The sequence below is a fragment of the Bufo bufo genome, chromosome 3 (assembly GCF_905171765.1).
Source record: "Bufo bufo chromosome 3, aBufBuf1.1, whole genome shotgun sequence".
NCBI classification, from domain to species: domain Eukaryota; kingdom Metazoa; phylum Chordata; class Amphibia; order Anura; family Bufonidae; genus Bufo; species Bufo bufo.
Window position 1 is genome coordinate 36,310,514 of NC_053391.1, and position 131,418 is coordinate 36,441,931.

General features: G+C 44.7%; 1 protein-coding gene and 1 pseudogene across 1 annotated transcript; one reads left to right on the top strand and one right to left on the bottom strand.

Moving 5' to 3' along the window:
- Positions 1–14,668: 14,668 nt before the first annotated feature.
- Positions 14,669–111,157, bottom strand: LOC120994477 (SH3 domain-binding glutamic acid-rich-like protein). Its single transcript, XM_040423083.1, has 7 exons — positions 110,958–111,157; positions 105,495–105,680; positions 62,037–62,117; positions 21,713–21,796; positions 20,287–20,343; positions 17,807–17,900; positions 14,669–14,947 (listed from the first exon to the last, which is right to left on the bottom strand). The coding sequence occupies exons 1-6, from the start codon at positions 111,000–111,002 to the stop codon at positions 17,838–17,840; spliced, it is 516 nt and encodes a 171-aa protein (XP_040279017.1). The 5' UTR covers positions 111,003–111,157; the 3' UTR covers positions 14,669–14,947; positions 17,807–17,837.
- Positions 62,474–62,572, top strand: LOC120996705 (annotated as a pseudogene).
- Positions 111,158–131,418: the final 20,261 nt, after the last annotated feature.

Below are 131,418 nucleotides of genomic sequence, written 5' to 3' on the forward strand. Positions count from 1 at the left end.
AGTGCATGATCCCTAGTGTTAAATTCTTTATGTAGTGCTAATTTGCGGGCAAACAGGTTAATGTCTTTTACCCACAGGAAGCAATTGAATTGAGGTGCCGGAGTGAATGATAACCCTTTCTGTATCAGGCTTATATGCTCTGGTTTTAGATCTATCTCAGTTTTATTTATGATCTGCATAGTCTGCTCGCTATTTTTATTTGTTATTGTATTGCTTGCGAGATGGTTCACTATTGGCTGTGTTGTGCCCACATTCACATCTTTTGATTGTAACCCCATCTCTCCCTGTCTCTCAGCTGTATCCCCATGCCTAAAAAACTCTCTGATGCTGTATTTTGAGGTAGATGGGTTGTATTTGTTACAGTAGGCGCAGATGATAATTGTGGAAATTGCACATGATGTGCTGGCAAGGTTGGTACGTATTCTTGATTTGGAGCACATATCTGATTGGTAAGAAGGCTCTGGTTACTGTTAGACGGATTTAATGGGGGATTTTTTGAGGAGTATTTCCTCTGGGAATAGGGCAGTCTATTCTTAGCTCTCCTCTTTGTATTCCCTTTGGCTTGTGTGGGATTACTTTCGACCTCAGAGACCTCTGACTCTGATATGTCTGTGTACTCTCTCCAATTTTCCCTTGTCTTGTATGGGAACCGTCCGCCTTGTCTCCTTAGATATATATTTCCAGTATCGAAATCCTTTTTATCTCTATTGTACTTCCTATGCTTACGTTCTTTAGTTTCTCCCTGAATACTCTCAACGTTTTTTTGCAGTCTCAGTTCGTACTCTATAAATTCTGTTTGGGTTTTAAATGTTTGAATCTCCTGAATTTCTTTCTGCAATTGCGAAGTTATTTTTACCAGTGACTTTTGTTCGTAATCAAGCAGGTACGCTTGCATTCGTAGAGAGTTTTCAGTTAGCAACGTTTCCCACCCCTTTATAAATTCACTGTCTTCCTGATGAGAATTAGGAGTTATATTAATTCGCATCCCTCTATATACGATTTTTTGCTGCATATACGTCTCCAAGCTCGCTGTTTCCCAGACTGCCCTAATATATTGTTTGTACGTTTTGTTGATTTCTTTAAATGCCTGAGCTATATCAAGACAATTCACCGGTAAACTTTCAGTAGAAAAAACTCTCCCAGCCTCAGCCAGAAACATTTGTGTGGTAGTTTGATTGGAGAGGAAGCCTGCCATCCTAGATGGCTCTCACTGTTCAAGGTGGGTTCATATACTACTACTCCTCCTGTAGTTATTTCCCCCAGGTAATAGGGAAGATTATGGCGGGAGGTTTATCCCTTTTGTTTTTACTGCAAAATCGCTATATTTCCCTTATGGTGTTAGGATGTGGTGTTTTATTCAATAACTCAAACAAATGTCCAATAGGACTAACTTACTCCTATTATCCTACACCTCCTAGATCCTAAAACATAACTTTTAATAGTTGATCTTTAATATCATCTATAATAATTTATTAAAATAATCAGCGGTCACTCAGTCTTATATTATACTAGTACTAGCCTCCTGCCTATAATATCTATCTGGAGTGAGACTGGTTGGCTTAACTGGCTGCGCCAGTAACATAGCCAGATGACTACTAGAAGTGTCATAAGGGATGGACAAGTCTGGTTGAGAGAGGAAATTGCGATCACAGCGTATATAGAGTGGCCTAAATATGGAAGAACTTAAAGCCAATATGTACACTATTGATTAGTGGTAAGGCTACCTAAGCGCGATCCCTCTAACAGCCAGACAATCATCTTGGGATATTTAGATCAGAACCCACTGTAAGTGACAAGGAGCAGAGGTGGAAGTATTACATTACTAGTATCTATCTCAATGATTGGTAAATATACCAGATAAACCCTGACACAATAACATCTGTAATTGGATGCAGAGATCACAGCACGCTGGCATGTAATACCCAACTAGCATATGATATTAGATTAAAATACTATCAAAATCAGGGATGATCCTACCCCATCTCTGCATATTATAGGCATGGGAGTACACATAATGAAAAAGAAGAAAATTGGATCATCATGGAGGTCCTAGTGATAACAACTCATAACATAACATCACACTAGATGGGGAAGTGGTTAATACTTACGAAGTCCGGAGACAAGTGCCGCATCACGGCTAAGTATTCACGCAGGCGCACTTTGGTATCCGACGTGGAGAGCGCCGAAAGCTGAGTGCTCTGACATGCGCAATAGGACGCATTGAGCCCTGGGACGTAAGTCCGATAACTAAGTACTGGCGCATGCGTAGATGGAGTATACCAAGTAGATGCCGCGGTGACTAAGTCAGAGGACATGCGCAGTGAAATGGGTCAAAGATAAGCCAGCGCGCAGTATCCCAAAGTCTATGTTCACCAGACATGCGCCGCGCAATTTGATGACACAGCACGGCGCATATCAAGTAAGGGTTAAAGTTGGAGGGGGCGTAGACATCAGCTGACAAGTGACCTATAGCCACTGGGAGACGGACGTATGCACCCTCCTAAGCCAGCCCACAGTCTATGACATCACAAACGGAAGTGATATAATCCAGCCGAGCCAGTACACGTTCACACTCTGCCCAAACCCCTGAAGACGCCGGAGCACGGCGAAACATGTCGGGGGGCAGTGTGGACATTTAGTTTTAAGCAGTGAGGTCACCTAGCCTATTTATATAGGAAGATATATCACATTGTGCTTATACCAATACTGGCAGCGCGCAGCCAGTTAAGCCAACCAGTCTCACTCCAGATAGATATTATAGGCAGGAGGCTAGTACTAGTATAATATAAGACTGAGTGACCGCTGATTATTTTAATAAATTATTATAGATGATATTAAAGATCAACTATTAAAAGTTATGTTTTAGGATCTAGGAGGTGTAGGATAATAGGTGTAAGTTAGTCCTATTGGACATTTGTTTGAGTTATTGAATAAAACACCACATCCTAACACCATAAGGGAAATATAGCGATTTTGCGACTGCAGTTTGTCTCGACTGAAGTAAACACGGCTGACCTCAGACGACTTGCAATACCATACACCACCTGGGTACAAGTGTGGCACTGTTTCTGGAAGAAAGCCTTCTAACTATTTTAGACATATGATCATGTTTATCTTAACCCTGTCCATATGTCCTATGACATATGGACTTCATCAATGGGTGTCCCCTCCTTGGGACTTCACTCTGTGGGGAGCTGCTCCTGCTCTGGTGGGTTCATCCAGAATGGTGTGTCCATCTGTTTCCCCTGCAGTAGTTACATTTTGTTATATAATATGCCCCTCTATGGGTTGGAATGGCCTCTGGACCGCATCCATTTTTTTCATTTTTCAGCTTTTCCCTTTAACTGGGGCATCTATAGGAGACTAGGGTGATCTGTAATGGACAGTGGAGGTGGAACCACTGTGCCAACTAACCAGTTTGACTTTGGGCTAACTCAGGGCGTTGTTCTGGTAGTCCCCTGGTATTCACCCTTTCACTCATCTACAAGGATCTGGATTTTGCTGCAGGAAACCAACCAGGCCACTACCTCCTGGAGTAGTCTCAGTGTAGTTAGAGGTGACCCCCGGGGGTCAGAAACACCAGTGTCATGTACCGAAGGAACAGACAATACTCGAAGTCAGGAGGCAGGCCAAGATCAGGGCAGGCAGAGTTTGTGCATTTCTCTAAAACAAATATGAGGTCAGAGCAGGCAGGAGAGGATCGGTAAATGGGCAGACAGAGAGAAAAAGCTCACCTTCACTAGGACTAGCAAACACTAGAATACCTAAAGCTCAGGCAAAGGGATGGAACCAACAGCCCCATATAAAAAGGAGATGATGAGCACCTTCTTCAACAGCTGGACAAAGAACAAGAGGAAAAGATTAACCTGAGCAGTACCACAGAGAAGATCACTGAGCACTGGCTCCAATACACACAGAGTGCGTGGAGCGACACCTGTGCGCACCTGGGATAGTGGAGCAGAGGCAGGCACTGGCCTCCAGGGTAACATGGTCCAGTGGTTAGGGCACTTTGCAAGAGCAGCCGGCACCTAAAAGACGTCACTTTAGTTATGTATATTTTTTATAATTCCACCCAAAGGCTAGACTTCCCATTACATCTGGGAATGGGGAGGACCTTGTATCTCTGCTCCTCTCCTGCCATCTCTGTGGTACAAAAGAGCTCCACCTTGTGGTAAACATACCAGTATCTCAGCAGCCTGGACCAGATAGGAGGGGGCCAATAGCAGGTCGCAGCACTACAAGAAGCGCTCAGTCCCATCATGTGCCTACCCTCTCTAGGACCTTGAGAAACTTACAGTGCCTTCCAAGAATGTTCATCCTCAGTGTTTTTCCTGTTTTGCTGCAATACAGTCTGAAATTAATATTGACTTTTGTTGGGTTTGCACCATTTTATTTATACTTGCTGACACATTAAAGGTACAGGATATTTTTCAGGTTTGCACATCTACACACTGGGATTTTGCGCTTTCTTTTACGCAGAACTACTGTAGTGTCCCACTAGATAGGCGTGGGCACTACACAAGGGTCAATTGGTGTGAGTGGTACTTCTACTCACAAGGGACAGAAATGTTATATTTAAGTGTGCATTCAATGTATTTTATAATGTGTTTTTATATGCAATGTTCCCCTGTATGATGCAATAGCAGGCCTAGCTGGGTGTAGTTAGACATCCCAGACACTAGAGGGAGATAGGGAGCCCCTAGTATAAATGTCCAGGCCCAGACAGGGAGAGGGAGTTCAGAGTTCAGAGTCAGGAGTCTGCAGAGACAGAAGTTAGAAGGCACCAGCCAGGGACAAGCTGAGGGCCTCCTCCTGACATGCAGCTAGACAGCCCAGGCTACTAGTTGTTACCAGGAGGCTAGTAGAGGGATCCTAGCCTACCTGCGGATCAAGAGAGCCTCAGTTAGCTCTGAAGACACCCCGGTTGCAGGACGTCACCTCCTGGGAGAAACCACAGCCCTGCAGCAATAAAGCCAACATACTACAGGCAAAGATAAGTAACCCTGATAGGCAGATGCTTTAGGAAGAAAAGCAAGGATTTAATACGAGAGGAAGATATATATATACCAAGGATTTAAGCCACCATTTAGGCATCCGGGCCTTGGGATTGAAACCAGACAGGAGTTCTAGAAAGGAACAGTGTACGCTATTTCTGAGGAAAGGTACAACCTGATTCTGAGTACATTGTGGATTTACCCTCTGAGTATCTTGCATAACTTATACCTGCCATCTTGTGGAATAAGCCTGCTTGCAAGCTGTAATACAAAGGACTGTATAACTACCTTACTGTATAAAGTTGGACTGTTCAGTAAAGAAATGTTCGGTTCACTATACCATCTGTGTACCTCAATTATTCCCACTACAAATCGGTGTGCCACCGTCACAGGCACTGGCGTCACGAATCCAAAAGGGACCTTGCCCCAGGCACTCAAAATACCTGTAACATCCAGGGCACCTCATCCACCATCAGGCCTGGTCCCTACATACAGAGTGTGCCCCAGAGGAACTGTGTCTACCTCTCCTTCACTGCCGCATGCCTGCCCAGGGTTCTCCTATACAGTGAGCAACCCTCGATTGCCCATAACCGTGACCTCGCTTTGCTATACCCTGCAGGTCTGGCGTGCTGCATAAATTGGCATCACGAACAGGATAACGAACATTCCTGCGCCATTGCGGATATACAACTGTGTGCTAAAGATTGCCTTAAAGTGACCAAGCCCTATTGTTTTATTCAAAATTGCTGGGCCAAAGAACTGTCATAATTAGCGGTGTGAAGATAGTGTTTTCTGGACTGTTTGCTGCTTATTTAAGCCACCGCTAGCTGTCAGTGAATAGACAGCGTTTTGCTAAAGATGGCCGCTTAGCTTGCTTGATTTACTGCTGCGTCATCTTCATCCTGAATTGGCGGTAAAAGTTGGCGCCTTTTTGCTGAAAAGAGCGGGAAAGGCTCAATGTCGGCGCCACCGCCCTGTCTGGACATTTGCATGTCTGCAGAAATGGACTCCGCCTCCCCCATATTGGAGTACCTGGGGGGCGGCCTCCCAGTGCAATGGGAGGATCTGTCTGAACTTATTGGCGCCCCCCTGTCGCTCTCCAGAGAAGGATCGAGCATGTTGAAGAGTGAAGACTGCTCTGCTGGGATGTCCGCGCCTGAGTTGTTAAAGATGAATTGTGTTGGTGTAGAGCCAGAGGACGCTCCACCGGCCTACTCTCTGGGACCGGAGAAACCCGCCTGCCCGCCACCGAGGACGCAACCGGAGACCTATTATGGCTCCTGGAGAGACTTCTTCCAGCCCTCGTTCAAGTGGTCAGCGTTGATGGCAGAGATCCGGGAGGCCGCCATAAAGAAAAATACAAAGACAAAGATATACTACGAGGAATTGGCAAAGACCGTTCACGAGCGCCACACTGACACCCAACCCCGCCTGGAAAGGAGAAAGGGATTGGTTGTGGCCTTCGATAAGAACCGTGGCTACGGTTTCATACAGGACTATACCACCGGCAGAGACTTATATGTGAATCAGAGATCCGTCAAGCGGAGTTACCTCTCCGAATATATGCATAACCTCCGCGAGGGAGAGGAAGTGGAATTCACCCCTGCCGAGGGCCTGCGAGGCCCATATGCCACTGCCGTGACCCGTCCGAAGAAAGAACCAGAGGACTGGGAAGCAGATGAGGACTACTCTGGCTGCGAGCGCGGACCAGCGCGCTCTCCAGAACCGGCCCATCATGCATTTCAAGAGCGGGGCTCTTTCATTGGCCCGAATGTTTTCTGGCAGCCCACAGTATTGGAGAAATGGGTGAGTCCCTATCCATCCCCCGAGCTGCCTCGCCGGGAGAAAACGATGCAAGAGATGGAGAATCTGAAAAGACTCCACGTTACCCTGGACAATATCCGGAAGGGTAAAAGACCTGATGCGCCACCTGAGCCTGCAGCGGCTGCGCAGGATGCACCCTCTATGGTACAAGTGCCGGCGGCGACAGCGGAGGACAGCGATCCTGAGACCGAGAGCCTGGAGGACCAGATCGTCCGTCTGGAGGAAAAGTTGCGGGAGTTACGCAGAATTGCCACCGCCAGGATCCAGACGCCACCGAGGAAGGAAGAGGTAAGGGTACCTGTCCCTACCAGTCGGCCACCTTCTGCCACCACGGCTGCGTTGAGGCCCCCAAGAAGGCCCTCTCACCCCGTGACTTGCTGCGCAGAGCCAGTTGTTCCAGAGCCCACCGGACCGCTTGCGGCGGCGGTACCTAGGCCAGCACAACCTACAATTGTTATCCCTGCACCGGTGCGGTCAGCAACTGTCATTACCCCTAGGCCTATGGGGCCAATACCTATTAGGGGTCCCTTCATGCTGCAGCTGCCCCCTAATACCGTGTTGTGGGCACATCCGCCTGTGGAGGCTTATTACAGGCCTCATCTACAAGCAGAGCCAGGGAGCACCACTGAGATGCAAAGTGATTATGATATGCCCCTGTGAATTGGCCTGCTAGGCCCTTGATTTGTTTTCTTTGCCAAGGGATTTACTTCAAGAGGATTTAACCCTTTCAGGACAGGAGTCCTTTGTTCTGGTCCTTTGTTGCTGCTGCCAGTTACCCACGGCTCAGTGGTGGTGGTCACCCACTGAAATACCAATGTCAGCAAAGCCATCTTGTTTACAGGACCTCCTGCCTGCTTCTACTCTACCACACCAAGTTGTGCCTATTTTTGTTGCACCTTTAACCCTTTAACCCCCTTTTCAGGTTGATTAAGGGTATTACAGCACTTGTTTTTATATATATGTGCCAATGGAATAATGTGGGCTATTTTTTATGTGCTGTCATTTTATTGTGCAACCTAATTCTAAGGAAACGTGCCCACTGATAGACTCAAAAGTACCTGAGCCTCTGAGATTTTTGCTCTTTTAAAGAAATGTGCCCAGGGATGGACTCCACTGTAAGTGAGCCTCTGTGATCATCTACCTTGCTGGTATCCTGACTTGTCTGGTGAAAGACACTTGTTCTAAATAAGAAAGAAACCTGGGTACGGACTCATATTTGTTCCTTGAGCCTCCAAGAACTTTTAATTGTTTTTATATTTTGTCTACTGTTCTATTATGGACAATTTGCACTTATGGACTATCCTGGTATCATTGATGCGCTGCACCAGGTCAGCGCCCCTGTTCCCTCACACTATCCTGAGAGAAGAGAACGACGCCCCTTTTCACCGTCACTTGTTCCTAAGCCAGTGGAACTGCCTGATTTATGCATATAATGTATTCTTGCAAATGTAGATGAAATTTTCCTGCTTTGCGTTATTCTCTCTTTTTCAGATGCAGTATCCAGCTGGGCAGGGCCCCTCCATGTTGCGCCGAGGACGGGCAACGTTATAGCGTGGTGGTATGTAGTGTCCCACTAGATAGGCGTGGGCACTACACAAGGGTCAATTGGTGTGCGCGTTACTCCTACTCACAAGGGACAGAAATGTTATATTTAAGTGTGCATTTAATGTATTATCTAATGTGTTTTTTTATGCAATGTTCCCCTGTATGATGCAATAGCAGGCCTAGCTGGGTGTGGTTAGACATCCCAGACACTAGAGGGAGATAGGGAGCCCCTAGTATAAATGTCCAGGCCCAGACAGGGAGAGGGAGTTCAGAGTCAGGAGTTTGCAGAGACAGAAGTTAGAAGGCACCAGCCAGGGACAAGCTGAGGGCCTCCTCCTGACATGCAGCTAGACAGCCCAGGCTACTAGTTGTTACCAGGAGGCTAGTAGAGGGATCCTAGCCTACCTGCGGATCAAGAGAGCCTCAGTTAGCTCTGAAGACACCCCGGTTGCAGGACGTCACCTCCTGGGAGAAACCACAGCCCTGCAGCAATAAAGCCAACATACTACCGGCAAAGATAAGTAACCCTGATAGGCAGATGCTTTAGGAAGAAAAGCAAGGATTTAATACGAGAGGAAGATATATATATACCAAGGATTTAAGCCACCATTTAGGCATCCGGGCCTTGGGATTGAAACCAGACAGGAGTTCTAGAAAGGAACAGTGTACGCTATTTCTGAGGAAAGGTACAACCTGATTCTGAGTACATTGTGGATTTACCCTCTGAGTATCTTGCATAACTTATACCTGCCATCTTGTGGAATAAGCCTGCTTGCAAGCTGTAATACAAAGGACTGTATAACTACCTTACTGTATAAAGTTGGACTGTTCAGTAAAGAAACGTTTGGTTTACTATACCATCTGTGTACCTCAATTATTCCCACTACAAATCGGTGTGCCACCGTCACAGGCACTGGCGTCACGAATCCAAAAGGGACCTTGCCCCAGGCACTCAAAATACCTGTAACATTCAGGGCACCTCATCCACCATCAGGCCTGGTCCCTACATACAGAGTGTGCCCCAGAGGAACTGTGTCTACCTCTCCTTCACTGCCGCATGCCTGCCCAGGGTTCTCCAATACAGTGAGCAACCCTCGATTGCCCATAAGCGTGACCTCGCTTCGCTATACCCTGCAGGTCTGGCGTGCTGCACTACTACTTACTACCAGTTAGATGGTTGAGTTGGTGTCCAGGAGGCCACAGAATCTCCATTCTGGGCTGTTTAGTTCACTGTCTGCTGGAAGGTGAACCTCTGTTCCAGTCTCAAATCTCTGGCAGACTGAAACCGATTCTAATCTAATCTACTCTCGCGCTGTATTTACTGCACCTGACATCCTTAAGTCCTCACCAGTTTTCCAGCTGCTGCCAATGAAATATATCCCTAAAGAATGATTTTGCTGTCACCATATAAACGGGCCTCACAAAAAATGCAGCGAAAAGCTGTTCCATGTAAAATGTGCTCAAAAGACAAGGGGGCGCTGCCTCCGACTGGAGAAGAAAAAGTTCAGTCTCCAGAAGCGTCAAAGCTTCTTTACTGTAAGAACTGAGAATCTGTGGAATAGACTTCCTCAGGACGTGGTCACAGCAGGAACAGTGGACAGTTTCAAAAAGGGTTTAGACGAATTCTTAAAATTAAAAAATATTAATGCTTATGAAAACGTGTAGAAATCTGAGTCTCACTTCCTTCTGGGATTCGCGTCTTCACCTATCCCTTGGTTGAACTTGATGGACGTTTGTCTTTTTTCAACCGTATTAACTATGTAACTATGTAATATTGGAATAGTGTTCTTGGGGTCATGGAAATGCTGTGTTTCAACCACATAGCATTTCCCATGATGGCCTCAAATGACCAGAGACCCTTTTACCATGTGTTTGGGGAGTCTGCAATATGAAGTTTGCTAAACTCCAAACTTATTTTCCTATGGTTTTCTTTAAAAAGAGTTTCTTTCTTCTGCCTCCTTCTCCATAAAGCCCCATTTAGATGGGGGTACGGCTTATCGTGTCCTATGGACAGAACTTTCCATCTCCTCTGTAGAGTGTACGGCTTATAGTGTCCTATGGACAGGTCCTTCCATCTCCTCTGTGGAGTGTACGGCTTATAGTGTCCTATGGACAGGTCCTTCCATCTCCTCTGTGGAGGGTATGGCTTATAGTGTCCTATGAACAGGTCCTTCCATCTTCTCTGTGGAGTGTACGGCTTATAGTGTCCTATGGACAGATCCTTCCATCTCCTCTGTGGAGTGTACAGCTTATAGTGTCCTATGGACAGATCCTTCCATCTCATCTATGGAGTGTACGGCTTATAGTGTCCTATGGACAGGTCCTTCCATCTCCTCTGTGGAGTGTACGGCTTATAGTGTCCTATAGACTGGTCCTTCCATCTCCTCTGTGGAGTGTACGGCTTATAGTGTCCTATGGACAGGTCCTTCCATCTCCTATGTGGAGGGTACGGCTTATAGTGTCCTATGGACAGAACTTTCCATCTCCTCTGTAGAGTGTACGGCTTATAGTGTCCTATGGACAGGTCCTTCCATCTCCTCTGTGCAGTGTACGGCTTATAGTGTCCTATGGACAGATCCTTCCATCTCCTCTGTGCAGTGTACTGCTTATAGTGTCCTATGGACAGGTCCTTCCATCTCCTCTGTGCAGTGTACGGCTTATAGTGTCCTATGGACAGGTCCTTCCATCTCCTCTGTGGAGTGTACGGCTTATAGTGTCCTATGGACAGATCCTTCCATCTCATCTATGGAGTGTACGGCTTATAGTGTCCTATGGACAGATCCTTCCATCTCCTCTGTGGAGTGTACGGCTTATAGTGTCCTATGGACAGGTCCTTCCATCTCCTCTGTGGAGTGTACGGCTTATAGTGTCCTATGGACAGGTCCTTCCATCTCCTCTGTGCAGTGTACGGCTTATAGTGTCCTATGGACAGATCCTTCCATCTCCTATGTGGAGTGTACTGCTTATAGTGTCCTATGGACAGGTCCTTCCATCTCCTCTGTGGAGTGTACGGCTTATAGTGTCCTATGGACAGATCCTTCCATCTCCTCTGTGGAGTGTACGGCTTACAGTGTCCTATGGACAGGTCCTTCCATCTCCTCTGTGCAGTGTACGGCTTACAGTGTCCTATGGACAGGTCCTTTCATCTCCTCTGCGCAGTGTACGGCTTATAGTGTCCTATGGACAGATCCTTCCATCTCCTATGTGGAGTGTACTGCTTATAGTGTCCTATGGACAGGTCCTTCCATCTCCTCTGTGGAGTGTACGGCTTATAGTGTCCTATGGACAGATCCTTCCATCTCCTCTGTGGAGTGTACGGCTTACAGTGTCCTATGGACAGGTCCTTCCATCTCCTCTGTGGAGTGTACGGCTTATAGTGTCCTATGGACAGGTCCTTCCATCTCCTCTGTGGAGTGTATGGCTTATAGTGGTCCTATGGACAGGTCCTTCCATCTTCTCTGTGGAGTGTACGGCTTATAGTGTCCTATGGACAGATCCTTCCATCTCCTCTGTGGAGTGTACGGCTTATAGTGTCCTATGGACAGATCCTGGCAAGCGCCCAACTTTTTTATGGAGGGTGCTTAGGGACTGGTGGTCCCCCCTCCCCTTCCCAACCTCAGGTTTACGCGGGTCACCTGGCCCCTGTTATGGTTTCTGGTAGCTAAGGGGTTAATGGGATTGTGAGAATGCGTCATAGGGGGGGCGTAGAGGATATGTTTCTCCTCCCTCTATCTAGGTTATATAACTCCCCCCTTTGCTGCTGCACTTCCTCTTGATCGCGGAAGCCGAGTTTGGTAGGTCTGGCTGTCCGCTCTGAGATGACCGCAAGGGACCCTTATGGCGCGATACTCTGGGAGAGGGCTGGCTGCATTCCTTCTTGAGCAGCCTTGGCTCCCCTCTGCACTCTTCTTCTGCTGCTGTTGTTGGTGATGTGACGGCGCTGCCGCAGGCTGCAGGCAGCCCCGTCGCTTCCCAAGGAGGCCGGCGGTCCGCACGGCGCACCCGCCCTCCCACCCGTTTAGGCCATAGTCCCCCCGCTACCACCGCGGCCCCCCTTCGGTCCTCTGGCACTTACCTCAGCTCCCGGCCCGGCGCATGCGCTGCTACGTCCGGCCGGCATCTTGGTGCGGCGCTTCAGTGCGCCTTAGCCCCGCCCCTTCCGGCTTCTTCTTCCTCCTGCGCGCCGGAATTAATCAGCGCGTGGCAGGCGAGCATTAGGAGTGTCATGGGAGCGCAGGGCAGCATAGAATCGGGTGATTCCCCCCCCGACCCCCCCCTCCTTCTCAGTCTACAGCGCTGGCTGCGATTATGAGCGCTGGCCAAGGGGGTGCAGGGGTTGCCCCCATGTTAATTGCTGATGGCCAGGTCAGCTTAGTAGGGTCTGGTAATTCACTAGGGGAGCCTCCTATGGTGGCTGCCACCCCCTCTCTGCCGCCCCACCCCTCCCTGCCGCCCCAACCCTCTCTACCGCCCCAACCCTCACTGCCGCCCCAACCCACTGGTAACAGCGCTAGGTCGCGCAGGCACAAGGAGATGTCTAAAACCTCAACATCATCACCGGATAGCAGGAGGCGTTATCGTCGTCACTCACGCAGGCGCCGGTCCCGTCACCGTTCCAGGGTTTCCGGGAGCAGCAGGCGTTCCAGGTCCTCTAGATGGCGCTCTCCGTCGTCAATCATCACCCAGCTAAAGGTTACCTGTTGTCCGAGTGTTCATTAACTGGTTTAGGTTGCAATTAAGGGGAGCCACATGTTCGGCAGAGGTGCCGGTCTCCGGTTCTTACCCCCTCCCCCTTCCTGATTACCAACAGTCTTCCATCTCCTCTGTGGAGTGTACGGCTTATAGTGTCCTATGGACAGGTCCTTCCATCTCCTCTGTGGAGGGTATGGCTTATAGTGTCCTATGAACAGGTCCTTCCATCTTCTCTGTGGAGTGTACGGCTTATAGTGTCCTATGGACAGATCCTTCCATCTCCTCTGTGCAGTGTACGGCTTATAGTGTCCTATGGACAGATCCTTCCATCTCCTCTGTGCAGTGTACGGCTTATAGTGTCCTATGGACAGATCCTTCCATCTCCTCTGTGGAGTGTACGGCTTATAGTGTCCTATGGACAGGTCCTTCCATCTCATCTATGGAGTGTACGGCTTATAGTGTCCTATGGACAGATCCTTCCATCTCCTATGTGGAGTGTACGGCTTATAGTGTCCTATGGACAGATCCTTCCATCTCCTATGTGGAGTGTACAGCTTATAGTGTCCTATGGACAGATCCTTCCATCTCCTCTGTGCAGTGTACGGCTTATAGTGTCCTATGGACAGATCCTTCCATCTCCTATGTGGAGGGTACGGCTTATAGTGTCCTATGGACAGATCCTTCCATCTCCTATGTGGAGGGTACGGCTTACAGTGTCCTATGGACAGATACTTCCATCTCCTATGTGGAGGGTACGGCTTATAGTGTCCTATGGACAGGTCCTTCCATCTCCTCTGTGGAGTGTACGGCTTATAGTGTCCTATGGACAGGTCCTTCCATCTTCTCTGTGGAGTGTACGGCTTATAGTGTCCTATGGACAGGTCCTTCCATCTCCTCTGTGGAGTGTACAGCTTATAGTGTCCTATGGACAGATCCTTCCATCTCATCTATGGAGTTTACGGCTTATAGTGTCCTATGGACAGGTCCTTCCATCTCCTCTGTGCAGTGCACGGCTTATAGTGTCCTATGGACAGATCCTTCCATCTCATCTATGGAGTTTACGGCTTATAGTGTCCTATGGACAGATCCTTCCATCTCCTCTGTGGAGTGTACGGCTTATAGTGTCCTATGGACAGATCCTTCCATCTCATCTATGGAGTTTACGGCTTATAGTGTCCTATGGACAGATACTTCCATCTCATCTATGGAGTGTACGGCTTATAATGGTCCAGGCACGGGATGCTAATAATGTGGTGATATGTGTGAGATGGGGAGGACAGGTGGGAGGTTAGGGATAAAATACTCAAAGAAGGGTCCTAGTTTACAAAGTATTTCAGGAAATCTCAGGACAGTGACTTTTCCTATACTTAAATTAGTAAGGACAGGTCTGTATGCACAGGCAGAGGGAGAAACAGGGTCACCCAGTAGCACAGAGCATTTAAGGAGAGGACTGTACTGGTCTTGCTTTAAGCAGCAACATGTCGACTTACGTTGTTGAGTTAGTCATGGCTGGACTATACTTGACAACCATATCATGAGGACACTGGGAATGTGGGTTTGTAAAAATTTCCATCGAGTAGACACAAAACTATAAAAAACACAAATTTTCCAAGTCTCCTTGAAAAAGAAAATCTTTTTTATTTCTAACTTTATTATAAATCATGTCCACAATACCCAGCATATAAGAAATCCTGAGGATATCCAGTGCAAAGTTCACCACCACCAATGATTTCATCCCATGTGAAAATCCCTGGTGAAGTAAGAGTGAAAGTGCCAGAAAGGGGCTTAGCAGGGCTGCTCTCAGTCCCTATGATAGGCCTTGTGTCAAATTTTGGAAAAATTAGATTAGTGGCCGAGTGCAGTTCATTTGTGTGACAATTGTATCCAGTGGCCTGAAAGAAAAAAAAGAAGGGTATTTGTTAAAAACAAGACGTCAGTGGTGAAGGAGTGCTGGGGCAAGACCACAACATGCCATGTGTTTGTTACGTGGTGAGGTCCAAAAATCAAACTGTACCTTCTACATGGTTATAGGTAATATTAGAGAAAAGGGGCCCTTCGACATGAGCAATGTAGGCCATAAAACTCAAATACTGCCATACAGAGCTAAATAAATAATAGCTTTTTGATTCAATGCCCACACAATACAGCCACATAATCATACAATGCTAAATAATACTTCTATACAATGTCCACACGATACTGCCACAACAATGCTAAATAATACTTCTATAAAATGCCCACACAATACTGCCACATAATCATACAGTGCTAAATAATACTTCTATACAATGTCCACACCATACTGCTACATAATCACACAGTGCTAAATAATACTTCTATACAATGTCCATACCATACTGCCACACAATCATACAGTGCTAAATAATACTTCTATACACTGCCCACACAATACTGCCACATATGCTAAAAAATATTTATATGCAATGCCCACACCATACTGACACATAATCATGCAATGCTAAATAATACTTCTATACAATGCCCACACAGTACTGCCGCATAATTATACAATGCTAAATAATACTTCTATACAATGTCCACACTATACTGCCACAACAATGCTAAATATTACTTCTATACAATGTCCACACCATACTGCCACATAATCATACAGTGCTAAATAATACTTCTATACACTGCCCACACAATACTGCCACATATGCTAAATATTTCTATGCAATGCCCACACCATACTGCCACATAATCATGCAATGCTAAATAATACTTCTATACAATGCCCACACAGTACTGCCGCATAATTATACAATGCTAAATAATACTTCTATACAATGTCCACACTATACTGCCACAACAATGCTAAATATTACTTCTATACAATGTCCACACCATACTGCCACATAATCATACAGTGCTAAATAATACTTCTATACACTGCCCACACAATACTGCCACATATGCTAAATATTTCTATGCAATGCCCACACCATACTGCCACATAATCATGCAATGCTAAATATTACTTCTATACAATGTCCACACCATACTGCCACACAATCATACAGTGCTAAATAATACTTCTATACACTGCCCACACAATACTGCCACATATGCTAAAAAATATTTATATGCAATGCCCACACCATACTGCCACATAATCATGCAATGCTAAATAATACTTCTATACAATGCCCATACAGTACTGCCGCATAATTATACAATGCTAAATAATACTTCTATACAATGTCCACACTATACTGCCACAACAATGCTAAATCTTACTTCTATACAATGTCCACACCATACTGCCACATAATCATACAGTGCTAAATAATACTTCTATACAATGTCCACACTATACTGCCACAACAATGCTAAATCTTACTTCTATACAATGTCCACACCATACTGCCACATAATCATACAGTGCTAAATAATACTTATATACACTGCCCACACAATACTGCCACATATGCTAAATATTTCTATGCAATGCCCACACCATACTGCCACATAATCATGCAATGCTAAATAATACTTCTATACAATGTCCTCACTATACTGCCACAACAATGCTAAATAATACTTCTATATAATGCCCACACCATACTGTCACATAATCATACAATGCTAAATAATACTTCTATACACTGCCTACACAATACTGCCACACTGTTAATGTTTGTCAGGGAAGTGAAGGTTTTTATGCTCCTCTCTGAGGTTGTTCTTGAAGGTCCAGTCCTTGGGAGCCTCTTAGAAATTGAGGGCCCTGAGCAATTGCCCAGCTTGCTACCACCTAAAACTTGAACTACTCTTCTTTACACCAGAATATTGATCTCTGTACATGATGTGAAGGGGAGTCAACTGATCATACGTGCAACCATTTTTTTTTTAGCTATTTTTGCTTTGTTTTATTTGAAAATGTTATCATCATAGATTTTGTTTTACTGCTGAATTTTTAGGAAAACAACTTTTGGGATCTGATTGTTCACCCTGCACATGCAAAGGTTCATTTTTCTACCAGTGTTATGCCTCATTCACATGCCAGTGTTCAGTCAATTTAGAGCCCAAATCAGATGCGGTTCTAAACACAGAAGAGGAGCAGAACTTTCCCTTATACCTCATGTCTGTGGAGGCTCCGATCCTGGTTTTGGCTCATAATCACTGATGGAAACCACCGACCAGAACACCGATGTGCTGCTATATTACAGCACAACTATGATCATTGACTACGGCTGCATTGTCTGCTAGAAGTCTGTTCACTATCTTATCAAAGGCTTAGTCTGCTGCTACTCCCACCATGCTTTACACTGCAACTTTTTGCTTGTTTATGCAAACAGAAGGCCAAGGATGAGCTCACTTACAGATGCATCTCAATAAATTAGAATATAATCGAAAAGTTCATTTATTTCTGTAATTCAGTTCAATAAGTGAAACTTAGATCTTCTATAGATTCTTTACTCGCAGAGGGATCGATTCCAAGCATTTATTTATTTATTTTAAGGAGATCCTGACTTTTGGGTTTTCATTAGCTGTAAGCTGTAATCATCAGCATTATAAGAAATAAACGCTTGGAATAGATCCCTCTGTGTGTGATGAATCTACAGAATGTAGGAGTTTCATGTATTGAATGGATTTACTGAAATAAACACATTTTTCGATGATATTCTAATTTATTCCATTCGTATATCATTATAATGGTTACAGGCAGGTAATAACCTAAGAACAATGTATCCAGTAGATCAGTGAGGATGATGGTCTCCAAACAATACCTGAATAATAAACCAGAGACAGTGCTGATCTCTAGGATTCTTCTTCCTCCTCCTCTTCCTCACCTTCTTCTTCGTCATCTGCTTCTGCTTCCTCCTGAAAGAATAGAGAGAACAATAGTAAGGGGCACGAAAGTTGAATCTAAGTCCAGGGTCACAGTGAGGAGTGCCATGAAGGGCGCCAATGAGCCATGCCCAAGGCATTTAGAAACAGGGCTAGGGCAGCAATGGGCATAACTGGTGACTGTGATGCAGGTACTGGAGGACATTGCTTAGATGTTGGGGCTATGTGGGGGTAACAGGGCACTAAATGGGCACAGTAAGGCACTATATCAGCCTCGTATGGCACCACGGTTTGGTGTTATGAGTGGACTGTATGACACAATTGTGGTAAAAAAAAATTCTGCTCTAGGCAATGTGAGATGCAGTTTGTCGGAAGGGACAGGTCTTCATGGGAAAGGGTTGTGGACAAAATTGTGCCACAATTCTGGAGGAAGCCAATCAATAGTTGGTACAGAGCAAAGTATCTATTCTTGCACCACATTTATCATCCTGAGCCACTGTGATAAATCTGGTGCAGGTCTGGGCAAGTATCTGGGCACTGTACAGCACCATTTATCTGGGCACTGTTCAGTACTATTTATCTGGGCACTGTTCAGTACTATTTATCTGGGCATTGTACAGCACTATTTATCTGGGCATTGTACAGCACTATTTATATGGGCATTGTACAGCACTATTTATCTGGGCATTGTACAGCACTATTTATCTGGGCATTGTACAGCACTATTTATCTGGGCACTGTTCAGCACTATTTATCTGGGCATTGTACAGCACTATTTATCTGGGCACTGTACAGCACTATTTATCTGGGCACTGTTCAGCACTATTTATCTGGGCAATGTACAGCACTATTTATCTGGACACTGTTCAGCACTATTTATCTGGGCACTGTTCAGCACTATTTATCTGGGCACTGTTCAGCACTATTTATCTGGGCAATGTACAGCACTATTTATCTGGACACTGTTCAGCACTATTTATCTGGGCACTGTTCAGCACTATTTATCTGGGCAATGTACAGCACTATTTATCTGGACACTGTTCAGCACTATTTATCTGGGCACTGTACAGCACTATTTATCTGGGCAATGTACAGCACTATTTATCTGGACACTGTTCAGCACTATTTATCTGGACACTGTTCAGCACTATTTATCTGGGCACTGTTCAGCACTATTTATCTGGGCACTGTTCAGCACTATTTATCTGGGCACTGTTCAGCACTATTTATCTGGGCACTGTTCAGCACTATTTATCTGGGCACTGTTCAGCACTATTTATCTGGGCAATGTACAGCACTATTTATCTGGACACTGTTCAGCACTATTTATCTGGGCACTGTTCAGCACTATTTATCTGGGCAATGTACAGCACTATTTATCTGGACACTGTTCAGCACTATTTATCTGGGCACTGTTCAGCACTATTTATCTGGGCACTGTACAGCACTATTTATCTGGGCACTGTTCAGCACTATTTATCTGGACACTGTTCAGCACTATTTATCTGGGCACTGTTCAGCACTATTTATCTGGGCACTGTTCAGCACTATTTATCTGGGCACTGTTCAGCACTATTTATCTGGTCACTGTTCAGCACTATTTATCTGGGCACTGTTCAGCACTATTTATCTGGGCACTGTTCAGCACTATTTATCTGGGCACTGTGTAGCACTATTTATCTGGGCACTGTACAGCACTATTTATCTGGGCACTGTTCAGCACTATTTATCTGGGCACTGTTCAGCACTATTTATCTGGGCACTGTTCAGCACTATTTATCTGGACACTGTTCAGCACTATTTATCTGGGCACTGTGTAGCACTATTTATCTGGGCATTGTACAGCACCATTTATCTGGGCACTGTTCAGCACTATTTATCTGGGCACTGTACAGCACTATTTTTCTGGGCACTGTACAGCACTATTTATCTGGGCACTGTACAGCACTATTTATCTGGGCAATGTACAGCACTATTTATCTGGGCACTGTTCAGCACTATTTATCTGGGCACTGTTCAGCACTATTTATCTGGACACTGTTCAGCACTATTTATCTGGACACTGTTCAGCACTATTTATCTGGACACTGTTCAGCACTATTTATCTGGACACTGTTCAGCACTATTTATCTGGACACTGTTCAGCACTATTTATCTGGGCATTGTACAGCACTATTCATTTAAGCAATGTACAGCACCATTTATCTGGGCACTGTGTAGCACTATCTATCTAGGCACTGTACAGCACCATCTATCTGGGCTCTGTACAGCACTATTTACCTGGACACTGTACACCACTGTTTATCTAGCCACTATATAGCACTTTTCATGCACAACAGTATGACAGGATATTTCTATATAAATATGTTGTTTATGGTCCTTGATGAGGCAGCTCTTATTGTTACTGGTCCCATTTTACCTCCACAGCTGCTTCTGCTTCTTCTTCTGCCTCTTCTTTTGCTGTTTCTGGCTCTTCCTGCAAAAGTTATAAGCGATAGTAAAAACATTTTAAGGAGGAGTAAACCCAGAAATACATGAGAGTAAACTGAAAATGAACATCCCCACTGTGTTTGCAGGATTTTTCTTTTTCTTTATTAGTGCCATACCTGATGAACAACCATTTAAAAGAGGCCCTGTCACCTCTGCTGACATTTCTGTTTTAGCAACTACTTTCATTCTCCATGAAATGAAAATTCTGGAGTATATACCCAGCTGTACCTTTATTACAGACTGCTGCCAATGTATTGATTACCTTCTAGTAGGAATAATAGAGGAACTGCACAACATAGAGTTATATTAATCGAAAAAGGAAGGCTATATTTACATCACATCTGATGGCCTGACATGTGCCAGAAGAGTGTGGTATTGACATTCACCGGGCCAGTGTAGCTTTATTTTACTATACAGTATAACATAGTACACTATGCTGTTCAGTGCAGAGGCATCCAGTAAAAAATAAATAAATAAATACTGCACAATATACTTTTAACAATAGCTCCCTATGGTCAATGCATGCCACTGTATGTCTACACGGTGCATACATCAGAGCCTTCCATTGGAGGTGCATATTGGGGGAGACATGGATGTCTCTGCACTCAGGGGCATATCTTTAGGGGGTGAAGAGGTAGCAATCACCAAAGCCACATTGTCACGGATGGTGTACAGGAAACAAGACAATACCATATAAACAATGTCTCTCTGGATCCACAACTAAGGAACAAAGGGAGACCCCTGCAATAGAGCTGCCGCTCTCCCTCACTGCTCAGCCTATGCGAACACCCCAAAGGTTGATGGCCGCATATCCACGTTCCTCGGCTATCTATTACGTGAAGACCCTACAATAGTGAAGGGACACGACCACCGGCTCCCTACACTGACACGGAGGGAGTCAGGGTCACCTGGATCCAGAAAAGACAAAAACATAAATACATAAACAGCACTTATCTGCAGACGACTGAGGACCGAGGACTGGGAACTGGGAACTGGGAACAGCATGCACACACACTCCAGGAAGTTGTATCAGCCGCACACTACTGCATTATGGGGAGGAACTTAAAGGGTAGCGATCAGTCTGACTGCATGACAGCTGAGATAGACTAACGAGATGAGAAACTAAACCAAAACAAAGAAATTCAAGGAGGAGGATCTGAGAAGCTCCTGTGAGCGCTTCTCAGCTGTCTGGCTGGGACACACATAAGAAGACCCCAGTATTATAAACGGCATATGGTAGGCGGGGGCCCTGTTACAGATTTTGCATTGGGATCCTGGCGCTTCCAGTCACGCATCTGCACATGTTTAGAGATTTGCCTCTAATGGCTGCTCAGTATAATGAATGTATATCATACCGGCTTCTCTTCAGGAGGATTAGCATCGGACTCTTCTAGCTTTTCCTCTGTCTTTTCGTCAATTACAGAAGGTGTGTCACTAACCTAAAAAGCAGATGATACAGATCAGTCAGCAAAAAGTAGCAAATATTCAGAACGCGAGACTCTTGGGAGAGCAGGATAAAATTCATTATGGCTGAGTGAGGTCACCTTGTTGTGGCGGGTGGGCTCATGCAATTTAATCAAAATGCGCACTGAGAACCTAATATTTATAAGTGTAGGAAATAGCACAATAATGTTTTTTAAAAAGAATAAAATTGAGACAGTTCAGGCATTTTAGGATGCGGTGATGATCTTTATTTATGTATTGCTTATTTTTATCATAGGGAATTTGTAAAAAAAATATATATATATTTTTTTAAAACTTTTTTTTTTTTTTACCTTTTTAACCCCCCCCTCCCCCAGGGGATCTTGAAAATGTGATCTTTAGATTGCATTTCTCATATTTTACTAAAATTCTTACACCGCAGATTATGATGAATTGAGGCTTTTCCTATGGAGCCCTGCAGGCCTCCATAGGAACTACAGCTATAATACCATGGATTTCTTCACAGAGACCCAGGGTATTAGAAACAACCAATGGCTCCCCCCCATCACCATACGCAAAATCAGTTTTGGCCCCTGGAGTGCAGCGCTCCTGGGGATAGCTGTTTAAGATGCTGTGGATACAACTGACCGCAGCATCAGAGGGGTTAAATGTCTGCAGTTGACGTTATCGCCCATCGCAGATATTAGTCCTGGGTGTCTGCTGTGTGAAACAGCAGGCACCTGGTGGCTATGACGCCTGCACCGGAGTGTGCGCCATCTTTAAAGATCTGACATCCGCCGTACATGTATGGCGCATGTCAGGAGGGGTTTAAAGGGAACATGTCAAGAGAGGCCCTCTGGTTACAAAACAGTGGGGGTGTATCATAAGGGGAATCTTTAAAGTCTGCGTTGCTGTAATTTGTGCCAAATGTATCAAATGGCGCACAATGTTCGATACCTTTGGTGCATCTTTAATTCCTCCTATAGATTAACCATGAGATGGAAATGGAGAGAGTCACGTGGGCAGCAGCCAGTGGTGTATTTACCATGGAGGCCAAGGCCATGACTGTTCTGGAGAGGGGGCGGAAACTGAACTTCTCCTGCTTTTTGACTTAAATCTATGGTATTTTCTCCCAATAGGGGGAGCTGAGTGCAAACAGATTTTTACAGATGCCATTGAGTTTAACGGTAGCTATAAATTCCAGTGCCACTTAGTGTGGGCTACAGGCATGAGGGAACTCAGGAAACTGTATGGGGGAGATTTATCATGCCAGTTGTCTGATGTGAACACACTGAAAAAATGTATTACAAGGGTCATTTTTTAAGACTGCGTTTCCAATAATTTCTGCCAAATTTATCAAAAGTGGAACGTTGCTGGATAAAAAAAAACATAACACTTTTGTGTAGAGATGTTACTCCAGTTTTTTTTTAATGCCATCTCCCTACTGTAGTAAGGCTTCTTGCACACGAACGTTGTGTGCCTGTGGCCATATTGTGTGCCCAGGTCCGCAATACACGGGCACCGGCCCATGTGCACTCCGCATCACGGATGCGGACCCATTCACTTGAATAGGTCGGCAATCACAGGGATGTGGAACAGAAGCACGGATCAGAACCTCACGGAAGCACTACAGACTGCTTCAGTGGTGTTTCTGTCCGTGCCTCCGCACCGCAAAAAAATAGAGCTTGTTCTTTTCTTTGCGGTGCGGAAGGATCACAAACCCATTGAAGTTGTATGGGTCTCGATCCATCGCGGCCGCCGCATGGATATTGCCTGTTCATTGAGGACCGCAAATTGCGGTCCCCAATGCACGGAATGGATGCACAATGTGCAAGAGGCCTAAGATCAGGGGCGTAGCTAATGGCTCATGGACCCTGGTGCAAGAGTTCAGCTTGGGGCCCCCCTTCCCTCAGTGCTTTGTGGCCAGGGGCAGGAAGCGCATAGCCTTCGTGCTGCCCGAGGCTAAAATTGAAACGGCATCCCTGCCCCCATGCCAAATTCTTGATTTAACCCCCTTCCCTTGAGCCAGAGGTGTAACTTGACCAGCATGGACTTTCTATAATACTGTTGTCTTCTTATGCACCACAAGGGTCTTTGGGCCCCCTCAGGCTCCTGGGCCCGTTAGCGACTGCTACCTCTACACCCCCTATAGCTACGCCCCTGCCTAAGATTGTGACTTTTTTTTTTTTTTTGCAGCTTTTTTAAACATCCCAATTGTGCATTCTTGGACTTTAAAGAGCTGGCCATCAGCATTCTAGGCCAAAACCCGGCTGCAGGGCCAGCAGCCTTGCCTGAATCTCAGGTTTGTCAATCAAAGACTGTCAATGTAGGGCCGGCTGGAGTCAGTCAAGCCACTCAGGCTCCAGTAACAGATGTAGTGGCAGCACTAATGGAGCAGGTGAACCATCTCACTCTGAGCTTAGAGAAAGTATGCAAGAAAATAGAGGAGTGGGAAAGACCAATACTGCTGGACGATGAAGGCCCTTTTCCTCCAAGGCTCCCACCTGCATATAGGGATGTCTACCCAAAAGAACCTGATGGACGGCCAAATTATCGGTCTAGAAATCGAAAACAGCCTGTTTGCCACTACTGCAAAAAATATGGACATACTGAATCAGTGTGCTGGCAGTTAAACGGGCAACACCTGAGGCAGAGGACCGCCCCTTTGGGAAGTAGAACAGTAGGTCCAAAGGATCCAAGCTGGATGCCTAAATACGTGGGATCACGTCCAAAAATTAAAATATGTATCAACAGGGTACCCTTTGAAGCCCTTCTGGATACGGGGTCACAGGTCACCACCATCCAAAGACCTGCCTTTGACACGTTCTGGGATCCAAGTCTCCTCACCCAGCCACCAGAGTCCTGGCTAGATATCATTGCCAGCAACGGGAAGCCAGTGAAAGTCCACGGATACTGGGAACCTACTCTTCAGGTGGGAGAGGCCATCTTACCACAGCAAGGTGTAATTGTGGTACAAGCAGGAGATAAAGGAGGACACCCTGTGATCCTAGGGACCAGTCCTTAAAAACTGTTACTCTGAAGTGCTTGAGGCATTGACCCAAACGATATCCTCAGCCTCGCCTGCTTCCAGAAGGGTCATTCAAAAGACTATCAGTGTGCTGTGCGCTCAACAAAGGTTTGCCAACAAAAAAGGGGAAATTTGTACTGTTCGGATCCGGGACAACCAGCCAGTAATCCTGCCTCCAAATTCTCAGATCATCCTTTGCTGCCGTGCGGTGTTAGGGATCCAGGGTCAGGACTACCAAGCCCTAGTGGAACCTATCCAGATTGAGAATCACCCCTTCGTACGGACAGCCAAGAGTCTGGTGACCGAGTCCCAAGGTAAAGTGCCTGTCTGTTTAATTAACTTTGGTGATCACCCCGTTACTCTTTTTAAGCACTGCCCCGTTGCTCAGCTTTTCCAGGTGTCTTTCCAGGATGTGATCCGTCTGCATGCCATGGAGGCGTTCCAGACCACACAGAGCAGCAGCATCATCGCCAACACCTCAACAACATCCTAGTGGGAAGAGCTTCATGTGGGGAACAAATCCACCCCGAAAGAGCAAATAGAGGGAGTTCTGAATCTAGTGAGAGAACATCACAAGGCTTTCAGCAAGCACTACACGGACTATGGAGAGGTCAGTGTAAACAAACACACCATACCCACTGGCTCTCATCCTCCTATCAAGGAGAGACACAGACCCATACCACCTACTACCTATCAGTCTGTGAAAGAGATGATACAAGAGATGAAAGACTCTAATATAATCCGGGACAGTCACAGTCCCTGGGCTGCGCCTTAGTCCTTGTCCGAAAGAAAGATGGCAGTATAAGGTTCTGCGTGGATTACAGAAAGATCAATCAAATCACCCACAAAGATGCTTATCCACTACCACGCATTGAGGAGTCCTTGACTGCCCTGGGGTCATCAGCCTATTTCTCCACCTTGGACTTAACTAGTGGGTACTGGCAAGTGCCTATGGCCCCGGAAGATCCAGAAAAGACTGCTTTCACTACACCTATGGGCCTGTTTGAATTTAACTACATGCCGTTTGGACTGTGTAACGCTCCAGGGACATTTCAACGGCTGATGGAACGTTGTTTAGGCCATAAGAACTTTGAAACCGTATTGTTATATCTAGATGACGTCATTATATACTCCAAGACGTATGAGGACCACCTAGCACACCTGGCGGAAGTGTTCCAAGTCCTTACCAAATATGGTCTCAAAATCAGGCCATCTAAGTGTCACCTGCTGAAACCAGCGGTAAAATACCTAGGGCACGTTGTCAGTGCCGAAGGAGTACAGCCTGATCCTGCTAAACTTGCTGCTGTCCGCAATTGGCCTACTCCTACCACCGTAAAAGAGGTGAGAAGCTTTCTCAGCTTTGCAGGGTATTACAGGCGTTTCATACCCCATTTCACACAAATTGCGGATCCAATCCAGGAACTCCTGAGAGGGCACCCTAAGAAGAGTCCAAAGACTCCTATTCCTGTTGAGTGGAGCGAAGAACGGGAGATTGCCTTCCAGCTCCTCAAAAAGAAGCTGACCGAACCCCCTGTTCTGGGTTACCCAGATTATCAAAAGCCGTTCCACCTCTACACAGATGCCAGTAAAAGAGGCCTGGGGGCTGTGTTGGCTCAAGTGCAAGATAACAAGGATATCTACGCCAGCAGATCCCTGAAGGGAGCTGAGAAGAACGACTAGAACTACAGTTCCTTCAAGCTGGAGTTTCTTGCCTTAGTGTGGGCTGTGACCGAGAAGTTCAAAGACTATCTCGCTGCCACGCCATTTGTGGCCTTCACGGACAATAACCCCCTGGCGCATCTGAATACCGCCAAGTTAGGGGCTCTGGAGCAAAGATGGGCCTCCCGCCTCGCCAACTATGACTTTACTGTGAAATACCGGGCAGGCCGCTCCAATGACAATGCTGATGCCCTGTCTCGGCTCCCCACTACAGAAGCCCCAGATGAACCAAAAGATGCCTGGGAAGAAGTGGAAATGCCAGCGTTCTACAATAAATTTGCTCAGCAGGATAATATTCGCACTGAAAACCATCCTGCTGCTGATCCTTCCTCACCGGATATTCCTGAGTCCAGAGGCGACCAAGAAAGGTGGATTAAGCTCCAGTCCGAAAGTAGAGTCCTCGGTGAACTGCTCGACTTCCTTACCAGTGGGAGGACTCCTGAGAGAGTCCGCAGGAGGAGTGCAGACCTAGAACTGATGAGACTTTGGAGACATCGCCACCTACTTTTCCTTCAAAGAGGCCTGTTGCTCAGAAGGAGCCTGGACCCAGTGTCCTGTGATAGGATATATCAAATCCTCCTACCACATCGAGATGCCAGTCTGGTGCTAGAAATGTATCACAACCAGTCCGGACACTTCGGCGTACAGAAGACTGAGGCCACCATTCGCAGAAGATTCTATTGGATTGGGATGAGAGACGATATTGAGAAATGGTGCCGATAATGCACTGCCTGCGCTGTGGGGCGAACTGAACGTCATGACCAGAGGGCCCCTCTCCATCCTATCGTAAGTGAAACTCCTTTAGAACTTGTTGCTATTGATCATGTGAAGTTGGAGCCGAGTCGCTCAGGGTATACTTATGCCATGACCATTATTGATCACTTCACTAAGTTTGTCGTAGCAGTGCCTGTGAAAGACCTGACAGCTAAGACTACAGCAGAGGCGTTCTGGAAACATTTCCTTCTGCCCTACGGCTGCCCAGAGAGAATCCTCACCGACCAGGGGTCTGCGTTTGAGTCACAGCTGTTCCAAGAGATGTGCCTGCTGCATAACTGCCAGAACGTCCGGACCACCGCCTATCATCCACAAGGTAACGGACTCTGTGAAAAGATGAATCAAACTCTCATCGAAATGCTGAGAGCAGTACCCCCAGAGACAAGGGGTAATTGGCCTACTCTGCTGCCACAACTCATGTATACCTATAACAACACAATTCACTGCTCCACCGGTTACACACCTTTCTATCTGATGTTCGGCCGTCAAGGGAGGTTGCCTGCTGATCACTCCCTAGATATACAAGTGCCCGATGTCATTAACCCACTACCAAAAACTGATTGGGTAGTGGAGCATCAAAGACGTCTCCTCAATGCCAAAGAGATCGTTCAGGAACGCATAGAAAATGTCCGGGAACGACAACAAAGAGACTATGACCTGGCTGCTCATGCGGAACCCTTAGCTCTGGGAGACCTGGTGTGGTTGAAGAACAACCATAGAACCAGTAAATTGGACAGTAAGTGGGAAAGGATTCCCTATGTTATTTCTGCCATTCCTAACGCTGAGGCTCACATCTACCAAATCTCCAGAGAAGGTAAAGGCTCTCAAGTTGTACATAGAAATCGGTTGAAACCCTGTATAGAAGGAGAACCTGCAGCAGAGGACATTGAACCAGAATCTCCTGAACCTGAGTTGCCAGCCCAACCTGCTGATCCTATGCAGGCTGTTGAGAACCTGATACATGATAAAGATCCACTTCATTGGTTTCTCACTCCCTGGTTAAACCTGGTAGTACCTGCTCCTGTTCCAGTTGTTTCTCCATCCCAGGATGAACCCACTTCAGCTCCTGTTATTTCTTCGCCTCAGAGTGTACCTGAAGGCGCTCCAGAGCCTGTGGACTCCTCCAATCCTCCTGAACCAAGTCAGGAGGAATTTCCGCCAGTAAGAAGGTTCACGCGGTCTACCAAGGGGCACCCACCTGTTAGATTTGGAGACTACATTATGGGCCCAGGTAGCCCCTCACGGGAAACCCCTGTTTAACCCTCTACAAGCCTTGGGTACGGACTCATTGTGTTCCTTGAGCCTCTAAGAATTGTTATTTTGTTCTACATTTTCTATGGACTATCCTGGTATTATTGATACGCTGCACCAGGTCAGCGCCCCTGTTCCCTTACATTATCCTGAGAGAAGAGAACGACGCCCCTTGTCACCACACTTTCAGTGAAACAGTTTATTATATTTCAATTGCTTAAGTGGTGATTACTGTGTATGCCTGTTCTCTATTTTGTCTTTCAGGCTGCAGTATCCAGCTGGGCAGGGCCCCTCCATGTTGCGCCGAGGACGGGCAACATTGTAGCATGGGGGTATGTAGTGTCCCACTAGGTAAAGGTGGGCGCTACACAAGGGTTAACATGTCTTTTGCATTAATGTGATGTTTAATATGCATTTCCCTGTGTTATCTGGGTGTCAGGCCTGTTAGGGTGTAGTTTAGCCTCCTAGACGTTAGAGGGAGCTAGAGAGCCCTAAGTATATATAGGTAGGCCCAGACAGGGGAGAGGTAGTTCATTCCAGGTGGCTAGAAGAGTAATGTAGTCAGCCTGAAGCTCCTGAGGCTAAGTTAGCTCAGTAGAGTCACCCCAGAAAAAGGACCTACCTCCTGGGAGAAACCTGCAGTTACCCACAAACCAAGCAGCGTCCTTGCATCCAACTAAGATAAGTAACCTGATGAGCAGAGGCACTATAAGTTACAGTCAAGAGTCAATACTGGAGGAAGATTCATATACCAAGGATTAAAGCCAGCATTTAGGCATCCGGGCCTTGGGATCCAGCCAGCTAGAATAGCTGAAGGGGATAGTGCAGCATAGGTCTGCTAAGCATTAACTTTATACCCTCCAAGTATCTTGCCAGCATATACCTGCCATACTAAGAAGTAAGCCTGCTTGTGGAATATTGCTGTAAGGGACTGCATCATTATCAACTGTAAACTGTCTGTACAAAGTTGGACTGTTTTCCAAAGTAAAGCAACGTTTGGTTCACTATACCACCTGTGTACCTCAATTACTGCTACTAGAAAACCGGTGTGCCACCGTTACAGGCACTGGCGTCACGATCCTTAAAGGGACCTTGCCTCAGGCACTCAAAACACCTGCAACATCCAGGGCACCTCACACACCATCAGGCCAGGTCTCTCCATACAGAGTGTGCCCCAGAGGAACTTGTATCTACCTCTCCTTCACTGCCGCATGCCTGCCCAGGGTCCTCCAAAAAGTGAGTAACCCTCGAATTGCCCATAACCGTGACCTCACTATCGCACTACCCTGCAGGTCTGGCCTGTTGCATGATCGCCTCTGGCCCCTATTTGATATGGACTGGTCACAGTTGGTAAAGGTCTAAAAGCACAATGGCAAACCAAGCAACAAAAAACATCTAATGATATAATTGATAGTATAATGTAGAGTGTCACTAGCTGAACACAATAACAAATGTGCAAAATCAAATAGAGTAAACAATGATATTATAAATGTATCAAGTCACGATGATAGAAAAGGAATATAACCTAGTGATACCACTGCAGCATAGAATCAAAAATACAGATCAACTGCACATATTACCTATGTCCGGAAGCGGTCTGGTCCACCTGGTCAATGCTGATACCTCGACGCACGTTTCGCCAACCCACTGGCTTCAAAGCCTTCACAAGGCTCCGGGCTGCTATAGTAACTAATTGGATTTCCCAGCTCTGACTGAAAAACAGACGTGTATCTAACTGCTCAGATGCTGCGGTCACTATTAAATGTGACATCTGAAGACCGGGATCAAAGTAGTCTCCAATCCCAGTCATTGAGGCCAGGTGTCAGTTGGCATCTACCACGTATGGTGTGGGCTCAACTTAGGAGCCCATTCCATACACCCTTACAGTTGCGTAATTTTGCATCAAGGGGGCATTCACACTACGAAAGGTATGGAGCCGTGCCTGGTACACAACGAGGGGAGTGTGGCATTTTCTGGGCCGTCCTGGCCCCTTTAATCTGGGAAGGGGGGGGGCGGGTGCCTATAGATTGGCATTGGTAAGCTATTAAAAGGGAAAGACTATCAATGCTCTAGTTTCAGAGAACCCCTTTAATAAATTGGCCAGTGGTTCCTCTTCTAGGGTACTCCACAAATATCCCCCCCCCCCCCACCCCCAGTTATTACCCCAGGCCTAAAGGTAGTGAGAGTGAAGTGGTCCCTGAAATTAAGGGGGCTTTACAAGAATTTAAATAAAGCACCTAACCATAAGATAGACCATGAATGTAAATTTGTAGAAAGGTCTGTCCCAGGTGTCACTGGAAGAGCAGCCAGGACAGCGAGCAAACAGGGAAATCTGCTGCATGTCAATTTATGCCGTGGCTTTCACCATTTGCAATGAACAGTGAAGCAAATCTGCTACAAATGTGCATCGATTTTGCAAAATTGGTTGCAAAGATGGACATACCCTTTAAATCTTAGGCTACATGCACAGGACAGTGAAAAACGGTCGGGTGACAGCTGTTATGACGAGATGGAAGTTTTCAGAACCATTGCAGTCTATGGGGCTATTGATATGGCTGTTTTTTTTAACAGCCTGTGACTACTGGCCGTCAAAAAATAGGATATGTCCTATTTATGTCTGTTTTCACAGCCAGACAGACCCCATTGAAATAAATAGACCAGTTTTTAATGGGTCTAATGGGTTAAAATGCCTTTCAGGAATAAAAAAAAAAATATATATATATATATATATATATATATATACACGTCCAAAGAACGAGGCAGCACTCCAAATTCTCATGAGGGGGTGATGACCCAAATTTATTACCCAGGCAACGTTACTGCCTACTCAATGAGGCCTTTGTCGTTCTTTGGACGTATTTACAGTGGAGGAGAAGCCTGTATTCCCTGAAGAGTTGCACCCTATTCACACCGTCTGACTGCGCTGCTGCTCTATCTGTGTTGATATATATATATATATATATATATATATATATAAGGAAGAAGTAGGACTGCACTCCAAATATGTGGTAAAAACAGCAGTGGTTTATTCACCCATAATATGGCAAGTCTTGCGACGTTTCGGCTCACAAGAGCCTTCCTCAAGCATGGTAACAGTGAAAGTGAAACAAAATACACAGAAATACGACCTTCGGTGGCGATGGGGCCCACATATACCATCACGTTCGTTGCGCGTCTCCAGCTCTTCATTGCGCATGTACACACTGACCTCATCATGTGAGTCATAGTGCAAAGATCACGCGCATGCGTTCTATGCGATCGACGTGAAGGCACCATTTTACTTAAGGGAAACCAACCCTATAATTCCATTCATATAGTATATATGACTGTTGTATGAATAAGATAATTTTATATAAAAGCGCGACCGCTGTAGGGATCTCCTACATACACCAGCATCTGGACCGGGATCCCGACCTTGCGGGCAAGACACCAGACCAGAAAGCCACGAGTGTCATAGGAGAACATTTCCATGATCTCCGCCAACAGTCAAGGCCCAAATGCTGGTAATTTTAGCAGTCATAGAGGGATGATTACTCTATCATATCAACAGTCATATCATGTAGATATAAAAGTGCAAACGTATATCTAGAATAACGCATAGGCATAAAGACGCTGATATCCACATTGGGCCGCATTGTCTCCAAAAGGTCAAGATTCAGGGATCCACATCCAATATAGTGAAAGTGTACAAAACCTAAAGGCAAAAGAAAAAATATTTTAGTTTCCGAGTAAATTGTTACAATTATATAATGATCTTTCACAGTTATCTTGCACCAATATACTGATATGACACGAACGCATATATGCAACTGGACTAAAAATGACCCGCATATCCATAAAACTCTCACCTGAACTCGATATTGAGACCCTTAGGGTACAAGCTGTCCAAATCATAAATCCAGCGTAACTCTCTTTTTTTCAAGAGAGTTAGGCGATCACCGCCTCTTCTGGGGAGCCTGACCTGATCTACAATCCAGCATCTTAAATCCCGCTCGGAATGTCCTAGGGATCCAAAATGTCTGGATACTGGTAGATCAGTGCGTTTCTTCCTTATTGAATTCCTGTGGTTATTCAACCTAACGTTTAGTTCTGTGGAAGTTTCCCCGACATATAATAGATTACAGGGACAGGCCAACACATAAATCAGATATGACGAGGAACAATTCAGATGGAATTTTATGGGATACTCTTTATTTGTCAACGGATGTACAAAAAATCTGGCTTTACAGATATGACGACAATTGACGCAGCCGAGACACGGGTAACACCCGAGGCCCGGCTGCGTCAATGACCGCTGCACACTGATTTTTTTCGGACCTGTATCTGCCCTGACCAAATGGTCTTTAAGATTTTTGTTTTTACGGTACGATAGAAGGGGAGGAAATTTAAATTCTGGTACGTCTGTAATAGACCTGCTTAAGATACTCCAATTATCCCTAAGGATACGACCTATCTCCAGACTACATTCAGAGTAGGTGGACATAAATGGTATCCTCTGGTTTTTTTGGGGAATAAATGATGTTATTTCGGTGTTCATATCTAAAATTTTATTTTTATGTGTATCTAGCAGTTTACGGGGATAACCCCGGTCCCTAAATTTGCCTGCCATCGTTTCCAATGTATTTAACAATTCGGTGTGGTCAGAGACAATGCGTTTTGTACGTAGAAATTGTGAATGAGGAAGGTGTTTCTCTAGGCTACGCGGGTGATTGCTTTCATACCGCAAGATAGTATTCCTATCGGTCGACTTCACATACAATCCTGTACTAATTATGCCATCAACCAATTTCACATTGGTATCCAAGAATGACAATTGTGTGTTGGAGTATGATATGGTATATTGAAGATCAGGGTCTATGCTAATAAGGTATGTATGGAACTCCCTTAATTGTGATTCAGTACCAGACCACAGGAGGAAGACGTCATCTATGTATCGCCACCACCTGATCACATGTTGAAAGTGGTGGGATACATAGATAAAGTCCTCCTCCATGTGTCGCATGTAGATATTTGCGTACGTTGGGGCCACATTGGACCCCATCGCCACGCCACGTTTCTGATTGTAAAAAGTATCTTGAAACAAGAAGTAGTTGTTTTCAAGAATCAGTCTCAGCAAAATGTTTATAAAGCACTTTGCATTCTGTGTTACGGGCGAGTCATCCAGATATTCGTTGACTGCACCAATGCCCTTCTCATGCCCTATTGACGTGTATAAGGACACAACGTCAAAGGACACGAGAGTCACAGTCTGCATCTCGCTGACATCCACTGCCCTCAGTTGTTGTAAAAAGTCGGATGTATCTTTTATATAGGACTTTCCAGCCATTGAAAATTCTCTGAGTATCCTGTCAAGAAAGATGGATATTCTACTAAAAACAGAATCAGAGCCAGATACGATGGGGCGACCGGGGGGGTCCACAAGACTTTTGTGGACCTTGGGTAATATGTATATAACGGGAGTAACGGGAGTTGTTATCGTCAGATACTCCCTTAATCCCTCATCTATGATACCCCCGGCCACCGCATTGGATAGACTCCTATTGATAATAGCCATAATGCGAAATTTCGGGTCACCTTGCAGTACACCATATACATTTGTGTCATTCAGTTGTCGTTCAATTTCTCGGATATAGTTTTGTGTGTCAAGAACAACCACCCCACCGCCCTTATCGGCCGGTTTGATAGTTAACTGGGGGTTGTTCTTAAGTTGAGATAGGGTCTCAATTTCGGCAGTAGTCAGATTAGGATTGCTTACTCTCGCTGTGTCCCCGTATAGGGATTTCAGCATACTGACATCTCGTTGAACTGCAGAAATGTAGGCCTCTATCGCAGGTTTATCTACATTCGGAAAAAAGGCACTTTTGTTAGATAAACTTAATCCTTTAAGTGAAAATTCGCTGAGGCATGTTTGTGCATTTGCAGTACGTCCCTTAAAAAATACTTTAAGTTTAAGAGAACGAAAAAAATCAATTAAGTCCATCTCTAAGTCAAACCAGTTTACCTTTGTGCTCGGGCAAAACGTGAGACCCTTAGACAGGACACTCAGCTGGGCTTCAGTCAGTTCAACTGAGGATAGGTTAAAGACTATTGTCTCTTTCTCTGTGATGGCGTCTTTGTTGATTGTAGTCTGGTTCTGTTGTACCGTTGTTTTCCCTTGTCTTCGATACCGGCGGCCTCCTCTCCTGGTCCTTGTTCTTTTCTTTTCTTTGTCTCTGGGTCCACCCCTAAAAGAGCTTGGTCTTTATCTGTGGGCGATTGTGTGTACTTCCTCCTTTTCCGATTGTCACGGTTGAAGCTCGTGGATGGCTGGTCAGTTTGCCAGGTGTATATATGTCCTCGTTTGTAATCATCTACATCACGTGACCATTTGCTCCTTTTCCCTTCCTCCAACTCCATCTGAAATTTATTAAGTTGATCTTTGACTTCCTCTTTATATTGAATAAAATCATCAGCAGGTAATTGTATCTGCAATGTCCGTTCTACCTCTGACAGTTCTTCAGAGAGTGAGGCCACTTCTATTTGCAAAAACTCGATGTTCAATAAAATATAGTCAAGCGAATACCTGTTAGATAACATCTCAAAACGTTTGCAAAATAAATCATTATTTGGAAAAAGATTTGGCCGTAAATTTGAGCGCATTCCTCTCGGAATTTTCTTTTCTTTATAATATTGTCCCAAAGGAAGAAACGCACTGATCTACCAGTATCCAGACATTTTGGATCCCTAGGACATTCCGAGCGGGATTTAAGATGCTGGATTGTAGATCAGGTCAGGCTCCCCAGAAGAGGCGGTGATCGCCTAACTCTCTTGAAAAAAAGAGAGTTACGCTGGATTTATGATTTGGACAGCTTGTACCCTAAGGGTCTCAATATCGAGTTCAGGTGAGAGTTTTATGGATATGCGGGTCATTTTTAGTCCAGTTGCATATACTGTATGCGTTCGTGTCATATCAGTATATTGGTGCAAGATAACTGTGAAAGATCATTATATAATTGTAACAATTTACTCGGAAACTAAAATATTTTTTCTTTTGCCTTTAGGTTTTGTACACTTTCACTATATTGGATGTGGATCCCTGAATCTTGACCTTTTGGAGACAATGCGGCCCAATGTGGATATCAGCGTCTTTATGCCTATGCGTTATTCTAGATATACGTTTGCACTTTTATATCTACATGATATGACTGTTGATATGATAGAGTGATCATCCCTCTATGACTGCTAAAATTACCAGCATTTGGGCCTTGACTGTCGGCGGAGATCATAGAAATGTTCTCCTATGACACTCGTGGCTTTCTGGTCTGGTGTCTTGCCCGCAAGGTCGGGATCCCGGTCCAGATGCTGGTGTATGTAGGAGATCCCTACAGCGGTCGCGCTTTTATATAAAATTATCTTATTCATACAACAGTCATATATACTATATGAATGGAATTATAGGGTTGGTTTCCCTTAAGTAAAATGGTGCCTTCACGTCGATCGCATAGAACGCATGCGCGTGATCTTTGCACTATGACTCACATGATGAGGTCAGTGTGTACATGCGCAATGAAGAGCTGGAGACGCGCAACGAACGTGATGGTATATGTGGGCCCCATCGCCACCGAAGGTCGTATTTCTGTGATCCACATTCAGTATGTCACTTATGTAATTGTGAATTTAACTTATACAAAGTACTGTACACATTTTAATTCCCACTGAAGGGAAGGCATCCCTTAAATTACACATTGTGTAGCACGTGTCACTTTATGCATATGCACTTTATTGATTTGTATCAGATGTATGTAATTGCAATTGATTGTAACCACACCCTTATGGGTTGGACACTTTGCAATATGCCTTTATATTGTTTCACTTTCACTGTTACCATGCTTGAGGAAGGCTCTTGTGAGCCGAAACGTCGCAAGACTTGCCATATTATGGGTGAATAAACCACTGCTGTTTTTACCACATATTTGGAGTGCAGTCCTACTTCTTCCTTTTTTTATACTATTGGGGTCTGCCGCTGCCCTGCGTTGGACCGTGCACCCGCAATCTCTATGGTGACACAGTAAGGGGTTGTGTCTGGCAAGGCAGGCATTTTCCTTCTAGCATGTGCAGCTGGGCTGGTTTCCAGCCAGATGAGGTCAAATACCGGACCGGAGTTTAAGTGTCGGTCCGGGTTTTGGCAGCATCTGGCTGTCCTTAAATAGGCAGCTGGGCTCAGCAGAGATGTCTCTGTTTTTGTGATCTGAGGCTTTGTGCCGTGCTGGAGGGCTGAGAGCCACACGCTGGGGAAACAGGCCCCCTAAAGCCTGCTGTGGACTACTGGAGGCAGAACTGCCAACGAGGTGACTTGTGTTATATGAACTTTCCATTGTGTGTGAATTAACACCAAGACTGCAAAGTTACGTGCTGTTTTGTGCAATTGCCTCAAGTGTGAATAAACACTGATGTTTTGAGTTAAGAACTTGTATTTTGCCTCTGTACTGCGCCCGCTTACCGTATCTACCAGAGCAAAACCCCACAATATATACAGTTGCAAGAAAAAGTATGTGAACCCTTTGGAATGATATGGATTTCTGCACAAATTGGTCATAAAATGTGATCTGATCTTGATCTAAGTCACAACAATAGACAATCACAGTCTGCTTAAACTAATAACACACAAATAATTAAATGTTACCATGTTTTTATTGAACACACTATGAAAACATTCACAGTGCAGGTGGAAAAAGTATGTGAACCCCTAGACTAATGACCTCTCCAAGAGCTAATTGGAGTGAGGGGTCAGCCAATTGGAGTCCAATCAATGAGATGAGATTGGAGGTGTTGGTTACAGCTGCCCTGCACTATAAAAAACACACACCAGTTCTGTGTTTGCTTTTTACAAGAAGCATTGCCTGATGTGAATGATGCCTCGCACAAAAGAGCTCTCAGAAGACCTACGATTAAGAATTGTTGACTTGCATAAAGCTGGAAAGGGTTATAAAAGTATCTCCAAAAGCCTTGCTGTTCATCAGTCCATGGTAAGACAAATTGTCTATAAATGGAGAAAGTTCAGCACTGCTGCTACTCTCCCTAGGAGTGGCCGTCCTGTAAAGATGACTGCAATAGCACAGCGCAGACTGCTCAATGAGGTGAAGAAGAATCCTAGAGTGTCAGCTAAAGACTTACAAAAGTCTCTGGCATATGCTAACATCCCTGTTAGTGGATCTACGATACATAAAACACTAAACAAGAATGGATTTCATGGGAGGATACCACAGAGGAAGCCACTGCTGTCCAAAAAAACATTGCTGCACGTTTACAGTTTTCACAAGAGCACCTGGATGTTCCACAGCAGTACTGGCAAAATATTCTGTGGACAGATGAAACCAAAGTTGAGTTGTTTGGAAGAAACACACAACACTATGTGTGGAGAAAAAGAGGCCCAGCACTCCAACATCAAAACCTCATCCCAACTGTGAAGTATGGTGGTGGGGGCATCATGGTTTGGGGGTGCTTTGCTGCGTCAGGGCCTGGACGGATTGCTATCATCGAAGGAAAAATGAATTCCCAAGTTTATCAAGACATTTTGCAGGAGAACTTAAGGCCATCTGTCCACCAGCTGAAGCTCAACAGAAGATGGGTGTTGCAACAGGACAATGACCCAAAGCATAGAAGTAAATCAACAACAGAATGGCTTACACAGAAGAAAATACGCCTTCTGGAGTGGCCCAGTCAGAGTCCTGACATCAACCCGATTGAGATGCTGTGGCATGACCTCAAGAAAGCGATTCACACCAGACATCCCAAGAATATTGCTGAACTGAAACAGTTCTGTAAAGAGGAATGGTCAAGAATTACTCCTGACCGTTGTGCACGTCTGATCTACAACTACAGGAAACGTTTGGTTGAAGTTATTGCTGCCAAAGGAGGTTCAACCAGTTATTAAATCCAAGGGTTCACATACTTTTTCCACCTGCACTGTGAATGTTTACATGGTGTGTTCAATAAAAACATGGTAACATTTAATTCTTTGTGTGTTATTAGTTTAAGCAGACTGTGATTGTCTATTGTTGTGACTAAGGCTACTTTCACACTAGCGTTCGGAGCGGGTCCGTCTGATGTTTCATCAGACGGATCCGCTCCTATAATGCAGACGTTTGCATCCGTTCAGAACGGATCCGTCTGCATTATAACTTAGAAAAATGTCTAAGTGTGAAAGTAGCCTGAGCGGATCCGTTCAGACTTTACATTGAAAGTCAATGGGGGACGGATCCGCTTGAAGATTGAGCCATATGGTGTCATCTTCAAGCGGATCCGTCCCCATTGACTTCCATTATAAGTCTGGACGGATCCGCTTGCCTCCGCACGGCCAGGCGGACACCCGAACGCTGCAAGCAGCGTTCAGGTGTCCGCTCACTGAGCGGAGCAGAGGCTGAACGCTGCAGGCGGATGCATTCTCAGTGGATCCGCCTCCATTGAGAATGCATCAGGGCTGAACGGCTGCGTTCAGGGCCGCTTGTGAGACCCTTCAAACGGAGCTCACGAGCGGACACCTGAACGCAGGTGTAAAAGTAGCCTTAGATGAAGATCAGATCACATTTTATGACCAATTTGTGCAGAAATCCATATCATTCCAAAGGGTTCACATACTTTTTCTTGCAACTGTATATATATATATATATATATATATATATTTATATATACTTACCTCATCCACTTGAATGCGCAGACACTCGCTCTGCACTAGAAGGACCAGCGTCATGACCAGGGGTGCACCGCCAATGAGGCCAGGTGAGGCAATTGCCTCAGGCAGCACCAGGTGGGGGCAAGACAGGGGCAGCGGAAGGGCCATGGGCAATGAAAGCTTTCGCTGTGGTAAAGAGGTTAGGTTAATAAATTGGCATTGGGGAGGGAGGGGCGCCGTTTCAGTTTTTGCCTCAGGCAGCAGAAAGGCTAGGTGCGCCCCTGGTCATGACGTCACATGTGACAGGTCCTCCCAGTGCAGAGTGGGTGTCAGCGTGTTCAAGTGGATGAAGGGAGTATTTTTTTACCTTTATTTTTTGCACCCAGCAAAAGAGTGACTAATTTACAATAGAGACACTATTGGGGTCATTTTATATACTGTTGGGCACTGCTGGGGGGGGGGGGGGGGGGGATTTCATACATAAGGTGGCACTATTGGGCGGTATTTTATACTGGGGAACACTATTGGGGGGGATTTTACATACATGGTGGCACTGTGGGGGACCTTATATATACTGGGGCTACTATGGGGAGCATTAAAATCTCTGGGTGCATTACAGGGGGGCCATTATCTATATTTGGGGCACTGTGGGGTGTATTGAGGGCACTGTAGGGGTTGGGATGCTAAAAAAAAATGAACTAAAGAAATGTATCCCTTTTCCATTGGTCCGTTTTAAAAACAAAACGGCCATTAAAAACTGACAAACGGACAGAAAATGGACGCACACATGGATGCAGAATGGCCATGAAAAACTGACAGCGTGTCCGTTTTTAACTGCGTTTTTTTTCACTGTCATGTGCCTACAGCATTACATGGTCATACATCATTTTCTGGAGACCTGGATGTTAATAAAGATACAAAGTTAGGCCTCATGCACACGAACGTATTTTGTTTCCGTGTCCGTTCCATTTTTTTGGGCGGATAGGATGCAGACCCATTCATTTCAATGTGTCCGCAAAAAATGCGGACAGCACACCGTGCGCTATCCGCATCCGTATGTCCGTTCCGTAGCCCCGCAAAAAAAAAAAAAAATAGTGCATGTCCTATTTTTTTCTAGTTTGCGGACAAGGATAGGCATTATTACAATGGATCCGCAAAAATAACGGATCCGCAAAAAACACAGATGCCATACGGACGTCATCCGTTTTTTTTTTGCGGACCGCAAAACACATACGGTCGTGCGCATGTAGCCCATATTAAATAAACTCCAATTGATCATTCTGATGTAATATTCACATGCAGCCACAAGGAGGCGAGCTTGTCCCTCGATACAGCAGAAGCGCAGGAGACATTAGGTCCAGTAAGATGACTACAGGGGAGTGTCGGAGGTTTGCTGCTGGCGGCTTGATCCCGCCATATTTAATCACTCCAGAAGGGACGACCCATTTCATACAGGAATGTGACATATTGGTCATGACTGCGGCTAATCAGGTCTAATCTGATCTGCATGAGACACATGACAGCAGCCATCTGCCAGCACAGATACATGCATATTGTATGGCATATAGCCTGTGCCACCTCCTCTGCCATTAGTGAGGCTGCAGCCGTCATACAGTGTGCTGCCTGCTCAGCCCTATTTAATAGGATAATGAATACACGTACATGTTTATACCCCGCAAACTGCAGGAAGGGAATCTGCTTAAAGGACCATTACACCCCCGGCAGCTTGTAAATATCGGGCGATATCATTCACACATTGCTGCAGATACAAGCAGTAAGGAATGTGCCGAAATAATGTCGCCATGTACAGTATAATGTGGACAAATATTGCTATAAAGAGATGAAATGATATACTGAGTACCCAAATAACACCGCCATAGTGTGCCCACATGTTGTCATACAGAGATTCACAATGCCCACATAATACCAGCACATTGTGCCCACATACCAACACATTGTGCCGACTTAATACCACCATGCAATGCCCACATATACAATTCCCAGCAATTTAGAAAATTGTATTATATAATGCCCACATAATACCAGCACATTGTGCCCACTTAATACCACCACACAGTGCCCACATAATACCACCACTGAGCCCACATAAAACCCCCTGAGCCCACATAATACCACCATATTATGTCCACATAATACCACCACACAGGGTCAACATGACACCAATACTATAATAATATAGAAAACACTGCCCACATGATATCACCACATACTCCCACATAATACTGCCACACAGCGCCCATAAAATACCACCACATTGTGCCTACATACCACCAAAATGCTTTCCAGAGTGCCCATATAATACCACCATGCAATGCTCACATATTACCATTGTGCGGCACCTGAGGGGTTAACTGCGGCTGATCACGGCGCCGTGTCATATAGGCAGGGTGCCGGCTACGTGATTCTGCCGCCTCCTGTATTTGTATTAGAAGTTAACTTTCATTAGTGGCGCAGTGCGCCCGTCCCTCCTCCTCCCGTCTCTCCTCATTGGCAGCGGCAGCACAGAGGGGGGGGGGAGACTGCTTCCTTCTCCCCTGTGCTGCTAAGGGAACTCGGAGCGCGCTGACAGCAGCGCGCTCCAAGTACTGTGATACTAGACTGCGCAGCAGCGCAGCCCAGTATCGAAGAAATGGAAATCCCAGTATTGTATCGAAACTGATACAAAAGTATCGATTGGGTATCGAAAATTTCGATACCCGAAACGACCCTAATGCCAACAGTAAAGCATTCAGACACAATTCATGTGTGGGGCTCCTTGTCATCCAAGGTAGTGAGCGCACCCACTATTTTGCCTAAGAACACTGCCATGAATAAAGAATGGGACAAGAACATCATCCAAGAGCACTTTGGGCACCAGGACAACTCTTTTAATATGCATCCTTATAAATGTGGATGTAACCAGTATAATTCCATTCCATACTAATAATACAGTTCCCCTTTTAAAATGCAATATTCCCAAATATCCTGAAACTCCGTGAGTCCTCCGAGTTCTGTCAAGCCATTTCTTAGCTATATATAATTATGATTCTATGAAAACTGGGTGACTGTCACAGACGTTCCCGCGACAGGTGGCAGGAGATCGGTAAGACTGGCAACACGTGGTTTGAGCTGAAATGTTTTCCGTTTGGATCAAACGACGTCTGTGTTGTTCCTGGTGCTTGCCGCACCTTCTTTCCCCAGGTGTGGCTATTATGGTCATTTAACCTTCTCTATTTATTGTTGTTTCTCCCACTATGCTATGTGGTTTATAGCTTCTGTTTGAGTTGTGGATAGCTGGTTTGTGGATCTCGGCTGAGCTCCTGGTGCTGCCATAGCCACTTGAAGTTAAGTGTTTTCTTTCCCTTTTGTATTTTGTTTGGGTTATTTGGTGTGTTGCTTTTCCCTGTCATTTGTATTTAGGCAAAACCTGATTGATGCTCAGTTCGTCCATATGCACGGGTTGTCACTTAGTGCATTAGAGAAAAACATTTCCATTTTTGCTATTGATTCTGCACCTCTATCTCAGAAGTGTTTATCTTAGATGGTGCATGACATCAGATTAAGAGTGGGTGACTTTCAACAGGAGTTCATCTCGTGTTTTGTGTTGGAGGGTCTCCCTGTTCCAAGCACAATCCAACCATCGATTGGCAAGCTAGACAGATTCTGGATTGGGGTGATTATTGCATTCACAATTGTCTGAATACATTTTTTTTCTGCTTTAAACATTACCTTCTTTTATATCTGATTTTGCTGATGTATTTTCTGAAAGTGGATGCCAGGATTTACCTCCGCATCGGGAATATGATTGTCCTGTCAACCTTATTCCCGGAGCTAAGTTGCCCAAATCTAGGTTGCATAACCTTTCAGGGCCAGAAGGGTATATTACCGAGAGTTTGGCTAAAGGACACATAAGACCTTCCAAGTCTCCAGACGGAACTCTTAGGCCATGTCTGGATTTCCTTGAGCTCAATCGAATTACTGTCCGTGATCCTTAACCCCTTCCTTAGATTCCTGATTTGTTTACCAGATTGTTGATGCCAAGGTGTTCTCCAAGTTGGACTTAATGGGAGCATATCATCTGGTCAGGATCAAGAAAGGGGATGAATGGAAGACGGCTTTTAATACCCCAGAGGGTCACATTGAGAACCCGGTCATGCCTTTTGGGTTGACCAATGCTCCTGCGGTTTTCCAGCATTTTGTGAATTACATTTTTCATCACCTAGTGGGGAGGTTTGTTGTCATGTATTTGGATGACATAATAATTTATTCTCCAGACATGGAGGCTCATCAGGATCACGTTAGACAGTTGTTACAGATCCTAACAGATAATAAATTGTACTCAAAATTAGAGAAGTGTGTTTTTGCTGTACACGAGGTGCAATTCTTGGGCTACCTGCTGTCATCTTCAGGTTTTCGAATGGATCTAGAGAAAGTCAGTGCTGTATTAGACTGGGATCGACCCGAAAATCTAAAGGCTCTTATGCGGTTTTTGGGGTTCGCCAACTATTACCGAAAATGTATTCAGAACTATTCAACAGTGGTGAAACCCTTAACTGACATGACTAAGAAAGGGACGGATGTTTCAGTGTGGCCTGATTCGGCGTTGCGAGCCTTTTCTGCGGTTAAGGAGTGCTTCGCTTCTGCCCCTATATTGGTGCAGCCGGATGTATCACAACCTTTCATTGTGGAAGTTGCCACGTCCAAGGTCGGGGTAGTCTTATTGCAGGGCCCGTCACCTGGTAAATGGTGCCCATGTGCATTTTCCCCTAAAAACTCTCTGCCGCAGAGAGAAATTACGATGTGGGTAACAGAGAGTTGCTGGCCATTAAGTTAGCTTTCAAGGAGTGGCGTCATTGGTTGAAAGATGCGATTCATCCGATCACAGTGTTTACAGATCCCAAAAATCTGGCTTACTGAACCCGAGGTTGGCCTTTGTTTTTTACCAGATTCAATTTCATTGTCACTTATCGTCCTGGGGTTAAGAACGTCAAGGCAGATGTCTTGTCACATAGTTTTTCTGGAGGTGGTAATTTTGAAAATCTGAGTCCGATACTGTCGGAGGGGGTGGTAATATCCGCTCTATACCCTGACCTAGAAGGTGAAGGTGTTAGAGGCTCAGGGAGATGCACCGGAGTTTTGCCCCTCTGGGAAATTGTTTGTTCCATCAGAATAGCGTCATAAGGTGTTTGAGGAAGATCACTGTACGGTTCTTACAGGACACCCTGGGAGTAGATCCACTGCCGACCTCATCTCTCGTATATTCTGGTGGCCGGGGTTGCGTAAGTGTATTGAGGACTATGTGTCAGCCTTTAGTATCTGTGCACGTGCTAAGGTAACACATACTCAACCTTCTGGATCCAGGGCCGTCTTTGCCACAGGGCAAAAGGGGCAGCTGCCCCGGGCCCAGTTGCTCTTGGGGGCCCAAGGGAGCTCCGTTTCCCGACTCCCATTCACTAGTGACTGCGTCACTAGGTTAAAACATTGGGGGCCTGGGCCCCTGATGTTTTGTCCCAGGCCCCGAATGTCCTGCCTGCCTGCTAGATACAACTGTATTGCCGTACATACACAGAACGGCAATACAATTGAATCTAATACAGGTGAAGGACCTGTGGTGACATCACAGGTCATGTGATCAGCAAAACAGGCTGTGATAGGATGACCTGGATGATGTCACCATCATGTGACCAGTGCAGGATTGGACCGGAGTGAAGAGGAGAAGGAGCCTAATGCTGATGTCTATATATGAGGACTGGAGAGGTAAGTGAAGGGAGAGGCAGAGCAATGCTGGGAGTTGTAGTTATTTAACTGGGATGTATGTTAGGGCTGAAGGGAGGGATGTTATTGACACGGCACTTGTAGTGTACGGGGACTGTAATACCCGTCACTACCAAAGTGTCACTTGGTGTGCTGTCGTCCCTCCTTAGTTATGGAGAAGTTGTTATATGTCAGTTTTATAAAATGTCATGTAATGCAATGCTATGTGTTTCCCTGTTACTATGACACTTGCATGTACAGGCTTGCTAGGGGTGTCATTCCAGCTTCTTGTCACTAGAGGGAGCTAGGGAGCCCTAGTTTATATAAGGTCCAGACAAGGAAGTAAAAGTCAGTCTAGACCACAGCTCAGAAGTTTCTAGAGCCTGAGGAAGTGTCCAGAAGCTGAGAGAGACAGAGAAGCAAAGATCAGGAAAGCAAGAGGTACTCAGAAAGACAGAGGAGGTACTTATTAAAGCTATAACCAAGGATATAAAGCCAGAACTAGGTTAATGGGCCTTGGTGAAGATATGCTATATTCCAGGATCAGACAGAATTAGAGTGCAAGCTCCTGTACTGCAAGTCCTGTGTTCAACACTCTGTAATTACCCTGCTATAACTGAATTGCCTGCATCGACCGAATTGCAAAATCGACTGTATGCTTAGGAACTGCATTTCCAATATTGTCTCTGCTTGGAAAACTACTAAAGTTGGAGTTCTGTTTTAATACTACGTTTCCTCAATTTATTCCTGCATCCGCAAACGGCGTGCCACCGTTTACTTGGCACTGGCGTCACGAACTATTTCTACCTATACCTGCCCTTGCAGAGAGTCAGCTGTACCAGGTTAGTGTATATTGCACTACATCACCCAGAAACACCTATTGCACACAACTTGAGTACGCTGCACCTCTCTTTTGGCGTCACGAACAGGATTCGCACGCTTTCTAGTGCAAGAAGCGTGAACTTTGTGCCTTATACCGTTGCCCTGTGACCAAAGTGACAATTTGCCTGTTTATTTAAAGTGGACTTTGTGGACTGAAAATCATACCCAAAGTGTACCAAAAAACTCAAAAGCGCTGTGCAGTGTTGCGCTACACAGAGGAAGAAAATCGCCGCATTGGAGTGTGGTTTTGTGGACTTTTTACAATCCTGCTTGCTGTCAGTGAATGGACAGCGTTTTGCTAAAGATGGCCACCGGCTGCCTGGAGTAAAGTTTCCCGCGCCGCTGAGGACATTCGTGGGCGGATCCCTGCAAAGACACAGAGAGTCCCGCCCCTCTTCATCATCGCACCGCCGCGGCCCTGCTTCTCCTGCGTCACCGCGGTCTCAGGTCCGGAACCTCGCGAGACTTGGCCTGCGCAAGCCCGGCGATAACGGTAAGCACTTGTAACCGGAGGGAAGGGGAGTGTACCGGCCCCTTTAGTCGCCAGCGGCCACCTCTCAATAGACTACCATGTCAGAGCCAGGAGTGCCTGAGCAGCCGGCCCCAGGAGAGCTTGCGGCTCCTAATCATCCTACAGCCCCCAGCATGATGCCCTTTACCATGCCTTACTATTTCGGGGCCCCATGGTTCCCCCGCTACAGGGGAGAGACCCATACCCTACGGGACTTTGAAGAAAAGTTGCTGGCACTATTCCGATTGTACCCTATAAAAGCAAATGGAAATCATGCTGGCGCAACTGGAGGGGGCTGCCCGCAGGGAAGTGTTATCATGGCCTGCTACTGAGCGGAGTACTCTAGAACAGATCTTCACCCGCCTCAGAGCCACTTTTGAAACTAGGACTGCCTCAGAGATAAAGATGCACTTCTTTGGCAAGAGACAGAAGCCCGGTGAGTCCCTCCGTGACTATGCCCTATCACTTCAGGAGGCTTTAGGGGCTGTAATCCAGATAGATCCCAAAGAGGCTGATAACCAGGACCAGACCCTGAGGGAACAATTTATCAACGGGGGGTCTAGTGAACAAATAAGGACCCAGTTAAAGATGCTGTCCGCCCAGCACCCTAACAGTACCTTTCTGGACTTTAAAGAACTGGCTATAAAAATTCTGGGGTCCACAGTATCTCCTGAGTTGAGCGCCCTATCTGAGTCATCAGCCTGCAAGCCAAAACCGCTTGTCACTAACCGAGCTGAGGCCGGCCAAGCTGTTCAAGTGTCAGCTACCGATACTATTGCCATGCTGACAGAGCAAGTAAATCACCTCACTAAAAGTCTAGAGAAGGTGTGCAGAAAAATAGAGGAATGGGAAAAACCCAGAATGCTAGCTGAAGAATTCCTGTCACCTCCTAGGCCGTTCCCACCTCCTTACCAAGAGACTCACCCCAGGGATCCTGGGAGGCGTAATAGAGGTCGCAAGAAGCCCGTGTGTACATACTGCAAAAAGCTGGGACACACAGAATCCACGTGCTGGCAGTTAAACGGGCAACCCCTGAGGCTGAGGACCACCCCTCGGGAGGTAGAACACTAGGTCCAGAGGATCCAAATTGGATGCCACGTTATGTAGGATCCCATCCTAAAATCAATATAGAGATCAACGGGGTCCCCTTTGAAGCCCTATTAGATACTGGGTCTCAGGTCACTACTATTCAGCTGCCTGCATTTGAAAAGTTCTGGGACACCAACCAGTTGACCCAACCGCCTGAATCCTGGGTGGAAATTATCGCCAGCAATGGCAAACCAGTAAAGGTTCATGGATACTGGGAACCCATCCTGCAGGTGGGAGAAGTAACCCTGCCTCAACAGGGAGTGATCGTAGTACAGGCCGGTGACAGAGGAGGACATCCTGTCATTCTAGGCACCAATGTCTTCAAGAACTGTTATTCAGAAATACTTGCTGTATTACATCAGACTTTGCCCACAGCTTCCTCTGCATCCAGGAGGGTGATTCAAAAGACTATCACTGTGTTAAGTGCCCAGCAGAGGTTTGCTAATGGGAAAGGAGAAATTTGTACTGCCAGGATCCGTGATATTAAGCCTGTGACTTTGCCTCCTAATTCTCAAACTCTTTTGTGGTGTCGTGCTGTCCTGGGAGTCGAAGGCCGAGATTATCCAGCCCTGGTGGAACCACTCCAGATGGAGGATTATCCTTATGTGAGAGCTGCCAAGTGCCTGGTGAACGTCTCCCAAGGTAAAGTACCTGTCCGTCTGATTAACCTGAGTGATCATCCTGTTGCGCTTACAAAGCATTGCCGTGTTGCCCAGCTTTCCCAGGTGTCCTTCCAAGACATCATTCGTCTTCCAGTGACAGAAAAGCCGCCAGCTGCAGACAGCAGATGTTCGCCGGTGACCCAGCCACAAGTGCCCTGGTGGGAAGAGCTCCATGTCGGGGACGAGAATACCCCCCAACAACAACAAGAAGGGATTCTACAGCTTGTCAAGGAGCACCACCAGGCCTTCAGTAAGCATGCTACTGATTATGGAGAGGTGAGTCCCATACAACACACCATACCTACTGGCTCTCATCCTCCTATCAAGGAGAGATACAGACCTTTACCACCTACTTCATATCAGACTGTAAAGGAAATGATCCAAGAGATGAAAGACTCTAATGTAATCCGGGACAGCCGTAGTCCGTGGGCTGCACCCCTGGTCCTTGTAAAGAAGAAGGACGGTGGTGTCCGTTTCTGTGTGGATTATAGGAAAATTAATCAAATAACCCACAAAGATGCATACCCACTGCCCCGCATTGAGGAGTCACTAACTGCTCTGGGCTCCTCTGCCTATTTCTCCACATTGGACTTGACCAGCGGCTACTGGCAAGTACCCATGGCCCCCGAGGATAGGGAAAAGACTGCTTTCACCACTCCCATGGGCCTGTTCGAATTCAATTGTATGCCGTTCGGGCTGTGTAATGCCCCAGGAACTTTCCAGAGACTAATGGAACGGTGTTTGGGTCACAAAAACTTCGAAACAGTGCTGCTGTATCTAGATGACGTCATTGTGTATTCAAAAACATATGAAGACCATCTGAAACATTTGGCAGAAGTATTTGAAATCCTTATCAAATATGGCTTGAAGGTAAAGCCATCCAAATGTCACCTGCTCAAACCTGCAGTAAGATACCTGGGGCATGTAGTAAGCGGAGAGGGAGTGCAACCTGACCCTGATAAATTAGCAGCTGTCCGTAATTGGCCGGTTCCTACTACCGTCAAAGAGGTGAGGAGTTTCCTGGGTTTTGCCGGCTACTATAGACGTTTTATCCCCCATTTTGCTCAAATAGCTGATCCTATCCAGGAACTCTTGAGGGGGCAACCCAAAAAGAGTCCTAGAACTCCTGTGCCCATTAAGTGGAATGAGAAAAGAGAGATAGCGTTCCAATTGCTAAAAAAGAAACTGACCGAGCCTCCAGTGTTAGGTTACCCAGATTATAGCAAGTATTTCCATCTTTATACCGATGCTAGCAAGCAAGGCCTGGGAGCGGTGTTAGCCCAAATTCAAGAGGGAAAAGAGAGAGTGATAGCATATGCAAGCCGCTCCCTGAAAGGAGCTGAGAAAAATGACCAGAATTATAGTTCCTTCAAACTAGAGTTCCTGGCATTAGTGTGGGCGGTGACAGAAAAATTCAAGGATTATCTAGCCGCCACCCCGTTCATTGCATTCACTGACAATAACCCTCTGGCGCATCTAAATACAGCTAAATTGGGGGCCTTGAAGCAGAGATGGGCCTCTCGCCTTGCCAACTATAATTTCTCTGTAAAGTATCGTGCTGGACGCACTAATGATAATGCTGATGCTTTATCCAGACTTCCCACAGAGACAGCTCCTGATGATGTACGAGATGCTTGGGAAGATGTAGAGATGCCGGCTTTCTATAACAAGTTTGCTCAACAGGACCAGGCTCGAGCTACCAATAACAGAGCTGCAGTTCCTTCACCCTCCAGTAGGCCTGATCCTAAAGAAGAAAGGTGGGTGAAACTACAGTCTGAAAGTAGAGTGCTGGGTGAGTTGTTGGACTTCATTACTAGTGGCAGAGCCCCTGAGAGGATTCGGCGTAAGAGTGCAGATCCTGAGCTCATCAAAATGTGGAGACAGCGCCATCAACTCTTCATACAAAAGGGCCTATTGCTACGGAGAAGCCTAGACCCAGTGTCCAACGAGAGAGTGCACCAGATTCTCATACCCCGACGAGATGCAGGTATGGTGTTGGAGATGTACCACAATCAATCCGGTCACTTTGGGGTCCAAAAGACTGAGGCTACTATCCGCCAGCGGTTTTACTGGGTGGGCATGAGAGAAGACATGGAGATATGGTGCCGGGAGTGTGTAGCCTGTGCCTTAAAACGGAGTGAGCACCATGATCAGAGGGCACCACTGAGACCCATTGTAAGTACTCGTCCTCTTGAACTTGTCGCCATCGACCATGTGAAACTGGAGCCTAGTCGCTCAGGGTATGCTTATGCCATGACTATTATTGACCATTTCACTAAGTTTGTTGTAGCAGTGCCTGTGAGAGACCAGACAGCCAAGACTACAGCCGAAATGTTCTGGAAGCACTTCCTCCTGCCCTATGGATGTCCAGAAAAGATCCTCACCGACCAAGGACCTGCTTTTGAGTCCCATCTGTTCCATGAACTGTGCCGCTTACACAACTGTAAGAAGATCCGGACAACGGCCTACCATCCTCAAGGTAACGGATTATGTGAAAAAATGAATCAGACCTTGATAGAGATGCTGAGGGCCGTGCCTCCTGAAAACAGAGGAGATTGGCCCAGTCTGTTGCCACAGCTCATGTTCACATACAATCATACCATACATTGTTCCACCGGGTATACCCCTTTTTACTTGATGTTTGGGCGCCAAGGGACATTGCCTGCTGATCATTCACTGGACATACATGTACCTGATTGCATTAACCCATTACCTAACACCGACTGGGTTGCTGAGCACCAAAGGCGATTGGATGCAGCCAAAGCCATTGTTCAGGAACGTATGGACTTTGCTAGAGACCGACAGCAGAGAGACTATGATCAGGCAGCCCATGCAGAACCCTTGACCATAGGGGCCGTGGTATGGTTAAAGAATAACCGTCGTACCAGCAAATTGGACAGTAAGTGGGAGCGAAGTCCCTATGTTGTCACTGCAATCCCAAATGTTGGAACTCACACTTATGAGATCACCCGGGAAGACAAGGGATCCCAAATTGTACACCGAAACAGGTTGAAGCTCTGCCTAACACCAGAACCTAGTGCTGAGAGTTCTGGATCTGAATATCCTGTGTCAGAGTCAGCAATACAGCCCGAGGATCCTATGCAGGCTGTTAGTAATCTGAGGTATGACGCTGATCCCATGCATTGGCTTCTGACACCTTGGTTGAACTTGCTGGTGCCTGCTCCGGCACCTACTGTAGCTTCACCTCCAGAAGAGCCGGTTCAAGATGCTCCGGATCCAGTTCTCCCTCTCGTGGATATTGTTGTTCCAGTTGTTCCTGTTGTTCCTGTTGTTCCAGTTGTTCCTGACCGAGGTCTCACGGATGGAGACCCTCCTGTTGCTCCTCTCCCTTCTACCTCGTTGCTAAGGGAAGAGGAGACCCCTGTGTTGAGAAGGTCTACCCGGATGACCAGGGGACGCCCACCAGTCAGTTTAGGAGACTTTGATTATTCTGGTGGTGTCTCCTCCCAAACAGTTGCCACGGGCAATACCTTACTTGACATTTGTGCGCAAGAATGGACTCCTCCACGTGAGCCCTTGCCTGTGATACACACACGGGAAACTCCTGGGTAGTTCCGTTATTTTGCTGTTCTATCATGGACTTATTCATTGTCATGGACTATCCTGGTTATAATGTTACGCTGTGCCAGGTCAGCGCCCCCGTTCCATTCACTATCCTGAGAGAAGAGAACGACGCCCCTTGTCACCACACTTCACCTTTGCCAATTGGACCTGATGTAAATGTAAATGCAGATGAATTACATGTATGTATGCCTGCATGTCTCTTTTTCTATTTCAGGTAGAGATCCCAGTTGGGCGACCCATGATGGAGTACGAGGTCGTACTCAGCTTAAAGCAGTGGGGTATGTAGTGTACGGGGACTGTAATACCCGTCACTACCAAAGTGTCACTTGGTGTGCTGTCGTCCCTCCTTAGTTATGGAGAAGTTGTTATATGTCAGTTTTATAAAATGTCATGTAATGCAAAAAAAAAAGTCAGTCTAGACCACAGCTCAGAAGTTTCTAGAGCCTGAGGAAGTGTCCAGAAGCTGAGAGAGACAGAGAAGCAAAGATCAGGAAAGCAAGAGGTACTCAGAAAGACAGAGGAGGTACTTATTAAAGCTATAACCAAGGATATAAAGCCAGAACTAGGTTATTGGGCCTTGGTGAAGATATGCTATATTCCAGGATCAGACAGAATTAGAGTGCAAGCTCCTGTACTGCAAGTCCTGTGTTCAACACTCTGTAATTACCCTGCTATAACTGAATTGCCTGCATCGACCGAATTGCAAAATCGACTGTATGCTTAGGAACTGCATTTCCAATATTGTCTCTGCTTGGAAAACTACTAAAGTTGGAGTTCTGTTTTAATACTACGTTTCCTCAATTTATTCCTGCATCCGCAAACGGCGTGCCACCGTTTACTTGGCACTGGCGTCACGAACTATTTCTACCTATACCTGCCCTTGCAGAGAGTCAGCTGTACCAGGTTAGTGTATATTGCACTACATCACCCAGAAACACCTATTGCACACAACTTGAGTACGCTGCACACTGTGTGCTTGAGGTGGCTGGGGGAGGGAGTGATGTTATTTACATGGGACTGTATGTTGAAAGTGGATGGTGGGGGGTAATGATGTTTATGTACATGGGACGTAATGTTTAGGCTACGTTCACACTTGGGTTTGGGGATCCGCTTGTGAGATCCGTTACAAGGCTCTCACAAGCAGCCCCAAATGCATCAGTTTAACCCCAATGCATTCTGAATGGATGCGGATCCATTCAGAATGCATTCGTTCGGCTCCGTATGGCCCCCCGTTCCGTTTTGGAGGCGGACCCCAAAATGCTGCAAGCAGCGTTTTGTGTCCACATGGCCGTGCGGAGCCAAACGGATCCGTCCCGACTTACAATGTAAGTAAATGGGGATGGATCCCTTTGCATTGCACAAAATGATGCAATTGTAAACGGATACGTCCCCCATTGACTTTCAATGTAAGTCAGGACGGATCCGTATTGGGACTTAGAAATTCAAATCTAATACAAACGAATCGGTCCTGAACGGATGCATTCGTTTGTATTATACAGGACAGATCCGCACGAACGCAAGTGTGAAAGTAGCCTTAGGGGGTGATGTTTACATGGGATTGTGTGTTGGAGGCGGCTGGGGAGGAGGTGATGTTATTTACATGGGACTGTATGGTGGAGGGAGGATTATAACTGCAGGGGGCACTGCAGATCCAGGGGACATTATAGGCGGTCTTATTACTACTGGGGGCTCTATAGGAGGGTCTTATAGATCCGCCTTTTTTCTACTAAGCGCACTATGGGGGCCTTATTACTACTGAGGGGTCTGTAGGGAGCTTTATTACCACTGGGGGAACAATAGGGGGCCTTATTTCTACTGGGGACTCTGTGAGGGTATTATTAATATGGGAGGGCTCTTCTAATAATGGGGGCATTGTTGAAGAGCATTTTCACAGTTGGGGCAGTGTTACTAATGAGGGCATTCTAGAAGGGAATTACTATTGGTGGGACTATGAGGAGCACTGTTACTATGGGGGGCAGTAATGTTTCTTCAGGATAGTATTTGGGGGTATTGGGGGGGGCAGGGGCGTAACTAAAGGCTTATGGGCCCCGGTGCAAGAGTTCAGCTTGAGCCCCCCCCTTCCCTCAGTGCTTTGTGTGTCTTATGCGGCACAAGTGTCTTTGGGCCCCTTCATGCTCCTGGGCCCGGTAGCGACTTCTACCTCTGCACCCCCTATAGCTACACCCCTGGGGGAGGGGGGGGGGGCACAGCAAGCAGCAGGATAACACTGTGGGGACTCCAGTTGGGGGATAATGATAGAATGTGAGGAAGCTAAGATGTCTGTGTGTCACACTCTGCAGAGACGAGGCGGCTGAGAGAAGAAGTTGTCCAGACCGAGTGGAGAAGATGATGAGAGAGAAGATCTACAGAGAAGATGATGACAAAGAGGAGACGTCACCTGGAGGCCCTGGACGTGACAGGTAAGGCCGAGTTCACACGAACGTGTGTGACCCGTGACTGTGCTGCGGCCCGCTGCACGATCGCTGGCCGTAGGTCAGCCGCATCGGATCGCGGACCCATTCACTTTAATGGGTCCACAATCCGCCCGTTCCGCTAAAAGATAGGACTTGTTCTATCTTTTTGAAGAACGGAAGTACGGGACGTAACCCCACGGAGGCACTCCGTAGTGCTTCCGAGGGGTCCCATCCCGTGTGGCTGTTCCGCGATTCCGGATTTGCAGACCCATTGAAGTGAATACTGCAATACGGCCACGGATCACACACGTTCGTGTGAACTTAGCCTAAGTGCTGCTGTATAGCAAGTACAGCAAAGTGCGGGGGGAAGGGGGGGGCTCGGGGTCCAGGGGGCCCAAGTAAATTCTTGCCCAGGGTCCAATCAATATTAAAGACGGCCCTGTCTGGATCTCTACTTTAATTGCCCATCCCGTCCAGACCATGGACTCACTTGTCTATGGATTTTATTACGGATCTGCCTAATTCGTCTGGAATGACAGTTATTCTGGTGGTAGTTGATCGTTTTAGTAAAATGGTGCACTTTAAAGCGTTGCTGGGCCTACCTAATGCTAAAACACTTGAGCAAGCGTTTGTTGACAACAATGTGAAACTTCATGGCATTCCCTCTGATGTGGTCTCGGACCATGGGACTCAGTTTGTGTCCAGATTCTGGAAGGCGTTCTGTACTCGGCGGGGGGTACAACTGTCTTTTTATTCTGCTTTTCATCCTCAGACGAATGGACAGACAGAGCGCACTAATCAGAGTCTGGAGACTTACTTAAAGGGCTTCTGTCACCCCCCAAAACTCATTTTTCATTTTTGGGCATATTAATATCCTTATTGTACGACTAGTCCCTATATAGGGCTCTTACCTTGTTCTGTGGCTTCGTTTCATAAAAAATAGAGCTTTTCAAATATGCAAATGACTTCACTACCAGCAAGTAGGGCGTCTACTTGCTGGTAGCCGCCGCATCCTCCTTTTAAAAAAACGCCCCTCCTCCAGTTGATTGACAGGGCCAGCGAGCGCTCTCCTCCTCCGGCTGGCCCTGTCTGCAATTCAAATCCCGCGCCTGCGCCTTACGTGTCTTCATTCGGCGCAGGCGCTTTGAGAAAAGGACGCTCGCTTCCTCAGCACTTCCTCAGTGCGCCTGCGCCGATGACGTCTTCTCTTTTGGGTTTAGAGGTGACATCATCGGTGCAGGCGCACTGAGGGAGTGCTGAGGAAGCCAGCGTCCTTCTCTCAGAGAGCCTGCGCCGAATGAAGATTGAAGACACGTAAGGCGCAGGCGCGGGATTTGAATTGCAGACAGGGCCAGCCGGAGGAGGAGAGCGCTCGCTGGCCCTGTCAATCAACTGGAGGAGGGGCGTTTTTTTAATCGCCCTACTTGCTGGTAGTGAAGTCATTTGCATATTTTAAAAGCTTGATTTTTTATGAAACAAAGCCACAGAACAAGGTAAGAGCCCTATATAGGGAATAGTCGTACAATAAGGATTTTAATATGCCCAAAAATGAAAAATGAGTGTTGGGGGGTGACAGAAGCCCTTTAAGATGTTTTGTCTCAGAGAACCAGGAGAAATGGTCCTCGTTTCTGTCTTTGGCCGAGTTTGCCATAAATAATTGTAGACAGGAATCCACTGGTAAGTCGCCATTTTTTGGGGCATATGGGTTTCACCCAAGATTTGGCACATTCTCTGGTTCACATACTTCCGATATCCCTGAGGAGGAACATTTTTCGTCATCATTGTTTTCTATATGGCGGAAAATTCTAAATAACTTGATGAATATGGGCAACAAATATAAACGTGTGGCTGACAGGAAACGTATGAATGGTCCGGACCTAAGTGTGGGTGATTTTGTGTGGCTGTCCACAAGAAATATTAAGTTGAAAGTTCCTTCTTGGAAGTTGGGTCCAAGGTTTATTGATCCATATAAGATCACTGCCATTATTAATCCTGTAGCTTTTCGTCTTGAACTTCCTCAGGGTCTGAAAATTCATAATGTGTTTCACAAATCTTTGTTGAAGAGATATGTTGAACCTTTGGAGTCATCCCCCTTGCCACCTGCTCCTGTCATAATGGACGGCAGTTTGGAATTCCAGATCGCCAAGATTATTGACTCTCGAGTTATCCATAGATCTCTTCAGTATCTTGTTCACTGGAAGGGTTATGGACCAGAGGAGAGGATGTTGGTACCGGCATCTGACGTAATTGCCAGCCCTTTGGTGAAATCCTTACACAAGTCTCATCCGGATAAGGTTGGTCCTTGGTGCCCGGAGGTCACCCATAGAAGGGAAGGTACTGTCACGGAAGTTCCCGCGACAGGTGACAGGAGATTGGTGGGACTGGCAACACGTGGTTTGATCTAACATGTTTTCCGTTTGGATCAAAGGACGTCTGTGTTGTTTCTGGTGCTTGCCACACCTTCTTTCCCCAGGTGTGGCGATTATGGTCATTTAACCTTCTCTATTTATTATTGTTTCTCTCACTATTCTATGCGTTTTTTAGCTTCTGTTTGAGTTGTGGATAGCTGGTATGTGGATCTCGGCTGAGCTCCTGGTGCTGCCATAGCCACTTGAAGTTAAGTGTTTTCTTTCCCTTTTGTATTTTGTTTGGGTTATTTTGTGTATTGCTTTTCCCTGTCATTTGTATTTATGCCCGAGGGAGACTCCTGTTCATCCTTCCTTTTGGAGGAACTGGTTGTCTCAGTCCTGACATTAGTACCAGGGTCCTATAGGGTGAGTTAGGACATTAGGTATTCCTGTGTATGAACTCACCTACCTCTGGGGTCTGTTCATACTAGTAGTTAGTCAGGACTTTGATTAGGGTTTTACTAGGACGTGTCCATCTCCTTTCCCTAGTTTTCAGGCCTTATTTCCACACCCCTTTACCTCCTATGTTCGGTTTGGGGTTTCCCTCCCACACCCGAACGTGACAGTGACAAACAAAATGGATTGCATGAGAGATCCCACTTCAGCTGTCACCCAGCTTTTCCCCAGTTCTAAATTGCAATTCCGCCTAGTTATGCTTTGATACATTATAAGAAGAAAAGTGTCCTGATACACATCTTAATCGTTGAATTCAGGTTTGATTCAGTCCTGTTGCCACAGGTGTATAAAATCCAGCCCCCAGCTATTCAGTCAACTTTCCAGACATTTGCGTTCTAAAGAGCTCCCTGTATTCCAGCGTGGTCCTGTAATAGGATGTCATCTCTGCCACAAGTCACTTCCTGAAATACAGTCCTGATCAAAAGTTTAAGACCACTTGAAAAATGGCAAAAAATCATATTTAGCATGGCTAGATCTTAACAAGGTTCCAAGTAGAGCTTCAACATGCAACAAGAAGAAATGGGAGTGAGACAAAACATTTTTTGAGCATTCAATTTAATGAAAACAACGAATAAACTGAAACAGTCTGTTTTTCAGCTGATCAAAAGTTTAGGATCCCATGCCTTTAAAAGGCCAAATCTGTGCAAAGATGTGGATTCATTGTCATTTTCTGTCAGGTAGTCACACGTTGTGATGGCAAAGGCCAAAAAACTCTCCCTTTTTGAACATGGTCGGGTTGTTGAACTGCATAAGCAGTGTCTCTCACAGCGCGCCATCGCTGCTGAGGTGGGACACAGTAAGACAGTCATTTGGAATTTCTTAAATAATCCTGAGGGTTAGTGGAACAAAAAAGTCAAGTGGAAGACCCAAGAAAAATGTCATCAGCACTGAGCCGGAGGATCCAATTGGATGCCCGTCAAGACACTGGACGATCCTCGACCCAAATTAAGGCCCTTACTGGTGCTGACTGCAGCCCCATAACCATCAGACAGCATCTGAGACTGAAGGGCTTCAAAAACAAAAAACGTCTTCAAAGACCTCGTCTCCTTGAACGCCACAGAACTGCTCGTTTGGACTTTGCAAGAGAGCACCAAACATGGGACATTCAAAGGTGGAAGAAAGTTTTATTCTCTGATGAGAAAAAAATTTAACCTTGATGGTCCTGATGGTTTCCAACGTTACTGGCATGACAAGCAGATCCCACCGGAGATGTTTTCTACACGCCACAGTGGAGGGGGCGCCATAATGGTCTGGGGTGCTTTTTCCTTCAGTGGAACAATGAAGCTTCAGGAAGTGCAGGGGCGTCAAACGGCCGCTGGCTATGTCCAGATGTTGCAGAGAGCATTCCTCATGACTGAGGGCCCTCGTCTGTGTGGTAACGACTGGGTTTTTCAACAGGACAACGCTACAGTAGACAATGCCCGGAGGACAAGGGACTTCTTCCAGGAGAATAACATCACTCTTTTGGCCCATCCTGCGTGTTCCCCTGATCTAAATCCAATTGAGAACCTTTGGGGATGGATGGCAAGGGAAGTTTACAAAAATGGACAACAGTTCCAGACATTAGATGGCCTTTGTGCGGCCGTCTTCACAACTTGGAGAAATGTTCCCACTCACCTCATGGAAACGCTTGCATCAAGCATGCCGAAACGAATTTTGGAAGTGATAAACAATAACGGCGGAGCGACTCATTACTGAGTTTATGTTTGGAAGTTGGATTTCTGTTTTGGGGGGTTTAGTTTTTTTTTGGAGGTGTGGTCCTAAACTTTTGATCAGCTGAAAAACAGCCTGTTTCAGTTTATTCGTTGTTTTCATTAAATTGAATGCTCAAAAAATGTTTTGTCTCATTCCTATTACTTCTTGTTGCATGTTGAAGCTCTACTTGGAAACTTGTTAAGATCCAGCCATGCTAAATATGATTTTTTGCCATTTTTCAAGTGGTCTTAAACTTTTGATCAGGACTGTATCTTCCCTCCTTGATATTCCACCATCACCTGTGTGCAGTATTATTATAAAGTGGAAGGAATCACAGCAACTCAGCCATGAAGTGGAGACCACGAAACGTTACAAGTGGGGTCGCTAAGTGCTGAGGATGTAGTGTACGGGAGCTGTAATGCCCGTCACTACAGAAGGGTCACTTGTGTGCTGTCGTTTCTCCTTATTTAAGGGAAAGTTGGTATAAGTCATCTTTATAAAATGTAATGTAATGTAATGCTATGTACTTCCCTGTTACTGTAAAATGTGCATGTACAGGCTTGCTAGGGGTGTCATTCCAGCTCTTAGTCACTAGAGGGAGCTAGGGAGCCCTAGTTTATATAAGGCCCAGTCAGGGTAAGGAGAGGCAGTCTGGAGTTGGAGTCTAGAGTTAAAGAGTTGGAGTTGGAGATTAGACTATGTCCGAGTCAAGTCCAGGCCTGAAGCCTGCAGACCAGGAGAGGGTATTGCAGTCCCTGTAACCGGGTTCCAGATCCAAGGAGAAGGTTCCCCTCCTGAACTCATATATGCAGAAGCAGGAACATCACAGTTAACCAGCCTAGGAAGTGGAGTTCAGAAGTTTCTAGAGTCAGTGCTGGGAGAGACAGAGGCAAGTCCAGAAAAGCAAGAGGTACTAAAGACAACAGAGGAGGTACTTGATAATTATAAAACCAAGGATATACGCCAGAGCTAGGGCATCGGGCCTTGGAGAAGAGTTTCTATGTTCCAGGATCAGTCAGGAATAGAGTGCAAGCCGCCTGTACTGCAAGTCCTGTGTTTAACACTCTGAAGTCACCTTGCTATATATATTGCCTGCATCAAATGTACTGCAACCAACTGTCTGCAAAGGAACTGCGCTTCCATCTATGTCCATGTATGATGACTACTAAAGTTTGAGTTCTGTTTTAACATCACGTGGTTCCTCAGTTATTCCTGCTATCAGCAAACGGCGTGCCACCGTTTAATTGGCACTGGCGTCACGAACATTACTTATCATCACCTGCCCTTGCAGAGAGTCAGCTGTCTCAGGTTAGTGTCACAATTGCACTACAACACCCAGGAACATTTTTAAACCTAACTTGAGTACGCTGCAAGGAGCATAGAGCATAAAAGTCACCAACGCTCTGCTGACTCCATAACTGTAGAATCCAGACCTCCTCCGCCATTAACATCAGGACAAAAACTGTGCTGTGCCGGGAGCTTAATGGCATGGGTTTCCATGGCCGAGCAGCTGCCTGCAAGCCTTACATCACCAAGCACAATGCCAAGCATCGGATGGAGTGATAGAAAGCACATCGCCCCTGGACTCTGGAGCAGTGGAGATGTCTTCTGTGGAGTGATGGATCATACTTCTCTATCTGGCAGTCTGATGGACAAGTCTGGTGAATGCCAGGAAAATGTTACCTGCCTGACTGCATTGTGCCAGCTGTAAGGTCTGGTGGAGGACGGATAATACTATTGGGTTGTTTTTCAGTGGACGGCCCCTCAGATCCAGTGAAATCCAAATGTTTCGGCAGACCAAGACATTTTGTACAATTGTTTGCTTTTAGCTTTGTGGGAGCAATTTGGGGAAGACCCTTTTCTCTTCCAGCATGACTGTGCCCCAGTGCACAAAGCAAGACCCATAAAGGCATGGTCGGGGGATTTTGGTGTGGAAGAATTTCACTGCACAGAGCCCTGACTTAAACCCCATTCCACACCTTCAGGATGAACTAGAATGGAGATTGTGAGCCAGGCCTTCTCCTCCAACATCAGTGTCTGACCTCACAAATGCTCTCCCGGATGAATGGCCAAAAATTCCCGCAGACACCCTCCAAAGGGGGACCAACTCAATATTAATTCATATGGATTTAAAATGGAGGGGGGGGGGGGGGTCAGTCCGCTCCTGTAAGATACATATCTTTGCAGATTTTTAGGCCTAAACATTTGATGAACATGCTGAACTTGTACTCTTCATCCTTCCTTTATGGTGGCTCCAATGAACAGGAGTCAATAGAAGGAAGATAATCAACAGACCCATACAATCTCTCTCCATCCTCTAATGATAATTAAATTATTCTGCTGATTCTGTCCCAGTCTACACAGCAAAGATGGAAGTGAGCTCCCGAGTACTGGAAGAATCAGCTTATTGTGCGTTATCCATTTAAGGAAAAAAATTAGGAAGTCCTTTACGTGCATTTTTTTATGTTCTGGGGTCATAGTCCTGTGAAGACTGACAGAGCCACTTTCATAAGATAGGAGGGATGGTGCTGTGCTGTGGACTGAGGGAGGGGATTTCACTGTACTTTTTCATTATTTTTATGTATGTTTATGGGACTGTGCCCATGGTACCCACCAGAGGGCACTATGCTCATACAAAGGCAAAAACCAAAACAAAACCCATTTTGCCATTGTATGAAAATTGTCAAAATAATAATAAAAATTATATTTAAATATATATATATTTGAAGTGTATGTCCCCCAACGAAATATGACATTTTTCTCTTAGGTGACAAAACGCATAACGGTTTTTATAAAACGCCCCCTGTGTGTGGATATTGCAGTTACATACTTGTTACGGCGCCCCCTGCTGGTCTTTTGGTGGACTTTCTGAGCGGGAATCAAATGTGTCCAGTGTTGGTGAGCAGAAGTCTCTTCTAGTGCGTTAATTAATATTGGCTGGATGCACAATAGCAGGAATAACTCCGCCTCCCGTACACCAGAGGATCTGGGAGGAGGGACCGAGCTACTGAGCATGTGTGACCACCAGCACTGGTCACATTAGGTGGACATTCTCAGGGGGAATCAATCAAACACTGGACAGGCGTCATAACAAACATGTAACTGCATCATCTGCATAAAGTGAATATTTATTCATGGGACAAACTTCAAATGGCTAAAAATTATAACTCCTCACAAAACTATTATTTCAGCCATTTCTGTGCAGCATGACACCAGAGAGGTTGTTGATACATATTGTATATAATCTCTTGTGAGTATGTAGAGAAAAATGTGAAATATGACCAAACCAGATGTACGAGAGGCACGGGGCAATCAGGAATATCAATATACTGTAATATAAGAAAATGGGAAAAAACAATGTTATAGAATATAATGTACCTTTGCAGATGCAGCAGGAGCCAGACCCAGGAACACATAGATTTCATTTCCTTCCTTAGCATCAAAAAAAGACTCAAAGTCCTAAAAAATAAAAACACCAGACTGGTTTTAAAAATTACCTCACAAAAAAGGCTATATGCACATGGCCGTGCAGTTTATGCAGATTTTCTATTCAATTTTTTATGTGGATTTTGCTTCGTTTTTTCTCCCTTTGCAATCTGCACTGAAAATCCACACAAAAAATTGATAAGCCTCAAATTGCAAAATCCTCACCGCAAGTCAATATCCTCACATTAAAGAATGTACAGTATATGAATTGGAAAATTCTCTATTAACTCGCTCATTAACTTTGCTGGTACTGTTTTAGGCTGCAGATCTGCACAGAATGATAACACAAAATTCACAATATTTGCATGTAGCCTGCCTCTAACGGCTGAATCGCTTCTCGGCCTTTTGGCTAAGATCAGGTGTAGTAACTGTTCTTATCATTTCTGGAGGTTGAATCGGGCCCCTAGAATGTAAGGCAGAGAACCACACAGCATCACTAGGGTGTACGGCTTGGGCCATTAGTGCCCTATGCTAGGTGACCAAGGGCTCTGCAGAAGTGCCCCAGGAGTGGTGACCCTGGGGTGCCTAAACTCACTGGGGGTGGGAGCCCACTGAGTGATGGCACATTTGCACGCATTTCACTTTCTCACATTTTGAGTGCACACGCCTCTATTCTTTGCACGGCCATCAGGCCTGGCGTGAGGTGGAGGAATTTTTATAGTTCTGGCCAGATGTCCGGGCTGAGCTTCAGCACACATTCACTATTAATTACATTTTTTTTGTTCACTGTGTGTTCACTTTCCACGTTTGTTTGTCACAAGGATTTCTTGGGTTGCGGCGTCCTTATGGGTACCCCCCTAGAGGTCTACCTTGTGCACGTTTTTGTGTGGCACGCTGCATGATTTTGTTGTGTACATACATTACATTACTTATCCTGTACTGATCCTGAGTTATATCCTGTATTACACTCCAGAGCTGCACTCACTATTCTGCTGGTGGAGTCACTGTGTACATACATTACATTACTTATCCTGTACTGATCCTGAGTTACATCTTGCATTATACTCCAGAGCTGCACTCACTATTCTGCTGGTGCAGTCACTGTGTACATACATTACATTACTTATCCTGTACTGATCCTGAGTTACATGCTGTATTATACTCCAGAGCTGCATTCACTATTCTGCTGGTGCAGTCACTGTGTACATACATTACATTACTTATCCTGTACTGATCCTGAGTTACATGCTATATCATACTCCAGAGCTGCACTCACTATTCTGCTGGTGGAGTCCCTGTGTACATACATTACATTACTTATCCTGTACTGATCCTGAGTTACATGCTGTATTATACTCCAGAGCTGCATTCACTATTCTGCTGGTGCAGTCACTGTGTACATACATTACATTACTTATCCTGTACTGATCCTGAGTTACATGCTATATCATACTCCAGAGCTGCACTCACTATTCTGCTGGTGGAGTCCCTGTGTACATACATTACATTACTTATCCTGTACTGATCCTGAGTTACATGCTGTATTATACTCCAGAGCTGCATTCACTATTCTGCTGGTGCAGTCACTGTGTACATACATTACATTACTTATCCTGTACTGATCCCGAGTTACATCCTGTATTATACTCCAGAGCTGCACTCACTATTCTGCTGGTGCAATCACTGTGTACATACATTACATTACTTATCCTGTACTGATCCTGAGTTACATGCTGTATTATACTCCAGAGCTGCACTCACTATTCTGCTGGTGGAGTCCCTGTGTACATACATTACATTACTTATCCTGTACTGATCCTGAGTTACATCCTGTAATATACTCCAGAGCTGCACTCACTATTCTGCTGGTGGAGTCCCTGTGTACATACATTACATTACTTATCCTGTACTGATCCTGAGTTACATGCTGTATTATACTCCAGAGCTGCACTCACTATTCTGCTGGTGGAGTCCCTGTGTACATACATTACATTACTTATCCTGTACTGATCCTGAGTTACATGCTGTATTATACTCCAGAGCTGCACTCACTATTCTGCTGGTGGAGTCCCTGTGTACATACATTACATTACTTATCCTGTACTGATCCTGAGTTACATCCTGTATTATACTCCAGAGCTGCACTCACTATTCTGCTGGTGGAGTCCCTGTGTACATACATTACATTACTCATCCTGTACTGATCCTGAGTTACATCCTGTATTATACTCCAGAGCTGCACTCACTATTCTGCTGGTGGAGTCCCTGTGTACATACATTACTTATCCTATACTGATGTTCAGTTACATTCTTGATTATACAGTATTCCAGAGCACAGCATATGCAGATCTCACAGGGATCCATAGCTAAACTTATTATGGGACCCCTGCCATGTCCACCTTCACAGTATGCATGCATCAGTCATTTCCAGCTAATGCAAAATGCAAAGTGCAACACCCCAGATTTCTGACAAATTTACATTTTCTTTTTTATTAAGCGGCAGAAAATTGCAATAATAAATAGTTGTCCCAGGTTTCACCCACTTTATCTGACTTCTACACCATAAAAAGTGGAACAGGTGCTACAAAAATGTGGCGCTCATTCTGAACAATCTATTTCTCAATGTATTCACACCAGACAGCTGGCATAAATACACGGATCAATCTCTTCTATTACAAAGCTGACTGCCTACAGCCACCGCTAGGATATGCCCCCATTGTCTTATAGGTGAGGGTCCCACTGCTGCGAAAATAGCCCCATAGAAATGAATGGGAGCGGGCGCCGCGCATACGCGGTATGCTCCCATTCACTTCTATGGGGAGCCGGCTTGGTGGTGGCCGGACCTGAGTCCTCCAGCCACCACCTTGTGGGGCTCCGTTCTCGATATAGGTCTCTTACCTTTTTCTGTGGCTTAGTTTCTTTAAAAACCGCACTTTTATAATATGTTAATTACCTCGCTACTAGCAAGTAGGGCGGTTACCTGCTGGTAGCCGCCGCATCCTCCTTTCAAAAAAACGCCCCCTCCTCCAGTTGATTGACAGGGCCAGCGAGCGCTCTCCTCCGGCTGGCCCTGTCTGCAATTCAAATCCCGCGCCTGCGCCTTACGTGTCTTCATTCGGCGCAGGCGCTCTGAGAACGACGCTCGCTTCCTCAGCACTCCCTTAGTGCGCCTGCGCCGATGACGTCTTCTCTTTCGGGTTTAGAGGTGACGTCATCGGCACAGGCGTGCTGAGGAAGCCAGCGTCCTTCTCTCAGAGCGCCTGCGCCGAATGAAGACACGTAAGGCGCAGGCGCCGGATTTGAATTGCAGACAGGGCCAGCCGGAGGAGGAGAGCGCTCGCTGGCTCTGTCAATCAACAGGAGGAGGGGGCGTTTTTTTGAAAGGAGGATGCGGCTGCTACCAGCAGGTAACCGCCCTACTTGCTGTTAGCGAGGTAATTAGCATATTATAAAAGTGCGGTTTTTAAAGAAACTAAGCCACAAGGTAAGAGCCCTATATATTAAATAATCGCACTATAAGGATTTTAATTAGCCCAAAAATGAAAAATGACTTTTGGGGGGTGACAGAAGCCCTTTAAGCAATTGGTTTTGCATACAGGTTTTGGGAGAGACTTTAAAGTTTTTTTCTTCAGATATTTTTTTTTCCACATTTATCCCATAAGAAAAGTCTATGTCCTTATCATATTGAGAATAAGGTTTTTAGAAAGCTAATAAATATTACTGGTTTCTTTATAATCATATTGTGTCTGTGAATAAACCAGTAATAGGTTTTAGAAAAAAAACACTATTCTCAATATAGTAAGGCCTTTTTATTACTATTATTATTATTATTATTATTATTATATGATTATATATTATTTATTATAGTATAGCCTTTTAATATGGTTTTAAGTAAAAGAGAAAAAAAATAATAGAAAGAACTTATACTTCTCGTGGGACTTAAACCAAGAATCTCTATATACAAGATAGACCACTATACCACTATACCATTCTGTCAGAAAGGGTTAACTGTCTAGCTGTGTGAATCCTACTTTTTTACTTTAATTTTGTGTCAGTCATCTAATAACCCTTATCTCTAAATTACTAAGAAGTCATAAGCACTTATTTAAGACACATTCTTATTAGAGATGTCGCGAACATAAAATTTTCCGCCCGCGAACGCGAATTTCCGCAAATGTTCGCGAACGGGCGAATCGCCATAGACTTCAATAGGCATGCGAATTTTAAAACCCACAGGGACTCTTTCTGGCCACAATAGTGATGGAAAAGTTGTTTCAAGGGGACTAACACCTGGACTGTGGCATGCCGGAGGGGAAACCATGGCAAAACTCCCATGGAAAATTACGTAGTTGACGCAGAGTCGGGTTTTAATCCATAAAGGGCATAAATCGCCTAACATTCCTAAATTGTTTGGAATAACGTGCTTTAAAACATCCAGTGTGTGTATATTATCAGGTATGATGTATCGATCAGGTAGTGTAACGGTTACGCCCGCTTCACAGTGACAGACCAAACTCCCCGTTTAATGCACCGCAAACAGTCCATTTGCACAACCACAAACTCCCCATTTGCACAAGGTTGGATACCAAGCTAGCCATGTCCCGTTCCTGATGAAGAGGTAGGAACACCTCGAAACGCGTATGGCAACTAGTATCATCCTTACGACTACCCACCAATACCCACGCTTTTGCTAAAATGACTTCGGATTACCGTAACAACACAAGAAATCCTGTAGGACAATCTATACGAAAATCTTCACAGGAATTTTTTTACGAAAAAAAGCACAAAGAGAAAGACACAAACTGATCGGCGACCAACCACGTGCTAGATCACGTGAGACGCCAACCAGGCAGGAAAGAGCGCGTAACCCACCACGTGGACGAACAAACCACCAGGAGGATCACGCTGGCTACTGCACCACAAACACAGGAACAACTCGGACCGCGGGGTGAGTACGACAATTGCTGTGTGGGACGCCACCAGCAAGTAATATCACAAAAGTGAATATTGTACATAATACCCTTGACGACAGAAGTTATCACCTGTACTCGTGTGCAAATCCGGTATCTGAAAACACCGTCCAAACAACATTGGACCATTTTAAAGGTAACCTTATCTCTTTATATGTACAGATTTTTGTATATACAGATTTATATACTACGTTGATTTACACAGCCTTTGTTTTGTTTTATTTTATTTTCATCTTCCTTTTTTTTCCTCCTTTTTTTATCTTGGACAATCATCATTGTATTTCTTGGATATCTTGGACTATTTTCACTCCAATTTTATAAATGGATATTTTTACATTTTTTTCTCTCAACTTTTAATGACTGATATTATCGACCATTTTTTCAACTATTATTATCAACTATTATTATCGATTATCCTTCATCACCATACCCTGTGTGATTTTTTCATTGAACATTAAGGCTCATCGAATATATTTATATTTCTTATTGATTATTATTTTTTCTCTATCGATTTATATTATTATCTTTTTGACAATATATACATTTTTTCACTTTTTCCCATCGATTATTATATAAATTTTTTACTAGAATAATACCCACTCCCATCGATTTATACACCGAATAGACATATCTTTACCCCACTATTCCCCACCCCCCTCTACACTATCCGGGTGACTATCCCAGCACAACAACCCATCACAGTAAATAACCAACCAACAGCCTTTTTTATAAAAACATTTTTATTATACAAATAAATATTTTACAAACAAATTTTTATAAATAAACAAATATCCTATAAAAACCAGATATAGAGTGCCTGTCGACTTCTTTACTTCTATCATCTCTATACCTATCAGTGGCTAGGTGAACCACTCCAGACAAGAGCACCACACCAGGGAGTAATTTGGGAGAGCCACTATTACTCTTGTATAATGTCCCGTTCCTTGTCCTCACTGACGTCATTGAAGGTCTCTTCCTCCACTCAGCCACATACAACACCAAGGGTCCCTGAAAGGTGACAACAAGCCCCCTGGGACGCCTGCTGTGGTTGGTCTTCCACCTCCTCAAAGCCACCTTCCTCCTCTGACTCCTCTTCTTCAGACTCCTCTCTCTGCGTTGCCGCAGGTCCAGCAATCAACGACGACAAGGCTGCTTCTGGTGGTGATGGTGACCACAACTCTTCCTCTTCATGCTCATCTACGGCCTGATCCAGCACTCTTCGCAGGGCACGCTCCAGAAAAAACGCATATGGGATGAGGTCGATGATGTTGCCTTGGGTTTGACTGACCAGTTTTGTCACCTCCGCAAAAGGACGCATGAGCCTACAGCCATTGTGCATGAGCGTTCAGAACGCGGCCAAAAAATACCCAGGTCCGCAGAGGATGTCCTCTTTTTTTTAAATTAAAAAAATCTGTTCTTACCAGTTTAATCTATGTTTTGTCCCCTATCAGGGGCCGGTGTATCAAATAGATTTTAGGAACCGGGAGATGGAAAAAGATGGTTGGTCGGTCCTCTTACTTCCAATTTGGGGCACTGCACGTGCGCCGTGCAATGTACTGTGCCACCCTATATGAGTGGTGTGTTAAGTAGTACTATTCTTATCAGTTTAATCCCTGTTACGTCCCCTATCAGGGGCCGGTATATGGAATAGATTTTAGACAACCGCAAAGAGTTGTCAATAGTTGACACACTCATGACATAAATTTTATTCCTCTATGCGTCAATCTTGGTGTAGTGATGACTGTGCTCGTGCGCATGTTTGGGAGATTGCAGGCGATGGCAGTTTTTCAAAGCCTATGGTCGTGCTGAGGTAGTTCAGTGACAGTTAAGTGACCCAGAAAACAATGATTCTGCTGTGTGGGCCTATTGTTGGCCTAGTAGGCTTTAATGATCACCTTAGATGATCACAAAGAAAATTAATGTTTTTTCTATGAAAAATTATCCAGCCCACCGCACCGCAGTCACTGATTCACTGACTCTGGCTTGTGTCAACTTGCCCAAATTCAATGCCGCAAACAAATTGCTTCCGTTGTCACACACCACTTTGCCGATCTCCAGTTGGTGCGGGGTCAGCCACTGATCCACCTGTGCATTCAGGGCGGACAGGAGTGCTGGTCCAGTGTGACTCTCTGCTTTCAGGCAAGTCAACCCCAAGATGGCGTGACACTGTCGTATCCGGGATGTGGAATAGCCCCTGGGGAGCTGGGGGGGGGTGCAGTTGATGTGGAGCAAGACGCAGCAGCAGAAGAGGACTCAGCCGAGGAGGTTAGCGAAGAGGATGGAGTAGGATGGAGTAGAGGAGGTGGCAGCAGGCCCAGGGCCGATCCTACACGGGGTGCAGTGGGTGCCCCGCACCCCAGCGCTGCGGCCCTGGTGACAAGTGGGGGCGGCCGCGGCCGGCGGCAGGGCAGAGCAGGAGATGAGCGCCTCCATTGCGGAAGCGCTCATCTCCATAGTCATCTGTATTGCCGTCCTCAGGACGGCAATACAGATGCCTGTCTGTGCTGCGGCAGAGGAGGGAGAGGTGTGTCCCCTCCTGTTCCTCTGATAGGCTGCCGGCTTAGTGCTGGCAGCCTATCAGAGGCCGGTGATGGCGCGATGACGTCATCGCGTCGCCTGAGCCGTATAGCGAGGGACACCCTAGTAGCAGCACCATCCTCTCCCTGCTCTGCTATCCCTCTGCCCTTTCTCCAAATCCTTATTATGAAATCTTTCTCATTAGGTTAAAGCACAACATCAGCTCCGCCGAGCCCCCGGCCAAAGTGTTGAAGTGGCGTCCGAGATCCCCAAGAGCCAAGTCAAGTAACTGTAAGTTTTTATGGGGGTTCTACAAAAGAGCTATCGTGGGGCAAAGTTCATATTCGTGTTTACACACGTGTTTTAAAATGAATGCTTTCTCCTATTATAAACAAGTAAATAATGACGCAATGCTGTGGGGCTGGTGTGCAACTTTTTCCAGGGCTGGTTTTTATCCCCAGTCCGGCCCTGGCCGAGCGAGCCGCCGGGGCTTTTTTTTTTTTGACTTTTTTTTTTTTTTAAGCCGAGCAGCCGAGCCGCCGATTCGTTGTTGTTGCCATAGAACCATTGTAAAGGGGAGGAGTTAGTAAGATAACCACGCCCATGTGGGGGCGCCAGAAATATTTCTGCACCCAGGCGCCTGTGACCCTAGGATCGGCCCTGAGCAGGCCTGCCTGCAAGTCGTGGCGGTGTCACCAACTCCTCTGCAGAGCCACGCATTACATGCTTGGCAGCCGTCAGCAGGTTTACCCAATGCGCAGTGTACGTGATATACCTGCCCTGACCGTGCTTTGCAGACCAGGTATCAGTGGTCAGATGGACCCTTGTCCCAACACTGTGTGCCAGATATGCCATGACTTCCTTTTCCACAATATAGTTGGGGATTGCCTTTTGTGAAAAGAAATTTCGGCCGGGTACCTTCCACTGTGGTGTCCCAATAGCTACAAATTTTTTTAAGGCCTCAGACTCCACCAGCTTGTGGGCCTGACACACACTGGCAGGCAACTGCAATTATATTACAGAGAAAAAAAAATTATGACTTTTTTATCTGCAAGGTGCTGTGCCATCCTATATGAGTGGTGGGCAGTGGGCACAGTACAGTCTGTGGGCCTGACACTCACTGGCAGGCAACTGCAATTATATTACAGAGGAAAAATTGAATGACTTTATCTGCAAGGTTCTGTGCCACCCGATATGAGTGGTGTGCACACAGTACAGTCTGTGGGCCTGTGGCCTCTCACACACGGGCAGGCAACTGCAATATATATATAGAAAAAAAATTCATAAAAGCAGACTGATGTACCAGCCCTAAAAAGGGCTTTTTGGGGTGCTGTCAGGACGCTGTCCTGACAGCAGATGAGTCTTTGACGACTGGAGTGGACACAGAACACTGGCCTAGCTAACGATTTCCCTATTAATTCAGCAGCAGCAGCAGCTGCACTCTCCCTGCTCTCACTGACACTGCAGCTTCAGAATAAATCTAAGAGGGCTGCTGTCCTTGCTTTTTGATAGGAGGTGGGAGGGTCTGGGATGGAGGGTATGCTGATTGGCTGGAATGTGTCTGCTGACTGAGGTACAGGGTCAAAGTTTGCTCAATGATGACATATAGGGGGCGGACCGAACATCGCATATGTTCGCCCGCCGTGGCGAACTACGAACAAGCGATGTTCGCCGGCGAATAGTTCGGGCATCTCTAATTCTTATCAGTAAGAAAAGAACCAAGCTATAACGAGTGTTTATAATGTCAGAGAGCAGAGATAAGGAGCCGTCAGATTAGCAGCTGACGGAAAAGACAAAAAATTCAGATCCCTCTATTACAGCAATGATAGTGAAGACCGGCACTCTGTATGGTAGCTTGTAGAGTTGCTTTTAATTGTCACATATCTCTGATACTGTGACGTGTTTCGGCAATGAATCGGCCTTTTTCACAGTATGCAAGCACAGAAACAGATGCATTTAACAATTAATCAATTACCTGTAGACGTCAAGTGACCGTGACGGCAAGGTAGACATGCAAATTAAAGGGGGGGGGGGAAGGAAAAAGAGAGAGAAACTTTATCAACAACAACAGATGTTGCAAGGTCCAATTTGTTCTTTTCATAAATAGTCTCTGAATATTCTGGTAATCAAGATCACTGAACTTCAAAAATACTGTTGGAGATCATGAAACAAGGAATTTAGATAAAGACCTATAAAAAAAACTATTTAATGCATAGTCGCGATTCAGACCTTTGGGTTCTAGGGTCTGCAGGCGGTGTATCCAATATGCTTTGCGTTTCAATTTCCCCCATTGGTAGTAGTAGGTTGCCTTTTCTAATGGTGGATTTATGTTTGCTGAAGCGATCTTTCATGCGCATTGATGTCTCTCCTACATAGAGTAACCCACAAGGATGTAGATGACAAATTCAATGGTAAAAAAAAACTTGTATTGGAATTTTTTCTCCTGTGTGTGAGTGGGTTAAAAAGGAGCCTTTAATAACACTGGAGCAGTGTATGCAATTCAAACGTGGATAAGTGGCACGTTTTGTTGTGGAGAGCACACTTTGTTTCAGTGCACTTTTATTACTGCCGATATCTGATATTGTCTGCTCTCTTATAACAAAACATGGGAAAATTCTTGAATTCCTCGATTTGCGGGTAAGAATTTTTGTACAATGCTCCAATGTTTATTAATGGTTGTTCTTACTTTGTTCATCAATGGATGATATTTCACTACAAAAGGTACGCAGGGTTTTTTGTTGGTTTTGTCCTGAGTGTGAGCTTCATGGATTCTATCCCTTTGTTGTTGTAATAAATGTGGGGGATATCCTCTTTGTCTGAATTTCAGAGTCATTTCATCCAATCTAGTTTCACGTGTGATGGGATCACTCAGAATACGCTTGACTCTCTGATACTGGGAGTAAGGCCTCTTTCACACGGGCGTTGCGGGAAAAGGTGCGGGTGCGTTGCGGGAACATGCGTGATTTTTCCGCGCGAGTGCAAAACATTGTAATGCGTTTTGCACGCGCGTGAGAAAAATCGGCATGTTTGGTACCCAAACCCGAACTTCTTCACAGGAGGTCGGGCTTGGGATCGGTGTTCTGTAGATTGTATTATTTTCCCTTATAACATGGTTATAAAGGGAAAATAATAGCATTCTGAATACAGAATGCATAGTACAATAGCGCTGGAGGGGTTAAAAAATAAAAATTTAACTTAACTTAATCCACTTGATCGCGCAGCCGGCATCTCTTCTGTCTTCTTCTTTGCTGTGTGCAGGAAAAGGACCTGTGGTGACGTCACTCCGGTCATCACATGGTCCGTCACATGATCTTTTACCATGTTGATGGATCATGTGATGACCGGAGTGACATCACCACAGGTCCTTTTCCTGCACACAGCAAAGAAGAAGACAGAAGAGAAGCCGGGCTGCGCGAACAAGTGGATTAAGGTAAATTACATTTTTTTTATTTTTTTTTTAACCCCTCCAGCGCTATTGTACTATGCATTCTGTATTCAGAATGCTATTATTTTCCCTTATAACCATGTTATAAGGGAAAATAATAATGATCGGGTCTCCATCCCGATAGTCTCCTAGCAACCGTGCGTGAAAATCGCACCGCATCCGCACTTGCTTGCGGATGCTTGCGATTTTCACACAGCCCCATTCACTTCTATGGGGCCTGCGTTGCGTGGAAAACGCACAATATAGAGCATGCTGCGATTTTCACGCAACGCACAAGTGATGCGTGAAAATCACCGCTCGTGTGCACAGCCCCATAGAAATTAATGGGTCAGGATTCAGTGCGAGTGCAATGCGTTCAACTCACGCATTGCACCCGCGCGGAATACTCGCCCCGTGTGAAAGGGGCCTAAGGGAGTGATTGCTTGGTAGAAGCTGGATGATTACTAGTGTACATGAGTAAACTATTCCGATCTGTGTTTTTGACATAAAGATCAGTTTCCAATGAGCCATTTGCTCCCCTTATAACCCAAGTGTCTAACAATGGGATTCAACATTTGTCAAAGTGAAGAGTGAACCAGCAGGTACATCGCAGTGCCGACTGACTACTGTTACGCCCTCTATTACAGCATCTCAGCTCTGTACAGAAAAAAGGGCTCAATATTTGTAATAAAGACCAATTTAAAAAATGATTTTTAGCTCATAATAAGTACAATGCAGTAATAAGAAAAATGCCCCTAAAGGAGTATATAGCCTTTAACCCCTTAGTGACCAGCCTGTTTTGGGCCTTACTGACCAAGCGTTTTTATTTCTTTTTTTCATAGTCGCCTTCCAAGAGCTATAACTTTTTTTTTTACCATCTATATATCTGTATGAGGGCTTGTTTTTTGCGGGAAAAGTTGTAGTTTTTAATGGCGCCATTTTGGGGTACACATAACTTTCTTATTAACTTTTATTAACTCTTTCTGGGAGGGAGATGGGAAAAACAGAAATATTGTTACAGTTTTTACGTTATAAATTTTACAGCGTTTATTTTAAGGTATAAATAACATAATATATTTATTCTCTGGGTCAGTACGATTACAGTGATACCAAATACATATAGTTTTTTTTTACATTTTACTACTTTATTACAATAAAAACACCCCCTTTTAAAAAAAAAGGAAAACAATGTTTTTGCATTGCCACTTCCCAAGTTCCATAACTTTTTTATTTTTCTTTCTATGGAGTTGTGTAAGGGCTTGATTCTTGCGGGAAGGCTTGTAGTTCATTGGTATTATTTTGGAGTAAATTACGCTTTTTGATCGATTGTTATTAAGTTTTTTCGGTGGCAACTAAGAATAAATTAGCAATTTAGTCTTTTTTTTTTACGGCATTCTTCATAGGGGATAATTTACATGATATTTATGTAGTCTGGGTCATTATGCACAGGGCAATACCAAACATATGGGGGACATTTTTTTCGCAATTTTTTTAATTGAAAAGCCTATTTTCAATGGGAAAAAAAGCATATTTTTTAAAGGAATTTTTTTATTTAATAAAGGTGTTTTTTTTAAAAAAAATTTACCACTTAATAGTCCCACAAGAGGACTATAACAGACAACATTCAGATTGATTTTAAAATGCAATGCATTATGCCTATAGTGCATTGCATTTTTATGTCAATGCTATACTGACATTGACCAGCAGGCTGCGCCAGAGAGGCAATGCCTGCTGGAAACTAATCAAGGCAGGCTTGGGGCCTCCATATGACCCCAGCCTACCTCTACACACATCAGCACCCCGCGATCGCATTTTCGGGGTGCCGATGGGAGACAGAGAGAGTCCACTCTCTCTGCCAGCGCTTTACATGCAGCGGGCGCAATTGCCCGGGGCATGTAAAGCGCTAAACAGCCCGGATCAGCACTCCTGTCGGTCCGGGCTGTTAGAGCAGGGCCGCGGCTCTCATGTGAGAGCTGGGTTCCCACTCCCTGCTGCATGGGGGTCCCGTAAAAAAGCAGCGGCCCAGACTAAGGCCCCTTAGTGACCGCCGTAAAAAGGCGTATGGGTGGTCACTAAGGGGTTAAGGGGACATCACTGGGAGAGGACACGTAATGTGTGGGAGCCAATTAAAGGGGTTGTCTCACCAGCAAATGGCATTTATGATGTAGAGAAAGTTAATACAAGGCACTTACTAATGTATTGTGATTGTCCATATTGCCTCCTTTGTTGGCTGGATTCATTTTTCCATTACATTATACACTGCTTGTATCCAGGGGTTATGACCACCCTGCAATCCAGCAGTGGTGGTCATGCTTGCACACGACAGGAAAAAGCACCGACCTCTCTGGTGGCCGAGGCAGCACAAGTGCACATAGGCCGTCGCTTTTACCTAAAGTGTGCAAGCATGACCACCGCTGCTGGATTACAGGGTGGTCGTAACCATGGAAACGAGCAGTGTATAATGTGATGGAAAAATAAATCCAGCCAGCAAAGGAGGAAATATGGAGAATCACAATACATTAGTAAGTGCCTTGTATTAACTTTGTCTGCATGATAAATTCCACTTGCTGAAGTGAGACGACCCCTTTAAGGGGAAACAATACTGTGTGGTGGGAACTTAGAGGGCATTCGTTTGTCTGGAGGCCATTTAAGAAGTCATCATTCTGTGCGGGGGCAGAATAGCTCATAATATTGTGAGGGAGCCACTTAGGAGCATCAAACTGCGTGGGGGACACTAAGGGGCATCATACCCTGAGTGGGGCACTAATAGGGCATCATACTGGAGTGGAGGCACTAAGGAGCATCACTATTGTGTGGTGGCACTAAAGGGACATTCTTATTGTGGTGGGACCTTAAGGGTATTGGATGGCATTAGAGACATTGCTTATTGTTAGAAAAAAATATTTTCTGCAGCGAGACCCTGAAAAGATGGTCCAGAGCATGGGAGTGGTAGTAGCCCTGATGAGATGTTGTGTCACGTTTTACTCCCACAGGCCGTCGCTCCCTAGGGATCAGTGAAGTCAAAAAGGTGGTATGAAAGGATCAGGCAGACATAGAAGAACATCAAACGTTTGTCTTTACTGAGTGCAAAGGATGTTACAGTACAACCAGCTGTCGTCTGTACAAGGTGCAATGTCTCTATCCACAGATGTTGAGGTATGGTGACAGGCATGATGACATACAATAGCATTCTAGTCATTCTCTTTCCGGATTTCCCTTCGCAATAAGCTGGCACTTGTGGCTATAGGTGTCCGCTTGTGAAATGCAGGCTGTTGAGTGTGCCTGTCCTGAATTGTAGGGATGGATGACTTCACTTGTTATCCCCTCACCTGCAGCAGAGTCTGTAGCTTGCAGATCTTCTGTTACCCCAGGGTCCCTGGAGTAGTGGTCTTCACAGTCAAGCTGTGTCTTTAGTCCCTAAGGCCCTCGAAGCAGGAGCAAATGGACATGCTCCCTCCCTCCAGGCTTGCCAAGCTAACTCTCACCAGAACTCTCTAGACTCCCCCACCCCTCCTACCAAGAGGGTAGAAATGGAATAGTAAGTTACATTGCTTATGCCACACCTTATTATTCCAGAAGCCAAGGGTGGCCAAATGACACAGGAGGTCACGGTGATGTCATTGTGGCCATCTGTGCCTTTCTACTGCTTTACAGGCTTCAGGCCTGGAGCAGGTTGGTTGCCGCCTGAGGTGAGATTTTCATCTCGCCTCATGGCACAAGCAGGCCTGAAGCATACGGCAGATACATAACACATAATATGACATGAGTACAAAATCTAACAAACAATTGCAAATATCCCAATCTGGGGTATTGCATTTCCACAGAGTGCTACACGCCACCGATGTTGTGCCTCCTTACATTAGGTTTTTTTGAAGCTCGGACCTTCACCCGTTAACAGACCTAAGTATGTGGACATTTACAAAAAGTACTTGAGTACCCCTGGTCTAAGGGAAATTTGAAATTCGGGACACACAAGTGCTTGTCTTGCTCCTGGGCATTTTGATCATTAGGTGGTGTTTTTTGTCTTTCTGTCTTCCTTTAAAAAACCTAAAATGCTGGAGTCCTTGGTGTTTTTTCAGGTATTTTGACATCATCTTCTCTGTAGGGCAAAAACACCATGAAGAAACCGCTAGTGGTAAGACATACTGGGCTAGATTTATCAAGACCAGAGCTTTTTACACTGGTCTTGATAAGCCCTGCATCGCTGGAGGATGTACTTAATTTATGGCAATCCATGCACCCGCCTAGAACAAAATCTACACCAGCCTGTCGCTAGAATGAAATCTACACCAGCAAGTCATGTTAGAAATCTTGCATAAATGATGATAGATTAGCAGGGGCCAATGGCCCAGACCATGCCCAACACCACTCCCTCTTGTCAGAAATTGTTGAGAGTGGCACCCAAACAGCATTTGTGCAAAAAAAAATTGTGCAAGTGGCATTTAAAAAGTCATAAACCCAGGCTGTTCTTGGTAAGTTGTACTAACAAAATGTATAAGGGGAGAAAAAACTGCCTAGAAAAGGAAATTAAGCTTTGAATAACCAACATGTACTAAAAGGGAAGATGATGCCCATAAGGATTCTGTGTGGCATTTTCAAGCTAGGTCTATTGTATATTTTTAATGGATAAGCTTCTGTCACCCCACTAAACAGTTTTTTTTTTTGTGTACTTATAATCCCTATACTGCGATTTATCCATACATAATGTGATTAATCATTTTGGTTCAGTAGATTCTGCTAAAAACGTACTTTTATAATATGTAAATTACCTGTCTACCAGCAAGTAGGGCGGTTACTTGCTGGTAACAGCCGCATCCTCCTATCATAATGACGCCCCCTCCGCATGTTGATTGACAGGGCCAGCGAACGGGATCTTTCTCTTCTGGCCCTGTTTGCATTCAAAATCTGGCGCCTGCGCCGTAACGGTATTCAATCGGCGCAGGCGCACTGAGAGGCGGACGCTCGCTCGGCCGCTCCAGCGCCGATGACGTCACATCTATACCCGGCGCAGGCGCATTGAGGAGGGAGCGGCCGAGCGAGCGTCCTCCTCTCAGTGCGCCTGCGCCGACTGAAGACAGGTACGGCGCAGCCGCCAGATTTTGAATGCAAACAGGGCCACCAGAGAAAGATCCCGTTCGCTGGCCCTGTCAATCAACATGCGGAGGGGGCGTGATTATGATAGGAGGATGTGGCTGTTACCAGCAAGTAGCCGCCCTACTTGCTGGTAGACAGGTAATTTACATATTATAAAAGTACATTTTTAGCAGAATCTACTGAACCAAAATGATTAATCACATTATGTATGGATAAATCGCAGTATAGGGATTTTAAGTACACAAAAAAAACAAAACAGTTTAGTGGGGTGACAGAAGCCCTTTAAGCCCTATAAACTCAGAGGTATATGGAGGTACAATATGGGCCAATGCCAGGATTTATATCATGGACACTTACATAGGCCTTTTATAGATCTAGCAAAAAAAGTTACATGGGTTTTAGACCATGAGAATATTGAGTACAATTGGCCATACATTCGCCTTGCTGGCTCTTTGGTATTGTATTGTAAGGGCATTTTTAAGTACTGACTGGTTATGTCGCCTTTAATTCTGTACTGTTTGATACTCTGTGATACTCTGTGTAATAGTTTACAAGTTTTCCTTGTAATGTAATGGGTTAGAGATAGTACTCATCCCCCACTGTGCTGATAAGAACACATTCCTGAGTGATCTCAGAGACATGCGCGCTGCAAACCGGAGGAGTGGCAGATGGGAATAACTGTGGTCTGCACTAACAATTAATTGGGATTCCACCTGGAACTTCATTCTAGGTAGGATGTAAGTATTCATTTGCCCTATCTTTTTAAAACCCTGGGGTGTCGGTCATGTGTTATAACGTGGTAGACAGCCATGTGTTATAGCATGATTGATGGAGTCTCCACCCCATTTAGGCTTGTGATAATGACTTACTTTTCATTATTATTTGGTTGCGTTATCATATATACAGTATTTAATCACACTTAGTGAATATATATATTTTTTCCTTTATTTGTATTCAAACCATACAATTCAATAAAAACAACAACATTATTATAATCTTTTTCCCCTATTAACCCTTAGCCCCCTAGATCCCTCCCAACCAATCCTCTCCCATGCGATGATTCTCCCATTCCCCCAATCGATAAAATCATAAGGGGGGATAATGAAGGAATAGGGGCAGGAAAGCATTAGGACTTCCATTCTCCCCAAATTCTAGTCCATTTTTCCTCAGTATTTCTTTGTTTATATAAAATATTTTCGTATCTCTTAATCTTATTAACAAGGTTTAGCCATGTCGTAATACTTGGAGTATTTTGAGAGAACCAAGCTCATGCAATCAAAAGTCTCTCCAAGAACATTATTTTGATCAAAAGAATCCTTTAATATTTATGACATCCTACCTTGGAGAGGTCACTCAGTACCCAACATTCCACCGTGAATGGAATCCCTACTTTCAATTTCTGAGTAATAAAATTATAAATTGCCCCCACATATTGTTTCAACTCTATACAAGACCAAAACATATGTAAATAGTCCGCCCCTGATGAATCACACCGTGGACAGTTAGAGGTAATCCTTAAACCACATTTATTAAGCCATAGAGGTGTAATATAGATTCTGTGCAAAATATTACATTGAACCAAAACGTAATTAAAGTTATAAGACACTAAACTTAAAGTCGCCAATATATTATCCTAGTCTTCGAGACAAATCCTTGGACAGTCAATTTGCCACGCCTTTTGTCCTGGAGAACGTGTATTATTAAATCGTGTTTTAAGTAAAAGTTTATAAAGTTGATAAATCTTAACCTTCTGACCCACATTCCCTATCAAGTGATCCAAAGGCGTAGAAGTGTCTATCTCAAAAAGCACTTTTTTCTTTACACTCGCAAGTGCCGATCGTAACTGAAAATACCTAAACCAGGATAAATTCAATATGTTTTCTCTTTGTGCTAACTCCAAAAATTCAAGTATATCCCCATTCCCAACCACTTGTGCAACATAAAAAATATCATTTTTCTGCAAGTACTGATCACTTGCCAATTCATCTAAAGCTTTAAAATAATTATACAAAAGAGGGGCACAACAAAGAGAGCCTTTTATTCCCAACCAGTCTCTAATAGTACTCCACAAGTTAGTAAATAACTTCCCAGCGGCTCTATGGTCCTCTGGAGAATCAATTAGTTGACCGGAGAACATATTGTCATACTGAGATTTCCTCATAAAGGTACTGCAAAGTGGGCCATTCTTCCATTCACAAAAGAACCACAGCTGTACAGCTATAAAGTATCCCTTGAAGCAGGGAAGGTTAAGCCCTCCCTGCTCCATCGGCTTATAGAAATACTCCAATTTAAGCCTTACCCGTTTTCTCCCCCAGAGTAAGTCATTAATAATTCTCTCAATTCATTTGAAGAACTTGTCTTCAATCCATACTGAGGAGTTCCTGAGGATATAAAGTAGTTGGGGCAGAATCACCATCTTCACTAGGGATAGTCTATCGGCTCTCGATAGCAGAAGCTGGAGCCATATCCTTATTTTGGACCTGTAGGAAGGCGCTGGGGTCCGTCATTGAAGGAAGGTACATGACACCGAGGTTCCTGGCCTCGGTGAGATAAGAACCAGTAATTTTGTGTGTCAGCAGCAGCAGCTAGTGCTCGCTGACACTGTTTTACTTAGTGTGGCTGTAAAGCCAATCCGGGCCGGTTCTTATTGGGAGCAGCCAAAGAGCAGGGTGGGTGGCTGTTCTCAACTTTTTAAAACCCAGCCAGCAGCTCAGCTGGAACTGTGGAATCTCTGTGTTTTGGGAGTTGAGGAGACCCGCCACGCTGTCAGGCTGAGAGCCGCATGAGAGCAGCCTGCTGTGGACTGCCAGGTGATTTGTGGAATCTTGCTGTGTGAATTAACACCAAGACCCTGTAAAGTGTTGTTTTTCCTTTTCTGCTTGTTTTAGTGTGAATAAACCCTGAACTTTTGTTTTTCAACCTTGGTCTTGCCTCTGTGTTGCGTCCGCTTACCCTGCCTACCAGAGAAAATCCCTACAATTGGTGGCTTGGAGCGGGCAAGCGCAGTGAGGCTGGCGTGAACACCAAAGTATTTTTGGTTTGCATTTTTGGGCACGGTTGTATGTCATTTATTAAACCAGCTAAATTCAAACCTGTGGCTCACAACAAAATGGAGGCTGTTGTGAAGGCCCTCATGGAGGCTAATTTGCAGCAGCGAGAGACCAACCTGCAGCAGCGAGAGGCTAACAAGCAGCAGCAAGAGACCAACCAGTTGCTGCCACAACACGTTATGGCTTTGCAAACAGCAGGAGCAACCCCAAGCGTCCATGATGCCCGGAAAGCAGTCCGTGCAGCGATCCCTAAGATGACACCCACAGATGACATCGAGACCTACCTGGTGATGTATGAGAAAGTGGTCACCAGGGAAATGCTGCCCCAGGACCAGTGGGCTGAGGTCGTTGCTCCTTTCCTGACGTCAGAATCTCAGCGGGTGTATTTCGATTTTCCGGACGATCAAGCGGCCGACTACCCAAAGGTAAAGAGGGAAATTTTGGCAAGACTGGGGGTGAATGTGCTGATCCGGGCCCAGCGGGTGCATCAGTGGGAGTTCAACCCGGCTGAGCCCATTAGACCCCAGTATTATAACCTGTTCAACCTGTTGCAAAAGTGGCTACAACCTGACGTGCTGAGCCCCACTGCTATGCTGGACCGGTTGCTAGCAGACAGGTTCTGGAGGGCTCTGCCACCCCCTCTCCAGCAATGGATTGGCCAGGTCTCTCCAAGTAATGCGCTGGAGATGGTGGAGTACTATGAGGCTACCCGGTACTTAAAGGGGGGTTCTTTTGGGAGGGGGGCACTCAAATCCCATATCCCTCCACCCCTGACCCGGCGACTGGTGCCCATCAAACCTGCCCAAGATGTAACCCCTGTGGACCCCGCTCTAATAATCTGCTGGCAGTGTCAGGAGCCTGGCCATGTTCGAGCGGACTGTCCACAGCAGGGAGAACCCATGGACACGAACTATGGCCTCCGTCAATCATTGTATGCCAGGAAACTGTGTGCCGTGGGTGCTCCGGAGTCTCTGAACCACCTGTGCCAGGTGGGGGTCACTCCAGCGGAGGCTCTGTTGGACTCAGGGAGTCTTGTGACCCTGGTAAGGGCTTCCCTGGTACGCTCCACTGAGTACACCGGCAATAAGGTCGGAGTCATGTGTATACATGGAGACTTTAAAGACTACCCCACTGCTATGGTATCTCTGTCCACGGTTTCCAGCAGGTGGACCCACGAGGTGGTTGTCGCAAGCAACCTTCACTATGGACTTATAATAGGGAGAGACTTCCCGGCACTGTGGCCGGCTACCAGAGTGACTGATACCCATGTGACAGGGGTAACCCTAGAAGAGTGGCCCGGCCCATGGGGGAGACCCGAACCCTAGGAACCTGAGTCCGAAGGGCCAGCGGTAGGGGTGACCGCCACTTCGGTGGAAGAGGGGGAAACAACCCCGCTAAGTGTAATGATGGGAGCATATGGAGGCCGCTCAGCGAGCTCAGAGTCGGATCTATAATCGGCAGGCCCGGGTCCGGATCTTTAACCCGGGTGATCGGGTTTTGGTTCTGGTGCCGACCGTGGACAGCAAGTTCCTAGCCAGGTGGCAGGGGCCCTACGAGGTACGTGCAAAAATTGGAGACGTAAATTACAAGGTACACCAGCCGGGGAGGCGAAAGCCGGAGCAGGTTTACCGCGTTAATTTACTAAAACCTTGGAAGAATAGGGAAACCTGTAGGGTAGACAGCTCGCGACCGGGTTTTCTAGGGGAAGAGGTTCCGGCTCCTCTGTCTGATGCAAGGGCTAGACGTCATTGAGGAATCTAAAAGTGAGTGGGCCAGTCCTATAGTCTTAATTCCTAAGCCAGATGGGATGTTATGATTTTGTAACGATTTTAGGAAGTTGAACGAAATATCTAAATTCGATGCATATCCCATGCCTCGGGTAGATGAACTAATTGAAAAGTTAGGCCAAGCCAGGTATTTTTCTGTTTTGGACCTCACCAAAGGGTACTGGCTGGTACCCTTGACGGAGGCTGCCAAAGAGAAAACTGCCTTTGTTTCAACGTCTAATGGATATTGTACTTCGTCCACATCGGCGGTATGCCTCGGCTTACCTGGACGATATTATCATTCACAGTACCGACTGGGAAAGTCACCTGCCCAAAGTACAGGCCGTAGTGGACTCCCTTCGAAAGGAGGGACTAACAGCTAACCCAAAGAAATGTGCGATAGGGTTAGAGGAGACTAAATACCTTGGGTATGTCATTGGGCGCAGAGTCATTAAACCCCAAGTAGACAAAATAGAGGCGATACGGAATTGGCCCCGACCTGCCACCTCTAGACAAGTAAAGTCGTTCCTGGGAATGGTGGGCTATTATATGAGGTTTGTCCAACATTTTGCCACTTTAGCAGCTCCATTGACAGGGCTCTTAAAGGGACGGAAGTCTGTGATAGTCCGCTGGAATGACCAGTTGGAAGAGGCTTTCTCCGCTTTGAAGTCGGCCCTGTGTGGGTCCCCGGTTTTGGTGACGCCCGACTTCAAGAGGGAATTTGTGGTACAGACCGATGCCTCCGAAGTAGGTCTTGGTGCGGTACTGACTCAGGAAGTCAACGGGGAGGAGCATCCCGTTGTCTTCCTAAGCCGTAAGCTCCCTCCAGCGGAGACACAGTACAGTATAGTGGAGAGCGAGTGCCTGGCCATCAAGTGGGCACTCGAGTCTCTCCGCTATTATCTGTTGGGGAGGAAGTTCCCTGGATGAGCCAGGCCAAGAAGAGGAATGCTCGGGTCACCAGGTGGTTCTTGTCTCTGCAAAACTTCAAGTTCACAGTAGAACACATGGCAGACCAGTTACAGGGAAATGCGGATGCCCTGTCCCGATTACACTGTCTGGTGTGTGTTCACCCTCTCAGGGTTGAACAAAGAGGGGAGATATGTAGGAAGGCGCAGGGGTTTGTCGTTGAGGGAAGGTACGTGTCACCGAGGTTCCTGGCCTCGGTGAGATAAGAATCTGTAATTTTATGGGTCAGCGGCAGCTAGTGCTCGCTGATACTGTTGTACTTAGTATGGCTGTAAAGCCAATCCGGGCCGGTTCTTATTGGGAGCAGCCAAAGAGCAGGGTGGGTGGCTGTTCCCCACGTCCAGGCCAGGTTTTGGGCTGGGGTTTAAAAACCCAGCCAGCAGCTCAGCTGGGGGTGGTGTCGTTCTCCAAGTGATACTGGAACTGTGGAATCTCTGTGTTTTGGGAGCTGAGGAGACCCGCCACGCAGCCAGGCTGAGAGCCGCATGAGAGCAGCCTGCTGTGGACTGCCAGGTGGTTTGTGGAATCTTGCTTCCGCTTACCCTGCCTACCAGAGCAAATCCCTACAGACCTCAGTTCATTTATCAATGGAATAAGATTAAGCTGTAGAAAGTTTTGAATCTTAGGAGATATTATTATACCCTGATATTGGAAAGAGTCAGAGATCCTCAAGATATTTGAGAACCCCTCGTTGGAAAGTTCAAGTCTAAGGGCATAAGACTGTTTTTTGACCAATTTATATCAAGAACCGAAACTTCCCCAAAAGAGTTAACAATTTGAATCCTTTTTGGGAGTGTAATATTCGTACGTTGTATATAAAATAAAATATCATTGGCATATATAGGAAATACGATCTTCTACTCCTAATACCCCAAAGCCTTCAATCTGAGAGTCTTGTCTAACTCTAGCAGCAAGGGGCTCAATATAGATATCAAATAAGAGCGGGGAAAGAGGGCATCCCTGGCGGGTATCTCTGCCCAAAGTGCCCAGTCCACCCTGTCAAAAACCTTAGAGACCGGACTGATGGGGGGCTGATGGCTGACATGGGGGGATGATCTAAGGCATTGGGGGTCTGGTCTGAGGTCTGATTAACATTGGGGGTCTGATTGGGGCTGTGAGCTGAGGTCTGATTCACATTGGGGGTCTGATTGCTGGTCTGACCTGAGGTGCAATGGAAAATATTTTTTTCTTATTATCCTCCTCTAAATCCTGGGTGCGTCTTATGGGCCGGTGCATCTTAGAGGGTGAAAAATAAGGTCCTCAAACCAGCGATTGTCTGAAGCAGAGAGAAGATACCAGGACCACACAGAGGAGGAGCGAGCTGCTGCAGACGGGACCAGGGCCAGGAAAGCTGCGAGGGGGGGGGCGCCAAAATGTAGCTTCACTTGTGTTGGCAAAAATCCTTGCACCGGCCCTGAATATAGCTTATATGTTTATATAGCTAGACCTGCCAATAACCTTAATACAGTTCCTATGTTTGTGTGTTAAAGACAAGGGCAGAGTTATTTACAGTGACTTCATGTTTGGATGTCATATAACTGTCATACACTGCTCGAAAAAATAACACATCCTAGATCTGAATTAATTAAATATTCTTCTGAAAAACTTTGTTCTTTACATAGTTGAATGTGCTGACAACAAAATCACACAAAAATAAAAAAATGGAAATCAAATTTTTTAACCCATGGAGGTCTGGATTTGGAGTCACACTCAAAATTAAAGTGGAAAAACACACTACAGGCTGATCCAACTTTGATGTAATGTCCTTAAAACAAGTCAAAATGAGGCTCAGTAGTGTGTGTGGCCTCCACGTGCCTGTATGACCTCCCTACAACGCCTGTGCATGCTCCTGATGAGGTGGCGGACGGTCTTCTGAGGAATCTCCTCCCAGACCTGGACTAAAGCATCTGCCAACTCCTGGACAGTCTGTGGTGCAATGTGACATTGGTGGATAGATCGAGACATGATGTCCCAGATGTGCTCAATTGGATTCAGGTCTGGGGAACGGGCGGGCCAGTCCATAGCATCAATGCCTTCGTCTTGCAGGAACTGCTGACACACTCCAGCCACATGAGGTCTAGCATTGTCTTGCATTAGGAGGAACCCAGGGCCAACCGCACCAGCATATGGTCTCACAAGGGGTCTGAGGATCTCATCTCGGTACCTAATGGCAGTCAGGCTACCTCTGGCGAGCACATGGAGGGCTGTGCGGCCCTCCAAAGAAATGCCACCCCACACCATTACTGACCCAATGCCAAACCGGTCATGCTGGAGGATGTTGCAGGCAGCAGAACGTTCTCCACGGCGTCTCCAGACTCTGTCACGTCTGTCACATGTGCTTAGTGTGAACCTGCTTTCATCTGTGAAGAGCACAGGGCGCCAGTGGAGAATTTGCCAATCTTGGTGTTCTCTGGCAAATGCCAAACGTCCCGCACGGTGTTGGGCTGTAAGCTAACCCCCACCTGTGGATGTCGGGCCCTCATATCACCTTCATGGAGTCTGTTTCTGACCGTTTGAGCAGACACATGCACATTTGTGGCCTGCTGGAGGTCATTTTGCAGGGCTCTGGCAGTGCTCCTCCTGTTCCTCCTTGCACAAAGGCGGAGGTAGCGGTCCTGCTGCTGGGTTGTTGCCCTCCTACGGCCTCCTCCACGTCTCCTGATGTACTGGCCTGTCTCCTGGTAGCGCCTCCATGCTCTGGACACTACGCTGACAGGACACTACGCTGACAGACACAGCAAACCTTCTTGCCACAGCTCCCATTGATGTGCCATCCTGGATAAGCTGCACTACCTGAGCCACTTGTGTGGGTTGTAGACTCCGTCTCATGCTATCATTAGAGTGGAAGCACCACCAGCATTCAAAAGTGACCAAAACATCAGCCAGGAAGCATAGGAACTGAGAAGTGGTCTGTGGTCACCACCTGCAGAACCACTCGTTTATTGGGGGTGTCTTGCTAATTGCCTATAATTTCCACCTGTTGTCTATCCCATTTGCACAACAGCATGTGAAATTGATTGTCACTCAGTGTTGCTTCCTAAGTGGACAGTTTAATTTCACAGAAGTGTGATTGACTTGGAGTTACATTGTGTTGTTTAAGTGTTCCCTTTATTTTTTTGAGCAGTGTATATTGTGTTCACAGAAGCAGAAAGGATAATATGCCTTTAAGATTCATTATATGGATTTTGAGGTAAGCTCAATGACACAGCAGAAACAACAGAAAGCATTAAATAGTTAAACAGTTGTTAAACAGAGTTAAACAGTTGTTGCTGTGCAGTAGTCTTGACCAATCACAGCCAGCCTCACACACAGCAAGAGTTTTGACCAATTACAGCCAGCCTCACACACAGCAAGAGTTTTGACCAATTACAGCCAGCCTCACACACAGCTTGTGTGGGAAATTCCTCTAGCAGCAGCTGCTAGAATCATTATTCACCAGAGAGAGGAGCTGAACAGACATTTACTCCACTAAGAGCTGTGTTTTTATGGAAGCAGAGAGGCCAAAATAGGTATTTATATAATGTTCCTACTGTTAATATAGTGATTAGAACTGTATACTGAACCAGTTATATGTGTGTTTACTTACAGTTCCACCAAATTCAGTTGCAAACTACAAAGTTCACAATCCAAATTCATAATTCCATATTGCAATCTAAATTGCATACAACCATACCAGATCATATTCAATCATTTTGCAAATAGTTACTGCTAACTGCATACTGCATATTGCAACCAAATTCACCAAGTGAACTATTAGTTAGACCTCAGATAGATCATAAAGTGCTTAAATAACTTAGTGAGAATACAGATACTCAAGAGAGAAATATATCCATCATTTGATGTTGAATGAAAAGATTGAACAGTTGAACCACCATCTTATGCATACCGCCATTTTGTGATATCTTTTCAACACGTGTTTAGTACATGGACTATCTGCTATGGTGGCGGCAGTGGTATATATGAAGAAAAGTTGAAGTTAATAAATAAGTTATTTCAAGCATTTGGTGTGCTCTTTAAACTTACTGTTTCCATAGAACGGCGCCAGAGGAATTACAGAGTAATAGACAGAGTAATAGACAGTCTGGTTAGACTAAAAGTCAGAGATATCAAAATTCTTCTAATGCCACAGCGCAACAGGCACTTCATAGTGCTGCGCCTGCCATTATCACAGCTTCTGTCATTGATTCTGGAAGGATACCTTCCTTTATTTAATCCACCTGAAGAGATTCTCTTTGACTATCTGTAAGAACTGGAAAAGAGATAGAATCCAAATATGAATCAATCGCTTCATCTGAAAAAATATTATCTGATTTATATAATTCCGAAAAATAATTCACAAATATTTCCTTTATACCGTTGCGATATTCAATAATAATACTGTCAGGGAAACGAATACTAAGAATCTCCTATTTTTTATATTTTTTTACTGATTGGAGATCACTAGTGTTGGTCGAGCACCAAAGTGCTCGGGTGATTGAGTAGAACACCTAGAGATGCTCTGGCAACATTGGAAGTCAATGAGAGAACCCGAGCATTAATCCAGGCACCCCCTGCTCTGAAGAGGGGAGGGTGTCTGGTTCACATGAAAATGGTTCGGGAACAGCATAGGGAGGATGTCTGGATGCATCTTGGACTCCCAGGTCGCTATTGGGAACGATGTTGTCCAAGTAGTACTACAATTTTACAGACTGACAATAATACGCACAAAACCGAAGATAAAATCGATTTTAGAGAAAAAAATTGTTAGGAAACATTGTTTCCTGTATATTTACTTGTATATAAAGTCCAAGTGCTGCCAAAAATTACAAGGAAGAGTCACTCCAATACAACCTGTATATCACATAAAGGAGGGCCTCATTCACATTGTGGTACAATTCTTCAGGTAGTGGGACTCCTACACTAATAAAGCCTATGCACTAAGTGAAAGGGCTGCCAAAAATAACAAGGAACTGGCACTCCAATACACCCTTCATTACACATAAAGGAGGGCATCATACACCCTTGAAAAATTATGATTGATGGCCTGCTGGTAACCCTCAAAAACATTAGGAGCAAGGGCTTGCTGGTGACCCTCTAAAACATTAGGGGCGAGGGCCTGCTGCTGATTTGACCATCTAAAACATTAGAGGCGAGTGCCTGCTGCTGATCTGACCATCTAAAACATTATGGGCGAGGGCCTGCTGCTGATCTGACTATCTAAAACATTATGGGCGAGGGTCTGCTGCTGATCTGACCATCTAAAACATTATGGGCGAGGGTCTGCTGCTGATCTGACCATCTAAAACATTAGGGGCGAGGGTCTGCTGCTGATCTGACCATCTAAAACATTAGGGGCGAGGGCATGCTGCTGAGCTGACCATCTAAAACATTATGGGCGAGGGCATGCTGCTGAGCTGACCATCTAAAACATTATGGGCGAGGGCCTGCTGCCGAGCTGATCATCTAAAACATTAGGGGTGAGGGTCTGCTGCTGAGCTGACCATCTAAAACATTAGGGGTGAGGATCTGCTGCTGAGCTGACTCTCGAAAAAAAAATTGTGGGCGAGGGCCTGCTGCCAAGCTGACCATCTAAAACATTATGGTTGAGGGTCTGCTGGTGACCCAGGGGCAATCCAGGCCTTGTTCATTTTTATAAGAGTCAACCGGTCAGCATTTTTAGTTGACAGGCGGATGCGCTTATCAGTTATTATACCCCCAGAAGCACTAAATACACGATCTGACAAAACGCTGGCAGCGAGGCAGGCCAGCACCTCCAAAGCATAGAGCGCCAGTTCGTGCCACGTGTCCAGCTTGGACACCCAATAGTTGAAAGGCACACAGGGATCACTGAGGATGCTGACACATACTCCTTCACCATCTTCCAAAATGTTTCCCTCCTTGTGACACTAGGCCACGCATCAGGTTGAGGGTGTTGGCAGGGTGTCATAATACTGTCCCAGGCCTTGGAGAGTGTTGCCCTGCCTCTGTTGGAACTGCTGTGTGTTCCCTTCATCTCCCCTCCTCGGTTGGCCAAGGAACTACGTACTCTGCAGCCAGCATTGTCAGCTGGAAATTTTTTGAGCAATTTTTCCACAAGGACCTTCTGGTATTGCACCATTTTGCGTCCTCTCCACCACAGGAATGAGAGATGAGAAGTTATCTTTGTAGCGGGGGTCGAGAAGGGTGAACAAACAGTAATCGGTGTTGGCCAAAATGCGTACAACGCGAGGGTCACGGGAAAGGCAGCCTAACATAAAGTCATGTGTGCCAAAATCCCAACAGACAAGACTTTGCTGTCCTCATCAGGAGGATGACTTTCAATCTCCTCATCCTATTCCTCCTCTTCTACCTACCCATGCTGAACAGATGGAATAAAACTTCCATGGGTACTACCCCCTGTAGCGGAGGCAACTGTCTCCTGCTCCTCCTCCTCATCATCCAATTCGCGCTGAGAAGACGAACTGAGGGTTTGTATTTTCTTTCCCCATTTCCACCTCTTCCACATGCAAAGCGTCCGCCTTCATTGTGAGCAGCGAGCGTTTGAGTAGACACAGAAGTGGGATGGTTACGCTTATATCAGCGGCATCGCCGCTCACCATCTGTGTTGATTCCTCAAAGTAAAACCTCGCAGAGGTCATTAATGCCCACTCGTGAACAGCAGAAGCTGACTGGAAAGGCGACGACCATGTTGCAGCTGCCCTCTGCTGCTCACAAAGCCTGGCCAACATGTGGAACGTGGAGTTCCAGCGTGTGCTCACGTCGCACAACAGTCGGTGAGCTGGCAATTGCAAGCGCTGCTGCAGCGTTGCCAGACCGGTGGAAGCTGTCGATGACTTGCAGAAATGAGCACACATGTGGAGCGCCCTCACCAGTAGCTCAGGCAAATTGGGGTTGGTTTTGAGTAACCGCTGAACCACTAGGTTAAACACGTGGGCTAGGCATGGTATGTGTTTGAGCTTACCAAGCTCCAAAGCCGCCACCAAGTTACGGCCATTATCAGACACAACCATGCCTGATTCTAGGTTGAGTGGCGAGAGGCACAGCTCAGTCTGGTCCCTTATACCCTGCCACAGCTCTGATCTGTCACCTAAGCAGATCAGTTTAAGCACGGTCTGTTTCCGCTTCCCCACTGCAGTGCTACACTGCTTCCAGCTACTGACTGATGGCTGACTGATGCTGCAAGATGATTATTCAGCGGTGGAAGTGGAGGTGGAGAATGGGGAGTTGCAGCCACTAACACAGGTGGTGGCGGAAACCCTGATGGAAGTAGGGCCCGCAATCCTTGGCATCGGTAGCACCTGTGCCATCCCAGGGTACGACTCGCTCCCGGCCTCCACAACGTACACCCAGTGTGCAGTCAGGGAAATGTAGCATCCCTGGCCAAAAGCACTTGTCCATGTGTCATTAAGTGGACCTTCCCAATAACTGCGTTGGTCAGGGCATGGGTGATGTTACAAGACACATGCTGGTGAAAGGCTGGGACTGCACACCGTGAAAATATTGGCGGCTGGGGACAGAGTTCTGCGGCCGCTGCCATCAGGCTGTGGAAAGCCTCAGTGTCCACAAGCCTAAATGGCGACATTTCCAGGGCCAGCAATTTGGAAAGGTACGCATTTAGTGCTATGGTCTGTGGGTGGGTGTCTGGGTATTTGCGCTTTCGTTCAAAGGCCTGGGGTATAGACATATGTACACTGCGCTGGGACACAGAAGTGGATGTGTTAGCTGATGCTGCTTACGAAGTTCCAGGTGCATGGCGGGAGGCATCCGGGCCTGCGTCTTGGACAGGGGATTAGTCAGCACGTAACACAGGGGAAGAGGAGGCAGTGGTGTGACCCGCAGACACTTCATGTGGACCCAGGCGTTCGGCCCACCTATTAGGGTGCTTTGATGCCATGTGGCGGATCATGCTGGTGGTGGTGAGGTTGCTACTGTTCATGCCCCTGCTCATTTTGGTATGGCACAGGTTGCAAATGACAATTTTTTTATCGTCCTCACTTTCCTCAAAAAAGCGCCAGACTGCGCAACTGTCAAGGGAGATTGCCGCAAGGGGGTGCTCCGGGAAACAGTTGTGAGCGTGTTTGTTGTGGCCTGCCTTCTCCCTTTTGCCACCCCACTGCCTCTTCTAGCCTGTTGGGGTGCTGCGGATCCCTCCCCCTCTGTACTGCTGTCCTTGCTCGGCTTGCCACCTTCCCAGGTTGGGTCAGTGACTTCATCGTCCAGCACCTCCTCTTCCACTTACTCACTCTCGTCATCCTCCTTACTTGACCTAACAACAACCTCAGTTATTGACAACTGTGTCTCATCCTCATCATGAACCTCTTGAGAAACTAATTGCGGTTGACTTATTGGCAACTGTGTCTCATCATCATCATCATCCACCTCATGAAACACTAATTGCCGTTCCCCATCGCCATCTTCTTCTGACGGTGGATGCTTCAGAGTTTGGGAATTAGGGCACAAGATCTCCTCCTCATGTCCCTCTTCAAGCGGGCTTGGCGGGAGGCCCAAATTAAGGAATGGGGTTGAAAACAGCTCCTCGGAAGATCCGAGTGTGGGATCACTTGTTTGCCAAGACTCTCCATGGTGGGTGGAAGGAGTATCAGGGTGAGGATTCTGTTGACCAGACTCTTGGCTACTGAGACTGGACTTTATGAAAGACAGGGTGGTGCTTAACTGACTGGAAGCATTATCTGCTGCAATTCAACAGACCACCTGGTCGCACTGGTGTGACTTCGAGAGTGGTGTCCTGTGCCGCCCTGCAAACTGGGACATGAGGCTAGGTATCGTGGATAAGTGTGTTTCTTGTGCTCTGGCAGCAGACACAATTTCACCGCGCCAAGGGCCACGGCCTCTCCGTGCACCATCAGCAGCACAGCCAATTCCCCGCCCCTTACTCCTTGCCTTGCGCATATTAAATGGTAAAAAGGCTTGCAAGTATGTCCCACGTACAGTAGCGCAGGTTTTGTAAGTGTATGCGCAAATAAAGTACACAGAATGTCACAGATATTTTTAGGATGCGCACACGAGGTATAGCGCAAGTAATGTCGCTGTCACCACCGCCTAATAAAGAATTACACTGAATGAATGTCATTGATATTTAGGATGCACAAACGTTATACAAGAGGTATAGTGCAAGTAATGTCGCGGTCCCCAGCGGCTAATAAAAAATTACACTGAATGAATATCACTGATATCACTGCCTCTATGCTGGATGAGGCATTGGTGTACATTTTAGCCAAAGTGTAATAAGCCACTCACCACGTCAAGGTCGCCTCTATGGAGTGGTCCCTAACACTAGTTCCTACCTGTTTATGGGCCATGATAGCCACACAAAGTCCAGGGAATGCAGGTCAGCATGGACGGGGTTAAAAGCAGAGTGTGCTTGGCGTGCATGCTGACCTGCACATTTATTGGCTGCGTAGCAACAAACGTGCGGGGAGGAGACTCGAGCATTGCGCTGGAGCACGCGCGGTATACGGCCGAGCATCGCGATGCTCGAGTAAAATTAGTGTTTGGCTGAGCATGCTCGCCCAACACTAGAAATCACCCTAGCCAGCATTTTCCCGATTCGGAAAAGTATTTTTGTCCTCTAAAGAAAAGCCTCTGCTGGGCCTTATTCATTAATTCCCCTATTTTCTTTCATTTCACCCCTGGAGAACTCGTTCATTCCGGCAACTGCTGCTTCCTCCAATTCCTTCTCTTTCATAGCATAACATTTTCTCAAATTGCAAATATTACTAATAAAGACCCCCCCCCCCCTCATAAAGGCCTTAAATGCATCCCACACCAAATGAGTCTTCACTGAACCATAATTCCTGTCCCAGAAAGATATGATTTCATTTTTTATCAGATCATGATTATCTATTATGGAAATCCAATGGGGATTCAGTCTAAATGGGGTTCTTACATTAAAGTTATTATCAGCCATACATAACTCCACCCAAAGAGGTACATGATCTGATAAAGACCTTGCCTCATATTTCATCCGTTTAATACAATTCAAATAATTTTTATTTTTCAAGGCCAAATCTATCCTGGACATAGAATTTCCGGATTTACTTATACAGGAATAAGCTCTTTTCCCCTTCGCCAAAAATCCCCATACATCCACAAAGCCCTGACAGAAACGTGCCAATGGGGACCCTTGAACAGAAGTATAAATATTCCCTCCCATGGATATCCTATCTGTCTCTGCATTAATAACACAATTAAAGTCCCCATTCACTATTCAGGCCACTGATCCATAAAAGTTAATATCAATTGAGTATGTAAAGAGAAAAAGGAGGAGGAATATAGATAAAGGCCAAAATACAAAATTTCCTAACGAGTTCTCCATAAAGAAAAACATATCTCCCCTGCTTATCATATAATATAAGATAGGGCCAGGGGCTATCCATAGTATTCAGTATATTGGGCAGACTAGATGGGCCAAATGGTTCTTATCTGCCGACACATTCTAGGTTTATCAATAGAGGATGCCAAACATACAAAATCAATCTTCTTATGAATTAATACTGTCACTCCTCTGGAGTAGCCAGTAAAGGTGGAGTGATAGATCTGCGCGGCCCATCCCCCACCAAGGCGGGGGATCGTGCCCTGAGTAAAATGTGTCTCCACCAGACTAACAATCGCTGGTAGGTGTCTCCGAACCAGGTCAGAGACCGCCTGTCTTTTTAGCCTATCACCAAGTCCCCGGACATTCCAAGTGAATATTTTAACCGACATCATTCAATCCATAGATTCCCCCAGTACAAAATTACCCATATTTCCTCCCCACCCCCAAAAGGAGATGCATCGCAACCGACCCCAAAGATTGTAACCCCCCCCCCCCCCAAAACTTCTTGATCCGCCACATTCCTGTAACAGATCTCTATACTAAGACCTCCTCCTGGGCATCCCTGCCAAAACTGCTCATATATTATCAATGCCAGTCTACCACAAGATCCAGTGTGTCAAAAAAAGGGTCTCGCTGTTAAAGATTATCCGCAATTTAGCCGGATAGACAAATGAGTACTTAACCCCTTCCCGACACATGATGTACTACTACGTCATGAAAGTCGGTGACTTACCGCATCTTGACATAATAGTACGTCATGGATAACTCCGGTCACTGCGTCGCATTGCACGGTGACCGGAGTAAGCTGACTGCACTAATCAGCAGTCAGACATGTTAGAAGAAGGCGAGGAGGAGTTTTTCCGCCCCCCTGCAGCCCCGATCGCTGCGATTGACTGGCTAGTGAAGACCGGCCCATCGCAGCTCCGTAATGTATGGAGCTGCAGGGGGGGCTCGGCTAGAGGTGGGAGGGGGCTGGTGACATCAGCCCATGTGTCCTCCTAGGTCAGGGAGGGGACACCAGACACAGGTGTCCCTTCCCAGCGCCGCGATTGGCTGGAGCAACGCTATACTACAAATATCCAATCTGTGGTGCTGCTGGTGGCTGGGACGGAGGTGATTGGTCAGGGAGGGGACATCAGACACCGATGTCCCCTGCCAGCGCTACGATTGGCTGGAACAACGCTCCAGCCAATGGCAGTGCTATGCAGCAGAAAGAACCGTTGGTGCCTCTCTGCAGGCAGCCATTCTAGCTTGGTGACTTCTTGCAGAGAGGACCTGTGCCCTTCTGTGCTGCTCGTTGTTGGCTGAGACTTGTGGTACTACCACATAAATCACTACTTTTCACTCAGAAGAAGAAGAAGAAAAAGAACAACATCTGGAACAGCTGTAGTGATCTTTGGCTCATCTGCATCTCTTTCCCTGTCCCTGCCGTCTGCGTGCGTGGGTCCTGCACCTGCTGAGCGCCGGTCAGTACTGTCAATTACTGACTGCGTCTGCTCAGGTTTAGTGCCTTTTTGTTTATTTTTTTTATTTCATTCTTTGTAGCCTTTTTTTTCTACATTTTTATCTTATTCTTTCACTTATCTTTTTCTCTTTTCTTTCTCTCTTTTTCTATCATAAATTTTATTTTAATTAAATTCATTATAAGCCCCCTCACATGTTAAATCACTACATACACCCCCCTGACACTTTTCACTTTACATACACCAATAAAAATAAAAATGCCTCATTCATCCCAGAGAATGTACTGAAGAGGCATACGCCATCCTTGCCTCTGAAACAGAGTCTGCAAGTGAGGCAGAAGAGGATGCCACATTCCTCTACTCCTCCATCATCATCGTCATCCGGTGATTAGGGACCCTCAAGGAGACGCCCCAGGAGAGATGAAGTAGCCCCCCCCCTCCCAGTGATCCCCTATGGTCCACACCTCCTGAGGATTATGAGCCCCAAATTTCAGAGTTTGTGGGAAACTCTGGAATCCAGATTGACTGCACGGGCTTCACAGAAATAGATTGTTTCAAAATCTATTTCTCTGACGAATTCATAAATTTGATGGTGACCCAAACAAATTTGTACACTCATCAGTTTATTGCTCAAAACCCGACATCCTCATATGCTAGACCCCTAGGTTGGACCCCAGTAAATGCAGCAGACATTATGACGTTTTGGGGGCTGTTGCTGCATATGGGCCTGGTAAAAAAAAAAAAAAAAGAGACAATATTGGAGTTCAGATGTCTTGTACCACGCTCCAATTTACAATATGGCCATGTCCTGCTCAAGATTTAAATCAATTTTGAAATTCCTACATTATAATGATAATGCACAGTGCCCCCCCCCCCCCCCCCCCAAAATGACCCACATTTTGACCGTCTATTCAAAATAAGACCTCTCCTGGAGCACCTCCACTCAAAATTTACAGAGGTGTTCACCCCAGAAAAAGAAATTAGCATAGACGAGTCCCTTGTACATTTTAAAGGAAGGGTTACATTTCGCCAGTATCTACCCAGCAAGCGGGCACGGTACGGAATAAAAATGTACATGATGTGCGAAAGTACCTCCGGGTACACCTACAGGTTCCGGGTTAATGACAGTGGCGGATCCAGAGCCTGGTCTCGGGAGGGGCACTTCCAGATTATTTTCCACCGCCACAAAACAATGATGCTTATAGAACAGACTACACAGTGTAGCGGTATACTGTATATTGTGTGGCACAGTGAAGAGGTATACTGTATATTGTGTGGCACAGTATAGAGGTATACTGTATATTGTGTGGCACAGTGTAGAGGTATACTGTATATTGTGTGGCACAGTGTAGCGGTATACTGTATATTGTGTGGCACAGTGTAGAGGTATACTGTATATTGTGTGGCACAGTGTAGAGGTATACTGTACATTGTGTGGCACAGTGTAGCGGTATACTGTATATTGTGTGGCACAGTGTAGGCTATATGTGTATAACATAAACATATTTCACATGAAAACTTAAAATTACTTGGCTTGGCCCTTGGGGATCTCGGACACCACTCCAACACTTTGCCCGGGGGGCTCAGTGGAGCTGATGTTGTGTTTTATCCTAATGAGAAAGATTTCATAATAAGGATTTGGAGAAGGGGCAGAGGGATATCAGAGCAGGGAGAGGCTGGTGCTGCTACTAGGGGGTCATACCATGGGGGAGTAATAAAGCCCACCATAATGCCTTCCCCCAGTAGAAATAGTTCTCCTTATAATGTGACAGTTCAAAAAATACCCCCTTGTAATGCCTCCAGGTGAGCTAATGTCCCAATAATGTGCCAGTCTAAAATACCCCTATATAGTGCCCCCAGTAAATGCCCCATAGTGCTCCTCTCCCCCTTCCTCCTAGTGCCCCCCATAATGTACCAGTATAAAATACCTCATATATAGTGCCCCAGTAGATGTCCTCAGTGTCCCCCATAATTTGCAAGTATAAACTACCCCTTCTTAGTGCCCCCCGTAGATGACCCCATAGTACTCCTCTCCCCCTTCCCCATAGTACCCACCATAATGTGTCCCAGTATAAAATGCTACTGTACAGAGCCCCCCATATAAAATACCTCTTCTTTGTGGCCTCAGTAGATGCCCCTATAGTGCCCACCAATAATGTGCCAGTAATAAGTGCCCCCAATCATGTGCCAGTAATAAGTGCCCCCAATAACGTGCCAGTAATAAGTGCCCCCAATCATGTGCCAGTAAAATGTGCCCCCATAGATGCCACCCAATCATGTGCCAGTAAAAAGAGCCCCCATCATGTGCCAGTAATAAGAGCCCCCCATCATGTGCCAGTAATAAGAGCCCCCATCATGTGCCAGTAATAAGCACCCCCCCATCATGAGCCAGTAATAAGAGCCCCCCCCAATGTGCCAGTAACAAGAGCCCCCATGTGCCAGTAAAACTATTGTACATATCAAAAAAAATAAACACTTATACTTACCTCCTCGGCAGCGATGCGATGCAGGCCTCTTCAGGCCTGTGTCCCGTGCTGTATGGCTCAGGCGGCGCAATGACGTCATCGTGCCGCTTGCGCCGGCCTCTGATAGGCTGCGGGCACTAGGCCGGCAGCCTATCAGAGGAAGGGGAAGGGACACGCCTCTCCCTCCCCTGCCCCACAGCACAGGCATCTGTATCGCTGTCCTGAGGACGGCGATACAGATGACTATGGAGATGAGCGCTTCCACAGTGGAAGCGCTCATCTCCCTGTGCCCCGCCGCCGCCCCCCCACTTTTGAGCAGCTCGGGGGGGGGGGGGGAATTGCCCCGTTCCCCCCCCCCCCCGGATCCGCCAGTGGTTTATGAGGGGAAAGATTCCCGGATACAACCCCCTAAATGCTCCCCCGTCCTAGGAGTTACTGGCACCCACTGCTGGATAATGGTTATCACCTCTATGTAGATAACTATTACACCAGCATCCCTCTATTTATGTCCCTAAAAGCCTGAGGTACTGTCGTTTGCGGCACAGTGCGAAAAAATCTGAGAGGGCTCCCTAGCTCCCTGGTAGGGCAACTATTCAGAAAAGGCGGCAGTAAGGCTCTCCGCCATGAGAACACCAGTTCTCCTGCCCAAGACTGCATCCTTGATTACAACAGGCACATGGCACAATCAAGTTCTGAAGCCCTACAATGCCATGCGTAAAAAAAACTAAGGTGTGGTACAAAAAGCTTGCCGTATACATTGTACAGATGGCAATGTACAATGCGTACATTTTACATCGAACTGCAGGCCACACAGGAACTTTCCTTAAATTCCAAGAGGCGGTAATCAAGGCCCTAATTTTCCAAAGTCAGGAAGGGGAGGGCCCGAGTACTTCAGGAGGTCATGGTGCCCGTGTTGTACCAGGACAACATTTCCCTGATGAAGTCCCACAAACAGCAAAAAGGGGAAAGACCCAAAAAAGATGTCGGGTTTATTACAAAAGGGGAATACGAAAAGGACACCATTTATCAGTGCGACACCTGCCCTGATAAACCAGGCCCCTGCATGAAAGAATGCTTCCGAACCTACCACTCATCCATGGATTTTTAATTTCATCCTTTATGCTCCCTGTAATATTTCCATATCTCTGATTTAGTCCACCTCACTTGCATACCCACTTTCCAACAACCACTACATAATCTTTTCTGTGAGACACCTGTTTGGTAAAAAGTACCCTTTCCACCACTTAAAATGTTCGTACGAGGGTGCCGTTTCCTAAATGGGGTCACTTGTTGGGGTTTTTCATTTCTGGGGACCTCAGAAAATTTTTTAAATGCGACATGGCAGCTAAAATCCACGTCTGCCAATTCAGGCCTGCAAAAAACATATTTTGCACTTTGGCTGTAGCGGCCTGTTGTGTGCCAATACAGCAGGCTACGAGCACATATGGTGTGTTTGCAAAATGGGGATAAAATGGGGAACATATACTGGGGTGCATTTTCTACTTTAACCCCTTGTGAAAGTGAAAAATTGGGGTCTGCTAGTAATTTTTACAAATGTGTGCTTTGAAATGCTTTTCTCAAGTAATTCTGCCTTCTGTGAGACACCTGTTTGCTAAAAAGTACCCTTTCCACCACTTAAAATGTTCGTACGGGGGGTGATCTTTCCAAAATGGGGTCACTTATTGGGGTTTTTCATTTCTGGGATCCTCAGGAATTTATTTAATGCAACATGGCACCTAAAATCCATGTCTGCCAATTCAGGTCAGCAAAATCTATATTTAGCTGTTTGTATCTAAAGCCCTGCCATGCGCCCATACATAATTTTTTTTAGCACATATGGGGTGTTGGCGTATTCGGGGGGGGGAATTGGGAACAAAATGTGGGGTGCATTTTGTTCTTTTACCCCTTTTTAAAGTGAAAAATGTGGGTGTAAAGCAACTTTTTATGGAAAAAAATTCATTTTTTATTTTCACAGCCAAGCGTTTCCTAATTCTGTGAAACACCCGATGGGTCTAAGTGCTCACTACACACCTTGAAATATTCCTTGAAGGGGTGTAGTTTCCAGAATGGGGTGACTTTTGGGGGGTTTCTATTGTAGGGCCACCTCAGGGTGTCTTTATATGCGACATAGCTCCCAATTACCATTCCAGCTAAATCCGCTCTCCAAAAGCCATATGGTGCTCCTTGCACTCTGAAGCCTGCTGTGCGCCCATACTTCAGTTTTTGAGCACACATGGGGTGTTTCTGTAAACCCCAGATTCAGGGTAATAGATTTTGAGTTTTGTTTGGCTGTTAACCCTTGAAGAAAAAATTTATTAAAATTTTGAATCTGCTAAAAAAGGAAAATTTTGACATTTAATTCCCATTTTCCTTTAATTCTCGTTGGGCACCTAAAGGGTTAACAAAGTTTGTAAAATCAGTTTTGAATACCTTTGAGGGGGTGTAGTTTCTAAAAGGGGGTGATTTATGGGTGGTTTCTAATATGTAAGCCCCAGAAAGTGACTTCATAACTGAACTGGTCCTGAAAAATGTGGGTTTTGGAAATATTGTTAAAAATTTTAAGGTTTGCTTCTAAATTTCTAAGCCTTCTAACATCCCCAAAAAATTTAATGTAATTTTCAAAATGATCCAAACATGAAGTAGACACATGGAGAATGTAAAGTAATTACTATTTTTGGAGGTATTACTATTATAAACGTAGAGAAATAGAAATTTGGAAATTTGCTAATTTTTCGAAATTTTGGGTAAATTTTGGTATTTTTTTTATAAATAAAAATGATTTTTTTTTTTACTCATTTTTACCACTGTCATAAAGTACGATATGTGACGAGAAAACAAGCATTTTAAAGTTATTACCACATAAAGTGACATGTCAGATTTGCAAAAAAATGGCCTGGGCAGGAAGGTGAAAACAGGCCCGGGGTTGAAGGGGTTAATGTCTTTTTCTGGAGACGTTTTTTAACTTCCATGTAACTACGTCTTTTATCTTAATATCCTTGGAAAAATCTGGATAAAAGGACAATCTGTTCCCATTATTTAAGATAGCGGGCACTCCCTTGCCCTTCTCAAAATTATGTCCCTATCTCATGAAACCAATATCTTGACCAGAAGTTTCCGAGGCTGCCTTCCAGGGATTGGTTTACCCCTGGAACTCGATGTGCTCTTTCCACAAAAAATAATGGAGTGAAATGCTCCCTTCCAAACCTCTCCAAAATTAAATCTTTTATCATATCGCCAGGATTATCTCCCTCCATGCCTTTTGGTAAACCAATAATTCTCAAATTGGATCGTCTCGATCTATCTTCCAATTCCACAACCTTTTTTTTAAAGGTATTGGCCTCCAATCTCAGCGTGGGGATTTCGGTTTAAGGCCTCTTTCAGACAGGCGTTGCGGAAAAATGTGCGGGTGCGTTACGGGAACACCCGCGATTTTTCCGCGCGAGTGCAAAACATTGTAATGCGTTTTGCACTCGCGTGAGAAAAATCGCGCATGTTTGGTACCCAAACCCGAACTTCTTCACAGAAGTTCGGGCTTGGGATCGGTGTTCTGTAGATTGTATTATTTCCCCTTATAACATAGTTATAAGGGAAAATAATAGCATTCTGAATACAGAATGCATAGTAAAACAGCGCTGGAGGGGTTAAAAAAAAAATAAAAAATTTAACTCACCTTAGTCCACTTGATCGCGCAGCCTGGCATCTCCTTCTGTCTCCTTTGCTGAACAGGACCTGTGGTGAGCATTCATTACAGGTAAAGGACCTGTGGTGACGTCACTCCGGTCATCACATGATCCATCACCATGGTAAAAGATCATGTGAGGGATCATGTGATGACTGGAGTGACGTCACCACAGGTCCTTTACCTGAAATGAATGCTCACCACAGGTCCTGTTCAGCAAAGGAGACAGAAGGAGATGTCGGCATCGCGATCAAGTGGACTAAGGTGAATTAAATTATTATTATTTTAACCCCTCCAGCGCTATTTTACTATGCATTCTGTATTCAGAATGTTATTATTTTCCCTTATAACCATGTTATAAGGGAAAATAATAATGATCGGGTCTCCATCCCGATCGTCTCCTAGCAACCGATCGTGAAAATCGCACCGCATCCGCACTTGCTTGCGGATGCTTGCGATTTTCACGCAACCCCATTCACTTCTATGGGGCCTGCGTTGCGTGAAAAACGCTGAATATAGAGCATGCTGCGATTTTCACGCAACGCACAAGTGATGTGTGAAAATCACCGCTCATGTGAACAGCCCCATAGAAATTAATGGGTCGGTATTCAGTGCGGGTGCAATGCGTTCACCTCACGCATCGCATCCGCGCGGAATACTCGCCCGTGTGAAAGGGGCCTTAAGCATTTTGACCTCCTTCTCCAATACCCCCACAGTTCTTTCTATAGTTGTCACTCTGTCTCTTATGTAACTTTGTAACATCATCTCTTATCAGGACCACATCAGACTGAATTAGTCCAAGCTACATTGAAACATCTTGTATTAATTCTCAATTTTTTTTTTACATCAAGATTTCCTTTAATGAGGACGGTCCATCCATTGTCAAATCATTTGCTTCCTCTCTCTCCGCTCCCTCCTCCTGAGTGCAAATATCTAATAGTCCTTCAGCACCAAATCCGAAAGTTCTTTTTTTATATTCAATTCTTCTATTCCTTTTTGTCCTGCTCTGGTAATTACATTTGGGGACTTCAAGAACTTATCAATTTTGGCAGATTCTAGTGGTTTTTGCCCCAATAACAGGCCAATATGGAACCGATGTTAGATTCGGGGGAGGAGGGAAAACATATCACTGAAACGACAGTAATAACCACAGGAGGATCAGGGGAATGGTTGCGAGATACAGGGAGATCGAGGAGATGGTTCGGAGGAGCAGGGGGAAGGTGGATTAAACATGGAAGCAGGGGAGAACACGAGGCAACATATTTTCGTAGCTTCAAACCTGCACCAGGTACCAGCAGGGACTGAAAATCAGAGGAGCGGAGCGGCAGAGAGAGAAGTCCAAAGCAGTCAGAGGGGGTCGGTCACTTCATCAACCAATGAGGCAGCAAACAGGCGGCAGTTAATCAAAGGGGAACAGCACAGAAGGTATTCCGAGAGTCCGGTCGGGTAAGGTGGAGAAGGCTCAGAGGTAGGCGTATCCCGCGAATCAGGTAGAGCAGCTCATATCGTGAATAGTGCGGCGGGGAAGGACAGGAGGAGGGAGGAGCGACGCAGCAAACCTACGTCATTACTGAATATATTTATTCACTTAGCCTCCATAAGCTTATTCATTCTCAGATCTTTTGAATTCATGTTACGTTACAGGTATACACATTATATTCTGTAGAACATACACCGAGTAGCTGATACCCATCTACCCTTGCATATAAAAAAAGGGGATCAGTGGGTGCTGATCTCACAGTATTTCAAATGTGCCACCAGTCAGGTGACCACCAGCTTTCGCCTGTCCTGCTGTGCCACTGTGGGTCATTCCTATTCATGGGGTTGCACCACTGAGTTGAAATGCTGCTCTGCGCCTCTCTGGGTTTCGCAGCCACTACGCCATTACCTTTCACAGATTTCCTGATTCAGATTTCCTCAGCAGCTGTGGGCGTGCACTGTGCAAGAGTACAGTCCACGGCCATGGCATGGTTTGCATAGTTACAGTCAAGTCCTTAATAGATTGTACCTTGTTGCCAGCATTACCAACAAAAAATACTGGTCAAGTATACAGGGGCAAAAAGGGTGTGCGATTTGGGGTGTGGATTAATGCAAGTGGTTATTTGTCACCAGTGGTTTGATCATACTTTGATTCAAACTTGAGATTTGCATCATTTTTTCTGTTGATTTTAAAATAAAACGTAGCCTCATGTGTGATCAGGTGTAACGATTGACCTCTTATGTAGAAGCAAATAACCATAAAGCCAGGAAAAATCCATCTCCTCCACCTAAAGTGCATTCGGAAAGTCTTCAGACCCTTTCATCAAATTTTATTTTGTTGCGACCTTGCGCTATAATCCAAAAAGTTCGTTTCCCCCATTAATCTGCACTGAATACCCTAGAATGAGAACATTTTTGAAAATGTATTAAAAAGGAAAAAGTAATTGAAGGTGTGAGCGAAACGCGTTGAGCTGCAACAGGGATCACATTACCTTATACTATGTAACGGCCTGGTCTGTATTCTTTTTTTTTTTTATATATATATAGCATGCACTTTATTAAATAATATATTTTCATACTCTTATCTAATGGCACTTCCAGTCTGGGACTTCTTATAATGCAGTATTTCTAGTTTTATATTACTATTAATTAATATTGCTGGATTTTATTACTGCACTTCATGTATTTATTTCATTTACTTTATTTATCCTTATATATCTTTGAATCATTTATAGAGAACTATTAGCATAATTGTTGACACGGCAAACGATATTTTTGTAAAATTATTTCAGTATACATTATAATTATGTTAATTAATAATATTTAACCATGATATGCACTGCCATGGTCCCCTATATATGAATTTTAGCTTCTTAATTTTTATGAGATTTGGATTATTTTTTAGCATAAATAAATAAAATGATTTATTATATTTGAGTATTTCTTTTATGATGAGATTTTTTTAGGGGTGTTTTAGTTTTATTTTGTAAATTCTTGGAGTAATAGGGCAATATCTAATATATAGGTATTTATCCTTTAGGAAAACGCAGCTAGGTGTGGTTGTAGTATCTCCATCAGCTTCAGGCTTTTTTTTTATGGGAGTACCACCTGTTCTGCTTACTAAGTGCCCCCTCATCAGCCCTTCCTGGCACTTCACATGGTTACTCCACACACGCTGGCACCAGATTCTGCTCTTTTTACCCACTCTCTTGCCTTCACCTCTCAGAGTATTGGCACTCCGAGTCAGCTCATCAGCATCAGGCTCTGCGTGGGCCGTCATCTTCTCCTCCTGCAAGTTACCACCATTTTCCCTAATCCCCAGCAACTCTGGTAGGATTTGGCAGGCCCACCAACCCTTTACAAAATAAGGGCTACAACTTTTAAAGGGAAACACGCGTTTTACATAGGGAGGAGATATGAGGTTGGCCCTTCGACAGGTTTAACAGCTTAGAAGTGCCTCATCCAAAGAAATAGACGCTAATGACAAGTGAATTCTCCAAAGTCACCTTCAAATGGGTTTATTTCTTTTGGACCTTTCGGGCTCATTATAATGGGCCGATCCAACAATGTCTTAACAGTAAGTAATTGACTCCAAAGTCACTGGAAAATGGGGTTGTTTCATGGTGAACATTTGAGACCCATTAATGTTTGAAAGTGACCACCAGTGGACCTCTGATGGGCCACTATGACCCTGTACATTAGCGTTATGTCCCACTTACCCCACAGTACTGCTCCTCATTGAAGATCTGGGGAGGCAGAGGGATCCCGTTCTTGGGCTTTTTCTCTCCCGGCACGTTGTCCCTCATCCATTGCCGGTTGTCATCATTACACGCGATATCTTTTTCTTCAAAGTCAATTCTGTTCGCTTCCAGAAATCCGACCACTTCTTGCTGTTTCTTTTTGATCTAAACATAAAACGACAAATTGATTTATTGTGGTAAGTTGACAACAAGGACTTACCTAATATTATAGTTTTTTATTATTATTAGGGCTCATGCACACGACCGTATGTATTTTGCGGTCCGCAAAAAATACGGGTGACGTCCGTGTGCATTCCGTATTTTGCGGAACGGAACAGCTGGTCCCTAATAGAACAGTACTATCCTTGTCCATAATGTGGACAATAACAGGACATAGTCAATTTTTTGGCGTAACGGAAATACAGACATACGGAAACGGAATGCACATGGAGTAACTTCCGTTTTTTTCGCGGACCCATTGAAATGAATGGTTCCGCATACGGTCTGCAAAAAAAACAAAAACGTAACGGACACGGAAAGAAAATACGTTTGTGTGCATGAGCCCTAAGGTGGAGGGGTAAAAGAAGAGGACACAGTATGGGCATAGTCAGGGCCATTAGGACACATATATTGATTAGGTGCACAGAGTTGGCAGCCCCTCTTGCCAAACATTTACCACTTTGAAAATTAAAAAGTACAATCCCACCCCAAAAACATGCAAATTTTTGTCATAGCCCCAGTGTTGATTTAACAGTGTGTAGAAGCCTTAGATGCCCCCATCAGTGCCTACAGATTTAGAGTCAGACATGGGGCCACGCCAGGTAACAGGGTGGTGGGAATGGCACTTCGGTCCTGATGATTGCCGGGGCACATGAATGTCACATGGTGGGGTGGGCAGATAGCCATAGACTGATCTCAGTATCATTGAGAGAACGTTTCATATATCTGATAAGAGCTTCCTGTTCCCAGTGCATTGTGGGAGTTCAGAGGACAGTGGCATGGTTAGAGCTTTGCTGCTAGGTCACATGACTGACAGCAGGGTGGGAATGACCTGCAGTCTGTTTCCAAGGGCAACCTATACAATTTTCAAAGAATGAATGGAGAAATACACAATATAACTCACAATTGGTGAGATAAAACGTCTAGTATTTGTGGGGATCATGAAGAGGATGCTGTGCGCTACTCAGGGCCACACTTCCAATTGAAAGCAGTCAAGAGGGGTCAAGTACAGTTTTTACTACAAATGGATCCCCTAAAATACCATATCACAAAGGCAGTACTATGCAACTGTGTGGTGGCCAGTATATGGCATCTATAGGCATACAGTGGTATACTTTATTTTTCTTTTATATAATTGTATTGAAAAGTGCTGTTGACTTTAATACAGTTGTGGTTGCCGGGTCCCAAAATCCCCCCCCCCCCCCCCTCCTAAAAAAAAATCCAATAATTAAGCTACGAACAAGACCTTTTGGTTTGTTCATACTGATCTTCCTGTTTCAAAAACCAGAGCAAATGTACAATAGATACAAAAAGTGCAGACAAAAAGTTCCCACAGTAGCTGCTGGCCGAATGATTGTTCGTCCCTCAACTATTCTTCCCAACTTTTCCATAGACATGTCCCCTCACCTTGGCTGAGCATGCATGTGTTCTCACTGGGGAAAGGGGAGTAAGACGCTGCCAGAAATATCTGGTCAGCACACCCCAATACAGATAGGACGCAGTGTCACCAAAATCAGTGGGTTTGGACAATTTTAGTCTCTGTGTGTATGAGCATCTAAACGGTGGACTTATGCAGGTATTTTTTTTTGGTGTTTTTCATCCCTTTATGTTTTTAGTGGTTTTTTTTGCATCCAGATGTTAGCTGAAAGTCCACAGGATGTATGAAAATGCACAAGAATTTTGTTTTTTACTACTGGAGTTTTTGTTAATTATGTGTCTTTTTGGGGGATCTGACATTTTTCTAAAAAACACAGCATGTTTAAGCTTTTTTTGTGGTCCTTTCTTGAAAATGCACCCGGTTGTTTAGAAAAAAAAACACAGCTAAAAAAATACCATAAAAGCTGTTTATGTAAGGGTACTTTCACACTTGCGGAAGAGGATTCCGGCAGGCAGTTCCGTCGCCGGAACTGCCCACCGGATCCGGCAATATGGACCCAAACTGATGGCATTTGTCAGACGGATAAGGATCCTGATCCGTATGACAAATGCATTGATATTCCGGATCCGTCTCTCCGGTGTCATCCGGAAAAACGGATTTGGCATTTATTTTTTTCACATTTTTTTCGGTCTGAGCATTAGCAGACCGCAATGCCGGATCCGCTTTGCCGGAACACTCGGGGCTGGATCCGGCATTAATGCATTTCAATGGGAATAAATGCCAGATTCGGCATTCCGGCAAGTGTTCCGGAATTTTGGACGGAGATAAAACCGCGTCATGCTGCGAAAAGTCAAAAAGACTCAATGCCGGAAAAGAATAACGCTAGAGTGAAAGTACCCTTATGGAAAAATACTCAAGGGGATTCTATGGCATTTTTTTTTTTTACTGAGCAATAAATGCCAAAGTAAATGTGTGTGTGTAGGGGGTCTGGAGGCCCCCACATACATGAATTTGCTCTGGCGTATTCCTCATCGGAACCACTTATCGCTTTTTTATTTCTTTCTTCTTCTTTGGTTTCGGTCTTTCTTAACAACTTTGTGAGCCACATTTTTTTCAGCAATTTTTTTCCCTATACAGAAAAAACCACCAGAAAAAACGCTACCTTGATATAAATCCAGCTGCTATGGGAGATGTGCGACGAGTAGCTGAATGCAACCCTATTTGCCCCATGTTGATTTGTGGTGCCAATCCAGACATATGAGCGATTTTATATTATGCTAATTAGACCCTTGGTGCAATGAGGGCGTTGCCATTGCACCGCATGCTCCAGTCAGTGTTTGTACGCCGGTTCACCGTGAGTGACAAGGCCAGGCAGTGTAAAGGTAATCCTGCCAGGCCCTGAAATCTCTCAGCAGTGCGCGAGCCTCTTTGATCGGTGCACGTGCTGTACAGTAATGAAGCTCACCGAGAGGATGGAACCTGTACTGCGCATGCGTATACTGGATGTGCACTGATCAAAGTGACACTCGCAATGCCACAAGATTTCAGAGCCTGGAGAGATTACCTTTATGCTGCCTGGTCCTGGCGATCATAGCGGAGAGGGCGTGGCTGGCGCATACACTGATTGGAGCTCCGGGTGCAACGGCAACACCCTCCTTGCACCAAGGGGCTAATTAGCATAATACAAAATTGCTCATATTTCTGGATTCGCACCAGGGATCTACATGGGACATGTTGGGTTAGGTTCAGCTGCTCAGCGCACATCTCCCACGGCAGCTGGATTTATACCAAGGTATGTACTGACAGATACTAACAAAGCGCTCCTCATTAGTTTAACGGGAGACAACTCAGGCCTATGTGGCCACGCGATACTCGTCCGCATAGTGACCGCATCGCAACAGCAACATGACCACACCATGTGGTCGTGCATAAAATTGGTAGGGAAGAAGCCGCTACAGGTGATTTATGGCTAGAGATGAGTGAAATTTAAAAAAAAAAATTATCCGACTACATCGATTTGAGCGCGAAGAGGTCGTCACGACTATCTTGATTGAAGATCCAGCGCGAAATCTTTCACCGTGCGTGATGACATCATACATCAACGTGCATGAGATTTAGGGTACATGCACACGTTCAGGATTCATGTTCGGAGCATCCGCACTGAAATACGAAGGTGTGCGCAAGGGCAAATCTGTGCGGTCAATCCGCATCAATTGGTGCAGATTTGCATGCGGATTTGGTGCGGTTTCAGTGCGGATTTTCCGCATGCGGATTCTCCTAAGTGAATAAAGAAAATCCGGTCAGGAAAAATAAAATAAATTGACATGCTGCAGATTTTAAAATCCGCACCGCAGCTCAAAATCCGCGCGGAAAAAATCTGCATCGTGTGCACTGAAAATTTAAAATTCTCATAGAATAAAATGTACATGACCTACAGCGCGGAAAATCCGCACGCAATCCTGATCGTGTGCATTTAGCCTTAGCACGGGATCTTCAATCAATATGGTCGTGGCGGCCTCTTCGCGCTCAAATGGATGAGGCGAGTATGATTTATTTTTTTTACTCCCATTTCAGTGAAAATTGATTAGTTACCATGAAGGACAAGGAAATTCGGCTTCACGGCAAATCCAATTTTCCCTGAAATTCGGATCGAATTCCACTTCGGATACTTCGATTCGCTCAACACCATTTATGACCAAACACTCAGGGGCTTCTGATCATTTTTATTGTTTTTGTAAAATATTCTAAGTTCTATAGCAATTCCTTCCGGTAAGAATTGTTTTCCCCTTTCCTTCCGAACAAGTTGTCTGGAAGTTTCCAAGCATTCCTCCGATATCTCCGGCAGCTCCACGAGAACTGTCTTTGAGTCGTTGATACATACTAGGCTCAGATTCATCAGAGATCAGCTGTCAAGCAGGGATATATAAGGAAACAGCGGCCCTTCCCCCATGCAGCCTCCCTCCCTCTCCCTGGTTCTCTTACTTTCCTCAAAGACTCATTTCCAACATTACTTTACTCTACATTTTACACTAAATACTGCAAAAAAAACAACATACACCCGATCCGCTATGTAGCGAGAGACACGGGCCCATTATCCAGGACCTAGGGAGAACATGATCCCCCTGCGGATGATATTACACACAAGAGCAACTTGATCTGCAAACTCAAGTGACCAGAAGGCCAAGTTTTTGCAATGTACTTATTACTGTACATGCGTTTTCAAAGTTTTTATGAGTTTTTTTGAGCGTTGGGGGATCTGATCTGAAAAAGTGCAGTGGTGTAAAGTTATTCTTTTTTATTTTATTTTTTCTGGGGTTGGGATTAAAAATAATATAAAAGCACTGATGTGACCTAAATTAATTTTTTATCATTACTGTACAATAAAATAATATAAATACAATAAAAAAGAAACATCATCCAATCATTCCTGAAAATCTGGGGAAAAAATAATTTTCTTATTAAATTAAAAAGACATTATTTTATGGACAAAAATGTCGACAAAATCAAATGCGTCATTAGTTTCTTTTTTACTCCTTGTTATACTCCTAAAATAATAAAAATGTGAAAAACTATTTCATTTACGCATTAATATAGCATGAAATCCCTGTAGTCATTTATCGCTCTATCTGCTTTTTATATGTTTAATCTTTACTTTTATTTCTTTATTTTTCTCAATCATTTACAATGTTATTACTATATTATTGCTTATTTTCCAGTTTCTAATACATTTTTATACTGTTTTTGTTGCATATTATTCCCCATTAGAACTTTTTAGGTAAAGCTACACATAAAATATGAAACAAAATACCAACGAAAGGAAGCTTGGCAATGGTGGACGCACTTACCGCGGTTGATCCGGCAAGGGTGGCGACAAATACCTTGATGACCATTTTGTCTGCAGCTTTTTCAGACCCTGTTGATACGTAACAAGGATCCCGAGTGTCTTCCACAGACAGAATCCCAGAGCAGTGTGTGTAAACCTAACCCACAGCAGCCTGTGCACACTGCAACCTGATCATTGGCCTGGGGATATTTTGGGAGCGATTGGTTCTCACGGGGCATCTGTTGTGCTGGCAGGCTAGGAACTGCATCTAATCAGGTTAGGTTGGCCGCCGTCCCTAAAAGGTTAGGGAAGACAATACACCAATCAGAAGGTTCTTGAAGCATGGAATTGATTTATAATGCCCTGAGCCTTTATAATAATATAATTGCCTAAATGGTAATTCCCTAATGTTGCACCCATTAAAAAAAAAGACAAGCCATGCTGATCACACATCTCCGAGTCAACTTATAATATAAATTATAATAAAAGGTACATTATTCCTCATCGTACACACCTCAGCTGCTGCAGAATCTCTTTATGAAGAAGAATTAGGAGCCTCATCTGAGCATAGATTACTGACCCAGGTGAGAATTGCATTAAGCTCTGTTCACAATCCACCATTAATATTTGGAAGAAATCGGGGGTTGATCCTCGGATTTTCCGTAAATGTGCTGTCATTCAATGGGGCTAATCCTAAGCGTTTCCGTCTGAAATAAATATGCTACATATTTCGGCACAAATATTATTATTTTTTCTTCAATGGTGGGGCCAAACATTCACCTGGAAAAATTTTGTTGGATGTGAACATGGTTGAAAAAACGCCCGATCAGGCAACAAAACTGCAGGAGATTCTTCCGTTGGATTTATGGATTTGTCACTTGTGAACCCGGCCTTACAGTGCCGCCACTGTGCGCACCCATAAAATTCTTCCACAGTGTCCCCCAGGGTCAGCCACAGAACACAGAATTCCAGTTTCAGACACAACGGGGAAATTTATGATGAGGGAAATTTTTGGAGTCAGTTTTTTGTGAGTCTGTGTTGTCGTAATTTGTGCCAAAATGTATCAAACATCACATCTTGTTTAAGAAATTTGGTGAGTTTAAATATAACACTATTCTCTGAAGAGGTTATAAACACAGAGATAATAAACAGTGATGTCACAGTACAGAGATAATAAACACAGTGATGTCACAGTACAGAGATAATAAACACAGTGATGTCACAGTACAGGATAATAAACACAGTGATGTCACAGTACAGAGATAATATACACAGTGATGTCACAGTACAGGATAATAAACACAGTGATGTCACAGTACAGAGATAATATACACAGTGATGTCACAGTACAGGGATAATAAACACAGTGATGTCACAGTACAGAGATAATATACACAGTGATGTCACAGTACAGAGATAATAAACACAGCGATGTCACAGTACAGGGATAATATACACAGTGATGTCACAGTACAGGATAATAAACACAGTGATGTCACAGTACAGAGATAATAAACAGTGATGTCACAGTACAGAGATAATAAACACAGTGATGTCACAGTACAGAGATAATAAACACAGTGATGTCACAGTACAGAGATAATAAACACAGTGATGTCACAGTACAGAGATAATATACACAGTGATGTCACAGTACAGAGATAATAAACACAGCGATGTCACAGTACAGGGATAATATACACAGTGATGTCACAGTACAGGATAATAAACACAGTGATGTCACAGTACAGAGATAATATACCCAGTGATGTCACAGTACAGGGATAATATACACAGTGATGTCACAGTACAGGGATAATAAACACAGTGATGTCACAGTACAGGGATAATAAACACAGTGATGTCACAGTACAGGGATAATAAACACTGTGATGCCACAGTACAGGGATAATAAACACAGTGATGTCACAGTACAGGGATAATAAACACAGTGACGTCACAGTACAGGGAAAATAAATACAGTGATGTCACAGTACAGGGATAATGCAAACAGTGATGTCACAGTACAGGGATAATAAATACAGTGATGTCACAGTACAGGGATAATAAACACAATGATATCACAGTACAGGGATGCATAGTAACATAGTACATAAGGCCGAAAAAAGACATTTGTCCATCCAGTTCAGCCTGTCATCCTGCAAGTTGGATAATTACCACAGTGATGTCACAGTACAGGGATATTAAACACAGTGATGTCACAGTACAGGGATAATAAACACAGTGATGTCACAGTACAGAGATAATATACACAGTGATGTCACAGTACAGAGATAATAAACACAGCGATGTCACAGTACAGGGATAATATACACAGTGATGTCACAGTACAGGATAATAAACACAGTGATGTCACAGTACAGAGATAATAAACAGTGATGTCACAGTACAGAGATAATAAACACAGTGATGTCACAGTACAGAGATAATAAACACAGTGATGTCACAGTACAGAGATAATAAACACAGTGATGTCACAGTACAGAGATAATATACACAGTGATGTCACAGTACAGAGATAATAAACACAGCGATGTCACAGTACAGGGATAATATACACAGTGATGTCACAGTACAGGATAATAAACACAGTGATGTCACAGTACAGAGATAATATACCCAGTGATGTCACAGTACAGGGATAATATACACAGTGATGTCACAGTACAGGGATAATAAACACAGTGATGTCACAGTACAGGGATAATAAACACAGTGATGTCACAGTACAGAGATATTAAACACAGTGACGTCACAGTACAGGGAAAATAAATACAGTGATGTCACAGTACAGAGATAATAAATACAGTGATGTCACAGTACAGGGATAATAAACACAATGATATCACAGTACAGGGATGCATAGTAACATAGTACATAAGGCCGAAAAAAGACATTTGTCCATCCAGTTCAGCCTGTCATCCTGTAAGTTGGATAATTACCACAGTGATGTCACAGTACAGGGATATTAAACACAGTGATGTCACAGTACAGGGATAATAAACACAGTGATGTCACAGTAGAGGGATAATAAACACAGTGATGTCACAGTACAGAGATAATAAACACAGTGATGTCACAGTACAGGGATAATAAACACAGTGATGTCACAGTACAGGGATAATAAACACAGCGATGTCACAGAACAGAGATAATAAACACAGTGATGTCACAGTACAGAGATAATAAACACAGTGATGTCACAGTACAGAGATAATAAACACAGTGATGTCACAGTACAGGGATAATATAGACAGTGATGTCACAGTACAGAGATATTAAACACAGTGATGTCACAGTACAGGGATAATAAACACAGTGATGTCACAGTACAGGGATAATAAACACAGTGATGTCACAGTACAGGGATAATAAACACAGCGATGTCACAGTACAGAGATAATAAACACAGTGATGTCACAGTACAGAGATAATATACACAGTGATGTCATAGTACAGGGATAATATACACAGTGATGTCACAGTACAGGGATAATATACACAGTGATGTCACAGTACAGAGATAATAAACACAGTGATGTCACAGTACAGGGATAATATACACAGTGATGTCACAGTACAGGGATAATAAACACTGTGATGTCACAGTACAGAGATAATAAACACAGTGATGTCACAGTACAGGGATAATAAACACAGTGATGTCACAGTACAGGGATAATAAACACAGTGATGTCACAGTACAGGGATAATAAACACTGTGATGCCACAGTACAGGGATAATAAACACAGTGATGTCACAGTACAGGGATAATAAACACAGTGACGTCACAGTACAGGGAAAATAAATACAGTGATGTCACAGTACAGGGATAATGCAAACAGTGATGTCACAGTACAGGGATAATAAATACAGTGATGTCACAGTACAGGGATAATAAACACAATGATATCACAGTACAGGGATGCATAGTAACATAGTACATAAGGTCGAAAAAAGACATTTGTCCATCCAGTTCAGCCTGTCATCCTGCAAGTTGGATAATTACCACAGTGATGTCACAGTACAGGGATAATAAACACAGTGATGTCACAGTACAGGGATATTAAACACAGTGATGTCACAGTACAGGGATAATAAACACAGTGATGTCACAGTAGAGGGATAATAAACACAGTGATGTCACAGTACAGAGATAATAAACACAGTGATGTCACAGTACAGGGATAATAAACACAGTGATGTCACAGTACAGGGATAATAAACACAGCGATGTCACAGTACAGAGATAATAAACACAGTGATGTCACAGTACAGAGATAATAAACACAGTGATGTCACAGTACAGGGATAATATACACAGTGATGTCACAGTACAGAGATATTAAACACAGTGATGTCACAGTACAGGGATAATAAACACAGTGATGTCACAGTACAGGGATAATAAACACAGTGATGTCACAGTACAGGGATAATAAACACAGCGATGTCACAGTACAGAGATAATAAACACAGTGATGTCACAGTACAGAGATAATATACACAGTGATGTCATAGTACAGGGATAATATACACAGTGATGTCACAGTACAGGGATAATATACACAGTGATGTCACAGTACAGAGATAATAAACACAGTGATGTCACAGTACAGAGATAATAAACACAGTGATGTCACAGTACAGGAATAATAAACACAGTGATGTCACAGTACAGGGATAATATACACAGTGATGTCACAGTACAGGGATAATAAACACAGTGATGTCACAGTACAGACATAATAAACACTGTGATGTCACAGTACAGAGATAATAAACACAGTGATGTCACAGTACAGGGATAATAAACACTGTGATGCCACAGTACAGGGATAATATACACAGTGATGTCACAGTACAGGGATAATAAACACAGTGATGTCACAGTACAGGGATAATAAACACTGTGATGCCACAGTACAGGGATAATAAACACAGTGATGTCACAGTACAGGGATAATAAACACAGTGACGTCACAGTACAGGGAAAATAAATACAGTGATGTCACAGTAGAGGGATAATAAACACAGTGATGTCACAGTACAGAGATAATAAACACAGTGATGTCACAGTACAGGGATAATAAACACAGTGATGTCACAGTACAGAGATAATAAACACAGTGATGTCACAGTACAGAGATAATAAACACAGTGATGTCACAGTACAGGGATAATATACACAGTGATGTCACAGTACAGAGATAATAAACACAGTAATGTCACAGTACAGAGATAATAAACAGTGATGTCACAGTACAGAGATAATAAACACAGTGATGTCACAGTACAGGATAATAAACACAGTGATGTCACAGTACAGGGATAATAAACACAGCGATGTCACAGTACAGAGATAATAAACACAGTGATGTCACAGTACAGAGATAATAAACACAGTGATGTCACAGTACAGGGATAATATACACAGTGATGTCACAGTACAGAGATATTAAACACAGTGATGTCACAGTACAGAGATAATAAACACAGTGATGTCACAGTACAGGGATAATAAACACAGTGATGTCACAGTACAGAGATAATAAACACAGCGATGTCACAGTACAGAGATAATAAACACAGTGATGTCACAGTACAGAGATAATATACACTGTGATGTCACAGTACAGAGGTAATAAACACAGTGATGTCACAGTACAGGGATAATAAACACAGTGATGTCACAGTACAGGGATAATAAACACTGTGATACCACAGTACAGGGATAATAAACACTGTGATGTCACAGTACAGGGATAATAAACACTGTGATGTCACAGTACAGAGATAATAAACACTGTGATGTCACAGTACAGAGGTAATAAACACAGTGATGTCACAGTACAGGGATAATAAACACAGTGATGTCACAGTACAGAGGTAATAAACACAGTGATGTCACAGTACAGGGATAATAAACACAGTGATGTCACAGTACAGGGATAATAAACACTGTGATGTCACAGTACAGAGATAATATACACAGTGATGTCACAGTACAGAGATAATAAACACAGTGATGTCACAGTACAGAGATAATATACACAGTGATGTCACAGTACAGAGATACTAAACACAGTGATGTCACAGTACAGAGATAATATACACAGTGATGTCACAGTACAGGATAATAAACACAGTGATGTCACAGTACAGAGATAATATACACAGTGATGTCACAGTACAGGGATAATAAACACAGTGATGTCACAGTACAGAGATAATATACACAGTGATGTCACAGTACAGAGATAATAAACACAGCGATGTCACAGTACAGGGATAATATACACAGTGATGTCACAGTACAGGATAATAAACACAGTGATGTCACAGTACAGAGATAATAAACAGTGATGTCACAGTACAGAGATAATAAACACAGTGATGTCACAGTACAGAGATAATAAACACAGTGATGTCACAGTACAGAGATAATAAACACAGTGATGTCACAGTACAGAGATAATATACACAGTGATGTCACAGTACAGAGATAATAAACACAGCGATGTCACAGTACAGGGATAATATACACAGTGATGTCACAGTACAGGATAATAAACACAGTGATGTCACAGTACAGAGATAATATACCCAGTGATGTCACAGTACAGGGATAATATACACAGTGATGTCACAGTACAGGGATAATAAACACAGTGATGTCACAGTACAGGGATAATAAACACAGTGATGTCACAGTACAGGGATAATAAACACTGTGATGCCACAGCACAGGGATAATAAACACAGTGATGTCACAGTACAGGGATAATAAACACAGTGACGTCACAGTACAGGGAAAATAAATACAGTGATGTCACAGTACAGGGATAATGCAAACAGTGATGTCACAGTACAGGGATAATAAATACAGTGATGTCACAGTACAGGGATAATAAACACAATGATATCACAGTACAGGGATGCATAGTAACATAGTACATAAGGCCGAAAAAAGACATTTGTCCATCCAGTTCAGCCTGTCATCCTGCAAGTTGGATAATTACCACAGTGATGTCACAGTACAGGGATATTAAACACAGTGATGTCACAGTACAGGGATAATAAACACAGTGATGTCACAGTACAGAGATATTAAACACAGTGATGTCACAGTACAGGGATAATAAACACAGTGATGTCACAGTACAGGGATAATAAACACTGTGATGTCACTACAGGGATAATAAACACAGTGACGTCACAGTACAGGGAAAATAAATACAGTGATGTCACAGTACAGAGATAATAAATACAGTGATGTCACAGTACAGGGATAATAAACACAATGATATCACAGTACAGGGATGCATAGTAACATAGTACATAAGGCCGAAAAAAGACATTTGTCCATCCAGTTCAGCCTGTCATCCTGCAAGTTGGATAATTACCACAGTGATGTCACAGTACAGGGATATTAAACACAGTGATGTCACAGTACAGGGATAATAAACACAGTGATGTCACAGTAGAGGGATAATAAACACAGTGATGTCACAGTACAGAGATAATAAACACAGTGATGTCACAGTACAGGGATAATAAACACAGTGATGTCACAGTACAGGGATAATAAACACAGCGATGTCACAGTACAGAGATAATAAACACAGTGATGTCACAGTACAGAGATAATAAACACAGTGATGTCACAGTACAGGGATAATATACACAGTGATGTCACAGTACAGAGATATTAAACACAGTGATGTCACAGTACAGGGATAATAAACACAGTGATGTCACAGTACAGGGATAATAAACACAGTGATGTCACAGTACAGGGATAATAAACACAGCGATGTCACAGTACAGAGATAATAAACACAGTGATGTCACAGTACAGAGATAATATACACAGTGATGTCATAGTACAGGGATAATATACACAGTGATGTCACAGTACAGGGATAATATACACAGTGATGTCACAGTACAGAGATAATAAACACAGTGATGTCACAGTACAGGGATAATATACACAGTGATGTCACAGTACAGGGATAATAAACACTGTGATGTCACAGTACAGAGATAATAAACACAGTGATGTCACAGTACAGGGATAATAAACACAGTGATGTCACAGTACAGGGATAATAAACACAGTGATGTCACAGTACAGGGATAATAAACACTGTGATGCCACAGTACAGGGATAATAAACACAGTGATGTCACAGTACAGGGATAATAAACACAGTGACGTCACAGTACAGGGAAAATAAATACAGTGATGTCACAGTACAGGGATAATGCAAACAGTGATGTCACAGTACAGGGATAATAAATACAGTGATGTCACAGTACAGGGATAATAAACACAATGATATCACAGTACAGGGATGCATAGTAACATAGTACATAAGGCCGAAAAAAGACATTTGTCCATCCAGTTCAGCCTGTCATCCTGCAAGTTGGATAATTACCACAGTGATGTCACAGTACAGGGATAATAAACACAGTGATGTCACAGTACAGGGATATTAAACACAGTGATGTCACAGTACAGGGATAATAAACACAGTGATGTCACAGTAGAGGGATAATAAACACAGTGATGTCACAGTACAGAGATAATAAACACAGTGATGTCACAGTACAGGGATAATAAACACAGTGATGTCACAGTACAGGGATAATAAACACAGCGATGTCACAGTACAGAGATAATAAACACAGTGATGTCACAGTACAGAGATAATAAACACAGTGATGTCACAGTACAGGGATAATATACACAGTGATGTCACAGTACAGAGATATTAAACACAGTGATGTCACAGTACAGGGATAATAAACACAGTGATGTCACAGTACAGGGATAATAAACACAGTGATGTCACAGTACAGAGATAATATACACAGTGATGTCATAGTACAGGGATAATATACACAGTGATGTCACAGTACAGGGATAATATACACAGTGATGTCACAGTACAGAGATAATAAACACAGTGATGTCACAGTACAGAGATAATAAACACAGTGATGTCACAGTACAGGAATAATAAACACAGTGATGTCACAGTACAGGGATAATATACACAGTGATGTCACAGTACAGGGATAATAAACACAGTGATGTCACAGTACAGACATAATAAACACTGTGATGTCACAGTACAGAGATAATAAACACAGTGATGTCACAGTACAGGGATAATAAACACTGTGATGCCACAGTACAGGGATAATATACACAGTGATGTCACAGTACAGGGATAATAAACACAGTGATGTCACAGTACAGGGATAATAAACACTGTGATGCCACAGTACAGGGATAATAAACACAGTGATGTCACAGTACAGGGATAATAAACACAGTGACGTCACAGTACAGGGAAAATAAATACAGTGATGTCACAGTAGAGGGATAATAAACACAGTGATGTCACAGTACAGAGATAATAAACACAGTGATGTCACAGTACAGGGATAATAAACACAGTGATGTCACAGTACAGAGATAATAAACACAGTGATGTCACAGTACAGAGATAATAAACACAGTGATGTCACAGTACAGGGATAATATACACAGTGATGTCACAGTACAGAGATAATAAACACAGTAATGTCACAGTACAGAGATAATAAACAGTGATGTCACAGTACAGAGATAATAAACACAGTGATGTCACAGTACAGGATAATAAACACAGTGATGTCACAGTACAGGGATAATAAACACAGCGATGTCACAGTACAGAGATAATAAACACAGTGATGTCACAGTACAGAGATAATAAACACAGTGATGTCACAGTACAGGGATAATATACACAGTGATGTCACAGTACAGAGATATTAAACACAGTGATGTCACAGTACAGGGATGATAAACACAGTGATGTCACAGTACAGGGATAATAAACACAGTGATGTCACAGTACAGGGATAATAAACACAGCGATGTCACAGTACAGAGATAATAAACACAGTGATGTCACAGTACAGAGATAATATACACAGTGATGTCACAGTACAGGGATAATATACACAGTGATGTCACAGTACAGGGATAATAAACACTGTGATGTCACTACAGGGATAATAAACACAGTGACGTCACAGTACAGGGAAAATAAATACAGTGATGTCACAGTACAGAGATAATAAATACAGTGATGTCACAGTACAGGGATAATAAACACAATGATATCACAGTACAGGGATGCATAGTAACATAGTACATAAGGCCGAAAAAAGACATTTGTCCATCCAGTTCAGCCTGTCATCCTGCAAGTTGGATAATTACCACAGTGATGTCACAGTACAGGGATCTTAAACACAGTGATGTCACAGTACAGGGATAATAAACACAGTGATGTCACAGTAGAGGGATAATAAACACAGTGATGTCACAGTACAGAGATAATAAACACAGTGATGTCACAGTACAGGGATAATAAACACAGTGATGTCACAGTACAGGGATAATAAACACAGCGATGTCACAGTACAGAGATAATAAACACAGTGATGTCACAGTACAGAGATAATAAACACAGTGATGTCACAGTACAGGGATAATATACACAGTGATGTCACAGTACAGAGATATTAAACACAGTGATGTCACAGTACAGGGATAATAAACACAGTGATGTCACAGTACAGGGATAATAAACACAGTGATGTCACAGTACAGGGATAATAAACACAGCGATGTCACAGTACAGAGATAATAAACACAGTGATGTCACAGTACAGAGATAATATACACAGTGATGTCATAGTACAGGGATAATATACACAGTGATGTCACAGTACAGGGATAATATACACAGTGATGTCACAGTACAGAGATAATAAACACAGTGATGTCACAGTACAGAGATAATAAACACAGTGATGTCACAGTACAGGAATAATAAACACAGTGATGTCACAGTACAGGGATAATATACACAGTGATGTCACAGTACAGGGATAATAAACACAGCGATGTCACAGTACAGAGATAATAAACACAGTGATGTCACAGTACAGAGATAATAAACACAGTGATGTCACAGTACAGGGATAATAAACACTGTGATGCCACAGTACAGAGATAATATACACAGTGATGTCACAGTACAGGGATAATAAACACAGTGATGTCACAGTACAGGGATAATATACACAGTGATGTCACAGTACAGGGATAATAAACACAGTGATGTCACAGTACAGGGATAATAAACACAGTGATGTCACAGTACAGAGATAATAAACACTGTGATGTCACAGTACAGAAATAATAAACACAGTGATGTCACAGTACAGGGATAATAAACACAGTGATGTCACAGTACAGGGATAATAAACACAGTGATGTCACAGTACAGAGATAATAAACACAGTGATGTCACAGTACAGAGATAATAAACACAGTGATGTCACAGTACAGGGATAATAAACACTGTGATGCCACAGTACAGGGATAATAAACACAGTGATGTCACAGTACAGAGGTAATAAACACAGTGATGTCACAGTACAGGGATAATAAACACAGTGATGTCACAGTACAGGGATAATAAACACTGTGATACCACAGTACAGGGATAATAAACACTGTGATGTCACAGTACAGGGATAATAAACACTGTGATGTCACAGTACAGAGATAATAAACACTGTGATGTCACAGTACAGAGGTGATAAACACAGTGATGTCACAGTACAGGGATAATAAACACAGTGATGTCACAGTACAGAGGTAATAAACACAGTGATGTCACAGTACAGGGATAATAAACACAGTGATGTCACAGTACAGGGATAATAAACACTGTGATGTCACAGTACAGAAATAATAAACACAGTGATGCCACAGTACAGAGATAATAAACACAGTGATGTCACAGTACAGGGATAATAAACACAGTGATGTCACAGTACAGAGATAATAAACACAGTGATGTCACAGTACAGAGATAATAAACACAGTGATGTCACAGTACAGGGATAATAAACACTGTGATGCCACAGTACAGGGATAATAAACACAGTGATGTCACAGTACAGAGGTAATAAACACAGTGATGTCACAGTACAGGGATAATAAACACAGTGATGTCACAGTACAGGGATAATAAACACTGTGATACCACAGTACAGGGATAATAAACACTGTGATGTCACAGTACAGGGATAATAAACACTGTGATGTCACAGTACAGAGATAATAAACACTGTGATGTCACAGTACAGAGGTGATAAACACAGTGATGTCACAGTACAGGGATAATAAACACAGTGATGTCACAGTACAGAGGTAATAAACACAGTGATGTCACAGTACAGGGATAATAAACACAGTGATGTCACAGTACAGGGATAATAAACACTGTGATGTCACAGTACAGAGATAATATACACAGTGATGTCACAGTACAGGGATAATAAACACTGTGATGTCACAGTACAGGGATAATAAACACAGTGATGTCACAGTACAGAGATAATAAACACAGTGATGTCACATTACAGAGATAATAAACACAGTGATGTCACAGTACAGGGATAATAAACACTGTGATGCCACAGTACAGGGATAATAAACACAGTGATGTCACAGTACAGAGATAATAAACACAGTGATGTCACAGTACAGGGATAATAAACACAGTGATGTCACAGTACAGAGATAATAAACACAGTGATGTCACAGTACAGAGATAATAAACACAGTGATGTCACAGTACAGGGATAATAAACACTGTGATGTCACAGTACAGAGGTAATAAACACAGTGATGTCACAGTACAGGGATAATAAACACAGTGATGTCACAGTACAGGGATAATAAACACTGTGATACCACAGTACAGGGATAATAAACACTGTGATGTCACAGTACAGGGATAATAAACACTGTGATGTCACAGTACAGAGATAATAAACACTGTGATGTCACAGTACAGAGGTAATAAACACAGTGATGTCACAGTACAGGGATAATAAACACAGTGATGTCACAGTACAGAGGTAATAAACACAGTGATGTCACAGTACAGGGATAATAAACACAGTGATGTCACAGTACAGGGATAATAAACACTGTGATGTCACAGTACAGAGATAATATACACAGTGATGTCACAGTACAGGGATAATAAACACAGTGATGTCACAGTACAGAGATAATAAACACAGTGATGTCACATTACAGGGATAATAAACACAGTGATGTCACAGTACAGAGATAATAAACACAGTGATGTCACATTACAGGGATAATAAACACAATTAGTTCTTTCCTCATATAAACTGAAGAAGATGTGAAAAGATGACTTTTATTTGTGGGTGATGTGATTTCAGAGGTTCCTGCCCTGTAATCCTGACTGGCAGTGCCCTCTTGCACACTGCAGCACTACAGGCGATAGCACAGATATATTACTCACACTCTTCATTTTGGTAGTCTGACTACACACAAAGTTTGCCAGATCTGAATGTTTACCTCAGTACTAGGCAACCCAAAGAAGTCCAGCTCTTGGTGGCCTACAAGTCCCAGCATGCCCTGCCCGCTGATAAATGAAGAAAACCAGCACACACAGGTGGATTCAGTGAAAGTCTATGTCATAGTGTAACACCCCAGAGTGGTGTTACCACTCCTGCGCCCTGCTACTGTCTTTAATCAGCTTCTGGTTTGGGACTACTAGAGGATCAAGTTCAGGCCAGAGGAGTTGGTGGGGGAAAGGTTTGGAGTTATGAAATGACCTAGTATTCCGGGGCAGAGTATTCCAGAGAGTAGGTGCAGCTCGAGAAAAGTCTTGAAGACGGGAGTGAGAGGTACGAATTATGGAGGTTATTAATCTTAGGTCGCTAACAGAACGGAGAGCACGAGTAGGGTGGTAGATGGAGATGAGGGAGGAGATGTATGGAGGTGCAGCACTGTGGAGAGCACGAGTAGGGTGGTAGATGGAGATGAGGGAGGAGATGTATGGAGGTGCAGCACTGTGGAGAGCACGAGTAGGGTGGTAGATGGAGATGAGGGAGGAGATGTATGGAGGTCCAGCACTGTGGAGAGCTTTGTGGGTGAGGGTGAGAAGTTTGAACTGTATTCTGTGGTGGATGGGCAACCAGTGAAGTGACTGGCACAGACTAGTAGCATCAGTATAGCGGTTGGATGGATAGATGAGCCTGGCTGCAGCATTTAGGACAGACTGAAGGGGGGGGAGTTTAGGGAGAGGGAGACTGATTAGTAATGTGTTGCAGTAGTCAAGACGAGAATGAATCAAGGCAACAACAAGAGTTTTTGCCGTTTCCACCGTAAGAAAAGGGCGGATTCTGGCGATATTCTTGAGGTGCAGACGACAAGAGCGTGTAAGTGATTGAATATGGGGAAGATCAGAGTCAAATGTGGCCCCAAGACAGCGGGCATGTTGCACAGGAGTTATGATAGTGCTGCAGACGGAAATTGAAATATCAAGTTTAGGTGAGTTAGTAGATGGGGGAAAGACAAGAAGTTCAGTTTTTGAGAGGTTCAGTTTTAGATACAGAGAGGACATGATGTTAGAGACAGCTGCCAGACAATTATTGTCTTACAATTTTGCAACTGTTATGTTTATGTAATATGCCTGGTTCACCAGCAGGTGGCAGCAAACACGGCAGAACTGTACTTAGATAGAATGGAACTTACCATTCCATTCTAACCTCCCTCTGGAGAGAAGTGGGCCAGCCCCACTTCCTGCAGGACGGGTGGGGACCAGTTAGTTCCAGTCTAGTTTACCCCCAGCAAGGGGAAGGGTGTGCAGGGGCACATCTCTGCTGGACGTGCCCATGCCAGCCAGAGCTCTGCTGGCCACGGAGGCAGAAGTCTAAAGCTTCAGGAGCCAGGAGGAAAGCTCCCTGGCATAACCTAGAGCAGGGATCATCAACCTCCAGCACTCCAGCTGTTCAGAAACTACAACTCCCATAATGCGCTGTCTTCTGCTAAGTAGCAGGGATGAGATCAAAGCATAGTGTGTGGATGTGCAATCCAGTTCTTTTTCTTTTTTTGTATATGCAAAGCCAGCAAACTGTCGTTAACTTCATCTCCAGATCTGGACTCAATTCTTTTCAATCCCTCATTTATTCCCCCTATTTATTTCTTCTGGGGTCCAGCAGTATCCAGGTAGGAGCACCGTGACACATAAAGAGACATTAAGGCCGCACTATACCACTCAAAATTCCTACTAAACCTGGGTCGCGATAGAGAGGGGCCCTAGGGGGAGGCGCCCGTTGCAATAGCACAGTCCAGGCGATGGCACCTTCTTTATTCAGTCTCCAAACACCTTACTGACATGTTTTGTGCTGAGCCTGAACTTCATACTAGTGAGCCTTATTACGTTTACTTTATGGCTACCGCCAGGGGTTGTTGACGCCTTCGACCACACACTAACTGGAATCACAAATTTGACCATTTAGGCATTTGTACAAAGGGCCCAGAGACCATCTTAGTATGCCTCCCAACCATTGTGGGCAAATATAACCAAAAAGGCAATTTCTGGGCAGAACTTAAAGGGTTAAATACTAATGGTCATCAATATCTGATGGGTGGCAGTCCGAAACCTGGCACACCCGCCGGGCAGCTGTTTGAGGATGCTCTGATGCTCCTTCTGTGAGATGGGGAAACAGCTCTCCTTGTCTGAACACTGTGTAGATTAAACTAAATTTTCTGAACTGACATTCTGCTGTTTGGCCACAAGATGCCGCTGTTTCCTAAACACAGCTACAGACTGCACATATATCTCCATATTCCTGGGAGAAGTGGGGTAACACACAGAGCCTGGAGAGGAAGAGAAAGAGAGCAGCCATCTTAAAGGGAGGTGAGACTAAGGAACTGTGTGAGCAGAAAATCTGACGGCATCCAGGTGTGAGAACATCCCTCAGTGACCAGAGCTGCAGCTAAGTGAAGCTGATCGTGTCCAAGACCCTGATCCTGTCCAGAGGAAGGAAGACTGAAACGCTGATGAGAGCAGAGGAACAAAGCAACATACACTGCGGTACACCACATGCTTGTTGGAGAGACATTTGTTCTGTTCAGAGTCACCAGTGGATGCAGAGCAGACCCAGATCGGTAAGATCGTGCACGCACCTCATCACAGTGTTGCAGACATCCAAACCTGCAAAAACTCATTTCAGGGAGGTGCACTTCTCATTTCAGGGAGGTTTTCTTTTTTTTTCTTTCACGAACTTTTTATTACATTTTCCAGACATATGCAGTATCTGCACACTTTGCTCTATGGTGTGGAGGACTGGGATCATTACCCTGCCCCAAATTATCATATTTATGTATATGATTAAAGGGATTCTGTCACCACCTATAAGCCCTGTGAGCTAAACATCTGCTCATGTCCAGGGTAGCATTCTGATTTCTAAGGTGGCCGTATAAAAGCTATTTGTGGCTTTATTCTGCGGAAAAACAGGTTTTACTAACCTGTCAATCGCTGAATTAAGGTGCCCAAGCAGGGGAGGTCTGTGCATGCATGGTGCCCGACCGCACGCATTGCCGTTCGTGCCCAGCGCCGCCTCTCCCTCTCCTCCCGCTTTGAGATCCCGCGCGTGCGCACAGGCTCAGCCTGATACGCCGTTGCGGACTGCTGGCATCGGCTTCTTCTTGCACTGTGCACACACGCCAAGAAGGGGACACTGCTACAGGTTGGCGGAAAGGTTTACTGCGAGTAAACTAGAGATGGGAAGTTCGGATCTTTCACATGAATCGGTTCATTTGAATCAGTTCATTCAAATGATCCGATTCATGAATCGAATCTTCGGTTCATTCGCTGAGCTGACAAGAAGCAAGTGAACCCTGTGTGTAATTATCTACCCCACTGTAGGAAAAAAACAAGCATCGGGGGGGGGGGGGGGATTTAACACTGGGTTAAATAATATAATTAAAATGGAGGGTTAAATGTGTAAATGTATTTAAAAAAAATACATCTCTCTCAATAGTTATATAGCTACTGAATGAGGCAGAAGAAGGGATGCCTTTAACATATATATCTCCTTGAGAAGCCAATTTGACCCTAAAGGGTTAATTCAACCTGTAATCTAAACTCTCTGTCCTGTCACTTCTCTTATCTCTCTGCTCTGCTATCAGTGAACCTTTCCGGGATATATTGTTGCGGGTCACATGCGGGTGTCAGGGAGCCGCTATCTAATAGCGGGAGACTCCCTGAACTTCAGGGAGACTTGAGATCCCTGGTGTTGGCACCTATAGACTGAGACCAGGCCTGTAGTTAGTTAGTTAGGCCTCTTTCACACGGGCGTTGCGGGAAAAGGTGCGGGTGCGTTGCGGGAACATGCACGATTTTTCTGCGTGAGTGCGAAACATTGTAATGCGTTTTGCACTCGTGTGAGAAAAATCGGCATGTTTGGTACCCAAACCCGAACTTCTTCACAGAAGTTCGGGTTTGGGTTAGGTGCTGGGTAGATTGTATTATTTTCCCTTATAACATGGTTATAAGGGAAAATAATAACATTCTGAATACAGACTGCATAGTAAACTAGCGCTGGAGGGGTTAAAAAAAAAATAATAATAATTTAACTCACCTTAATTCACTTGCTCACGCAGCCCGGCTTCTCTTCTGTCTTCTTTTTTGCTGTGTGCAGGAAAAGGACCTGTGGTGACGTCACTCCGGTCATCACATGGTCCGTCACATGATCCATCACCATGGTAAAAGATCATGTGACGGACCATGTGATGACCGGAGTGACGTCACCACAGGTCCTTTTCCTGCACACAGCAAAAAAGAAGACAGAAGAGAAGCCGGGCTGCGCAAACAAGTGGATTATGGTGAGTTTAATTTTTTTATATTTTTTTTTAACCCCTCCAGCGCTATTGTACTATGCATTCTGTAATAAGAATGCTATTATTTTCCCTTATAACCATGTTATAAGGGAAAATAATAATGATCGGGTCTCCATCCCGATCGTCTCCTAGCAACCGTGCGTGAAAATCGCACCGGCTTCCGCACTTGCTTGCGGATGCTTGCGATTTTCACGCAGCCCCATTCACTTCTATGGGGCCTGCGTTGCGTGATAAACGCACAATATAGAGCATGCTGCGATTTTCACGCAACGCATAAGTGATGCGTGAAAATCACCGCTCAGGTGCACAGCCCCATAGAAATGAATGGGTCAGGATTCAGTGCGGGTGTAATACGTTCACCTCCCGCATCGCACCCGCGCGGAATACTCGCCCGTGTGAAAGGGGCCTTAGGGTTTCTGTTTGTGTCAGGCGACAAGTGTTACTCCTGTTCATTTCAAGGACTTCATAACTTAAAGCGACATTTCACATTGGGAACTCACGAACTCAAGCCAGGCTGGCGTTTTCTTGCTCAGGAGGAATACTCAGGCACGTGCTACAGGACCAGTTATGGGAGGGGGAATATTGTAGAACTTGTTAAAATTGTAAGCTGTTGTGCTGCACCCAGGGCCGTCTTTTTTATTGATTTGACCCTGGGCAAGAGGGAGAACACGCATTCATGGGTCCATACTTTATTAACTAAGTAGCAGGACATGTAGGGCATACATGGGGGAAGTCACTGCACTTGCTATTATTTCTGGACGCCGCTCTGTTGCACCGCCGTGGCCCCTGTTACATTCTTCCACGCTGTATGCTAAGTAACAGCATCGGAACACCAGGGAGGAGACATCAGCTTTTCTCTGTGGGCGTTCCTTCTCCCTGGCTGTAGCGATGTCCAATCCCAGCGCAGAGCCTCACAGCCAGGGAGAAGGAACGCCCACAGCCAGGGAGAAGGTGACGCTCTGCGCTGCGATTGGACAGAGCTACAGCCAGGGAGAAGGAACGCCCACAGAGAAAAGCTGATGTCTCCTCCCTGGTGTTCCGATGCTGTCACTTAGCATACAAGGAGAATGTAACGGGGGCCACAGCGGCGCAACGGAGCGGCGGCCAGAAATAATGGTAAGTGCAGGGACATCCCCCATGTATGCCCTACATGTCCTGCTACTTAGTTAATAAAGTATGGACCCATGAAAGCTCCTCCAGTGGCCAGCGGGGCTCAAGAGGCAGTTGCCTTGGGCCCCCCAGGAGCAACTGGGCCCGGGTCAACTGCTCCGCGTTAAAGACGGCCCTGGCTGCACCCCAGGATAGCCCGTAACACACACCCATACAGTGGTTATTGTTTTTACGGTAATAACAGGTAAGGTGTGGCAGTTTAGTTGTGCCCGCCAGCAGGTAAATTACTTCACTTTTCTCCTTCATCCATCAGAGGGCGCCATGCTGTGCAGCACAAGGGTCTCAGCCTTCGGGCTGGGTGCATGTAAATTGATTGTATGTTTCCAGCATTTGTGGTTGTGTTTATTACCACATTTTAATAAAATTCTGTTTTGGCAAAAGCTGGTGTTGGGGTTGCTTTCCTCGTTCATGACTTCACTGTATCCTGGGGAGCCCACCCCGGTACACGGCTTACACTTCTAGGCCAATGCCACCATGTACATCGCCAATGCCAAGGGGCAGCTCAATCCCATTCATATGAATAGGCCTGGGAGTCAAATGTCCCGGGTTCGTCCTGCGACATGGACCTAAGAAGGGGGTGGGGCTAATTCAAAATGGTGTCTCTGCGATGTTCCTGGGTGGATGAGTCCGATACATATTTCTATGAACATCCAGTAATCAAGGAGATCTGATAATCCGGCACATGCTGGTCCCAGCGATGACGGGTGATCAGATCTGAGAGAGATCTTTACTCGTAATTTGGATATTGATCATTATTTTACAATTTTAAAAAAAATATATATAATAATAAACTGAAGAACACTAAAATAAGAAGAGCACTGGTATATACTGGCCGAGGACTGTATCATAAACCGGCATCTCTTCATGTGCCGGCTGTTCTGGCCACAAGATGGAGTCCTGTCTCCAGGAACTACACCTCCCAGCATGCACAGCAGATGCTTCGGTTTCCTGTCTCCATAGCAACCGGATACAGGTTGTTGTTTTTTTTTCTCTCCAGTGAAACATCTGTTGGAAACTGTTGGAGGGAACTGTGCCGAGCGCAGGTAACGGAGGATAGGGATTGTAGTCTCTGTCATATACAGAGACAAAAAAAACGTTCTTGGGGTCCTCAGCTACGTACTACATGTTACTGGAAGCTTTAGCAGTCATGGCAGACTGGCAGTTAAGACCCAAGCTAGTATATATACCCTTATATTATATATATATCATCTATACTGTTGTAGCAGAGCTGAGTTTGACATTTAGCACAACTATATGTGGTTTATCATAACTAGTCTTTCTAAATGATCTGAGCTCAGTGATGTAATATGAGTTAAAGGATGCATTCTGCTATGCTTCACCTGAGATGCAGCAGAGTTGAGTTTGTCACATGCAGCGAAGCTACGTTAGGATATCTATCTTAAGGCTGTACACTAGTATCTTCACTCAAGGATGTGCTGCTGTGCATTAAAAGGTATGATAAATTCAGGTGTCCCACATGTAA

Coding starts and splice junctions, on each gene's coding strand:
- LOC120994477 (XM_040423083.1), bottom strand. CDS start 111,002: ATGGTCATCAAGGTATTTGTCGCCACCCTTGCCGGATCAACCGCG. Junction 21,797..62,036: donor CTCCTGCTGCATCTGCAAAG/GTACATTATATT, acceptor TCTGCTTTTTAG/GTTAGTGACACACCTTCTGT. Junction 17,901..20,286: donor AAGCAGAAGCAGCTGTGGAG/GTAAAATGGGAC, acceptor CTATTCTTTCAG/GAGGAAGCAGAAGCAGATGA.